Raw genomic sequence first — 131,210 nt, 5'->3', positions numbered from 1 at the left:
AGCACAGGGTTTGCTACCTACTACAGAGCAGCAAGAAAGAACACATTTGGGTAAAAACAGGCCCAGGTTAATGTGCTGCTCTCTCCACAGTGCACCTGGCCTTAGCAAAGTATTTAATTAGCCTCCACCAACAGCGGCAGTGAGTTGTATGGGCCCATGGTGCCTGGGCTCCAGCAAATTCAGGGCCCATTGGGCCTGGCTCCACCAATGTTCGGGGTCAGGTCTCTCCCCTGAGCGTCCGTGGCTGCCCTGCTTCTCCACGCTGTGCTCCCTCGCCGGCTGCTGCAGGCTACAAGGGAGTAGCGCTGGGGGCAGGCTGAAGTGGCTGCTGCGCCTGAGGAGGAGAGGAGGCGCAGGGCAGCCCCCCCACTCCCTGGCAGGTGACTCCAAGGCAACTCCAGGGGGGGCCTTATCCTGGCTGGACCTCCTGATCAGCAGCCTGGCGGGCCTTGGGTGTCAGGCCAGGGGGGAAGGCCCTCCCCCAGAGCTTGCCTCTGCTGGCAGGGAGAGGGTAGGGGGGGAGGAGAGTCCTCTCTAGCCCCCAACCCCGGGGCAGCCTGCCTGCTGCACCCCAAACTCCTCATCCCTGGCCCAGCCCCACACCCTGCACCCTCTCCCGCACCCCAATGCTCTGTCCCAGGCCAGAGCCCACACCCAACACCCAAACTTCGTCCCAGAGCCTGCACCCCCAAATCCCTGCCTCAGCCCAGAGCCTGCACCCAGCACCCCAACTCTTCCAGAGCCCACACCCCTCCCATACCCAAACTTCTTCCTGGAGCCTTAGGCAGGTGGTGGGGGGCGGAATTTGGACCTATTCTGGGCACCACCAAAAATTATACAAACCTGCCACCCCTGTCCATTGCCTTCTTTTCCTCACCTGCAGATTATAGTGATCTCAACCCAAGAAGCCCTGGAATGAGATTCCTTCTGAGGACATGCTCAATTAAGACATAATGACATTGACTTGGTGTACAACAGAATGTAGCAAGAAGAGCATGGAATGGATTTTATGAACACGATTGAGCTGCTTGTGAATGATTTTGTGACTATACTCACCTGGGCCTTCATATAAAAGTAAAAATTCCATTAAATTCTCTGGAAATTTTGTTTAGTGACATTTTTGACTCCTTTTGAGTGCTTAAACTGCTATATCTAGCAACTTTTCAGGATTTCTCTGGTGACTTCCTGCTACATGTAGTTGGCAACAGGGCATGGAGCCGTGCTGACGCCAGACCCTACAGAACGCCGCCGGGGGGAGGACGGGAACAGCCCACTGCCACGCTAAGAGCTGGTGGCTGTCCCGTAATGCAATAGCATTGTGCCCACCCTAGTGGGGACTACCTCCAACCCAGCAGACCCCACACGGCAGCAACCACCCCCTTTCTCCCTGTCTCACTCAGGCCTGGCCCATGCAGCAGGCCCCAGCCCCTTTCCCAAAAGCTTGTTGGAGGAGGGGCAGTGGTACGACAATGAGGATGGGGCATTTGGCCTTGTCTACGCTTGCAGCGGCATGTAAGGGCTCTGGCGACAGCTAGCCACTGCATCCACGCTGCCGGGTGTAGCTAGACCTGGCAGTGAAAGGCTCTGGCACGGGGAGGCAGCGGGGGTTTCCAGAGCCTGTCCCTCTACAGGGACAGGCTCTGGGAGGGGAAGGCAATAAGACGGGCACCGTACTAAAAACAGCATAGAGAGGGGAGGCATGCAGTGTACACATGTACATAGGCTAAGGCTTCTGTGTCTTTACTCACCTAAGCAGTGGCTCACTGTCTCCACACTGCTATTTATACCCATGCAAAGAGCATATGTACTCTACATGCCACTGGAACTATAGCATTAGTCTTTGGCTCTTGCAACTTCATGCTGCAATAGCAAATGCAACACACTGCTTCCCCACTATTCACTACTGTTAAGAATTGTTTATATAGGCACTTTACCAGCACAGAGGTGGAACAGTAAGAGTTTATTTAGGCTAATGGAAGACCTCATCTTGCATCAGAAGGCTTTAGCCACTGTATTAGCATGGAGAGCTTAGGTTCCTATACACAAATCAGTGGGGGGGGGGGCTAGAGGGGAGCTTTCTTTTTATGTTGTAGATGTTGGACTTCTCAACCGCTAGATTATAAAACAAGAAAAGGAAAATAACGAGGAGTCCGGTGGCACCTTAAAGACTAACATTTATTTGGGCATAAGCTTTCGTGGGTAAAAACCCACTTCTTCAGCTGCATGACTCTATGCATGACTCTGAAGAAGTAGGTTTTTTACCCACGAAAGCTTATGCGCAAATAAATCTGTTAGTCTTTAAGGTGCCACCGGACTCCTCGTTGTTTTTGTGGATACAGACTAACATGGATACCCCTCTGAGAAAGGGGAAATGGGTGAATTTGTTTCAGCATCCAGGCTTGCCTTTCCTATGATAGGCCTATCCAGCACACGAGGCAGGGTCAGAGTTGTAATTCCAGAAACTCCACATTTGACACCGCTTCAAAACCTGAAAATTAGAATATTCAAATGTGCAGTAATAAGCATGTCAGAATATTTTATTTTCCTCTCCTCCTACCTTCAATTATTGGTAACTTCCAAATCTTCAATTAGTAGTTGGCTTAAATATTCTATTACAAGGCAAAAGGCTTGTAATAGAAGGCAACTCTCCTGCTTTCATCAAAGCTCACCAAACCAGCACAATGGCTACCATCAGGGTACAAAAATCCTTAGGCCAGGTCTACACTACAAACTTACATCTATTTACCTATGTTGGCCCGGGGTATGAAAAATCCTCAGTCCTGAGCAATGCCATTGTACTGACCCTAACCTCCAGTGTACACAGCGCTGTCTCATCAGCAGAGTTCTCCCATCAACATAGCTACCGCCTCTTGTGGAGGTAGATTAACTATGCCAGTGAGAGAAGATCTCCCATGGCATCTGAAGAAGTGAGGTTTTTTACCCACGAAAGCTTATGGCCAAATAAATCTGTTAGTCTTCAAGGTGCCACCGGACTTCTTGTTTTTGTGGATACAGACTAACACGGCTACCCCCTGATACATGGGTGTAGTAGCATCTTCATTAAAGTACTATAGTGCACGTTTTAAATGTCTTACCCATAGTGTCTTACAAAGAGAGCTGAAAAGCAGCCATCTGCCCCTATATTTTCCAGACTGCCAACTAGGTGTCCAAGCCTTGGCCTGATGCCATTTTTGGCACACAAGAAACCACACTATCACTAACCCTGTATTATTCATGTACCTCTTTGTGAATACTCAACTGCTTAAAACTTCATCCTCATGTTTACTACCTTTAAAGCCTGTATTAGGTATAGCTAGTCGCCGTATGAGGTAGAAAGGAAAATGTGTTTAAGCAGCTACTGCTGCCTTTCTTTCTTTAATCACCCACGCTCATCATTCCTCTTCCCCCTCTCCCACAGTTTGAATTCAATATTTATGAAACTTTCATAGGCTCTAAGAACTGTTTTATAGGCTCTGTGGAGATGTAGTCTGGGAAAATATAAGGTTTCGAGAAATCTCTTGTTAATTAAAACAGTTTTAGTTATTTTTAAATTGATAACTTTAAACACTTTTTAAAATAGCTGAAGCATCATTTTGGCCAGTTTAATGAAAACATCTGTGCATTGTGCAGCAGCCATCAAAAGAGAAGTTGGGGTGTTTAAAGAACAGGATAGAAATAGCGAAAGAACAAGTTAAAGAATATTTAAATAAGTTAAGATGTATTCAAGTTGGCAGGACCTGATTAAAATCACCCTAGAGTGTTTAAGGAACTGGCCAAAGGCATCAATGAACCATTAGCCACTATCTTTGAGAACTCAGAGGAAGGGTAAGGTGCCAGAGGACAGGAGAAGGACAAACATACCTATCTTTATAGAAGGGGGGGGGGGGGGGGAGAAGTATAGACTAATCAGACTAGCATCAATAGCTGGAAGGATACTGAACTAAACAAAATCAATTTGTTCAAACTTAGATGATAAGGTGATAAGTAACAGCCAACATGGATTTATTGAGAACAAATGCCAAACCCATCTAATTTTCTTCTTTAACAAGGTACCAATCTAGTGAATAGAGAAAAGCAGTAGATGTGATATTATCTTGACATTAGTAAGGCTTTTGACAGTCTTACATTCTTCACAAAAGCAAACTAACATCAGAGAATTGGAGATAAGGTCCCATGGGAAGAAAATCTAAGGGATAAAGGAGTTCAGGGGAGCCAGCAGTTTCTTAAGGGGACAATATGAAAGGCACAACTGCAACCTGTCCCATCATGAAGAACACAGAGGAAGAACAGTAAGGCCAACGTGGCTCTATCAGGAGCTATAATGACCTGAACATCACGAAAGAATCCTACAAAAAGTGGAAACATGGACCAATTGCTAAGGAGGAGTTAAAAAAAATAGCACAAGCATGTAGGGACAAAAGAGAAAGGCTAAGGCACAAAATAAGTTACACCTAGCAAGTGACATAAAGGGCAAGAAGAGGTTCTTTAAATATAATAGGAGCAAGAGAAAGACTAAGGAAAGTGTAGGTTCTCTACTTAGCGGGGAAAGAAAGCTAATAAATGACATCAAGAAGGCTGACATGTTTAATGCCTATTTTGCTTCAGTTTTCACTAAAAAGGTTAATGGTGACCAGATAACACAATTAATATTAACAACAAGGGGGGAGGTATGTAAGACAAAATAGGGAAAGAACAGTTAAATATTTAGATCACTTAGATGTACTCAAGTCAACAGGGCCTAATGAACTTCATCCTAGTGTACTTAAGGAACTGGATGAAGAAATCTCAGAACTGTTACCAATTATTTTTGAGAACTCAGGGAGGATGGGTGAGATCCCAGAGAATTGGAGAAGGGCAAACATAGTACCTATATTTAAAAAGGCAAAGAAAAAGGACTCAGGGAATTATAGATTAGTCAGTCTTATTTTGATACCTGGAAAGATATTGGAACAACTTATTAATCAATTTGTAAACACTTAGAGAATAGGGCTATAAGGAATACCAACATAGATTTATCAACAACAAAAACATACCAAACCAACCTAATTTCCATCACTGACAGGGTTATTGGCCTAGTGGACAGGGGTGAAGTGGTAGATAAAAGCCTTACTAAAAATCAAGATGATGACATGACACAGTCCCATGTGACATTCTCATAAGCAAACTAGGGAATTGTGGTCTAGATGAAATTACTAAAAAGTGGATGCAAAACTGGTTGAAAAACTGTACTCAAAGAATAGTTATCAATGGGTTGCTGTCACATTGGGAGGAGCGTATCTCACAGAGATCTGTCTTGGTCCGGTACTATTCAATATTTTTAATGAATTGGATGATGGAGTGGAGAGTATGCTTATAAAATCTGTGGATGACACCAAGCAAGGAGAGGTTGCAAATACTTTCCTTCAAAGTATCAGAATTCAAAATAACCGTGCAATTCAATAAAGACAAATACAAAGTACCTGCAGAACAAAAAAATCAAATGCACAAATAAAAATGTGAATAACTGGCTAGGCAGTAGTACTGCAGAAAAAGGATCCCAAAATTATAATAGTATTGTGGAAAAGGTAAATGCAATTCTGAGATGTAGTAACAGGAGTGTCATATGTAGTAAGGTGACCAGATGTCCCGATTTTATAGGGACAGTCCCGATTTTGGGGTCTTTTTCTTATATAGGCTATTATCTCCCACCCCATCCTGATTTTTCACACTTGATGTCTGGTCACCCTATATGTAGGACAGAGGATATAATTGTTTCGCCATACTCAGCACTGGCAAGGCCTCATCTGGAGTACTGAGTCCAGTTTGGGGTTCCATCTTTTAAAAAATGTGAAAAAATTGGAGACAGTCCAGAGCAGAACAAAAAAAAAAAAATGCTAAGAGGTTTAGAAAACATGACTTATGAGAAAAGATTAAAGCAGGGGTCGGCAACCTTTCAGAAGTGGTGTGCCGAGTCATCATTTATTCACTCTAATTTTAAGGTTTCGCGTGCCAGTAATACATTTTAACGTTTTTAGAAGGTCTCTTTCTATAAGTCTATAATATATAACTAAACTATTGTTGTATGTAAAGTAAATAAGGTTTTAAAAATGTTTAAGAAGCTTCATTTAAAATTAAATTAAAATGCAGAGCTCCCTGGACCGGTGGCCAGGACCTGGGCAGTGTGAGTACCACTGAAAATCAGCTTGCGTGCCGCCTTCAGCACACGTGCCATAGGTTGCCTACCCCTGGATTAAAGGAACGAGGCACGTTTGCTCTAGAGAGAAGGTGACTGAGGGGAGACAACAGTCTTCAAATATGTAAAAGGTTAGTATAAAGAGGATGGTGATCAATTGTTCTCCATGTCTACTGAGGGTAGAACAAAAAGTAATTGACTTAGTTTGCAGCAATGGAGATTTAAGTTAGATATTAGGAAAAACTTTCTAACGATAAGGAAGTTAAGTACTGGAACAAATTATCTAGGGAGATTGTGGAATCCTCATCCTTGGAGGTTTTTAAGAACAGGTTAGAGAAACATCTGTCAGGGCTGGTCTAGGTATACTCAATTGTGCCTCAGAATAGGGGGTGGGGGTGGACTAGATGATCTCTTGAGGTCCTTCCAGCCCTATATTTCTATGATTCTATGAAGTCAGTGGAACATAAGGAAGGGCTTAGAGTTAAGCACAGGCTAAGTGCTTAGCTGCGTATGGATGGACGGTTGAGTCAGAGCATAAATGACTATCATTGGGGCTTCATCAATACAGTCTTGGACCCTATGCTTACTGCTGAACCAGTAGTTCAGTTTTGTATGCTAAACTATTGCAGATTAAAATTTATAGTCCTTGCCACTGTGATTTTACAAGGCTGTTTTAATACCTTTACTGGTGCTGTTAATTCAGTTATGACATATTAACTTCTTGTGATGAAGGGGATGACTCTTGACCTAATTTTGCTATCTGCCTTGAAGAAGACTGATTTCATTTTCTATAGAACTGATTATTTACTTCAAGAAATATGGGGTATGTATCAATTTAAATGGCACCACACTGAAAAAGCAACAACTTTCTATATATTACAAAGATGTAAGGCCTGAACACTACTCAAAAAAATTCACAGAGATACTTCCAGGGCCACCACAGAAAATTTCCAAACTTAAAACATTATATATCCTAGTAATACATCCTAGTAATACATCAGAAATAGAATAGAGGCATCTTTGTGATCAATGAGATTCAGAAAATAAAGTGAATACACAATGCCAGCTAATAAGGCTATGGATATGCCAGGGACAATGATGAAAAAGGACAAATATCTTTTCCATTGGGTTGAAGGTACAACACACACAATATTGAATAATGAAAACCAGAACCCAGTCTCAGAGAAGAAATTCACATGCTCCCTACAATGTAAAATCATTTTTATTGCCATGCTACAATTTTTTTAAAAATGAAGTTGGCACTGATGAGGGAGGAGGACAATGTTGTCAACATTACATAATACATTTTTTAAAAATGAACATTTGGTAAGCTATCAGTAATGAAAATGCAAACCAAAATTAAATTAAAATTCTAATATGCTGATTTGAAACAGCATAAAAATACTGTACTATGCAGAAAGTGTCAATTTTCTCATAAAAAGAAACATGGAATGTCTGTAAAAGATTAACCAAACAGGGCAAAGTTCATGGAAATTGTATAAACAATTTGGCAATGGTACTCCCACTATTTAGACTTTTTATAAGAAATAAAAATCTAGAAAGCTACCTTTATACAAAGTTGTTATATTTATGCCTTTAAGTAGGAAAAAAACATTTTATAATGCAAATTAGAACATAAAATAATCTTACAATATCATACAATGTAATGACAATAAAGGAACATAAAAACATGATTTTGGCCTTTATAGAAATATATATTTCTGCATTTAATAAATGCATTTGTGGCACAATGGTGACTGCTGTACTATTACTACCAGTCAGCTTTCATGCTAGAGCTGTATTCAGTTGTACTGTAACTGCAAATTTTGCAGTTTAGTTAAGATGCAGACAATGGTTCAGAAGTAATAGTCCTAGGTGATGCAACTACAGAATGAAGTGTTACATGCAAAAAAAGGCAATGTTTACAGTTGGGACACACTGTATTGTGGGATACCATACAACACTAATTTTCCTTTTCAAACCAGAAGCATATCCTATACATTCAGTAATTAAGTACCAATATCTTACAAGTGAGAATGTATGTGTTAAAGATTTGGCAACTTCAGGGAAAGTACAAAGTTAGTACCAATATGTAGTATATTTTGTGTGTGTGTGTGTGTATGCATACACACACACACACAATCCAATGCCAAAATTTGCATTAATTTGGAGTCAAGGCTGCTGATGTCCATTCCTAGAATTAAAAATACAAGCAATCCTGAGCTGTTTCTTTCACACTCTTTAGAATCATTTCCTCTTTCATACATAACAGCTCAATCAATGTACACATATGTATGACTAAAATAAAAATTTATATAGTAATTTTAACTCTGGCCACCACAAATAGGAATTTTTTTTAGTATAGGTAATTAAATATATTTATATTTTTACAGTATTTTTAGGCCATTCCTGAATAGCTTGATCAGCCAGATCTTCTGGTATAGTGCAGCCATTTTACACTCATTGCCAGCTGAATCTGATCAGGTAGCACCTGGTCCAGACACTGAAATCAACAGAAATCTCTCTTTAGGCTTCAACGGGCCCAGAGACAGTGTATCCAGCTCAAGATCCCCCCAGTACAAAAGTAATCCACAGAGAGGCTCCTACCTCACACCCCCACCTCTGCTGCCAGCACAGAGAATGTGATTAGAGGAATGGGAGCATGGCTGATATACCCCTATGCTCTATCATTCACCTGCTGTGATTTTGGGCTGGTTTGCAGCTGATGGGGAGAATGTTCGTGGGAAACAGCCAGGCACACTGTGGTCCCCAGAATCAGGGAGTGGAAAGGTGAGCTTCATGGCACCTTAGTACTCATGCTTCTCAAATAAAGGTGAAGTTCTGGCCCTGCATCTTCATCATCATCTCTTATTTTTATCACTGTAATTCTCAGACACCAGTCAGCACTGGGGTCCCATTGTGCTAGGCTTTTTACAAAACACAAAGGAAGACTTAGTCCCTGCCCCAAGGAGCATACAACCTAATTCTTAATTATATTTTTACATCATCTCATTTGTATATATACATATTTGCTACATTAAATAGAAATACACCAAGGTAATGGATATATCAGAAAACTTTGTCACAATGTGTGTATTATCACACTAGATAATTATTAAAACTGCAAGAAAAATTTTAAATGCCCTTTGTAAATATATAAAAAAATATAAAAATGTCCAATACTTGTTTCATGACTTAAAGATATCTCAGACATATTTCCACCTATATACCTACATATTTCCACACAAAATACTGCGTTAAATTGGACTAAACAACATTAGGAAATATCCTAATAATACATCTGACAAATGTCTGAAGTCATACTTAAAGTACAATTATAAGAAACATTAACATATACATGGTCAGAGTTAAGTCTGCTATGTAAATTTTAATTTCCTATTAATCTTATGTGTGCGTTGCCTAGAAGAGGAAATAATTTCTAAAGATTGTGAAAGAACCTTCACTCAAGATTTCCTATCTTTTTAATGAGTACTATTTAGGAATGGACATCAGCAACCTTAGCTCCACGTTAACGCAGTTTTTTGTGCTGGAATTTCCCCATGGCTTTTTGTTTGTTGTTTTTTTTGAGAATGTAAATGAAGAATTCAACATGAACACATCTTACATGAGCTTGATTAAATATTTTTATGAAGTAAATACTGTCAAATTTGAATGCCTGAATTGCTATTCATGGAAAAAAACTACATTTAAATGCCAAAATCAATTTCTATCAACCAACAAGCAGGCTCAAACTTGTCTTAGCCTCTTCTAGTGACAGTTGAGAGAAAAATAAATTTTCCTCTAAGAAACCAATTAGATCCACTACCAGTTTCTACAGTACGTTTCCGCAAATTCATCTTTATTTGCAGCCATAAATAACACAGTACAGTGCAGATAGGGAGTTCTACTACGGATTCCACCTTATATGAAGCAGGCAGTTCTGTTACAGAGCTCCACATCAGGGATGCAACATCACACACTACGTAGTAACAATTCAATGAAAACTTGTTCACTCTTAATTCAGGCTCTCGATTAATTGCAGTTAACTCACGCGATTAACAAAAAAATTAATCACGATTAATTGAAGTTTTAATAGCACTGTTAAACAACTGAAATTTATTAAATATTTTTGGATGTTTTTCTACATTTTCAAATATATTGATTCCAATTACAACACAGAATACAAAGTGTACAGTGCTCACTTTAAATTATTTTTGTTACAAATATTTGCACTGTAAAAATTATAAACAAAAGAAATAGTATTTTTCAATTCACCTCATACAAGTACCATAATAAAATCTCTTTATAGTGAAAGTGCAACTTACAAATGTAGATTTTTTTTGTTACATAGCTGTACTCAAAAACAAAACAATGTAAAACTTCAGAGCGTACAAATCCACTCAGTCCTACTTCTTGTTCAGCTTAGACAAACAAGTTTGTTTACATTTACAGGAGATAATGCTGCCCCCTTCTTATTTACAATGTCACCTGAAAGTGAGAACAGGCATTTGCATGGCACTTTTGTAGCCAGCGTTGCAAGGTATTTATGTGCCAGATATGCTAAACATTCGTTTGCCCTTTCATGCTTTGGCCACCATTCCACAGGACATGCTTCCATGCTGATGACTCTTGTTAAAAAAATAATGCGTTAATTAAATTTGTGTCTGAACTCCTTGGGGGAGAATAGTATGTCCCCTGCTCTGTTTTACCTGCATTCCGCCATATATTTCACGTTATAGCAGTCTCGGATGATGACCCAGCACACGTTAGTTTTAAGAATGCTTGCATTGCTGATTTGACAAAACGCAAAGAAGGTACCAATATGAGATTTCTAAAGGTAGCTACAGCACTTGACCCAAGGTTTAAGAATCTGAAGGTGATGAGGTGTGCAGCATGCTTTCAGAAGTCTTAAAAGAGCAACACTCCAATGTGGAAACTACAGAACCTGAACCACCAAAAAAGAAAATCAACCTTCTGCTGGTGGCCTCTGACTCAGATGATGAAAATGACATGCATCAGTCTGCACTGCTTTGGATCTTTATCGAGCAGAACTCGTCATCAGCATGGACGCATGTCCTCTGGAATGGTCATTGAAGCATGAAAGGACATATGAATCCTTAGCGCATCTGGCACATAAATATCTTACGACGACGCCTACAACAGTGCCATGCGAACGTCTGTTCTCACTTTCAGGTGACATTGTGAACAAGAAGCGGGCAGCATTATCTCCTGCAAACGTAAACAAACTTGTTTGCTTGAGTGACTGGCTGAACAAGAGGTAGGACTGAGTGGACTTGTAGGCTCTGAAGTTTTACATTGTTTTATTTTTGAATGCAGTTATTTTTATACATAATTCTACATTTGTAAGTTCAACTTTCATGATAAAGAGATTGTATTACATACTTTTATGAGGTGAATTGAAAAATACTATTTCTTTTGTTTTTACAGCACAAATATTTGTAATAAAAAATAAATATAAAGTGAGCACTGTACTCTGTGGTATAATTGAAATAATATATTTGAAAATGTAGAAAATATCCAAAAATATTTAAATAAATTATATTCTAGTATCCTTTAATTGCGATTAATTTTTTTAATTGCGCAATTGCGATTATTTTTTTTAAATCGCTTGACAGCCCTACTCTTAATTGAAGTGAAAGACGGCAAAGGCAATCTGTCCTCTACTGATACTGCCTCATCCTGGACAAAATGGATCTACCCCAGATACCAACATGAATATTCTGGGCTGGATTTTCAGTGGGTGTAGGTTGGCATAACCAATTGTTGATTTACACAAGGAGATCTGTCTCTGTCTCTCTCACACTTAGATAACACTTTCAGGTTGTCATGACCATGAAAGTACTATTTAATTTACCTGAAGTTAAATGAATTGAGTGTAGATGCCTCCATTTCTTTCAGTGCCTGACTTGGCTCTGAGTGAATATGAAAGCCTGACTAGGTGAAGGGTGATGGATTATCAAACACTAGGGAGGGTGAGACTAGCCCTTGAACAGGAGGAAATGAGGCTCCAAGGAACAATATGGGGTAGCTGCTCATGCGGCTGTTGCAGGGAGCTGGGCCACAGAGTGGCCCTGCTTTGATATCTTGACCTGGGCCCTGTATATCATAGCTGTGGCCCAGACTAACTGCATTCTATGTTGCAATAAAATGCTTTCTGTGTCAGAGATTTGAACACACTGACAGTCAAATATCTCAGCATTTAAGTAGTAAGTGCAAAATGTAAAGAAAAATAGTTGGGGGCCTGATACTGCACTACTGAAGATAATAGTTTTGTTATTGATTTAAATGAGAGCAAGATTAGGGCCTTACTGTGTAACTTGTTATATTCAACACCTGCCATATACTGAATACATCATCAGTACATGAGTACATTTTATTTAGACACTTCACTGAGGAGAAACCAAAAGAACGTTATAAAGCCAATCAAAATTTTCAGAATTGGTTATTTTAAAATGTATTTGATAGAATCACTGGAAAAAAACTTTCATAAAATATAATTCTGGACCTCTTAAATATGCAGTATCAATTTCGGAAGGAAATACTTATTTTTCTTTGTGTAACCAATGGATTAAATTCCCACTTTAACTGCATTTTCAATGCAACATTAACAATGGAGTCTTGGACAGTGCTTCCTAATATTATTTTATATACTGCAAATAAGAATTGGTTAGAGCAGTTACTTGAAAAGTAGTGTAATATATGAACACACCGCACCTTTTACTAGTCATGGCATCGGGTGGAGCGATTTCTAGCTTAAAGGCTTTACACATTGGAGGATTAGTAGTGTGGAATATGTCATGTGCCTGAAAGGCAGGGGCCAGCTGCACACTGTGGATAAATAACAGAATTAAAAGAAATTTTGCCACTTTTTGTGGGCATTGGTTAGGTAATCTTCACATATTAGGCCAGTTATTTTCTAATAAACTGTTACGTATTTGTTGCATCTTGCTCTGTACACCTGTGGGTCCAAAATAAATATGCTTAAAAATACAGTTGAGAAATTTCAGCTAAAAACTGAACCCCAGATCTGCAGATAGTGAATCTAACACCACAACTTTAAAGAGACTAAGATACAACCAAGTCTCTAAGGGTAAAGTGCAACTACTTCATGGGAAAATTAAATAAAAACAATGCCATAGATGAATTGAGTAGTTTCTATCTCTTTCCTGCTTAATCAAGGGAGGGGGAGATAGCTCAGTGGTTTGAGCATTGGCCTGCTAAACCCAGGTCAATGGAGTCTACATCCAAGACTCCATTGAGCAGTTCAATCCTTGAGGGGGCCACTTAGGGATCTTGAGGGGGCAAAATCAGTACTTGGTCCTGCTAGTGAAGGCAGGGGGCTGGACTCAATGACCTTTCAGGGTCCCTTCCAGTTCTATGAGATAGAACTAACTCCATATATTTAGTACCTGCTTAGGGAAATGGAAAATATGTGGGGGAAGGGATCAGCCTGAACCTAACCACCATCATTACCATTAATGCTAAAATGCACTCTGTATGCTAGAGATACACTTCCCTTTAGGTGCAGCATGATGTATTTTTGCATTTGTCATATTAAAAGTATTACCAACACCAAGCATTCAAAAATCATGAATCAGAAGAAAAAAAAAATCACGAGAGTGGATTTGGCTTCTTTTTAGATGCCTTCTGGTTTTTGATCCTTTAGGGATCACATTTTCAAGATTTTCTCTCCAAGGACAAGAAATTTAGCTTTATTTGGGCAGGGAGGGAAGGGAAGAGAAAAAAAGGAAAAAAGTGAGATTTTGTAGTATTCACATGACTCCAGGATCTACGGCTTTAAGAAAAACACTAAATATTACAACACTCATAAAATTGCAAGAGTTGGCAACAACGTTATTCTGAATGGTCCATGGTAGGTGTTGGATAGGAAGAATGATCTAGTGCAGGGGTCAGCAACGTTGGCACACGGCTCGCCAGGGTAAGCACCCTGGCGGGCCGGGCAAGCACCCTGGCGGGCCGGGCCAGTTTTATTTACCTGCTGACGCGGCAGGTTCGGCCGATCGCGGCCCCCACTGGCCGCGGTTCGCCGTCCCCGGGCCAATGGGGGCGGCGAGAAGCGGCGCGGGCGAGCGATGTGCTGGCTGCGGCTTCTCACCACCCCCATTGGCCCGGGACGGCGAACCGCGGCCAGTGGGGGCCGCGATCGGCCGAACCTGCCGCGTCAGCAGGTAAATAAAACTGGTCCGGCCTGCCAGGGTGCTTACCCTGGCGAACCGCGTGCCGAACGTTGCCGACCCCTGATCTAGTGGCTCTGGACTAAAACTCAGGAGAGCTGGGTTGAATTCCTGGCTCAACTACAGACTTTCTGTGTGACCTTCAGCAAGTCGTGTATAGTTTACTTGGGCCTCAGTTCCCCCATCCATAAATTGGGGACAGTACTTCCTTACTCTACAGGAGTGTCTGAGGATAAAATACATTAATAATTGAGACACTCCGATATTATGGTGATGAGGGCCATATAAGTCTCTAGATAAGTTAGCTGGTGAGTTAAGTGTTCTAGCCTTTTAACTGCTTGAAATGTGCACTGAAATCTTGTCTTAGTTTACAAATTAGCGAGAGTTTGTTGGTCTGATTCTAGTTCCTAGCCCACCTTCACACATCCACCACACAGTTTGCAACAACTGGTAATAACACTTCAAGACGGACCCAGGATTAGTATATGCATGATGTGTTGCAAATCACGACAAAGGTGCAATGTCAGGGGGAAGCAAGGGACACTTATAGCACCATGCATCTGCACTACCTCTGGTTCTAGTGAATGCTACTAGTCCCTCACCTTTTCGAGCACCTAAATCACAAAAAAAAAAAATGTATACAAGTGCACAGACTAATAGTGAAATGATTATGGAAAAGTTTTCAGTGAAGTTTTCTTACAATTGTCCCAACTAAGACTCCTGTTCCCTTACTATTGTGAAGTGTAGTGATTGTGCGCCTGGATGCATTTCGGTATTATAAAGTTTGTAAAGAACACTGGAAATCCTTCAGGATAAAAAGGCCTGACCTATACAAATGAGCCTGCCATTCTCTCACTGGTGCGAACAGGAAAAATGTATTTCAGCTATCACTCTTCCTACTATTTATCTGGCTGAAGACAAAAGGAAAATTTAATAGGAAAACAGGAACACCCTCCACACAATTCAAAGGACTGGAAATAGTGTTACGTTTTAAATGAAAGCTCAATTTAAATATTACATGAGGACCCTAAGCATTTTTGAGACACCCCCCAAACACTTACACCCCCCCCCGGTTTCTTGCATGTGATTTTTCTCACCCACAGCTCAAGGATTATTATACATCACACCAGTTCACATAACGGTCAGTTCCTTTGAAATCACAGGCTCAAGCTTAATCTGTTTTCTTTCCGGTCCTGCACTGCACCTGCTGTACTGATATCAATTCTATTAATATTCAGTATAGAACAAGGGGCTGTCAAGGGCATACCTGGCATGTTCAGCAGATGCATTCTGCCTGGACGTACCGTAACATCGATCAGCAGTTAAGCCATTAGAGCAACTGAGTTAACTAGCTGAAAAGGGAAAATATGTATGCCCATAGATATTACCTTCAAAAAATTCTCTACATATTGTAAGTAACTAATTCTCTCTAAATCCAAGTACATCATCTACAGATCCACAGTTAGTTCAGTGTGACAAATCTTAAATTCTACCAAATGCAATATCTTGCCTCCCATGGTGACTTATATTTGATGCTTCAGAGGAAGACAAAAATGCATAATATACCTTTCCACTTGTGCAATGCTGTATGCTGCTGGACACTAACACTTTTGGGATGTTTCTGTCAGACATAAAAAGTAAATCAATAAAACACTGGACAAAGGCAACCCTATTAAGTAAAAAAGTTCCCACTGGATCTTCAAGAGATTTTTCTTTGACAATGTGCAGACTGAATAGGAGCAACACATAAAAATCCTAAACAATAATTAAAGTTATGCACAAAAACTTGACTGTTCTTAACCTACAGACATTACAGAATAGGTCAAAGAAGACATTGCACACATGAAGATGGAAAGGTAAGCAGAACTGTGAAATTAAAGAACACCTTAAAATCACAGCTACAACCAACCTGTGTATTCCTTCAGAAAACTCAGATTAAAATTCTGTAAAACTGTTCAGGTACTATCACTTGGAAATCTTTTCTACGGGAAATGACTTATGGCTTATTTCAGACCCAACTCCAGCTCTGACCAAGTGAACTTGATGTAACCCCTCAATGTTACAGAAATTAAAAAAACCTTCAAGAATCTGAAGCTTGTCCCGATGACTTCAAAAAATGAACTGACACATATACGAGGAAGCGTGGTGTTTATATCCCTTCACATGAGCCAAAATATATCATGTAAGTCAAACTGATTGAATAATGAATTACTCACACCTCTCATATTGGAGGAGGCCACATGAATGAAGAGAGTGAAGGTACAAATATCAACCTTGCAAGATTACGGCTATCAGCTAGTAATGCACATCAAGAGGCTTTATAAAATGTTATAAATGCCATTAATGACTATAGGCACATGGCCAGAATATTGGTAACTTCAGAACTGGCAGTCACTCCAACTCTAACCAAGTAAAGAGGCACTGTGAAAAGTGGCAATGCTTCTACACAGCAATTACTATTACTGTAGAATAAAATGGTGTCATTTAATGAGTACCTGCTCTACTTTATTTCCCTTTTGTTAGACAAGCACATGAAGTATTCAGAAAAAAGTCTATTACTCTATAAAAGGCGTTAGTGTTAAGAAATGCAAATGAAGTATTTGCATCTTCAATTTTATAAACTTCACAAAAGGTGCAAATGATTTAACGCTTCCCGGGCTCACATAGGCAGGTCAGTACTGTTATGTCTAGTTTTTCTAGACGTACCATCATCTCGTGGCAGTGCTTTCTGCAAACTTGACATAGCAGCAGTTCTTTCAATGTCTATCACAGCATACAGCTCTGTGCGCCTGGTTGGAGTTTGTGGAAGTGGAGTGGTAGGAGTTTTTGGAGTCTGAGGGTTGTCGGAGTCACTGCCACCTTCCAAGTCAACCTGTATATAATTGAGCTGCCTGTGTTCTAAACTTGGACGTCTAATATCAAAGTTAAAGACTGTTGGTGTACAGTCCCGACGTCGTGTAAATTCTACTTTATGAGCACTTGCTGGCACAGTTACATTCTCTGTATTTACGTAATTATGCATTGGATCTAGGTTATTGTGGTAGCCATTCAGAGATGGGGTCTTTGGTCCTAAATTGTCATCTTCATCTCTACTTAGCTTGCGGGCTTCCCAAACAGGAGGCAAAGATGGCAAGTTTTCATAGTTTAACAATGCAGTTCTCCTTTGAGCAGAGTTGTTAATATTCTGGGTATCTGAGGTACTTGTTGATGTCAGACGACCTCTCCTGACTCCTGAGGCACTAGGGATTGATAACCTATTTAGATTTTCATACACTAGTTTATTACCAGAAGATGTTTCTTTACGTTCATCACTGTCGTACCCAGTGTCCCATTCAGAGTTGTTTGTACTGCTGCCACTAACTTGGTCTCTCCCAAGTTGCTCCAGTTGCTCTCTTTCCATTAATTGTCTTTGAACAGGTGTTGGTCCTAAAACAAATTTGACTCCTTCAGGCTCCAGAAGAACCTGAGCATCTCGGTCATCAGTGCAATTCTGATCTTCTGTTGTCTTGCTTGTTTCAACATTAGAAAGCCTTAATTCCAGCGGTACATGCACACTTGATCTATTTTTTTTTTCCTCTTGTACACCAGTAGTGTTGACATAGGTGTGCACCTGTAGAGGACAAATTCAAACATTAGTTGCACTTTTTCTTAATCTCCTTAGTCCTTCCCTTCCCTCCCCTCAAAGACTTGCAGTCTTTTTGCCTGACTGTCTGAAGAGTGAAGGAAACTGTTTTCGGGGGACAGAGTTTTGTGGTAAAAGTCCAGCCTACTGGGTTGTGTTGAGCGTGGAGCTTTGCCAGAGGTTTGCTACTCATCTCATTTTTGAGATGTTGTTTTAAATAATGTCAAAGGTGCCCAGACTAGCCAATGAGAATCTTTTTCTACTATTAAATTTAATAAATAAGCTCAATTCTATCCTATGTCTGAGCTCTGCTGAGGTTACAGCTCCCTGATCCAGTGCCAAGCTAGCCCCAACATTGGTCAGAACAGCTTTGGGGCTGCTCTGACTAAAGCCACTGGTATACTTGGAGGGTCAGGGTAGCAGATCTCCACCTTACACGCACACGCGCGGCAGGGGAATGTGGTGCAGGAGTTGCCTTTGCTAAGTTTACATGAGCAGAGTTCCCCTCTGCAAGGGAAATTTCTCTGCTGGCCACTTAAAGCCTGAATCCAACCTGTTGTGTGAACTGAATGGTGGAAAAGTGTTGGATCATACCAGAGACTCTGTCCCATAGTAAAGTGACAGCTCTTCCACCAAAGAGCATATAGTCAATTAATTGTCAAATTATAAAACTGTTTCAGGAATAAAGATGGAAGAGATCAGACTGGTATGTTAAATTGTATATTAAAAGTGTTGACCAGGGTGTTGGTAGCAGATGCACTTTGGGTGAGTTAAAAGCGCACCACTAGCTTCACACTTTATCCCTTCAGTGCTCCCATCCCCTTGCTTTAAAGAGAATGGATAGATGGAATTCTCTCATCCCCTAATACCACTCCTGGATCTGGAAACTTGGAGGGCAAAGGTACTGCTTGAGAACAACTCCCTTCTATGCTCCACACTGTACCAGATCTCTGCCAGGATTTGCCTGCTGAGTGTGTGTAGGGCACACTAGTAGATGGTGACAACTATTACTTTTCTGGGTTGCCTCACACATCAACAGTCACGTGTGTCTTAATTTTTCAAGTTATTTGCTTCTACCAAAGAGCATTGCTGAGAATCAAATACAAAGATGTAATTTCTCCCACACCACTTACCCAGTGACATACTCAAAAAGCCACAGTGAGGCACTCAGCTTCTCTCCCACTCCAGTTGCTTCCAACCCCTGTTCTCCCTCCCTCACCTAATTCATTCTTCTTCGAACACTCCAGCCATTTGTTCTCTCCTCTTCCTTCCCTGCAGGTGCTCACTTGACTCATCGCCATCTATCTTCTGCTCTGACTTTTGGCTCTGCCTCTTTTTCTCCGCCCAGTCTCTCATCATCATCATCCTCAGTGACTTTTCCATGCTGACTCCCCATATGACTCTTACCCACATATCTTCTTGTCCTTATTACACCAAAATATGTTTTCCTGGTATTTTGGCTCATTTTCCTTTCAGCACCTGCTTCTTATCACCTTAAGATTGTCATGGGGCAGGAACTGTCATAAATGTGTGCACAGTACTGATCACAAAGGTACTTAAGTTCATGATTGGGAACAATACAAATAAATGCATAATAATGTGTATTTTAAATCAAGTAGCTAAGAAAACAAGAAGTTATTTCGCCAGATACACACCATATACATCATCATCAAGGCTACGGTTTTGTCACGGGGGTTGCGGAAGTCACAGAATTCATGACTTCCAAAGACCCCCGTGACTTCAGCCCTGGCGGCAGGGAGCTGTGAGGTACCCCCACCACCTGAGGCGGTGGGCCCCCAAGCTCTCAGACGCCATGGGCAGCGGGGGTACCCTGCAGCTCCCAGCTGCAGCCATGGCAGGGCAGGACCACCCCCGCAGCTTCCTGCGGCTGGGGGGGAGGGATTCTCGCAGCTTCCCTACACCGCTGGTGGCAGGGGGACCCTGGAGCTCTGAGCCCCCATGAGTTCTGGGACCCCAGAACTCCCAGCCACCCTGCAGCTGCCCCGGTCCCTTCCCATTTTATCATGGATATTTTTAGTAAGAGTCAGGGACAGGTCATGGGCTTCCATGAATTTTTCTTTATTGCCAGTGACCTGTCCCTGACTTTTACTAAAAATACCCATGACAAAATCTTAGCTTTAATCATCATCCTAAAATGGTACCACATGCAAACATTCTATAGCAATACAACATACTATGCAGATACGCACAGCCAAGATCAGAAAAAAAACCATGTTTTTCCATCATGGAAACAGAGCTAGGAAAATAAGTGCAAATACAAATCTACAGGATCAGTACAAGAACAGTAGAATTAATACTGAACCCAAAATATGTGAAAATAAAGACTATGCTTACTTGTTCCTCTGCTACAAGCAATGGATGCGTTGACTCTTCACCTACTGAAGGAAGCCGTGCACTTCCTACAGAGGGATGCCTGCTGGAAGGATGTGATGAAGCATCTCCAAAGGAGGGATATCTGGGATATCCATTAGGTAAACTTTGTGCACTGAACCCAGGAGCTAATTCAATTTAAGAAAAGATGCATTAAAAAAATATTCAAAGTGACCCCTTATGTATCATTCAGCTGCTTTCTTTTGTCTTTGGAAAGTGCACTGTACATTGCGCGCAATATCAAAATAAATATATTTAACAAATCCCAAATGCTCACAGGGCCAGATATGTGCCTAAAAATATATATATATATATATCTCTAGATCGGAGCTCCTCAATATTTAACTGACAAACCACGTGCCAAAAATTTTAATCCCCTCTGGAAAATATGAAAAGCAACTACCACTGAGTAACAAAGTGGAACTGGCATCAACATTCATTTTCTTAAGTTCAGCCTTCTTAAGCTATATTGTTTGCATGCATAAACAAGAAAACAGTACGGGAATGTATATTAGATATAAATACTATTGAAAAATTAATTTGTTTTTCGTAATTGCATTGCATTATTTGTCAGTATACTTAGGATACAGAATGACAGCAATGATTGAATAAAATAAACGAGTTTGCAACAAAGGTCAAGCTAAATATACAATGGGAAAATAAGTTAGTTTCATTGGTTACAAGTACTTCATCAGAAAAATTGCTAAGCCAATGGATTTTCTGGACAATTTCAGTTTTTCTTCACACACTGCCAAATTTTAATGCCAAATTTTAATGCAATTTTCCAGTTAACTATATAAGATTGTCACAAGAGATATTCCTGTAATGTCACTAGTCACAAGAGTGTCTACTTTTGAGAACTTCATTCCACCACTTTTCAAATTCACAGTTTTACAGCTCTAGTTTATCATCTGAAGTGAATGTATAGGCAACACTGAAACAAGAAGTTTACATTTTTAGATCTAGATGGAGAATGAACCATAACCCTCTGACAGAACTTAGTTCTTATCAAACTTCTTTTCAATATTGCCAATAGTCACATGAAGTGGTCTCCTTAAGGAAAAGAAAATTACTTGCCTGTAATTCTACTTTCTTAAAGCATCATCAGCACAGGATCCTCACTGTTAGATCTCAAGCCTCCAGCCTGAGATTGGCCAGAACTCCCAAAAACAGAGTTTTGGAGGGATTCACACACCCCCTCCCCACAACAGCAGAAGAAACATTCCAACCCTGCAGCGCGAAAGGTACAACTTAACTGCCAATTCCCCCCCTCCCCCCCTTTCTTTTGTGAAAGGCTGGAACATGACCAATACCAACATATCATTAAGTCTGCAGGGATAAAGGGTGAGTGCATATAAAAAACACCTCCAGCAGACAATGTTATTTTTGTATATAAATACGCACAAATACACAATCACCACAAGGCAGAGCACACCTCTTCATAGGAGAACTCCCAGACTCTGAAAGAAGATGCATAGGTGAGTAAGAATCATGTAAGATGTAGAAAGAATTTTCTCTTCTTTAAAGATACCATCATTATGGGATTCTCACTCTTGGTGAGTAAGTAGCTTAAGGGATGTGATGTTTCAAAATAAAACAAAAGGCACTGCATCAGGCAGTGATTAACATGTACCTCAGGCAAGATGCAAAGCAGCTCTTTTTTTCTTTAGTAAAAGAGAGGATGAGTCACCTCCTACTAACCAAGAAGCATCAATGCAGAGGGATTTGAGGATGAGTGCTCAATAAGCAAGAATTATCCACAAATATACCCAGATAAAGATATCCTGAGAAACAAAACTCATAGGGGTGGGAGAGTTTGGGCTCCCCTATGAAATATGTTCTGTAGACATGAGAGATGGAAGCTGACTGCAAGCTATGATGCAGATATCTAGGACCACAACATCTGTGAGGTAAAGGTCTTCCAAAAAAGCCAGAATTCAAGCCATGCCCTCAGAACTACATCCTGTCAAAAACAAAAGTGTCAGAGGAGAGCTCAATTTGGGATGGAACAAGGTCACAGGAGTTCTGAGCATTCTTCCAAAACTACACTCTGAGCCTGAAAAAGCTCATCTTAGATATTTATAAAGTCAAAAACCACAGTGTCTTGGCTAATATGGGGATATTGGAAAAGGAGAGATAACTCAACTATGCAGTGGCTGGAGTTCTTCAAGGTATGTGTTCCTATGGGTGCTCCACTTGAGGTGCACATAGCCCCATGAGCCTTTGACCGGAGATGTTCAGTAGCAGTGCCTATGTATGTTCTCCAGACATCCTTGTGCCCTGTACTGGGGATACAGAGAGCTGCACAGACAAACCGCCCTCAGTTCCTTCTCTACCACAAAGTTCCATGAAAGGAAGCTCCGAAACAGAAGGAAAGGAGGGCCTGTAGCAGAGCACCCTCAGGGACACATCTCAAACAACTCCAGTTACGCACAAGGTGAGTAACCTCTCCTTCATTGAGTAGTTTCCCTGTAACAAGTTCTCTATTTCAGATGACTCCCAAGTAGTATCCTCACCCAGAGGAGGGAGCTTCAGAGCCAAGTCTAATAGTGAAGACAAAACTGCATTACCAACTCCAGCATCTGATCTATAGGCATGAACCAAAGCATGTAGAGAGGTCCAGGTTGCAGCCTTGCTGATTTCATAACAGGTTTCAGCCTGTACAATGGGCTAGCACAATGGAAAAAGGTTGGATCTGACAGACTCATAACATGAAATAATACCCCTAGAGATCCACCTTGAGAGTCTTTGGGAGGAGACTCTCGGTCCTTTGGATCTGTCTGCAACAGAAACAGTCTGGGAGACTTTCTAAACGGTTTAGTTTCGTCCAGATGGAAGGCTAATGCCCTTCTGACATCCAAGATATGGAAGACATCCCTGGTCTGATGTAATTTGGGGCGGGGGGGGGGGGGGGGGAAGGAAACTGGGAGATAAGTGACCTGGTTAATCTGAAATTCAGAAGATACTTTAGACATAAGTTTAGGGTGTGGCCATAACAAAAAGGACAGTTACCTGTTCCGTAACTGGCGTTCTTTGAGATGTGTTGCTCCTGTCTATTCCACAGTAGGTGTGCGTGCTCGCCACGTGCACCGGTGCTGGAAGTTTTTCCCTTAGCAGTACCCGTAGTGGGGGAGCACTGCTGCGACCCCTGGAGTGGCGCCTCTATATCGCGCTATAAGGGGAGCTGTGCACTCCCCCCACCCTCAATTCCTTCTTACCAGACCACTCCGACAGAGGGGAAGGAGGGCGGGGTGTGGAATAGACAGGAGCAACACATCTCAAAGAACGCCAGTTACGGAACAGGTAACTGTCCTTTCTTCTTCGAGTGATTGCTCCTGTGTATTCCACAGTAGGTGACTCCAAGCTAAATCTGATGGAGGTGGGTAGGAGTTCAAAGGTTATCGGGACGGAGTACCGCCCTACCAAACCCGGCGTCATCCCATGCTTGGGAGACGATCTCATAGTGCGAGGAAAAGGTGTGGACAGAGGACCACGTGGCAGCCCTACACATGTCCTAGATAGGGACGTGGGCTACATAGGCGGCTGACGAGGCCTGCGCTCTCGTAGAATGCACCTTTACAATAGGCGGCGGGGGAACCCCTGCCAAGTCGTAACACGTGCGTATGCACGAGGTGATCCAGCGGGAAAGGCGCTGGGTGGAGACTGGTTGCCCCCTCATACGCTCAGCCGATGCCACAAACAGCTGCGAGGATTTCCTGAACGGCCTGGTACAGTCCAGGTAAAAGGCAAGCGCCCTACGCATGTCTATCGTGTGTAGGCGGCGCTCCTCGTTAGAGGAATGGGGCTTAGGACAGAGTACCTGTAAGAAAATGTCCTGTTCCATATGGAAGGCAGAGACCACCTTGGGGAGAAACGCAGGGTGTGGGCAAAGCTGGACCTTATCCCTATGGAAGGCCGTATACGGGGGTTCCGAGGTTAAGGCCCTAAGCTCTGAGACCTGACGGGCTGAGGTGATAGCCACCAAGAATGCTACTTTCCAGGACAGGTGGGACCAGGAACACGTGGCCAAGGGTTCAAAGGGAGGGCCCATGAGGCGGGATAGCACTAGGTTCAGATCCCATTGCGGGACCAGGGCCCTGGCATACCGAAATGTACAATCTAGTCCCTTTAAAAAGTGGGAGGTCATCTAATGGGAAAACACCGAGTGACCCTGCAAAGGAGGGTGAAAGGCGGAAATGGCCGCTAAATGTACCCTGACAGAGGCTGAAGCTAGACCTTGGGTCCTAAGGGACAGGAGGTAATCTAGAATAAGTTGGAGGGATGCGGATGATGGGGAGGCGCCCTGCTCCCTTGCACACCTAAACCATTTGGCAAGGTAGGTCGGTCATGTAGACAGCTTTCTGCTCTCCAGCAGAATTCGTCTGACATCCTCCGAACACCTTCCCTCCTCCTCGTTTAACCATGGAGCAACCACGCTGTCAAGTGAAGTGCGGCTAGGTTGGGATGGAGAAGGCATCCCCTCTCCTGGGAGAGGAGATCCGGGTGGAGTGGCAGCCTCCACGGGCCGCTAACAGTTGCAGGAGGGTCCCATACCAATGCTGGCGGGCCCAATCCGGGGCTATGGTGATGACCCTCGACCTGTCCGCCTTTACTTTCTGCAGGACCTTGCCTATCAGTGGAAACGTTGGAAAGGTATAGAACAGTTGGTCTGACCACCGTAGGAGGAATGTGTCCGAGATCGCCCCCCTTTCTGGCCCTGCCCTGGAGCAGAACTGGGGGCAGAGACGATTCTGGGCAGTAGCAAAGAGATCTACCTGGGGAGCTCCCCACTCTCGGAAGAGTTGCTGGGCGACCTCCCAGTGGAGTGACCACTCGTATTGGTGGGAGAAAACCCTGCTGAGGTGATTGGCTCGCGTATTGCGTGTGCCGGGTAGGTGAAAAGCCCTCAGAGAGATGTCGTGGGCTATACAAAATTCCCATAGGTCCAGGGCTTCCTGGCACAAGGCCGAGGAGCGCGTGCCCCCTTGCCTGTTGATGTAATACATTGCGGTCGTATTGTCCGTGAGGACTCTGACCATCTTTCCCCGAAGGTGCAGGCTGAACGCTATGCACGCCAGGCGCACCGCCCTGAGTTCCCTGATGTTTATGTGCAGGGACAATTCCGAGGTCGACCATCTGCCCTGGGTTTGGAAGTTCCCCACATGGGCTTTCCACCCCAGGTCCGAGGCATCCGAAACTAGATCTAGTGAGGGAGGGGTATCTCGGAAGGGGATCCCTTGTAACATATTGCCCGGAGGGACCACCATTGCAGGTCGGCCACTACGTTGGGAGGTACCGTGACAACCTTGTCCAGGTCGTCACTGGCCTGGGAATATTGGGAGGCCAGCCAGAGTTGGAGGGGCCTCATTCTGAGCCTGGCATGTTGCACCACGGAGGTGCAGGCTGCCATGTGGCCCAGGAGTTGAAGGCACACCCTTGCCGTCGTCACGGGGAAGGACGTGACCGAGGCTATGAGACTTTTGAGCATCTCGAACCTGTCCCTGGGAATACAGGCTGTGGCCACCACCGAGTCCAGCTGCGCTCCTATGCTGAACCGGCACTAACGTGGACTTGTCCTCGTTTACCACTAGGCCTAGACTCTCGCAAGTGGCCAGCAGGAATTCCATCTGGGCCTGAACCTGGGACCAAGACTTGCCTTTGAGCAGCCAGTCGTCCAGGTAGGGGAAAATTTGCAGCCCGTTCCTCCTGAGGTAGGCTGCCACTACCGCCATGCATTTGGTAAAAACCCTGGGGGCCATAGAGAGGCCAAAGGGAAGGGCCGTAAACTGGTAGTGGTCCCGCGCTACCAGGAAGCGGAGGAAGCACCTGTGACCCTCGAAAATATGGATGTGGAAATAGGCATCCTGGAGGTCCAGAGCTGCGAACCAATCCCCCGGGTCTAGGGATGGAATAATAGAGGCCAGGGAAACCATGCGGAACTTGTAACGAACCATAAACTGATTGAGGCTCTGCAGGTCGAGGATGGGTCTGAGCCCACCTTTTGCCTTTGGAATCAGGAAATACCGGGAGTAGAAACCCCTGCCCTGGAATTCCTGAGGCACCTTCTCCACTGCGCCCAGGGTGAGGAGGCACGACACCTCCTGGTCTAGAAGGAGGGCGTGCTCCGGGTCCCCGGGGATTTCTGGGGGAGGAGGGGGGGCGCGAAGTGAACTGCAACATGTAGCCCCTGGAAATGGTGCTGAGGACCCACTGGTCCGACGTTATACGGGACCATTGCACTCGGAAGGCAGATAAAACGGTTGCAGAACACAAATTTTATTAACTGGGGGGCTCCGCTGGCAACAGGCCCGGTGGCCCCCCCCCGCAAAGAGTCAAAAGTGCCTCTTCCCCTGCTTTTTGCCTTTGGAGGGCCCAGGTCGTGGGGCCGAGCGGGACTGGTGCTGGGACCTACGTCTCTGCTCCCTCGGCCTCTTAGGTGGAGGCTCATATCTGCCCCTACTTGGAGGAGCTGAGATCTGTGGCCTGGGTTTGTCCTTAACTGGTGGGACATATAGGCCCAGAGTTTGAGGGTGGTGCAGGAGTCCTTCATCCCGTGTAGACAGGTGTCTGTCTGATCTGCAAACAGGGCCTTCCTGTCGAAAGGCAAGTTCTGCCTGAGGGACTGGGACTCCACGGACAGCCCTGACAGCGAGAGCCACGACGCCCTGCACATGGCAACAGCGGAGGCCATCGAACGGGCTGCTGTATCCGCCGCGTCCGAAGCTGCTTGGAGGGCCGCTTTCGCCACCGCCGCACCTTCGTCGACCAGAGCTCTGAACTCCTCCTTATCCTTTTCCTGAAGAAGAGGTTCGAACTTTCGCAGGGACCCCCACAAGTTAAAATCATAGCGGCTCAGGAGGGCTTGATGATTAGCCACCCTGAGCTGGAAGCTCGCCGATGAATAAACCTTCCTGCCGAAAGTATCCAGTCTTCTGGCGTCTTTATCTTTGGGGGTGGGAGTGGGTTGGCCATGTCTCTCACGCTGGTTTACCGACTCCACCACCAGAGAGTTGGGTACCAGGTGAGAGTACAAATATTTGTGCCCCTTTGCTGGCACAAAGTACTTTCTCTCTGCTTTTTTTGAAATAGGCGCCAAGGACGCCGGGGTTTGCCAAAGCAATGTGGAGATATTGGCCTCCCCTTGGTGGAGAGGTAGGGCCACACAGCCCGGTGCCGAGGAGGACAAGACGTTGAACAACGTGTCCGACGGCTCCTCCATCTCTTCAGCCTGGAGCTGGAGATTGGAAGCGACCCACCTAAGGAGCTCCTGGTGAGCCTTAAAATCTTCCTGTAAGGCGGGTGGTGGCACCACAATGGATTTCTCCGGTGCCGGTGAAGGGACCGGATCTGCTCCCAGGGCATCAGGCGGTACCGGTGGTTCAACCCCCGAATCTGAGCCCGGGTGCGGTGCCGCTGCCTCGGTGCCAGCTGACTTCTCCCGGTGTCGAGGCGGGGACGTTGAATGCACCTGCGATGCCCTGGCCACCAAACAGGGTCTCGCCGGTGCCGGCGGTTGGGGCCAAGGTGCCCACTGACACCATTGCCCTTGCCAGTGCCCCACTTGGGGACCTAGCGGAGCCGCTTGATCATGCAGGGTGGCGTGGCCCGGGGATGGGTGGCGGGGTGCCGAGGCCGACGTCGCTGACGAGCACACAGTGCCAAACGAGCGACAGGAGCGTCTACGGCCGCGTCGGTGCAAGCCTCGAGATTTTGATCTCAACGAGGAAGACCTGTACCCATCAGAGGTACTGCTTCCAGAGTCACCACGGCGACCGTGGCTATGACGGCTAGGTGCCGATGCCGGCCGAAGGGTGCTTCGCGAATGATGCCTGTCGGAGCGATCACTTGAGTCTGAGCATCGGTGCCGATGGCGTCGAGACCTGCTCCTATAACTCCTGTAGGAAGAGGAGTGTCGATGCCTGCTGCCTTGGTGCCTGCGACCCCTCCTGGTAGCGGAGGACCCTCGGGACTCCCTCTCAGGCGAGTTGGCCAATGGCGTGGGCGTCTGACGCGGGCTACGAGATGGCCCCACAGAATGGGTAGGCACCTCATCCTCGGAGCGGGGGCTATGCCGAACCTGAGAGGGTCGATGAGCTCCCAGTGGCGGCTTCCCTCTGGAGTGAGGGCCCATCTTGGGCGGCACACTCGGCACCGGAAGGGCGAGGATATCACGCGTTGCCTGCGCTGCCTCCGGCGTTGACGGTATCTTCCCCGCAGGGGAGGCACGCGCGGACGGGACCGGACTACTCCGCTCAGCACGAGTCGGAGGTCTGGGTCCCGAGGGGGATCGTGGGCTGCCCAACTCAGGTGCGGCCTCACCCCTGTCCTTTTCTCGGCGCTGCTGAGTCTTCCTTTGCTTCTTAGCGGGGGAGCAGTGCCGACTAGTTGATGGGGCATCACTGGGCACCGACAATGCGCCTGGCGCCGGATAGCGTCAGCATGCCAGTGCTGGGGTCAATGCCGACTCCATTAGTAAGGCCCAGAGACGGATATCTCATTCACGTTTCATTCTTGGTTTGAACGACCTGCAGATTTTACAACGCTCACTTACATGAGTCTCGCCCAGACAGTGAAGACACTGAGTGTGTGGATCGCTTCTGGGCATAGAACTGCGACAGGAGTCACACGACTTGAAGCCTGGGGCACGGGGCATGCCCCGAGCCAGGCAACTAACTAGAAATTCGGACTACTAAGAAGAGTTGTACTATTAAGGTTTGCATTGCTGCAGCCGAGCTGGAGCACTAAGTTCCGACTACCTTCACTGGCGGCAAGAAGGAACTGAGGGTGGGGGGAGTGCACAGCTCCCCTTATAGCGCAATATAGAGGCGCCACTCCAGGGGTCGCAGCGGTGCTCCCCCACTACGGGTACCGCTAAGGGAAAAACTTCCGGCACCGGTGCACGTGGCGAGCACGCACACCTACTGTGGAATACACAGGAGCAATCACTCAAAGAAGAACTTAAAAAAAAACAAAAAAAAAACACTAAAGGGATGATCTGCCATTAAATATCCCAGTTTTTCAACCCTTTGAGCAGAAGTGAGGGCCACCAAAAAAAGCCATTTTCATGGAGAGGTGAAGTAAAAAACAAGTGGTTAATGGCTCAGAGATGTTTTGTAAAACAAAATTAAGAATGAAGAATGAAGTTCAAGTCCCATATTGGGGTTTAATCTGAGGGAAATAAAAGACTCATCAGTCCTCTGAGGAATCTTGATGTTGCCACTGAGGAGGAACATAGGGCATGGGAGAAGGCATCCATCCGCTGCACCAATAGAATGGGGGTCAAGGTCATTTCCCCACCCCAAAACCCCTATTTCTCTCCCCCTCAGTGTAGGTGCCAGGAAAGTAAATGTCTTGTGGAGTAGAGAGGGGATCCCTGGACAGAAATCTGGGAATCGGACTCATCCTCAACATAATCCAATGGCCGTGATAACTGCTCATCCTGAACGGTAGGTATCAGAGAGGTAGGAGATCTGGGCAAAAGATGTGGTGTTGGTGACCCAGTAAGATCTCAGTACAGGCAATTGTATGGTACCAATAAGTAGTGGAGACCAGCTTGTCTGAGACAAAAAGATCCCTTGAATAGCTGAATTCCTGTAGTACCAATGGAATGTGAGTAGAAGTTGAATAGGATTCTGCAGAAACTGTCATCAGTACCAGGATAGGTACTCGTCTAGAATGTGCCGGTACTGAGGACATGGAATACTTTGAAAGAATACATCTAGTAGACTCAGATGATACCAATGAAGTAGGCTGGGACACTGGTATAAGGTCTCACAGGAGGTATGCAGGAGTATAATGGCACTGACTGCTTTGAAGTACAATGTCTCCTGGAATGGACATGACCACCTGATGTCAAGGGAGGTGTCACTACTGGACAGGGCTTTTAGATGATGTCTTAGATGACCTCTCGGTACTGGAGCCACTCAGTGCATCAATGGTACTCCCTTTGGGAGAAGTCTCCGGAACATTAATTATAAATCAGTGATCAAGATGGTTGTTTTTGTTTGTTTGTTTGTTTTTTAAAGAGAGAGATAAGGACTCTCAGGTAGGAAACTTAGTTCTCCTCATCCTCTTGTTGGCACCCAGTGTCTTGTTTCATGAGGCTGGTGACCTGAACCCAGAGGTAGACTCGGAGGCCAGAGTACAGGGGGGTTCTCTGAGCCTGGATCAGAGGCCAGTCTTAGGGCTTGTTCCATCATAATCAATCTAAACTTTCTCACTCTATTCTTAACCAGTTCTGCTTTTAAAAGAGGTGCAGATCTTACACTTGGTCAGTATATGGATGTCTCCCAAACAGCGGAGGCACCGAGAATAGCCGTCACTGACGGATTACTTCCTGGCAGGCGAGAGAGTTCTTGAAGCCTAGGGATCTTAGTGTACCCCAGAAGTGCTGATCTCCAAAATAACCCCTCAAGTGGGGAAAGAAGAGAGGGGAAAATAAAACAAACAGAATCCCCCCAAAATTAAATAATAAGAACTAGATTAAATTTAAGAAAACTAACAGAAGAACAAACCAAGCTAAACTACACCTAAAGTGAACCAGGCACGCTTGGTGCTCAGTCTCCGGCGTAAGGGCAGTTGAGAAGGAACAGAGGGCATTTTTCCTATGCAGCTCTATATATCCTTGGTACGGGCACGAGGATGTCTGGAATGCATGCGCAAGCCAAATGGGCAGTTACTGAAAACCTCCAGTCAAAGGTGCCAAAGGGACAATACTCAAAGAAGATTCAAACTTTGCCAAGCCCTTTGCTGCTACAGAGTGTTGGAAATGCTTACAGGAACCTTCCCTGTAAAGAAAAGGTCAGTAATTTCTTGTTTCACTGATAGGAAGAGAGATCCAACTCTGCTGTTCCACCTTCATTCAGCTCCTCGGGGTCCACTGACACACTTAAAGCATGAACATTTTGGACAATGACTCTGACGTTTACAATTGTTGTATAATTTTCTGTGGTTGCAATAAGGCAATCCTTAGACAAGATCTCATAAAGCGACCATATGTGCACATTCTAAAGTGGTGCTTTTGTGTAGTGATCTTAGGTCCCAATAGAGCCTAGCCAAATTCTTCAGCTTTGGGAGTTCTAGCCAGTCCTGCCCCAGAGCAAGGAGATACGGTTTTCAGAATGGAGAGAGGTAAATAGTGGTGTCCCCCAGGGACCTGTATTTGTCCCAGTCCTATTTAACATATTCATAAACGATCTGGAAAAAGGGGTAAACAGTGAGGTGGCAAAATTTGCAGATGATACAAAACTACTCAAGATAGTTAAGTCCCAGGCAAACTGTGAAGAGCTACAAAAGGATCTCACAAAACTGGGTGACTGGGCAACAAAATGGCAAATGAAATTTAATGTTGATAAATGCAAAGTAATGCACATTGGAAAACATAATCCTAACTATACATACATATACAATGATGGGGTCTAAATTAGCTGTTACCACTCAAAGAGAGCTTGAGTCATTGTGGACAGTTCTCTGAAATCATCCATTTAATGTGCACCGGCAGTCAAAAAAGCAAACAGAATGTTGGGAATCATTAGGAAAGGGATAGATAATAAGACCGAAAATATCATATTGCCTCTATATAAATCCATGGTACACCCACACCTTGAATACTGTGTGCAGATGTGGTCGCCCCATCCCAAAAAAAGATATATTGGAATTGGAAAAGGTTCAGACAAGGGCAACAAAAAATTATTAGGGGGTATAGAACGGCTTCTGTATGAGGAGAGATTAATAAGACTGGGACTTTTCAGCTTGGAAAAGAAGCGACTAAGGGGGGATATGATAGAGGTGTATAAAATCATGAGTGGTATAGAGAAAGTAAATAAGGAAGTGTTATTTACTCTCTCTCATAATACAAGAACAAGGGGCCACCAAATGAAATTAATAAGTAGCAGGTTTAAAACAAACACAAGAAAGTATTTTTTCACACAATGTGCTGCCAACCTCTGGAACTCCTTACCAGAGGGTGTTGTGAAGGCCAATACTATAAAGGGGTTCAAAAGGGAGCTAGACAGATCCATCAATGGCTATTAGCCAGGATGGGCAGGAATGGTGTCCCTAGCCTCTGTTTGACAGAAGCTGGGATTAGGTGACAGCGCATGGATCACTTGATGATAACTTGTCTGTTCATTCCCTTTGGGGCACCTGCCATTGGCCACTGTCAGAGGACAGGATACTGGGCTTGATGGACCTTTGGTCAGACCCAGTATGGCCATTCTTATGTATGTTCTTATGTAATTCTGTGATGGTATTTAAAGAGAAAAAAAAACCTACCGCAAACACTTTAGCTGGCAATAGCATTTAAATCAGTATTCATTCTTTAACTAGATTACTTGCATGCTGCTAACTGAAGAGCTAAATCAAATTTAAAGCAAGGTAACATGATACACACAAAGTATAATTTCTGACAGCAGAACCATGCTTACTGGTGGGTGTTCGAGGGGTTCTTGGAACTTCCAACTCAGTTTGATGATGATTCCTTTCTACTACTGGTTCTTCTACCACATTTATGCTATTGTTCTGCATGATCTCTTGTAGCATATTAAATAGTTCTTCTGCACGAGCACACTTAAAGGCAAAGATTCCTATAAACACACAACAAATTGTTTTAGATCCCTTTAAGTGAAAACAAGAACTGCTTCTAAAAACATTTATGCAATTAATTTTTAAGTAACTAAACGGGAGTCCACTTAACGATTACCTGTTAAAGGAACTGAGCTATTATATTTTTTGTGCAACAATCAAAATAAAAATATACAGTGAGACCCTTTTAAATGAGTACCTGATAAATGAATAAGCTTCCAATGCACCAAAAGACAGATTGGAAAATAAAAGATCCAATAAGAGAAAAATCTGTTAAAATTTCTGGTTGCTAAATGAGGAGAAACACTTCATGAAACAGCAAAGTTTTAAAATGAATAATCTGATAAGTAGACCTGTAAAAAGAATAGAATTTTGGTGCTGCAAGGTTATGTGTTTATCAGGTTTATACTGAGTTACCATAAAAATAAAATACCTGCACAATAGGGAAGAAGGGTTTTGACACAGGGTAAAAGTCCAGGTTCTTAAAGAAGGTTAAAATGAAGGGCTAGAAGACAGATTGTGTGAAACAAACAGCAACAAACTAACTTTTTTTCCGCCTTAGGGATAGACACAAAATACAAAGTTGGCAGCAATACTATGCATTTTGCCCAAGTATTGTGCCACTTTGTCTTTGAACAGTAGAGGGAGCCCAACTTACCATCCCAAGCAAAGAGACAAGCAGTGAAGTCGCAGCTTTGGATTATTCTTTCCATTGAAAGCATTAATTTAAAGTTGACATATTCTTGTTAAAAGAAGAGTGTGTGTGTGGTTGTGTTTTTTAAGAAGACTGGAATACATCTAAAAAGTATCTTTATTTTAAGATACCTACATCCTACTACATTTTGACAACGCAATTATGTTTATATATCATGACATTCACTTCTTGTTATCTACAAGCTTTTGATTGATTTGAATACCATGGAAAAAGGAGCGATCTAACATATTGACTATATTTTGGTGTTAATCATAAAAAAAATGCTCCAAAGGTAGAAGCTTACAAGATGTGCAGTACTCTAGGTCTAAACAATTTCTGTGAAACCTCTCCAGATTTTTTTGACATTTTGCCTGATATAGTATTAATACTTCAGAAAATAACTGTGTACTCTTGAGAAATTCAAATTTGCCCTTCTATTAAAAAGGAAGAATAAAATGTGTTCTGTTCCCAAATTGTTAGTTCTTCGGAACATGAGGTACACTTAAATTGCATATATAGAAAGAAAGTAAATAAAAAAAAATGAAGACTTTTTACTGCAGCAATTTCTCAAATATTTTCATCTTAAAAGCCAAACTACCTGTGGCTAAGCCAAACTATGAAAAGGCAACTCCTTCCTCTCCTCAAGTTAGCTAGGATGCCATGGGTTTTTTCATATCATGTACTATACCCAGTTTACCAACACAGAAACAATGTTGCGTGGTCAGTGAAGTTCTGAAGTGGGCTTCAAGTTTAGAAAGACAACAAATAATCTGGTTCTTGTCTACACATATAGCGGTGCAGCTGTACTGATGAACTTCTCCTGTCAGCATAAGTACTCCAACTCTCTGAGAGGCTGCAGCTATGTTGATGGAAGATGACCTCCTGTCGACATAGCACTGTCTACAGCAGGAGTTCAGTTGGGAGGGGGAGGGATAGCTCAGTGGTTTAAGCATTGGCCTGCTAAACCCAGGGTTGTGAATTCAATCCTTGAGGGGGCCACTTAGGGATCTGGGGCAAAATCAGTACTTGGTCCTGCTAGTGAAGGCAGGGGGCTGGACTCAATGACCTTTTGGGGTCCCTTCCAGTTCTATGAGATAGATAGATAGGTATAACTATGTCACTCAGGGGGTGTGGAGTTTTTTCTTTTTAAACCAGCCTCATAATAAAAAAAAATAGTGAGTAAACAATGTTAAGGGCGATTAAGAATGCAACTTAATCTAACAAAATAGTAAAAATGGGTGACTCCAACTACTCTCACCTGCTTTAAACAGTGGTTGCTTTTTAAAAGGTAAAGTTAATCAACACTTCAAGCCAGATCTCCAGCCCGTCTGGCTGCACTGCGCTGCAAGAAGCTGCAATGAACGGGTAGCCATAGATTCCCCTTGACACAGAGGAATTCTTGAACGTCGGAGATGGGGTAGCCACCACCCCAATACCTTTATGAAGGTGGTGCGTCAGGGATAGGGAAGCATAGAAATGGTGTCATGGAGCACACGGTACTTCACCTGTTCCTTGACCAGTGCAGCTGTCACATAGGGACTGCTGCAGTGGGTGTAACTTAGTGTAGCTGTTTGGCCCTTCAACTGGGAGCCATTTTGACTCCCCAGTCAGCTCAGGATTAAGGGAATGGAATAGTAGGAGCCACCTTTCCCTCATTCTTCTCAAATGTGCTGAAATTAAGTGCTTCATATTTAAAATAAAAACAGAATTTAGGAAAAAGTATGATTTCACTGATGTTTTGGCTTTTATAAAAAAAATTGTATTTTTTTTTTAAGGGAGAAGGATAGAAAATGCAAGTATGTGTTTTAAATACTATGTTTAAAAATAAACAAGGCAGACAGACCTGATCATGCAAGTGCTCAGGTTTATTATACTTCCCTCTTTCTCCCCCCCGCCCCCCACTTGCTGCCCTCATAACAGGTGTAGTGATGAATTCAGCTAAAATAATCTGTTAGTTTTCAGAAAGGCTTCTCTGAAATCTTCATTTTTATATTTCTCCTTCCCCAAAATGAGAAACATCAGAAAAGTCAACACTTCGAGCAAGGAGAGTTGGCTGCAACCCTCTACAAAACCCATTAAATCAGCTCCTAAACTGATTAGTGATCTCAGCAAAGGAGTACAAAATATTCCAAGTCTTTGGTGATTTCAGAAACTAGAAGTCTCCCAGATCTTCTTTCATATAGTGCAGACAAACTGCTCCAGAGCAATCAGGCGCACCCTATTTAAAATGCTGGCCATTTAACCAGAACTGTTCCCCAAAGTGCTACTTATAAGATTTTTCTGTGATGCCTACATTCAAGGAGAAAAAACCCACTCTTTCCATTCTTGCTCTCAAGAAGGCAAAACTGAGTGAGCTGCATTTCATTTACAGACTTGTGAAATAGGTTGCTAAAATACTTATATATACACACATATAGGTGCTACCTACCTTGTCCAGTTTGACATCGTCGACCACTTTCAAAAGAAAAGAGATTTGAATCATAGCCGTAGCGACGGAGACAGAGGTAGTGCCATTTTACGGAATCCCGTTTACGGGTGTATAAAATTAGTTCTGTATCTGTAAGTTCCATTACGCCAGAACCCAGTTCATTACCATCATCATCTACATTAATGACCTTTAAAATAAGAGTTATATACCATTATATAAGCTTCTTGGATATTTCATTAACATACAGCATCTGACCCATCAAATACAAATTTGAAAAAAGTTTATAGCTGCTGGTGAGATACAAAACATTACAGGTTTAACTATTTTTGAAAATAAAACATTTTTGTATAAGAGCAAGTCAGGAAGTGCTAATTCTCTAGATGAGAGTATTTGCCTCTTTTTTTAAAAAAAGAAGTGTATGTTTAAAGCAGTGTGTATCAAAAGGCGCAAATCATTACTGTAACTTGTTACCTCAACACTACAGACGTTTGAAGCAGAAAGGGTAAGTCCAATAAAATCTAAGCCTGTATTTTTTATATGTAATGTGCACATTAAAACTGTCACCGCACCCTCTTTATCCCTGATAGAACTTGGACAATTCCCACATTTATTCACAGTGTAACAGCCCCTATTTCAGTGCCTTTTGTCCTAACCACTCCTTACTCAATAAAAAAAACTGGTTAGAATTAATTTTCTTCTTAAAAAGAGATATTGTCAAATTGAAATCTAGTCCATTTTTAAAAAGGAGAAGTTGTTTCACCTGCCACTGAGGCTCCTGACATTTTCTGTGGTTTCGCAAATAGTCTCTTTTTTTCTCTCCCTGGTTTTTAAGTAAAAGACTCACACAAACAACACAGGAGTTAACTGTATAGGGGGAAAAGAGAAACTGACTACCAAACAAAATGCTGTCAAAGCACAAATTGAAAAAACAGAAATAAAGTCTCTGATCTTTCGGTTATTAGGTGCTATTTGTAACAAAAGTAAATAAAAATGTCCAGACACTAATGTGGTATTTAACAGCATCCCCTTAAGTTGTCTGCAAGAGTCACTGTTCATGATGGAAAGTATAGCCACTCGCCCTCATTCTCCTGGGATCTCGGTGAGACAGACTGGGACAGAAAATCAAATATCAATCTTGTGTAACTGGGCAACATGAGACCATTGCAGTCAATAGGACTACTTATGGTTAAGGTTAAGCTCATGCATAAAAGTATCTGCAGGCCTAAAACTCCTAGGAATTCTTTGCATGTGACAACAAGGACTTGGAAATACCACTACTACTTCTTCAAGTAAAGCAAGTTTTCTCAAAAATGTTACATTAATACTGACCTTCTGTTTAAATGGAGATACACCACCCAAGAATTGCCTAAGACACATGGCTTTTCACCTTACAGAAGACCAAAGGTCTATGAATATCCATCACTACTCAAAACCAGACATGTTTAAAATATTCCTTTTACTGGACCTAATATAGGGCTCCTTACGGATAAAGAAGAATTCTTAGCCATATAAACTGGTAAGTCTCTGATGGCTTGATTTTCATAAACATTACAAACACTTTCTTCATTCCAATTCTTATATCTGGATTCTATTTTGCAAGGGAATGACAAAATAGTTTGCAACACAAAAAATCAACTGCTTACCTTAAACTTGTTTCGATGGTTGTCTGGGACAGTCTCTTTATCTGGACAGCTACAGCAGCTACCCATGGCTTCTTTAGAAGACCATGTACTCTCTAGAGCCAAAAAAGAAAGTGGTAATTTACTTGGGGGAAGGGAACCCAAGAATACCCAGGGTGGACTGATTTAAATCGAAGACATTTACATCAACAATTTTAATCATGATTTAAATCAGCAAGCAGGAAAGCTTGATTTAAGGTCTTTTTTTTTTTTTTTGCATTTGTTCTTTTTATTTTCCTAACAAAGATGGTTCTTACTGGTTGATGTAATCATTAAAAACACATTAATTTGCAACTACTAAATATAGCCTTTACACTAAATTTGGTACTTGTTGCTAATCAGGAGTATACATTATATCTGTTCATATTTATTTAAGCAATTATATAGCTTAACATTTCAGATTAATTTTTACATTACATTACGTTAGAAAATAGTTAATGATGAATTTATTTACTAGATTAATATTTTACTCATGATTTGAGTCAAGTTGTATTTGGACGAAAATTGCAATTCAATTAATAAAATTTTAAAATTCTGTTTTTGATTAAATAAAACTACCCTGAATATGATAGATATCTAAGGGGAAAAGTAAGTTTACCAAAACATGTTTTGTATTTAAATTTGATTAAACAAAATAAGTACTTGTAGTTAGTGAATTGAACTAATAGTTTCTGGTCACCATGTCTTTCAAGATTTTAAAACTAGTCGATCTCACTCTCTCATATCTTATTTTTGTTCATAGATTGGAAGAGGAAAACAAGTTTTCCTGCTTTTTTGATTCCCAACCAGTTTCTTAACTTTGAATGAACTTGTCACTGAACTAAAACTAGTTGAATAAACTGATTTGAAGAAAATATTTTCTCTCTATCCGCAGAAGAGACTACTGCTATCAAGAGTTGGTTTCACATTTCAACACACTTTGGTTCTAGGTATTTAATCAGTGACTTTCTCCAAGTCAGTGTTCTGACTACCTTTTAAACTTCAGCATCTAATATGGACTGATTTTTTTTAATTAAATGATTTTTAATAGATTTTAGTAAGTTTAGGATAGCTTGTCAATTTTAAATACATTTCTTTTTAAAAATATACCGATTTAATTTAAATCCCTTTTTAAACTTAAAATTAATTTTCAGACACCCCAATAACAGCCACTAACCATATATACATCTCATTGACACAACAAAACCAAATGCACTAATATTTCTCCTTGAGATGACAAATGTCTGATGTATTTTGCAGCAGTCACACAAGCGGTTATAAAAATATTAAAACATTACATAATGATAACATGCCATTTTTAAAAATTATTTTCTAACAATTTGACTGGGGAAAAAAATGTCCATACAAGGTTGTAAGAATCCTGCCATAAGTAAAATTTGCAGTAACCAAATAGACTCATTTGAGCTGTGAATTGAATTCCCATGACAACATTCGGAAACGTTTCTTGGTGAGACCCTCACCCCTCTCCAAACTATTCACACTGGGCCAAAAGGCTCTAAAAGGCCCAGTTCTGGCTCAGGGAGAGTTTCCCCAGCACAGGCACCATGGAGATAGCCTATGGATCCTTACGCAAACTCCAGTTATAAGGAGTATGCACCAGGACGGTGTCCCAGTAGCAGGCAGCACAAGTCCCTAGGGCAGCTCTGGAAGGCTGCCCTAACTTAGACAGGCCCCAGGGATGTCTGAGCTACATCAGGGACCTCTCCAGCCTTCAAAGCATCCCAGTATTGGGAGTGCCCTTGGAGACATAGCACAGAAGCTCATCCAGGGACACTGGAACTGGGGGAGGGGCTCTCAAACTTTTTTACTGGTGACTCCTTTTGCATAGCAAGCCTCTGAGTGCGACCCCCCTTATAAATTAAAAACACTTTTTTATATATTTAACACCATTATAAATGCTGGAGGAAAAGCAGGGTTTAGGCCGACAGCTCACGACCCCCCCATGTAATAACCTCGTGACCCCCTGAGAGGTCCCGACCCCCAGTTTGAGAACCCCTGCTGTAGTCTATTGATGCTGCTCATTTATTTTGAGGAAGTATTATTGAAAACAATTATGAAAGGTAGCTATAATGCAGATAGATATTAAAGTTAATACAAATAAACACATTTACAACAGAAGGGCTCGCTCTGTGGTCCACAGAGCACTTCCAGATGGGTGCAGAGCTGTTTCAGTTACAATGGGGAAGTGTGACTTGCACATATAGAGCAATGGGAGTTGCAGATGAAGTGAAGAGATCTGGTACTTAATTTTCAACACTACCCCCCCAAGAAGAGGAAATAAATAGACATACAAAAAGGGAGAAGGGAAATATAATCCAATAGTCAGAGGAGTTTATGGTTTTGCCTCCTTAATGTTTTAGGACACAGAGCACTTAAAGCTATTTCAGGGACCGTGTGGAATTGAGGTTAAAAGGCCCACAGTATGGAAGCTTGAGAACTGGTAGAACTTAACTAAATTCACTCACCTAGATTTGGCCATTAATATTCCTAGCCTCTGCTGCAGCATCAGGACTTCTGTCATACTTCAAAATGGCATGTTGTCTTCTCACATTAGCAACCACTTGAACTAAAAATATAAAAGTGAGGAGGGGAAAAGTTGAACAACTTGTCTTTATACATACTTTCCTTCAGCAAAAACTTGCTATTAATGTGCATTTATACATAGTCAACACTGTATTTTGGAGGCATTGTATAGGGCTAGACTGCTTTAGGTACAGTTTTGTGTAAGAGGCAAATCTTTGCACAACGGTGCTGCCCCAGAAGGACCCCAGGGTCTCAGAGTCACAATACATTTCCTGCTCCCATCTTGCTTGCAGGGAGAAGAAATCTGCTAATACTGGTGCACTGGAGCAGTGGTTCTCAACCAGGGTACATAGAGATCTTCCAGGGATTATGTCAATTCATCTAGATCAGTGTTTTTCAACCTGGGAGTCATGAGCCCCAGAGGAGTCACGGGAGAGGTTATGGTGGGATTGCAAGTGCAGGGCTGGCATTAGGGGGTGGCAAGTATGGCAACTGCTTGGGCCTCACGCCACAGGGGCCCCCGCAAAGCTAAGTTACATGCTTCAGCCCCAGGCGGTGGGGTTTGGAATTCAGAGTCCAGAAAAGACTACAATAGTCTGGAAAGGTTGAGAACCATTGCAATGGGGGACTATACCCACTTGCTACCCACACCCCAACTACTTGAGAGAAGGGAAGTACCTGATACACAGACACATGGTGTATAGCAGGAGCTAACAGACACACTGGGGAGGCTGCACAGAGGAGCATGTATGTCTCTTATTCCTTGTCCTACAGAACGTGTAGGATAGTATCAATGGGTATTCTTAGCATGTCAACCCTCCTTGCAACCCTGCACTGGGTTCTCCTTCTCTATCACAACATAAGCGGTTTGTCTTCACTTACAAGGCCCTTCACGAATGATCATCTCACTTACTATTGAAAGGTTGACTCCCGCCTTCAATTGGGCCATGATACCAACTTCCACTGCCCACCTGTTTTCAAACAAGCACCTTTGTGCTTTCTCCCATGTTGTCCTTCACTCTTGGGAGGTACCCCCTGGGAACATCTGTAAAGCTACCCCATTAACCACTTTCAACTCCCTCCTTGAAACTCTCCTTTGATGTGATGCCTACAAAAACTTGACAATGGTTAGGCTGTTGGTGGCACTGTTTATCAAGCTGACCAATGCGGTCTCATTGTTCCCTTGTACTCATTTATAAATCTTTAGACGACATCTGCTGTGTAACTTAGATTGTAAGCTCTTTGGGACAGGGACTGTCTTTTTTTTCCTGTATTTTTACAGTGCTTAGCACAACAGGGTCCTGATCCATGGCAAGGCTCCTAGGTGCCACGGTAATACAAATTAATAATTAGGGATAGTATGGATGACCCCATCTTTAAATTATATAGATTAAAAAGTAAAGTCGCCACAGTGGACATTCAAAAGCAGAGTATCATAACACTGCTTGTTTTTCATTAGACTATAACAAAAACTTGAGTGATCACATTTAAGACACTACAATTACATACAAAACTGCACAAGCTTTGCTGAACTTCAATAAAATATGAATTGTGCAGAGATGTAGGATGATCACAGTTTATATGCTGTACATTTAGGTGTGTGTATACACACAAACATACTGAAAGAAATTTATATAGTGCAAACATGGTTAACATGGCTATGTTGTTGCCTCGAAGACATGTGGTAGTCAATATCAAAGCCTTGCAGCAAGTGAGGATGTATAAATGATTTATATAATTGCATTAAATTTTCCATTCAAATTGCTCTTTCAGGGACAACTGCCTAACACCCAACCTGAAGTCTGCCTACTCTAGCTTTCACTGTAACTTAGTTATTTGTAAACTCATGTCCTCCTCACAATCTTCTTTACTAGACTACATAAACTTCACTACCTCTGCCCCCCATGCGTCTCATCTTCTAATCTTGATATCATTTCATCTTGCCACCTTGTATTCATGCATTATGATACAGTTTTAAATTACACAATCACATTTTTCCACAAGACACCCAGCTGTGTGTAATGTGTGAGGTTTTTTTGTTTGTTGGTTTTTAAACTTAGGAATTCCATTAGGACTGCAAATTTGTGGCCAAAAAGAGTGAAGAGAATGAAGCTAACAAACTATTTTTTCCACTACGTGCATTTCCTTAACAGTTAATTTGAGATACTGGATAAACAATGTTTTTGATAAACTAATTTACATTACAGTACACATTTTAATAATATAACTAATGCTGGGATACCTGGGTACTAAAATCCAAGAAAATACAAATGTAATAGAACAAGGATCAAATCCTCAAACAGTTTTAATTCTTCCCATTCCTAAATATTTTTTTCTCAAAATAAGTATCATATTAAAACAGTAAAATGAAAGTCATGGTTTGTCTAAACTCTAAACTAGTTAGCCAACAATTAATTTACTACGTTTGTACCAGAATTGAAAGCAAATATTTAACATGCAATGCCAAAAAGCTTACAAGCACTCCTTGAATGTTACAATTAAGAATTTTCAGTTGCAGTAGTACTACCATGGTCAAAGGCTTCAGAAATACTTAACTGGGTTTTCACAACTGCCTGTTGTCAAAACAAGAAAAGGACTACATTCTATTTGTAGTCCCACTTAAACACCATAGTTTAATTCTAGGGCCAGCTCATTAAACAAAAATTTGGAAATTAGTTGCATTTGAAGCTTCAAGATAAATCCTTGAGATTTTGAAGGAGGAAAGTTGAATAACTGGAAAAACATGTTATGTTTGTGATGTGGATTGAACCTGGGAATAATTCTATTTCATGGCATCCCCTCTGGGCAGTGAATTCAAGTCATTGCCTGCTGGACAGTTACTTCTACTTAAACTGAAATACAACAATACCTCAAATAATTTTCAAACTCACGTTACAAAACTGCTCTTTTAGCTACAGAGTAAACTGTCATTTTATCACATTTTTATTAAGTGTCTGGTTTGCTCACTTTTCAGGTTAAATTAAGTATGCTACTGTAGCACAATCACAAAGCAGATGACTAAACATATTTTTCTTCTTTCAGATTCTTCTTGGTAAAATCATAACTTGACTTTTAAAACTGGAAATCATTTTAAAATCCTGGGCAAGTATGTGAAAAAAACACGGCTGTCAATTATATTTAACGCAGTGTTTCCCAAACTTGGGACACCGCTTGTGTAGGGAAAGCCCCTGATGGGACGGGACAGTTTGTTTACCTGCCGCGTCCGCAGGTTCGGCAGATCGTGACTCCCACTGGCCACGGTTCACTGCTCCAGGCCAATGGGAGCTGCTGGAAGCAGCGCAGGCCGAGGGACGTACTGGCCACCGCTTCCAGCAGCTCCCATTGGCCTAGAGCAGCGAACCATGGCCAATGGGAGCCGCAATCGGCCGAACCTGCGGACGTAGCAGGTAAACAAACCGGCCCGGCCCAGGCTTTCCCTACACAAGCAGTGTCCCAAGATTGGGAAACACTAATTTAACGGAAGAATTCTGATGAAAATACCAGTGGTAACACCAACAATGAATTATGTAAGGGAATGAACAAAAAAGGCCGGTTATTTTTTTTAAATTCTTGAAACAAGAAAAAACAAGTTTTTGAGTCTGCAACCTGTTCAGACTCCAAATTTAGTGTACAGTATTTCAAGTCCCTTCACTGGAAAGGGAAAATTCGGTCTTACCTGTGAGTTTTCTTTCTAGAACCCTCCATGTCAGGTCTTTGTAGTAGGGCAGTCCCCATCTCTATGGCAAGGAGAAGCATACTAAATCTCTTCCCTGAGCATGGGCTTCGGCACACCTCAGGAAGAACTAACGATCATTCTGGAGAGTATTTTTTTTTCCAGTTTTGGAATCTATATAAAAGTTTGCAAGTGCTAGTCAACACAAACCATTTGCAGCAGAGCCTTGACAAGAAATTTAGAAATTTCCTGGAAGAATACCTTCTTCTGTTTACTTTCTTAAGAGGCTTGAAACAATAGTCGGGGGGAGGGGGAGAACTGGACATTAATCAATTCTCTGAGGGAGAGTCAGACTGCAACATGGAGGTTCCTCGAATGAGAATTCATGGATAAGACAGAATTTTCCCTTCCAGTCCCTTCCATATCAAGAGACTTCACAGTGGGAAGCAGCAAATAATCCCTTGGGAAGGAGGATTCCATTTACTCCTGTAGAACTAAAAAGGAATTTACAGAACAGGGTACCCCAGTAATCCTTAACACCCTTCTACCAAATGCTGCAGGAGGTCAACTCTAGTGTCTGAAAAAGTTGATGGAAAACTCTGTAGCAGCCTTATGGATTTCCTTTTAAGATTTCCATCCACAAAAAAGTCACTACTCTTTTCACAGAGTGCACAGAAACAAAAGGAGAAGAGTGTTGAATGCCTCTGCTATGAACATCTTTATCTGTAGGCTCTGTTCACATCTAACTTAATGCATTTCTACTTCCTTAGGATGTCTGGATTCAACCAGAAGGGCAATATAAAACGTCCTATTATATAAGAAAGATTGTCGTGACCTTGGGGATGGAGGGCTGGCTAATTCACAAAACCACGTTTGAGAGAAAGTATAAGTCAGGTTTCATCGAGATCCTACCAAAAACAAACTCTCTTGGACAAGAAAGTGGTGAATAAGCAAGATACTTTGAGTGAGAAGGGAAAGGCACCTACCCAACTGTGAGACTGAAAGGTAGTTCTATTAGAACTTGTAGGACATAGATTAAATTCATGCCAAGAGCCTGCATATTGCCAGAGGACTGATAAAAGTGGCGGTTGTTAGGAATCTATTATATCGCAATAATGAGAGATTCTTATGCCTTTCTTACAGTGCAATATGCCAACAGAAACTGACTTGTCTTTCTAAAACAGTAGTCCCCAAACTGTGGGGGTCTCCCCCCAGAGGGGCATAGAGGAACATTCAGGGGTCACAATGGGGCCTGGGGCCAGCCCCCACGGGGGGCAGGGAGGGAGTGCCCCCCAACCCCTCTTCATCCCCAGCTCTGCTCCAGCCCTGCCCCAGCCCCACTCCCAGTCTTGGCCTCCGACCACCGCAGCTCCCCAATCCTGGCTCCGCTCCTGACCTCAGCCATGGCCCCCCATTACCCTTGTCCGCACCCGCCCCTCTCCCCGGGAGCAGTGGCCCTGCTTCTGGCCCTGGCTTGGGCAGGGGGGGGGGGGGGCAACCATGGAAAGTTTGGGGACCACTGTTCTAAAACAAAAAAGTGTTGACCTTGACATCCATGGTCAGGGTGTCTTGCAAAAAAAAAAAAAAAAAAACTAACCAACACTGTCCTTTGCGTCATCTGACTTTCCCTGATATGTATCCCTTGTAACACCAATATATAAACACCACATGATATGATACACAGACATCATTTGTGAATTTCCTCCAAAATGCTAGGAGAATGTTTTTTGCACTGTTATAGAATTCATAGACTATTAGGGTTGGAAGTGACCTCAGGAGGTCATCTAGTCCAAACCCCTGCTCAAAGCAGGCCCAACCCCCAGACAGATTTTTGCCCCAGATCCCTAAATGGCCCCCTCAAGGATTGAACTCTCAATCCTGGGTTTAGCAGGCTAATGCTCATTGTTGTAGCCACACTGGTTCCAGGACATTAGAGACACAAAGTAGGTGAGGTAGTATCTTTTATTGGTGAAAAAAAACACTTTTGAGCTACACAGAGCTCTTCTTCCCAAATGTAACCAAGGCTGATGGAAGCCAGAGTGGCAGTGGTGTAACAAGCAGGCTACTGGAATTAGAGCGCTGAACCCGAGCTTCTTAACACAGCTACTCGGTGCATGCTTGTGTGCTGGTTTGAAACGCCCCGTCAAGAGAGCTACAGCAGAAAGGCATTTTGAGGCACTCATGGTTACAGGGCAGGCAGTGACAACCCTCACTGGGCTGGATTGTACCCCAGAATGTGACCTGAATTGCTCTGTGTAGCTTGAAAGCTTGTTTCTTTCACCAACAGAAGTTGATCCAATAAAAGATATTACCTCACCCACCTTCTCTCTCTAGGAGAATGTTTATCAACTTCTTAGGAAAGAATTACAGATGCTCATTCTATCTGCTTCCCAGCTGACTGATTAGGCAGCACTGGATATTGGTTCAAGATGGGTCCCTGTTGCAGTATTGGGTCGAAGGGGGAGGGGCACAAGAAGCAGGGGTGGGGTCTGAGACGAGGTTCCAATGGGTCAGGTCTAGGAACCAAGGCGTGAGGGTTAATGAGGTGTAATCACTGTAGTCTGCTCCTTCACAATCTGTTACCATTTTGATCCTCAGTGGCTGCAGGAGGTTGGGGATAGGAAGGAAACAAAACAAAACAAGAGACTTTTAGCCCACTTTCACAGATATGGGGACCACAGCCTCCGCTTTTGAGTGTGCAGCTCACATGATACCTCTTGGCTTTCCAACTGAAGTTGGATGTAAATGGGTTCATAAATAGGCTTTAAGCCTGACTCGTGAAGCACAGAAAGGCTAGCTGATCTAAACTGCATTCCTTTGGTTCTAAGTGCATCTTCAGATGCCGACTTTCCTTCTTTGTGTAGAACCATGGGGGGAGGGAGGGAGAGCAAGTGAGCATACATGCATGTTTCTGCCGAGGGCACAAGCAAGAATACTTCTTCCAGCAGGGCTGAAGATCTTCAGTCTTAGCAGGCACATACAGACTATGTTTCCAAAGAATCAAAAATGCTGGAAATGCAGGAGTAAGCTTGACAGCCCACAGAACGAGACAGGTTATACTCCATTTCTCGTTTTCAGGCTATATTCCTCTCCCAAGTCAACTAGGAGTCCAGCTATGTTCCCCTTACATGGGGTCTGGTATCTGTGCAGATGACCAGTTCCTCCAGACCCAACATCAGGCAACTGTTAAATAATATTAAGAATGAGTTCATTGAGATACCAATACTGGATCTGGACCAAGAACTTTATATACTATTTTGTTGCAATTGCTGTCTCGAAGCGAAGCAAGAATTGTGCCAGGCATACACACAAGACCAACTAGCCCAGGAGCTGAGTCAGATTTTTCCTATGAGAGATGTGCTAATGTTTGGCAAATAAGACACTATTTTCATTTCTCTCCCTCCTGCCGCCCCCAAATAAAGATTGTCCCGGACAATAACTTAGATGCTAGAGTTTTGTGAAGGCTGTAATTGGCTCTTCACACCTGTTTGCTCAAAGCCATGTTTCTGAAGACTTTTTATCAATGGCGCTGGGTCCAGTGTAATATGATGAGAAGACTGTCCAGACTAGGGTAAACGTGTATCCCTTTCAGTAGAAGGAAGGAATGAAATGGCATTAGTGAATATCCATGTAGAAGTTAGAAGTTCAAAAAAGGATACTTTGTTGTAGCAGAAACTAAAGTATCTCTGGGCAAGTCTCCCCAATCATATCTTCAGTAGAGCCGTGGGAGGTTTATTTTCATATTCCAAAGTCTTGGAAAGAAAATGCTGCAATAATGATTTTAGTATTTCTAACTGGAATATATGATCTCCTTCTGGACTTGCTGAGGGACCAGAGATCTAAAAATTTGTACCACAAAGAATCTTTTGCCTCTTCCAAAATATTCCTCTCTCACAGAACTGGTTCTTATTGTTTCAATGTATGGGAGATGGACTATTGCACGCTTCATCTTCTGATGCTACAAAGGTTCTTGCTGATAGTGCGGATTTGTTTTAATTTACTGTGAGTAAAAGATAAACTTCTCCCTAGGACAATAAGTGAGTTCTACTGAATATCCTTCCCTGATTATCTCAAGCTCCTATTCTCTGGAGGTGATTCACTTCTAGATCAGGGCCCACCCTGAAGCATCCCTGCTCAGGGGAGGGAGTTCTTCCCAAACTTGGGAAACCAAAAAAAAACAAGAGAAGCTTTCGGGGCTGGATGGTCTTCTAAGTCCACGAGAGAGAATGGCCGCTTCCCAATTGTAATATCTATGCTGGAATCTGGAGGAGGATTGGCTTCAAAGGAAATACCTGCTGAGATAAGGTAATTTGAAGTCTCTCTCACTAGGAGGGAATTATTCCCTTGTCTAAAGTCTCAGAGTCTGCTTTGCTTCTATGCTCCCAAAATGCTTACAACAAGATATTTGGAAGGATATCAGAGTTTAACCTGTAATTCCAGTTTCTTCAAATACAGCCATAGCTGCCCCCGGGACACAACTTTGGAAGCTTTGAATGTTCAGCAAGTCAGAGACATAAGGTGGATGAAGTAATCTCTTTTATTGGACCAACTTCTGTTGGTGAGAGAGACAAACTTTTGAGCTTACACAGAGCTTCAGACCAATAAAAAGATATTACCTCACCTACCTTGTCTCTCTAATATCCTGGGACCAACATGGCTACAACAACACTACATACAGCAAGTCAGAATCAGGTGAAGCATCAGTCCTAAAAAAAGCTACTAAAGAATTCTAGTTTAGAGTAGATTGTTTTTCTTTTCCCCCCTGCGTGGTCACAAGCTGCTAACAGTTAAGCATAGACCTCCACAATAAGACTGCACCCAAATGCTCAGGCTGAGACTACTGTATCCAAGTTTAGTCTGAGTCAGCTTATTCTCATCTGCGGGTTTAGCAAGATTACTCCCTTCAGTTGGTATGACTCTGCCCTTTAACAAAGAGGTCACAACAGGCTTAACCTTAGGCAGACTAATGAAGACTTTAGGTAGGGAATTGCCACTCCATCTTAAAATCACACCCCCACAAATCAGGTGATTAACACCACAAATCTTCTTCAACTTTGCAAGTTGTTTTGTTTGTGTTTCATTTTCTAAAAATCCATAAGCATCTGTGAAGTTAGACCCCCCTCCCTCAAAAGCCTCAACTTTAGAGATTTCTCCTAGAGGACCTAGATGGACACTCATGAGAGGTTTTAAGACTTTGTGCTTTCCTTTTAAGATCTGAGTGTGAGAAACATTCTTCACCAGTCCTTGGATCAAACCTTCGAGAGAAGTGGGGAGGAGCCCTCTGAGGGGGAAAGTGCATTACCAGAGAGATTGAAATGACAGTCTGCAGGCATATATCCTTCATTTCTATACAAGGAAAAGAGTAGCCACTTTATGACCTCCTTTGTGAATTCTGGAGGATAGAAGGGGAGATGTAGTAGGCTCATCTCCCAAGGAGGGGATTCAAATCATTTTACCCCGTGATCCTTGCTGCTGGGTCCAAGTTGAGCAAGAACTGACTGCACAGAATGAGGTATGAGCTGGGGCCACTGGAGACAAGTGACCCATTGGTATCAGGGAGGCTGTGGCCTTGCAGGTAAAAGAGCTTGTGGGAAAGGGGGGATGCTTTGTAGCCTTCTCAGCCATCTCGGCACAGTCCACACCTACTAACTGGCTGGAAACCAGAATTTCTTCCTCCTGGTTTGTCATGGAGTGGGACCAAGTCTTACCCCAAGATTCAGGAGGCTCCAGTGAAAACTCACAGCTTTCAGAACAAGCAAAAAAGAAAAGGGATCCCATGTTTTGGGGAAGGGGGAAACTTACCCCCAGTTTAATGACACTGATTCTGGCCTGGTCTCTGTGAAAGAAGCTTCCATGCAGTCTGCTCAACTGTCTCAATATGGACCTTGCCCACATGCTAGCTGGGAGCTGAATTCCTGTGGCCTGCTGTCTGCCATTTCTGGAGAGGATGGGGAGGTAAGGTGCTGTTCTCCAAACCCTCCTCAGAAAGCCAACCTAATTTTTTTTAAGTTTAGTTGTTTTGAGGAAAAACCTCAGAGCCAATGAAGAATTTGATACACACAGTTGATAGTCTTAAGAATCCTGCAGAAGCTCCTGCAATAATCTTGTGTGCGCGCAGCGTGGAGGCAGAGAACTCTGGAGCTCAGCCTTAGAGCAAAGATGTCATCCAGCTCTAGTGGTCATGGAGATGGTGAAAATCCCACTTCGAAAAATGACATGGAGGGGCCCAAAAATGGACCGTTTTTAATACTTAATATTTAACTCAGTATTAATGAGAACTCAAATTAGGCTAGCTCTAAAAATGACAACCCTATTGCTGCTTGGACACTGCCTCTTGTAGAACTCTTTTAAAGAGCTGTATGCTGAAGAAATGGCTTATTCTCTGCCAAACAATTCCTGCATAAAATAGTCTTAAATGTAGGTAATCTTATGCATGAATAACTATAACGTTACATTCTAGTCTTTGCCCCCTTTTTAGTCCCCTTCCCCATCCCTCTGCAAGAACCAATCTCACATGGGGGGGGGGGGGGAAGAGGGATGAAAGTGGATTCCTTATTTCAGCTAGGAAGCAATAGAATTACCAACTCAAGAATTTAGAGGACAAGATTTCTAGCCACACTACTTCCCTATTAAAAAAAAAAAAAAAAGGTGTGTGCGTGCGCACGTGCAAGTGCATCATATCCTAGACCTCAGACAATTAAAACTCAGACACCAGCTCAAATTCAGAATGGTGATACTAGCTTCCATAATCAACTCTTTAGAAGCATAGAATTGGTTTTCTGCTCTTGACCTTCAGGATGCTTATTTTCAAGTAGTGATTCATCCAGCCCACAGAATACATCAGTGGTTCTCAATCCATTTACCATTGTGGGCCTCATCCAATACTACCTGTATGGCCCTGAGGAGGTCACATGGGCCGCAGCTGTGTGCTGATTAGGCCGTAGGTTCAGTTCAACCACTATCACTGCTGCTTGTCTGGGACAGCTAACTTGTCTACAACCTAAGAGTTTTCACAAGATATCTGATAGTAGTAGCAGCACATTCAAGATGACAAGAAATACACTTCTACCATACTTGGATGATTGGCTTCGGAGAGTGAAATCCCCACTGTTGTCCCACCTTAACGAGCTTCTCATATACTTCTAAAAACAGTTTTCTAACAGTAAACTAGCTCTGATCTCAAGAATATGGAATGTCACATCACTAACAGCAGCATTTACTGATTCATATCACCACTAGCTGACTTCTTCCTACAACACAGTCATTAAATTTGAGAGCAAGAGGTTTTTTGTTTTGGTTTTGGATTTTTTAGGCCCGACCTATTACATATAAAAAAAAAAAAAAAAAAAAAAAAAAAAAAAAAAAAAAAAAATCTCGTTTAAGATTATCTACAGGTTAGTTACATTGTAATTGATTTCCCTTCAGTTTTGACATGTCTCTTGTTTTCATCCACAACTGTCTTATACTTTTAGTCATTAAGATTACTTGCTATTTGTTTAGTTACATCCATTTTACTGAACCTTGTTTAACACCGAATTCTTTTGTGTTGCAAAAATACTTAAGTAGCACATAAGGAGTGTATTTTATAAATCAACCTACATACTTAATGAAAAATACTTGAGTACTGGGTGCTCTCACAGAACTAAGGGGAAAAAATGTGTTTTTAAAGGATTGAGTTCATGAGTTATGAAATCCTATTTTCAAACATTCCCCTTTTAAGGAACATTCAGTTTGCCACAACAGTTGCCATATTAGACATAGAACAAATTTACAATTGCACAATTTGCACAGATTACATCTTTCTTTATCCCAGTGTAGCCTTGTAGCAGCAACACATGTTCTCATGACCATAAACTCAATTGCAATTCACTGTCCATAGGGCTTCTCCAGAGCTTCCAGTTTGTTCAGTATGCAACAGCACACATTTATTTTCAGTATTTTACACCAGTCTTGCCTTCTTTACATTGCCCTGAATTGACGGATGGACTATAAACTGACACTGTTAGTTTTTCAAACTTTTAATGCTATAAGCCCAAGCTATATTAGAGGCTGAGGCCTCATTTTGACAGGTGTCTGCAGTCATACACCAACTGCCTTTCAATGAACCACCTTTGCCTCTCAGGTTGGTAAAACAAACATGGCTTTACTGAGGAGGGTTCCAGAGCATGGAAATACTCTGAAATTGATCCCAGTACTTATTTCACAATTTTTTTAAAAGTACCTAAAATATTTTTATCTGCCTGCAAAGAGTGTAAGTTGTCATCTCCTCCCTTAGAAAAGAACAATCACAGTTGGTCCCTGCTATATTTCTCTCATTCCTTTCCCTCCACCAACTTTTTTTAATGGCGCTATTTGCTTTTTATTTGTTTGAATATTACGATAGTGGTTAATAACATTGTCTTTACTTGGAACCTCAATTTTATGAAACCTAGATGGGACAGATTTATATCCAGAGTCCATCTGCTTTAAGGACCCTATTACCAAAAACAGCCCAATGAAAAAAGTGCTAACTCTGTAGTGTCTGGAGAAAATACAGCCAGGCTTCTACTTAATTTAAAATAAATCCTGCAATTTTCCCGACTCCCACCAAAATCACTGTTCCACTGTGGCATTTATCAATATTCAGTGAAATGCAGGGTTTCCATTGAAATACTGACACCTCAAAGAAGGTCTGCAAAATGAGGGACTGTATTGTGTGACTACATTATGTCAGATTCCTGCTATATAATGCAGCAGATAGGCTGCATGGGAATTCACTCCATTCTCTGGGCAAGAAACTAGTACTCTGAATGCTGACGTCTTTGGGTGGCCTATAGAGAACACAGATTTGTGTTCAGATAGAACTGGAAAGCCCTCCAGACACTAAGTTAGTGTCAGCAATTGGATAGACAGAAACAGATGGGAAACCTACCATATATAAAAAAATGCTATTGAGTAAAACAAAGGGACCATCCTTAAGAACCACCTTATTCCCTCCAGAAGATAAGGAGCATAAGGTGACAATACAGTCAACCCTCTGAACTTAGTTGATGGCTATCTTACTTGTTGGAACTAGATTCTTTCTCTAGGCTTCATCTGAATAACTTAGTAGTGGACACTGGTAGAATACAATGTGTAAGAAAAGAGGGACCATTGGTTGCTAAGATGTGGCAAATCCTATTAAGTCTGGTATCCTATTTAGACTTAAGTAGCTCTTACTTTGACCTTTGTCTTTTTTCTGGCTAGAGTGTCTTCCTAGAATGATGCCAAATTCTTTAGATTACACCAGCTTGTGGTGTAAGAGTTCGAAAAAACAACAGTATCGATTTATAGTCCATTCACCACTTTAGGGCAATATAAAGAAGGCAGGGCTGGTGTAAAATGCTGAAAATAAGTAAGTGCTGTTACATACTGCACAAGCTGCAAGCTCTGGAGAAACCCTGTGGAGGGGGACTGCAGTTGAGTTTATGGTCATGAGAGCATGTGTTGATGCTATGAGGTTATCCTGGGATAAGGCATCACATGCAACATCTCTTCTGTATCAAAATTTTGCTTCCAACCAGTAATTGCTGGCTGTGCAGGCAAGCCTCTTGGAGCTGGCCCACAGCGGTGAACTTCTTAAGAGTTATCTGAAGAAAAACCAGATTTGTGCTTATTAGCCCAGACTGGAAAATTCACTAGGAGTTTGGAAATAAAACAGAAAAAGTGATAGGTTTCAGAGGAGGAAACTTCTCCCATGAAAAGAGAGTAGTTTAAAGGGGCAGATGGATGTTTAAAAAGGCAGAAACCCTTGAAAGAAGATTCAGAAGGGTCATGATGTTCTTTCCCATACATCCCCATATATGCAGCCTCTCTTCAAATTAACTGTTTCTTCAAGATGTCCTGCTGAGTTCTTGCCTTGCATTCTCTGGCACATGAAGATCTAACAGCAACTAGCTTCCCATTTTGTCTATTTGAGAGACAATAGGGGCATTTTAACAGTTAAGAAAGCTGAGTGGGGTCACTGAGCATAATCCTGCACTTTCATCTGTCTGGCATCAGTCATAACAAAAAGAGAACAAGTACTTGAGGGGAAAAAAAGCAGTGTCGCGAATATCAAACTAAAGCAGACCCAAAACTACAGTGAAGGAGATGCAGGTGGGAAGTAAAGGTACTGGGAAATTGTTTTGATTGGTGCTGTGGCCCGATTATGAAAGGTGAATAAAATCTAAAATCCTGAATGGTGGAGCTGAAGGTATTAAAAAAAGTGTACTTTATATCTTTGTCTCTGATAAGTGTTTAAGTATAAGATTTTTTTTTAATTAAATACATTCACAGACTAATTATTCAAATTATGTTGAATTTAGACTGCTTTTCTCTCTACCCCTTTCCCAGAACAAAATCATGACATTTTCATGATAAAACTGTAATAAATCTGACTCCTAGAAAAACAAAATTATTGTAACCACACACAAGTGCCAGCACACACAATTGTAGTTTCTACATACCGCCCACACAGCACTTTTTGAACATGTGATTAGGAGGGCTGATGCATGATCACACTAAATTCCTTCCCTCAGCTCACACATCAAGAACTTGCCCTCTCAGCTGCATTGTTCTTCAAACAGCCACCGTAACCTTAGCAACCCTCTGCTCCTAATATGGACAGCTGGTCCATTTAAAGTCAGCCTTAGTTGGCAACTGAAATGGTTATTCCCTCAAATTCAGAAGAGTTTGTCCTCTTAATTCCCAAACTACTAATCACAGGGGTTGACTTAAAAATTTGAAACTTTATCAGCACTTTTGTTCTGTTGCAGAGATTTGTGCAGCATTTCAATCTATTTGGGCTAAAAAAACTGACGAGCTATTTCCTATGTATTTTTCAAACATTGTTAATCAAAGTAAATGTCATAGTACATAAAACAACACAGTTTGAGAAAATATTTGGGGGAGGGCAGGAAAGAGAACAGACTAAGCTGTAAGGAAAGATCTCTGAAGATCCTCCTGTAAAAATAAACTGAAAATCTTGAAGTGCCAGTATATTACATTGTAAAACTGAGAACATCCATTCCAGAAAGCTCAATTCTCTTGATTTCAAAAGCACAGCATTTTTCTCAAAACTGAGAATAATGATTTTAGTAAACTGCAAGAAGCTATCTAAATTCTTGTTTCGCAACTGTTCCTGACTAATGGCCATTTACAAACACACACTTAAACCATGCAAGGGCAATCACTTTGAGGATGCCTTTATGCTCTTGTATTCTTGTTTAAAAAAAAAAAAAAAAAAAAAAAGGAGGGGTGGGGGGACAGGACGGGAGAGAGAGAATATCAAGGGTTTGGTATAGGAGAGTGTGTGGAGAACTGGCCATTGATAAAATTTAAGATTAATCTCAAAATACTTAAGGATTAATAAAGACCAAGATTTATGCACTGCTGAACCTATCAAATATATGACATCTTTTTCATAAGATCTCTCTTATGATTCTTTTTTCCACTCTATATCATTTACTCCCTTAATTCTACCACTCGGAATATATATCAAGTAAGGTAAATACACTCTGGCATATCTTCAGGTGGTAAAAGAGGTAACCATACTTTCGATTTGAGGGGAGAACTGGGTATGAATTATTCTATTTAATAGCAATACAGAAGTTCCTGTATGTTAAACACAATTTTCAATCTTCACCATTCCATTTGTTTAAAATTTTACTTAAATGCACACTGTTTCTATTAAAGTCCTCAGATGATAGCACTCACTCATTTATTCCATCATATTTCAGTACAACATAGGCAATATACTACAGGACAATCTTCAAAGACCACAGCTTCCCCAGTGGCATAGCACCTTGATTCTGGACTCTATTAATCTACTCTTCTGATTTACCTTGCATTCTACCAAGTTCAACAGCAATTCAAACACCTCCAGCAGCAACAACAAGCTTTCCATCATTCATCTGTCATCCACCTTGAAAATAGGCAAGAGTTCAAAACAAATTTAAAAATAGAAAAGATTTGGGTAAAATATGCAATAGCAAAAGGCAAGAGTTACATTAAAAAGGGTATAATTCAAACAGCTAGATAAGGCTAAGATTAAATAGAAAAATAGAAAATGGCAAGACAAATACTAAGACGGGTCAAGACTTAAAAACTAATTAAAAAGGACTATATTAAAAGTGTTTCACTGTAAAGCCCAGCCCTCAAATAATTTTTCTGGCTCTTTTCTGCACCCTCTATTTTTCACATCCTTTTTAAAATGTAGACACCAGAACTGGACACAGTACCCTAATGCTCACATTTATACACCCAGAGATCACATGTGGAGTCCCCATTTACTTCCTCAGTCCTGTCTACATAACTACTTGCAGATTGGAGTCCTGTGTTTGTAAAGCACTTAGCACAGCGAGACCCTGATCCTGAATGCAGTTTTTGGATGGTACCACAATACAAATAATAAAAATTAAATGGGATAAAAATAGAAATAATTAAAATAAATCCTATATATGGAGCAGGAAATCTAATTAACCTTAAAGACAAGTTTGTTGTGAGAACTGGAGCAATATGCACAACACAATTTATAAAATATAATCAATTCTTTCCTGTGATTTGATTACACCATTGTGGGCTGCTGGACTGGTCCATCCTCTACGTGAGTCAGGTGACATCAACTCCAAGAGGATTTTGAGCTGTCTAAGCCACATTATTGTCCCAGTAGTTAGGCACAGAAGAGACCCAATTAGGTCATGTAGCCCATCCCTCCTTTGTAGCATAGGATTGTTCCATACATTTTGCTTTTCAGTCCTCTGTATGTCTAGTTTTAACGGTCTCAATGGTCTTTCCACAACTTGTCTTGGGAGACTTTTCCATAATCAAATACATCTTTCTGTTAGAAGGTTTTTCCTAATATTCTGACTAAATTTTCCTTTGCTTAATTTAGTCACACTATGCCCTGTTCCACTCCTTTGTGCCAGTCTGAACAATTTACTCTTTCTTCCTTGGTGTTCACACCTTCAAGATACTTATAGATTGATATGTCCATGTCCAACCCATCTGATATAATTATTTAGCCAATCCATACCTGTGTAAGCTATTTTAATCTTTCTTCATAGAACAATCCCTCCAGACTCTTAATCACTGTATTAGTCTCCTCTGAATTCTTGTCAGTTTAACTATATCTTTCTGAAAGAAGAGGCCAGAACTGAAACCTCAATGTTGGCTTTTGAGCTTTGTTTGAACAAGGAAGCACCATTAAAATTATTTTAGTTTTGGAAATTCTTGGTCCTCTTCAAATATAACGTGATAATTTATATGTAGAGTGCAACATTTTCTCCTTGGAGCTCATGCATCAGGGGACAGTGGCTGGTTTAGGTGGATATCTGAAAGAAATAAAGAACTATGTACATGCTGAAGTAATCTACCCCGGCTAATTCAAGCTACCTTGATATTTATGACCTCCGAATTTTTTTTCATTTCCACCATCTTCAGTGAAAGATTTAATTCTAAATATAGCACAACCATCCAGTTAAAGGTCAAACAAAAGAGAGTGCTGGTGAGCAAATTAAGATTTTCCTTACACAGGAAAATTTTACCAGGGAAAACAAATGCAGCTAAATAGCTTGTGACCCTGTGTGGACACTATTATTCTGGTATCGGAACTTTTCTTTTCAGTTTAGCTTAAACCCTTTCCCAAACAAACAACTAAACTGAAAAAGCCACTCATACGCCAGAAGAAGATTATCCACACAGAGTATTATACCAGTATATCAGTTTAAATTCAAACCTTAGGTTATAGAGGGGGAAAAAACACCTTCCTGACAAGGGCTGACATATGCTGACTTGCTGGAAGAAGTAGGTTTTAAGAAGGGATAAGGAGAAGAGGCAGTTGGCAGATTGTTCCAAGTATAGGGGTAGCAGAAACAAACCCATAAAACCAAAGGAGTGGGAGAAAGAAAAGAAGGAAGCAGTGGGGAGAGTACAGGGAGGAGGTTATAGTGGAGGTTTAGGTGAAGACAAGGAGCATGAATATTCTGCAGTAAGAGAGAGGCAGTGATGGGATTCAAGTAGTGAGCGACATGGCTGGAGAAGGGGAAGTAGTATATTATACTTCAGAAGCTGCATTTTAGGTAAATTGTGAGGGAGGAGAGGCAAGAAATAGGGAGAATGGAGTAGGTTACACTAATCAGGGTAAAACAATGGAGCCTAAATTAATTATTGGGGGGGGGGGGAGCATGGCTTGCAAAGACTTAAATAGTGAGTTAGCTCTCCAATACTTTTATGACAAATGCCTCCCAAACTTGAGCCCACAGCCCATGCAGATTCCCCAAGGCCACTTGAGTGCCAAATCTCATAATAAAAGTGGCATGAAAAATTTATTTTTTATATTTTAATGGCTGAATATTACTCATCCAAACATTTTTATACAGATTTTTTAAACTTTGTTTTAATTTTTTGAGCACAGAGTCTGCACAGTCTTTTAAAGCCACAGTAGATCTTTGGTTTTTTAAATGTTAGTTCTACCCTCTTATTATAAGATTCAGTAAATGCAGCAGAATTTACCAAAAGTAAGGCAGTGTAATTTTGATATGTACTATAAAAAACCTCCAATATCTATGTGAATTCTTTCAGCATGTTACCCTTCTCTTTCCTTCCATCCATTGGCTCCCCCTTCTCTGTCTGCCAATTGAGAGCCGCTGCCAACTTTACCTCAGCACCCTGTACTTATTCTAGTTACAACTTGCAGAGTGGTCTTTCCCCTTGTGTACTTCAGAGACAATTTCGACTAGCTATATTACATGTATTTCTTTCTATATTGTCTGGCAGAAGCCAAAAATTGTAAGCAGACATTTCCAATTACTATCAGCTTTCCATGAAGCTTCCCATTGTAGCACTGAGACTTGGAAACTCATTTGCCTGAGTGCCTAATCTCAAGGTTCAAAGCCCCATATATTTGCAAGAAACAGATTTGTAACCCACACAGTTTCCCAGGGAGAACCCAGTTAGGACATAGGATCTTTAGGTTGAGAGGGACCATACCTGCAATACTATCCCTTCCTTGTGAAAGCATGTAGAGGCACCTACAGTGTCAGATAGCAGTTCAGAATATTTTCCTTTTTATTGGGTTGGTATGATGCCACCTCAGAGCTTTCATAGCCAAAGGAGAGGGCTGAGGTGATGCCTGCCTGGTCTTGGCTGCCTGTGAAGGGCCTGTACAGCAGACTGTCAATGGAAAGTATCCCCCACTTAGAAATGTTGAACCCTGGTCACCAGGAAAGATAGCCATGTTTAATTCCGTTAGTGATACCACGTTGAATATGGATTGGTGCACACAAAGGAATCTTCTGGCCTAATAAAATGGTGTACAGTGGGACTAGAAAGATAAATGGTGGGCCTCCTACTGCCTGCTTAGTTCTTCCATATCTGGGTTACTGGCCTTCTCATTACTTCATGGCCAGCTGCTTGGGGGGTTGGAAGGGAAGGCAGAAGCTGGGGACAATATCCTGGACATTAAAGTATGGTGACCCACAGCGTTAGGGTACGTCTTCACTACCCGCCGTATCAGCGAATAGCAATCGATTTATCTGGGATCGATATATCGCGTCTCGTTAAGACGCGATATATCAATCCCCGAATGCGCTCACCATCGACTCCGGAACTCCACCAGAGCGAGCGGCGGTAGCGCAGTCGACGGGGGAGCCGCGGCCGTCGATCCCGCGCCATGTGGACCCCAGGTAATTCGATCCAAGATACTTCGATTTCAGCTACGCTATTCGCGTAGCTGAAGTTGCGTATCTTGGATCGACCCTCCCCCACAGTGTAGACCAGCCCTTAGTTGGAAATGACAGCCCAATAGTTAGCCCACGGCAACCCACAGAAGCGGCAGGTGATGACAGCCCAATATTTCCCCCCACCCCTCTATTACATTTTACTAGAAAAAATGAGGAGTGGTATATAAACTATTGTTTAGGACAGCTGCAGACCTCCTGATCGTGGTTAAAACAATACTCTGCTGGCCTTCCTCCCCAAAGGAAGAATTTCCCTACGTATGTGTATGCACATACGCCACAAAAATCAACATATCTGTAATCTGGTCTTTTCTGCATTAATATTCCATGTTACACTCCATGAAGGTGAACAATGTAACCAGGTGCTGAGAATTATCCACCCAACTGCATTGTGAAAAAAGGGAAATTAATTCCCAGCTGTGTGCCAGGGCTGAATCAGCCAAATAGTCAGAAATTTGAAATAAAGTTTAGCATTTTCCTTAGAAAAAGCACTGAAGCAGAGAGATCTGCTTGTTTGTGCCTGTCACTGTGGAGGCAAATAAAACTGTAGTGAACTTCTGGGGTAGGACATTCACCGGCTGTCAATTCTGACAGATTTGGTTCTGTCCCTAAACTGCATAGAGGCTGCAATACCCAATATAACAGAGCTATGGACCTTAGTGTGCATCACCACGAGTTACTAAAGAAATAAATAACAGGAGAACTTGTGGCACCTTAGAGACTAACAAATTTATTAGAGCATAAGCTTTCGTGGGCTACAACCCACTTCTTCGGATGCATATAGAGTGAACCATATATTGAGGAGATATATATACACACACATACAGAGAGCATGAACAGGTGGGAGTTGTCTTACCAACTCTGAGAGGCCAATTAAGTAAGAGGAAAAAAACTTTTGAAGTGATAATCAAGATGGCTCAGTACAGACAGTTTGATAAGAAGCAAGTGTGAAAATACTTACAAGGGGAGATAGATTCAATGTTTGTAATGGCTCAGCCATTCCCAATCCCTATTTAGCCCTGAGTTGATTGTGTCTAGTTTGCATATCAATTCCAGCTCAGCAGTCTCTCGTTGGAGTCTGTTTTTGAAGTTTTGCTGTTTTAAGATAGCCACCCGCAGGTCTGTCAAAGAATGGCCAGACAGGTTAAAGTGTTCTCCCACTGGTTTTTGAGTATTATGATTCCTGATGTCAGATTTGTGTCCATTAATTCTTTTGCGTAGAGACTGTCCGGTTTGGCCAATGTACATGGCAGAGGGGCATTGCTGGCACATGATGGCATATATCACATTGGTAGATGTGCAGGTGAACGAGCCACAGATGGTATGGCTGATGTGATTAGGCCCTATGATGGTGTCACTTGAATAGATATGTGGACAGAGTTGGCATCGGGCTTTGTTACAAGGATAGGTTCCTGGGTCAGTGTTTTTGTTCAGTTCAGGGTTGATGAAGGGTGTGTGTATACAGGGCCGGCTCTAGCTTTTTTGCTGCCCCAAGCAGCAAAAAAAAGCGCCGCCCCCGAGCCCCCCCCAGCCGAGCGGCCGCGTTGCCCCCCCCCGCCGAGCGCCGCCGGAACCCCCCCCAGAGCGCTGCCCCCCCCGCCACGCGCCGGAGCCCGCCCCCCGTGCCGAGTGCCGCCGGAACCCCCCCCAGCGCGAGCCCCGCACCGCCCCCCCCCCCCGCCGAGTCCCGCGCCGCTGGAGCCCGCCCCCGCCCACTGCCGAGCGCCGCTGGAACCCCCCTTCCAGCGCCGCGCCCGCGCCGCCCCCCCCGCCGAGCGCCGCATGCCGGAGCCCGCTCCCGCCGACTGCCGCGCGCCGGAGCACGCCCCCCGTGCCGAGCGCCGCCGGAACACCCCCCCCCCCCAGCGTGAGCCCCGCGCCGCCCGCCCACTGCCGAGCACCGCGCCCCTGGAGCCCGCCCCCGCCCACTGCCGAGCGCCGCCAGAACCCCCCTTCCAGCGCCGCGCCCGCGCTGCCACCCCCGCCGAGCGCCGCGCCGCTGGAGCCCCTCCCCCCCCCGCCGAGCGCCGGCCCCCCCGGAGCCTGCCCCCGCCGAGCGCTGCCCCCCCCCCCGCCGAGCGCCACCGGAGTACCCCACCCCCCCCGTGGAATGCCGAGCCGGGCTCCTCCCGCCGCCCCTTACCAGGTGCCGCCCCAAGCACGTGCTTGGGTGCCTGGAGCTGGCCCTGTGTGTATATACACACACACACACACACACACACACACTATCTTTCATTGGCTGGACATTCCTACATTCCAAGAAGGTTGTTGCACAGGCCATATCAGTCCAATACATATTACTATGAGATGCAAAGGTTTCCAGTTCTTAGCTGGTAAAGGTACTTTGGGGGCGGGAAGGGGGGGAGGGACTATGTCACAAACTGCAAATTAAGAGAAGCTTTCATTTGTTGTTTGTTCACTTGGACACGTGCTATAATCTTGAACTGAAATAACCTTGCTATTCTAACTGACCCAATTTTATTTATGGCAAGATGGATTTCTGTATTTGCTATTTTTAAGGGGGTGCATAATAATTAACTGCTCTGCAGGTGAAGAGAAAAAAAGCTCATTTTTCTAACAACGTTCCATATGGATAAAAATTAAATTTGGTAGTGGGTGTTAACATTCTGCAAAATACTTCAAAAATAATGCAAGGTCTCAAGCCCTCATTTCACTCTTCTGCCTTTATTATTAAAAATAAGGCATTTAGTTCTAAAAACTAGGTTAAGAAAACATTAAAATAAAACTTTAACCCTCCTCCCTTCACACAATCTTTATATTTACTTCCTATGAATGTATTATGATTGAGAGCCTATTGCTGTCATTTCACATATCTATTTACCCACAATGTATGAGCCGATATTGCAACAAAAAAATTTTTTTTGCAATGTTTCTATTCCTCCATGTTGGCTAGCTCCCATTTATAAAACATTTTACTCAAGAATGTGTCTTATCCAATGTTTTATTTATTCTAAGCATTTGTTTATTAAGCAGTTTAAAACCATGTGTGACAGACTCAGACCAGTGGGGTACAGGAGTCTGGTAGAGGGCAAATATACTGGTCACTGGATGAGTAGTTTTCTGTTCCCTAAGTGACCAGAGCAGGGGCTGCACTAGAGTAATCAGGAACCTGCTAGAACCAGTTAAGGCAGGCAGGCTAATTAGAACACCTGGAGCCAATTAAGAAGAAGCTTCTAGAATCAATTAAGGCAGGCTAATCAGGGCACCTGGGTTTTAAAAAGCTCACTTCAGTTGTGGTGCGAGTGTGAGGAGCTGGGAGCAAGAGGCGCAAGGAGCTGAGAGTGAGAGGGTGTGCTGCTGGAGGACTGAGGAGCACAAGCGTTATCAGGCACCAGGAGGAAGGTCCTGTGGTGAGAATAAGGAAGGTGTTTGGAGGAGGCCATGGGGAAGTAGCCCAGGGAGTTGTAGCTGTCATGCAGCTGTTACAGGAGGCACTATAGACAGCTGCAGTCCACAGGGCCCTAGGCTGGAACCCGGAGTAGAGGGTGGGCCCGGGTTCCCCCCAAACCTCCCAATTGACCTGGACTGTGGGTTCTCCCAGAGGGGAAGGTCTCTGGGCTGTTCCCCAACCCACCCGGTGAATCTCTGAGGCAAGAAAATCCACCAATAAGCGCAGGACCCACCAAGATAGAGGAGGAACTTTGTCACACGTTTTATCCCATACAGAACTATTGTACAGAATGTATATGCCAAAATTAAAACAGATGTACACACATGAAAATTTGATCAAAGATAGTAATGTAATGTAATTAACAAAATATTGTCAAGTTGCCAAATAGTAACTTTAGAGAGACATGGTGAGGGAGGTAATATCCTTTATTGGACCAAATTCTATTGATGAAAGACAAGCTTTTGAACTACACAGAGCTCTTCTTCAGGTCCGGGAAAGGTACTCAGGCCTGGTCTACATTCCAGAGTTTGGTTGACATAAGTCAGCTTACTCAACCTAACTATGCAAGTGTCTACACTAGAATGGTGCTCCCACCGATGTAAGTTGCCCACTACATCAATCTAATAACTCCACCTCTGCGAGAAGCATAGTGCTTAGGTCCACGTAGTTAGGGCAACACAGTGTCTATACAGACACTGTTACTTATATCACCTGTTGGCTGGCAGCCTCGCTGCCACCTCCCAGTGAGGAATGGGAGAAAGCCTGAGCGCAGCTCCCTGCCCTGGCAGCAAGGCTCAAAGTGGGAGGCCCCCCCTTCCTGCCACCTGGCTGACAGCCTCATCTGTGAGCCCAGTGTGGGGCGGGGCTCAGCTTCACAGCAGGATGTCTACCAGCAGTGAAATTGTCATTCTTGTCAGCTTCATGGCTGCTATTTAGCGTTTGTTCTCGGGCTCCTGCTGTCAGCCCCTGGCCAGAGGAGAAGGGTGTGCCCAGCAGCTGTGAGCCCCATGCAGGCTGACAGTCAGCCAGAGAGGACATGCTAAAATAGTACAAAAATTAGTTTACAAGCACCAGCTAAATAATACAGCCAGCCTTCAAGTTTATGTTATATTAACTTAATACAAGTAAGCAAAGAGACAACTCTCTGCATTCTGTGACAGCTGTAATATCTAAGATATCTTCATTTGGCAGGTAGAACGCATTCGTTTGGAGGTTACAAAAAGCAAGGATGCTTACAGCACGGTCCACATCAGATAATCAGTTACTGCAGACACCAACAAAAGCACTTCTGGCTACCAAAGCCACTTGAAATTCCAGGAACTATCAGGGATCCAGAAATACCCTGAAATTATGCTCTTCGTTGACTAGGAACAGGCAAGATGCCTCAATCATGAAGGCAGTCACCATTCATATCTACTCACTACTTCTCTCAAACAACCAGCATCACCTCAGTCTTATTAGGACTGCCTCCCAGCCAGCTTGTTGAAACCCAAGCCCCAATTAAACCTAATATCTTATACTAGCCAGGAGAACTATGCAAATAATTCTCAAGTACCTGACCAAAACATTCTTTGAGCACAACTCAGAACTAATTTGTTCCTTCCTGGCTTATACTTATAACATCCAGGCCTAAAATAAAGAAACAATACCATTATGTTCGTTCTAAGGAGTACCATAAACAAATGGCCCCCACTGGACAACATCAGAACAGTATTATTCCAACCCCCATACATAACAAAGATGTATTGGAGATGCTATCACACCATCTTATACTACAATCAAAGACCCATTCATAATGACACATGAGATACAGGTGGTGCAGAACCAGTAAGAAAACTTAGGAGGGTGGAGGGGGAGAAAAGAGAGAGAACGAGACAATCTTTTCCACTGCAGTTTCTGATTTGCGAAAACATTTTAAAAAGTTGAAATTTCAGCCCATAAGAGTAATTTTTGGACTAAATATTTACTTGTATACAGAGTAGCTGTTCTCTGATTTGCATGGTTTCTAACAAACAAAAAAGTAGTCTGAAAAAATCTGGATCATGGGACAGGCAACACTAAGAAAAACAGTGAAGTACAGTTTTCTAGTTAGAACAGCACTTATTTTCATATTCAATCCAAAGAACATCTAATTAGATTGCAATTGGCTAAAAACAGCTTATTTAAAATATGATTATGACTCCAAAATAGCCTTTAAACATACTCAACTATGCAGCCAATTTAGGTTGCATAGAAGGATTGAAGAATCCTTTTATAGTCCCAAGCATAAAAGAAAATCATGCTCATTTTGCTCAGTCCAGCAGTTTGAAAGTTCAAAAGGTAAGAAAAGTTCTGCATGAATAAACTGAAGTTACTTTGAAAAATAAAGCTTTAATTATAACTGGCATTTCTTAAGCCACTACTCAGAGCAACTCTATGGCTAAGAGGTGACATCATTCATGTGTCAGGTTGTGTGGAAGCCCAGAATTAAAATGTAGGCCAGATTCCAACATTCCACAATTCTGGTTTAATAATAATTATTAATTGTGTTTATTACAGCACTCCCTAAGGGGCACCCAAGAATGGGGCACCACGGTGCTAGGCACTGTAGAAACACAGAGAACTAAAAGATAGTCCCTGCCCCAAAGAGCTTAGCTGCTTCTTAACCTATCGTCTAGAGTCTCTACCTGGCTCCTCTCTACAACCCCTCCTCCAAATCTCAATGGCTGGGTGGAGGGGAGGCACCACCTGGGTCCTAGAGCCACTACAGTATGGGGGGTTCTCTTCAATACAGTTCTGGGCCCAGAGAGTGCTGGGAGAAGAGATGGGCCCAGTTAACCAGAAGAAAAAAAATCCTAAAATAAATTTAAATATCAAATCATTTGGATGGATTTATGCATAGAACCCTACCAAATTCACAGCCATGAAAAACGTGTCACAGATCGTGAAATCTGGTCTTGTGTGTGCTTTTACACTATACAGTACTATACAGATTTCACAGGCGAGACCAGCATTTCTCAAATTGGGGGTGCTGATCCAAAAGGGAGTTGCGGGGGAGGAGGTCACAAGGTTATTTTAGGGTGTTGCAGTATTGCCACTCTTACTTCGTTGCTGCCTTCAGAGCTCAGCAGCCGGAGAGCAGTGACTGTTGGCTGCTGCCCAGCTCTGAAGGAGGTGCCCTGCCAGCAGCAGCACAGAAGTAAGGGTGACCATACCATACCATGCGCTGCTGCCTTCAGAGCTGGGCAGCCGGAGAGTGACGGCTACTGACTGAGAGCCCAGCTCTGAAGGCAGCAGCACAGAAGTAAGGTTGGCAATACCATGCCATGCCATCCTTACTTCTATGCTGCTGCTGGCAGCAGCTCTGCCTTCAGAGCTGGGCTCCCAGCCACCAGCTGCCGCTCAGCTCTGAAGGCAGCGTGGCTGCCAGCAGCAGCGCAGAAGTAAGGGTAGCAATACTGCAACACCCCCTTACAATAACCTTGCGACCCCCCACAACTCCTACAATTACAACACCATGAAACTTCAGATTTAAATAGCTGAAATCATAAAATTTACTATTTTTAAATCCTATGACTGTGACATTAACCAAAGTGGACCGTGAATTTGGTAGGGCCCTATTTATGCAGGATCGACATAGTCAATACACTAATTTGCCTCTTCAAATCCCCTTGTCTTTTGCATCAAATTGAAGCGTCACACATCATAGTCCCAAATCCCAAAAGGCGCTAAAAATCATGAGTTAGGTCCCCCAACAATTATGAGATTGGTTTAAAACATAATAAAATTTGGGGTCTTTGTACTTACCATCTGTTTTTTGAGCCTTTACGGTCACATTTTCAAGTTTTTCCTCTGCAGCCAGGAAAGCTAGATACTTATTTCTTTTAAATGTATGTTTGAGATTTTCATGTAATCAATCACATGACTCCAGGAGCTGGGGCTTTAAGAAAAATACCAAATATTGCAAGAGTTGGCAAAAGTACCCGCCATGGTCGAGGCCCAAACCTCTATCTAATGGCCCTTTCTGACCTTAAACCCTCTGAATCTGACACACTGTCTACATTATTGAAACAAAAACTGTGCTTCAAAATGTTTAAAGACCGTAAGACAAAATACTACTGAACTTCTACACACAGGCTTTTTACAGAATTCTGATGCATAAAAGTAAAAGCTATCGTTCAAATTTTACCTTGCAAGGTTGAACAGTCGGTGATTGCATTGCAACATTAAAATTACCTTATATGTTGTTCTGTTAAATAAGATTTGGAATATCCCACTGTCAAACTTCTCAGACTGACTAAAAACATATAAGTGGCTACTGGACGACCAAATTAAACTCTCAGCATGGGGGAAGACAATGTTAGCGTGCGTGTATGTATGTATATGCATCTTGAAAGAGTACCAAATATATTTTAGACAGATTTTGTACATAAAAAGTCTTCACTAAGCAGCAAGGTTATAAAAGTTAAATATATACTCTGCCTGCCCAAATCTGTATTTTCAAATTTGCCAATTATAGTGTGCACAGACAGAAATAAATAAATAAAAATCAAGACTCACTGTAATTACAAATAAGGAAACAGTTTCAAGGAGTGCATATTCCAACTAAGCTATAATATGTAATAATTGATCCCTTAAACCTAACTACTGAGAACAGTAATCTCTTCAATTTCCTTCTTTCTTACCCTTGCCCTCTCTATATATGTTTTTTGTCTTCTCAAGAGAGAAAACACACTGTTCCTTCTCCTAAGAGAATTTCCAATTCAGCTGAGTGATACCTGGCAGCAGTAACAATGGAGGTTTCAGCGAATCAATGGGGGGACGTGCATCAGACTGTTGACTATTTTGGTCGATGAGCTGTGTCAACAGTCAAATTTCCCTGAAAATCTAGCTCCCTAAGGAGCAGCGCTTTCCATCAATCTAGGTCTGTTTAACTGGGCTGGCCCATTTTACTGCACTCCTCTCCTCACAACAGGAGTAACCTGTTGCTTTGACTACCCAGACAGAAAAGTTTGTTGTATACAACAGCTGCTGTTAAGCAGGCTGAATTTCCACTGATGTTAGAAAGGGTTCCATTTATTAAGTTGATCACACTTCTGGAAGTTCACCTTAAAATGAAACTGCAGCACTGAGGAGATTTTATGTGCAATTCTAAAGAAACAGTTGACACAGATATTAAATTATATAGTATGCACATAAAAACCATTGAAGACCACAATTCTAAAAGCACCAAATGCATAGCTGATGCATTTAGAGAAAAAAAGACTAAGGTAATTGGTACAAATACAGTCATTGAATTCACCTTAGTCTAAACTTTTGAAGATTTGTATCTATACTGTATTATTTCAGTAACATGTGAGTTGACAGTAGCCTCAATGTTTTCTCCCTTTAATTTAAATGGCCACAGTAGCCAAGCAAACAATGAAAGAAAAAGCAATGGCAGAGGACCCTCTTTGTACAGTAAAAGGATTCAGAAGGAAGACAAGGTATCAGCAACAGAAACACAGTTACAGAGACAGACTAGCAATATATATATGTACGTGTGTGCGCATACATACATACACACACACACACACACACACCACTTGTAGGTTTTGAGTAAAATCAATAAGACAAAATACTGGCATTCCTTAACTTCTAAATCCTTGACTTTCCAACCTTCATAAATGATCTTCTAACAAGGTTATTTTTGTGGAGGTGGGGGCCCGAATAGTATAAAACTAGGGTTTATTGAGGAAAGACTCTTTTACTATATATTTGTTAAGCATGACATACTCAAGAAAATTCTATGTATATGTACAGTATAATTAAAAACACGAGATTACCTTCCATTGATGATTAAGTGTACACTAGCTTTGACTTCAGATTCATGACATACTGGCTTAAGTATGATAAAATAATGGTATGACTATCACTCAATAAAGTATACCTCTGTAGGTGCAAAGATATGATAGTAGGAGTAAAAAAACAACAACACGTTTAAACATATCTTTTCAACTGATATGGTGAATGTTGCGACTGTCACACATTCCAATCCAGAACAATCAAATCTGATTAATTACTACCTGGCAAGGTGGAGGGGGTGGGGGGACAGATTATTTTAAAGAGAATAATTGGATTTATTTAAATTGGATTTTAAAAAATAAAACCTATTTAAAATTATATTTGAAATTAAAACAATTTATGTTAAGGCCTGAGCTAACTATAATCTATTAATTAAAGCAGTACATGTTTGCTGTCAAAATTTTAAAGAAAGTCAGACCACTGATCTGGTAGGAAACTTTGGCTAAGTATCTGGTAACCAGAGCTTATTGACATATTAAATCACTTTACAGCAGCAGACTCTTCTGCAAATGCAGAAAGAATATTTTCTTCATTTTTTTCAACTAGCTTGTTAAAAGTTCAGAAACCAATGGTAGTTAAAAATCAGGAAAGCTTGTTTTCCCCTTCCAAGCTATGAGTAAAAAGTAGGTGTAGAAGGATGAGATCTAGTAGTTCTAAAATCTTGAAGGACTAGTGACCAGAAACAATCAGTTCCATTCACCAACTACAGACAATACTTCCTTTGTTTAATAAATCCATTTAAATGCAAAACATGTTTTCATAAACTTTTTTAATGTATCCAGCACAATTAGTTGTTTTATTGAACAATTTCAAAATTCTGTTTTGTGCATTAATTGAATTTGAATTTCCACCCAGAGCTTGACACAAATCATGAATAAAAAAAATTAAAGAAATGCATCATTCAGCACTTTCTGACAATATAAAAAAATAAGAATGTGCATGAATATATGTTAAACTATACAAGTGTATAGATATAATGTATTCTCCTGGTTTGTAAAAAGCAGCACCAAATTTAGAGAAAAACTGTAATTAGTTGAAAATTAACATGTTTTAATGGTTACCAACCAATGAGAATCAACCTTTCCTTAGGAAAATAACTAAAAAAGTACTACTGCAAAACATGATTAAAATCGTTTATTTAAATCAAGGTTTCCTGCTTGCTGATTTAAATCGTGATTACAATTGATGGTTTAAATAGCTTTGATTTAAATCAATCCACCCAGCTGCAGGGGAAAAACTCATTAAAAACCAAGCTCCTCATCTAGGGAAAATAAAATCACTTGCTCCAATTTGAGCGAGAGAGAATTACTGTGCAACATTTAATTCACATAAACATAAAAATGTATGCCAAATAGGGAAATTTATCTGTTCTTATCTGAAAACTTCCTTCCTTTGAATAATGAAGTCCACAAATCTGTTACAATAGGTCAGAGGCTCTCAAACTGGGGGTTGTGACTCCTCAGGGGGTCGCAAGGTTATTATTTGGGGGGGGTTCATAAGCTGTCAGCCTCCACCACCAAACCCCACTTCACCTCCAGCATTTATAATAGTGTTACAAATTAAAAACACTTTTTTTATATTAATTACACTCAGAGGCTTGCTATGTAAAAGGGGTCACCAATACAAAAAAGTTTGAGAACCAATGCAATAGGTACTTCCTGGAACAGCACCAGAAACAAAAGTGTTCCACTACTAAGGTTCCTTACAGTTGTGAACTTCCACAATCAGATTAATTCAATTCTCATTTCCTAATTTACAAATTGTGTTAAGTATACTTTTAGGAAAAAGCACAATAATTTCTCCTACTGTAGAGTGTGGAAAACTCTCTCAAAAGTTTGGATGTCAATTTCCATCTCTATTCTGAATGCTCCATTTGTCTCCGGGTGGCCCAGATCTGTGGACCTTAATACTTGAAGAAAGTTTTCAGATAAGCAGAGAAACATTCGCCTATTCATTATGCTGAAGTCAACAGATTTGTTATAATGTGATTCTCACAGCAGCACATTTCCAGGATGGAAAGTGGGATCATCATTTAAATATGGAAATCCAAAATGAAGTATATTATAATAATACATAATACCTAGCTCTTATATAGTGTTTTTCATCCATAGAGCTCAAAGCACTTTACAAAGGCGGTCAGTAGCATTATCCCCATTTTACAGATTGAGAAACCGAGGCACATAAGGCTTATACATCCCCTTATCTTCCACTTGGCATTAAGATGTGGAGTGAGTGATGCCAAAAAATGGCATTGGTTAAAGACTGGATGACAGATGTATAAAATTAGGTGAACTTCTGTATTCATGGCCAGGTGGCCATCTGAAGTTCTCAATACAGGAGACATGACTATTCTGCTCCGAGATTCAGTGCTCCAAAGGACTGGACTTTGACGCTTAGCCAAAGGAAGAATATTTCTTGATTTACTCTGCAAATTAATGTTATGACAGTTGAAAGGACTACTGATTGGAACTAGAAGTACAATACTGGGTTTTATCCAAGAAAGCTCCTAACAAAAAAACAAAAAAAAAAGAGCCCCACACCTCATGATTGGAGGTAGTGTCAATCAGGATTGTCTTCCTTAATGGACAGGAAATATGACACCTCCTGCAGGAACTCAATCTGAGCAATTCTGTAAGGAGCAGAACCAGGTTCCAAGGCTGTTCTGGTATGACCTTCTGGGGCTGGAATAAGGATCATTGCCCAAATAAAGCATTTAAGGATGGGATTTGTACAAAACTTCCTTTTCCTGAACATGCTGATAATACACTATGGAGATTTGGCTTTTTCCTGGACATTCATAACTACATTGAGACCCTCCTAGAGAAACTCAAGGCTATGTTTTACTTGTTTACCGATGGAACTATGATCCCACATGACCTTGGATTGCTGGGACTTGACCGAGTTTAGACACCATCTCTCTAGCTCTGTGCCTCTAGGCACCCTCACTAGGTGCAGAACCTGTGAGTGACACTCCTCTTCGCTGCAGAGATCCTACAGTCCAATTGCCTAGGCCTTGAAACTGGCACCAGCTCTCCCAAACCTCACAAGCAGCTGCTGCATTCCAGTTTATTCTCCCCCAGGGAGATGTGACAGTGAATGCACTTGGAGAAAGTACAAGAGATATACAGATCTATGAAAAAACAACAAAAGCCTACCTCAATTTCTTAACAATTCCAAGAGCCCTTTGGGATATGGTAGTGCCTTTTCAGGGGTGCAGGATTCTTCCTCTACTCCTATTCACCTTGCCTGCTTCTGGTCCTGATCTGCTCACTTCTCTCTCTAAGTGTCCAGTCAGAAGGCCTCCCTTTATACAGTTGCAGGTCCTTTTGTCAGGTGACTACTTTTCAGTGACTCCCAATCCCTCATTGATTGATCCATTGCTTGATTACCCAGCTTACCTGGAAGAACAGATTACACTGAGCATTCACTATCTGTCCTGATATGTCAAATTAGAGAGACAAGGTTGGTGAGAGAGTATCTTTTATTGGACCAACTTCTGCTGGTGAGAGACGAGCTTTTGAGTTACACAGAGCTCTTCCTCAGGTCTACGGCAAAGTTTTCATTTGCTGATGGCCCTTCACCACTGTCCCATTCAGGAGCAGTCACCAGGTGCCAATACCCTCCCTTTATTACAATAAATATGATGCAAGAGATATAGTGAAAGACAGCCAGGAAATAAACAGAGTTCATAAAATCTAACTGGAATTCATGAATTCACACAGATTCCAAACTGTCACAGTAGGTTCATAAAGCCAGAGAGCCATAAATTCTACAGCCAGAAAAGCAAACAGTATGACTGCTGCTCTCTCTTTACTATTTGTGTATGGTCCTGAGGAGTAGTGGAAGAGGTGGGAATACAGAGACATTGCTCAGTTTTAGAACAGTTCGTTCAATTCCTCACATCCCAGGTCCTGACATATGAAGAGACCACAGGGCACTTCACTGCTGTTTCTAGATGCAAATAAGTCAATCATCAGCCTATCAAATTGATTTACATAAGCCTTGGTGTTCCATGTCTCTTTTGAGGGGTAGTGTACACAGAGAAAGGAAACTTCTGTCTTGAGCAGAGCAGAGTTGATACTTTCTATGGAGTCGGGCCAATCGTGTTTTTCCTAGCTGATGTATGAAAACCGCACCAACCATTTTGACTGTCACAACCAGCCCAAGTCCATTATATCCATGGAAGAAAAAGTGCTTGCAAACCTCCAATCATTTAATCATAGAAATGTAGGGCTGGAAGGGACCTCGATAGGTCATCTAATCCAGTCCTCTGTGCTAAAATAGGACTAAGTATTATCTAGATTAAATCTTCCCTGATAGTGTTTGTCAAACCTGTTCTTAAAAGCCTCCAATGACAGAGATTCCACAACCTCCTTAGGTAATTTGCTCCAGGGCTTAACTTCCCTTACAAATAGGAAGTTTCTCCTAATGCCTAACCTAAATCTCCCGTACTGCAATTTGCCCATTGCTTCTTGCCCTGTCCTCAGTGGATAAGGAAAACAATTTATCACCATCCTCTTTATAACAAGTCTTCAAGTACATGTCCCCTTTCATTCATCTCTTCTCCAGACAAAAACAAACCCAATTTTTTTTTCAATCTTTCCTCATAGATTGTATCTGCTAGAACCTTAATCATTTTTGTTGCTCTCCTCAGGGCTCTCTCTAATTTGTTCACATCTTTCCCAAAGTGTGGTGCCCAGAACTGGACACAGTACTCCAGCTGGTGGATGCTGCACACACACTCTCTCTCTGGTACCTATTCCTTGGACTGAACTGGGATTTGATTGGACCTCCCCCATTATGCCCATCTGGAATCTGACATAAGGATCACTTTGCCTAGTTCACTAATAGGTGGATCCCTTCAAAAAAATTTAATTGTCTATATTCACAAGACGAGTGAGCGGAGACCACGCAATGCAACCTTGACCTCTGCTAACAAAGGGAAGTCTTAAAAAATTGGAAAACGTAATTACAGGCTATATGATCTTTCACACTTCAGGGTAGAATAACGTAGTTTGCACAGGCACCCAAAGTTTATCCATAGGAACAAGTCATCCTATTGGGGTGAAAGGGAGAGGAATACTGAAGACTACAGAAACAAGTTTCTTTTGCTCTTGTACATAGACAATTTAACTGAGTAGCTTGCACATTTTATACCCCTACCACAAAAAGGTTTTGTTCAAGTGAAGCTAACGTTGCAAAGCATATATTATCTTTCAAAAAAGTTAGCGCTAGCAAAAAAGTTAAATTTCCATAAATTCAGTGTTCAAAACATACAGAAAACTCAAACCTTAGGAAGTATGAAAATTCACAGTTAAGGAAGCCAAACTACCTTAAATCTGGCCATTTTGAAGAATGTGTGGTGATTTGGTGGTTTGAAGGCAAGGAGGAATGAGAAAGGGACCAAAAATCAGGTTTGTAATGGAAATGTAGTTATATGCTATTCTTTTATCACACCCATTACTGTATAATCTGTGTACTTCAACAAGAGCAGTTGATATTATTCAATAAGAGCAACACCAGTACTATATCTTAAGTTGAAAATACGTTATAAAGCCAATTCTAACCAAGCCAAAATATTGTGAATATCCAGAAACAATCCAACAACTGCATTTTATAAAAGACAAAAGACTCAATACAGCTCACAGACTAAATATTGCAAAGGGCTCCTGCGCAAACTATTAGACTACCAGCTCTTTTTTCTACCTTAACTTCAGACTAGTTTTCCTGCTATGATCTTCAATACTTCAAAAGATATCCAAGTGACTCGGGATTAATATTTACATACTTTAATCACACCCAAACAACTTGCTGGGGTTGGGTTTTTTTGGTCAGCATTGACATTTAGTATACCAAAAGAATATTGAAATTTTTGTAAATTATACAAGCTTCAGTAATTATCAGTATGCACATATCAAAAGGTAAGCTCTTCTATTCCTATGGCAATACAAATTAAATTTATACAAATCTGTAGCCAAGGTTGTGGGGGTGGGGGTTCTGATACTCCAACCATATAGTAAAGGTCAGGTTAAGGACATAAAAGGGTTGAATGAAAAACGTTAAAATGCTAAACACTCAAGTCAAAATCTTAAGTCAGGAAATTCTACATTAAGGATCTCTTTCCTTTATCTCACTATGGTTTTTTTTTTAAGGTATTGCATGGATCTGATAAAAATGTATGATCTTACATACCGTTTTTACTGCAAACTAGAAAGAAGGCTGGAGCGTTTGAAATAGCTTGCTTTGGATTTGTGTTAGAACCTGAAATATTTTAAAACAGGTTTTGTAGTTTTTCTCTTAAGACAGTTATATGGAACAGAGTACCCACACACACAAAAAAGCACCTTGCTCTATAATATAGGGATGTTATTAAGTAGACCCAAGGAGATGTATCTTAACAGTTCTAAAAGATCTGTTAAAATGTTTTGTGTTGATAAATCATCTGTTGTTGATCAACTGCCAATAAGAATAAAATCAAGGCTTTATTTTTTCCCCCAAAGCAGTTATTTTTAAAAAAGTTACTATGAATGTTCAATAGTTCTCTTTTTTTTTTTTTAAACACACAAAATCAACAAATCACTAGACTGTTTAGAAAGATACCAAGAGGCATCTGATCAAATTTAAGAAAGACTTTTTGTACTTTAGACTTTTCACATAGAGTTTGACCAAAATACATTAAACTTACAGTAAAATAAAATAAAATAAATAGCCAGTTTGTTAAGCTTGCTTAATAAGATTTTTCTATGAATTCTGCACAAATCTGCAGTCACATAAGCAGTTTCATTTCAAACAAATACTGAAACCCCATTTATAAACTCCTGAAAAATAGGACTTATGATAGAAATTTAAATTCTAATATCAGAAATGGCATTTATACATCTTTTTAAAACTTAGCAAATCTAGACATACGTGAACAGCATGGTGCCCTTCAAATTGTCTCTGTCTATATTTTAAACATTTTTATATTGCATTAGAAGCATCCAAAACCACATACCATGCAAAAATGACAGAACCAATACAAAATTCCAAATATCTAGGAATTAGAGTATAGCCCACTTAACTAGCAGGGAGAAATTTATAAGATAAAGCTAAATGCTCCAAACTATTTCTTCTTTGAAATAAGAGGTGTATTCTCACCTGAATGCCCAGGAAGTTCTGGTCAAACCTTTGCCCATCAAAATGAAACTACTGGCCTCTGATTTTCAGACATGCTGTGCACTCCCAGCATCATTAAAAAGTCAATGGGAACTGTGGGTGCTCAGCAGCTTTGAAATGAAAGCCAAACCTTTAAAGGGCTGCCTTCAAAAATGTTGACTTGACTCAGTAAAAATTGCATTTATGTAAAACTTGGCATTAATGAACAGACTGTCCCTTTGGAAATTCTTTATTTGTTACGTCTATCCAATTATGGCCAACACGAAGGTGGTTACAAACATTAGGAAGATTTTCATCACTCCGCTCTCCCTTCTCTCAAGCAAACAACATAAAGCTCTCAGTGTTATTCTTCACAGAGGAACTTAAGCCTTAGTACTAAAACCACACATTTCAGATACTTCACAATAGCAATCAAGCACATTTTTATAGAGGAAGAAGGTAACGATTTTTTCTTAAAACAGTCAATGGATTCAACAGAATTTCCCCCCTACTAGGACTGCACTTGAATGGAGGCAAATTTTACAAGAATAGATCTTGACATAAAGCTCTGTATTGAAACAGGACTATAAAGCTCTATAGTTCATAGCCACCACGAGCAGTATATGTATACTGTTGTCAACTTTTCCCCTTCATTCAGCATTCATAAGAATTTCTTATTTTAAACACCTGATGTACCATTGTACTATAGTTTATTTTCAGATAAGTTATTTAACATCTTATTTACACAGTATCTTTCATCCAAATAGATCCCAAAGATGCTTTACAAAGTATATTGTGATTATTTTGCCAACTACTGGAAGACAGCTACCTCCAAAATGGAGCACAGCAGCCGTTTAACAGAACATAGCAATATTAAAGAAGTTAAAAAAGTAGTTTAGAACAGCAAATGTAAAAATATGGTGGCCAACTGCTGTTAGAGGAGAACCAGTAGAATTTTGTCCCATTGGCATCTCAGTATACCAGTCTAAAACTAGTCAGCTGAGCATTTATCGTCTACACTGAAAGGTAGCAGAACCAGTGCCTAGGAAAGGTTTTCATATACCCTAGGAACTTTCACTCCTGCCTTCACTAGGCATCTGAAATTGCAGCTTCCATAGTATACTTAAGAAATAGCTATCTAAATAGGGAATAAATTTAAACTATGAGGAAGTTCACATAAATCCTTCCTTCACAAAAAATATGATAGAAAAATATACAAAGACATACACTTCCTTCCTTCCATCCCCGCCCAAAAAACCCTCAAGACAGAAATATGGTACCAGATTAGTGAATGCAAAGTACAAAAAGGAAAATTCTACCTGCTTGATTACTTTATCTTAACAACTCTGAACTGAAGAGTGGGCTATTCTCTTCTCATATGGTAAAGTACCTTTAAATTCACTTCAGGTATTTCCAGATCCCTTTAGGCACATCTCATAGGCCTACCATTGGGGAAAGATAATATGGAGGAAGTACAGAAATATTTTTGGGAGAAGATGACAGACAGCATTTCAATATCTGGGATCCTCAAATATCCTTCATCCATGTGACCCTGGTTTCAAGCCTAGATAATACAGTCGCTGCAATGGATTTGTTGGTAAATCTCCTGATGGTGATGGATTACGATCGAGTATGCAAGCAGATTCTTTTAGGTGCTTACTGCCTTTGTTACTACTGATCATGAGATTTTGGTCACATGCCTGGAGTCACTAGCAGTGACTGATGGAGTCACTTTGATTATGCTGAGCAATAACTCCACTCCCCATAGCTTTTTCATTTACAGTGCTACAGGTTTCTCAGCTGGTCATGTTCAGCGTGTATGCGAGGCTGCTAGGAGAATTAGTGAGATAGTATGAACTACAGCACATTTAGTACACTAAACCCCAGCCTTATTTCTCAATCTCATCTGAACTTGCTGAAGCAGTTGAGTTACTTACCTAATTTATGAGACTGAAGGATGGAGATGTGCTAGCCAGCTGAGACACAATGAAGAACTGAGATATTTAAGTTGCAGAAAACAAGCAAGCAGTGCTTTATACAGACAGTATATTAGCATGCTCCAAGAGCGGCACTGGCTTTAAATTAATCTCCAGAGGGAATTTACAAGTTATGGACTTGTAAACCATAAGTGAGTTAGCCATAAGCCCAAATTTCAATGAGTTTTGGGTTCCTAACTCCCATATGCTCTTTTGAAAATCCCTGCCCAAATGCTTGGGCCCGGACTACCTAAAGAATCACATCTCTCCTTGTGCATTGCTCCAGCAGCTGCAATCAGAGGCAACAAAGCTCACAGCCACTTCATTTTAAAAGTTAATTACTACTGAGAATGTGTTCTTGACTCTGGAACTCAATTCTCCTGTTGGTCCAAGAGACCCCAAGTCTGTTAACTTCCCAGGCATGATGCAAGACATATCTATTCTTCTAGGCTTTCCTAGGAAGTATACAAGGGATTTGGAGAGATTGTATTATGCCTTATTTCTAGAGGTCTGTTTCACTTTATTTGGGCACCGTGAAGGTGTAGCTTACCTTGTCTGAGCCTGATGGCCATGCGTTGGTTTCCCCACCAGTCCTGGGCTCCCTGTGACTGCAGCCAAACCAAAAAGTTCCTTTTTGGAGTAAACAAAAGACCAAAAACACAACAAAGCCTTTCACAAATAAGTACTTTGCTGTCGATGGGCCACAGCTTCCTCCAAGTCCTTCCCCTAAACTGTAGGGGTTTTCATACAACTTACTTGTGGCACTACAGAGGAGCTTCTCTCTTCCACTATCTATGGCCGTAGGACCCAAAATCATGAAGTGATTGTTCACTCCAAACTGCTCTACTTTACTCTTCCCCAGGGCCATGTCAAACATCTGCTTGTCTCCTCTTAGACCTTCTCTCCAGGCCCTTCCTAGGTGTCTTAAGTGTAGACCTCTATTGCTCCTTCTACAGCTCTCTCTCAGCACGGAACCACACCAGTCTTGGCTCCAGACCCCTTGCTACAAGAGTACTAACAGCAAGGAGCAAGAGGGAGATCTTTTCTAGCCCAGTCCAGGCCTTGCTGAGGCCAACAGTTACACGAGCTAAGGAACCTAAGCTCAGGTGAAAGCTGGGACCTGAACCATCTGAAAGGCTCACTAACCTTGCAACAAGTACATTACATATGGGATCTTTGTTCCGTGATCATTGCTGCTTGTCATGCAGCCATACTATTATGTAGACCATATGTCCATGTACATGTATTGTTATTGAATTCTGACTATTTATCTTTGTTGGGTGTTTAATTTTCTACCAGAATCATACTGTATTAAAACATATAAAAGTACAAACAGTGAAATGGGCTTTTAGGATGTTACAAAATGGAACTCCTTCAAGAAAGGTTTCCTCACATATCCTGATATATTTGGCATGGGACAGTAGTTCTGCTCAATGGAGATGCCTTCAACTGATTTAGTAGTGTGTCATGATGGTTTTGGCAGTTTGCTGTTAAAACTTTCAGTATCCATAGCAGGGTGGAGCAATTGAAGTCATTGATTTAAATCAGATTGGGGCTTCATAAAACTATATTGAAAATTTTGCTATACCAACTTTAGATTAATAGGTATATTCAACTATATTATATATTGCTAAGTTGTTTTTTTTTTAAATGCCAATACTGATAGGGTCTCTTATTTGAATTTTACAAAACTGCTCTAGGCCGAAAGCAAAACACACTATATTGAAAATTAAGGCCTTGATACCACAAACACAAACAAGAACCTCGTTATCTCCATACTGATTTATACCTGCCTCTGGAGATTTCCATTACTTGCATCTGAAGAAGTGAGGTTCTTACCCACGAAAGCTTATGCTCCCAATACTTCTGTTAGTCTTAAAGGTGCCACAGGACCCTCTGTTGCTTTTACAAACAAGAACTTAACTCACATGTACAGTCCTGTGGATTCCAATGGGATTATTTAAGTACTTAAAGTACAATAATTGAATAAGTGCTTCCAGCATCAGAAAGTGAAGTATTTTTATTAAAAACTTCTGAGTGGCATAAAAATCTTTGTCACTTCAAAACAAAAATGCTCAAGTTACTTAGATCTGCTGTACAATTATTTGTATATGCACAACCCAAAGTTAACAAAAACAGGAGCCTAAAGCGAGGCTCCTAAACTCATATTTAGGTACCCATTAGTGGGATTTTCAAAATCACTTAAGTGATTTAGGAGCACAAATTTAATTGACTTCAAACTGCAAACCCTGATGCAGGAGTGTAGCCTGATCAAAGCATTTTGGCTTTCCTGAATTGTGATGGTTCAATATTTTGGAAGATGGTGGTTGAATTTCTGGACTCATCTCTTTCAGCACGATGAACATTTTAAGTTTGAAACTTTTTAGTAGAAAAAAAATCTAAGTAAAATCTGGACATTAGAAAACTAAAGGAACAAGAACAAGATATCCACATTAGCAATTTCAGACAATAAAATTGGAAGAAAAGAACTAGCAAATTTAAACTAAAAAAAATTATTTAAATACAAATTGATTTTTTAAATCATGATTTGTATTCGACCTGCTCCATACAAACAAAAAGCATACAAGCTGCTCATCACTACCTGTTTGCTTCTTCCACACCAACAAATCAAGGTTGGCATCCCATCCCACAGATACCCCTGGCCAGACAGCAAGGTCAGTCTCTATCCCAGTACTGATTTGCAGTCTCCAAACTCCATGGGCCTGTCCAGTAGCATGATAGCATTTTCCTGAACAGCAGTATTATTAATATTATGTGTTCAGTTAATAAGAATTCTGAAAGGCATCGAGGTATTGCAATTAAGAGTATTCTAAATGGACTACCTTCGGTATTACAGTAGAACGACTGCTGAAACTCTGAAGAGCAATATCTTGGAGTTTCAAACAGCCAACTTCCCAGAAGTTGTACATCATGTCCTCCTACCAGCGATAAAACTATAAATTGTAATCTATATGATAAAGTTCCTAACTATCATTCTATAAGTATAGGGCTAACAGAAAAGTCACTTTTCAAGTAAGAAACCTAACTCTGAGTCTATCCTAGAAAAACTTAGCATGACAATCAGCAACTGGTTCCTATAGCACACCTGTAACACCTCCTGGACAAGATCTTGGGCTGTTGTAAACTGTTGACACTCCACTAAAGTTAATGAAATTATGCCAGTCTACACTAGCTAAGGATCTGGCTCCGTTCATTCACATAAAATACCCCAACAGTAGACAGGCAGTCACACCACTATTTTGATTTAGACTTTCTTCAAGCAAGACGAATCAGCATATAGTCCTCCACCATACCAATGTCCACCAGTGTCGAAACAGTTTGGATGGGCACCAATGGTGTAAAATAACCCTCCCACTACCTTACCACACATGCATTTACCCCACATTGCTAAGGTAGTCTGTGGTCTTGTTTCTACATTCCACTACATGGGAGTTGAGTTAGGTAGAAGACATTTCCCTGTACAAATTAATTCTGCAAACACTGTGGAATTCATTTATGCACTATTTAAGGAGTGGCTGATTTCTTCAGCTTCATTAGATTTTGTTCTTCTTCAATCTATAGCACATCGCAGCCTTCCTATTTAGTGTACCGTCAGTTGGCCTATAGCCGACACACTGGAACTGCTGACCAGGGTGGATTTGATTTAAATCACTAGTCAGAAAGACTCTATTTAATCATGGATTTCTATATAAAAGTGCATTCTTGTTGGTTGTTATAACCTTAATACATATTCTTCACAACTCAGAGATAGATGTAGGTTTCATTTTTAGAAGATACACACTATACTTTTTTAAGTGATTTACTCTGAAAACTTTTCAGATTAGTTTTACAGCAATATCAGAAAATGAATGATTAGTTATTTCATTTACCAAAGGTAACTGAAGCAGATATTTATGAAGTCATTGGGAGGTGAACTATCTCCATTTCAACAGGTTAATCATTAATATTTGGAGGATTTTCTTACCATGCTGTATTAGGAGGAGATCACCACCAGACAGACGTTTAAATTGTTTTATTTAACTAAAACAACAACATTATGTATTCTGGATTTTCTTCTTCAACAGAAAACATAATATTTTAACAAAACAAGCATATGAATTTTTGAATTTAGTTAAATATTCAAGTTTTTTAAATTCATGTTTTGTTAAATTGTTTTTAACTAAAATAGTTACATGAATTTTTTTTTTTTTTTTTTTTTTTTTTTACAAAAACAAAAATTAAATTGACTATGTCAGCCAGGTCAACATGAGAAACTTAAAATATTGGCTTCTGCTGCTAACTCAGGCGTCTTCACCTCATTTTCCTGTTTATTCATAATCTGGAAAAGAAAAACAAGCTTCCCTGCTTTTTTCAGGTCCCAAATGATTTCTCAATTTGGAATGAATTAGTCCAAAGGAAGAAAATATTCTTTCTACATCGGCAGAAGAAGCTACTGCTGTTAAAAGTAAGATTATCACTTCAACAGTCTCTGAATCCAAGTGCTTAAGTGACTTCCACCAGTTCACTGGTGTGACTTTCTTTAAAACATCATCAGCAAACATGTATTTCTTGAATGGTTCTTTTTCCCAAACTGGATCTCTTTTACAGCCTGCTGACATTATAGGTTTTCCCTTCTAGTGAGAGAATGGTATGGTAGATCTCAAATCAATGAAGGCTACACTTGGAAAGACCTCAAGGCCATGGCTACACTTGAAACTCCAAAGCGCTGCCATGGGAGCGCTCCCGCGGCAGCGCTTTGAAGTGCGAGTGTGGTCGCGCGCCAGCACTGGGAGAGAGCTCTCCCAGCGCTGCAGGTACTCCACCTCCACAAGGGGATTAGCTTACAGTGCTGGGAGCATGGCTCCCAGCGCTGGGGCACTGTTTACGCTGGTGCTTTACAGCGCTGTAACTTGCTGCGCTCAGGGGGGGGGTTTTTCACACCCGAGTGAGAAAGTTGCAGCGCTGTAAAGTGCCAGTGTAGCCATAGCCCAAGTCTTCTGGAATATGCTGCTCAAACAGTTTTACTTTTGTTTCTACTGCCTGTCCCTCCCTTCTCACATTTATCTCCAGACTTCCACCCCCAAAACTCTTCTATTCATTGAACTTTTTGAAACTTTGCACTTTTAGAGAGAGGTAAAGGATTGACTCTGTGTACACAAATTTGCAGAGGGACAATAGGGTTGAGATCTGTTATTTCTCACCTCTATATATTATTTATTTAAAAACATTTTTGCTGTTAACAAGCATGTTATCTCTGGAGACACAAATCCACAGTTTGAGAACCGCAAAACTAAGCGTCTCTGATGGTATCTTCTAGACTGAGCACTGAGTACCACTGGGTAGATAGAAAGATTAACCTAAATAATTTATACAGAAGCCCCTGGAGCCCCATAAAATTGGGTCCCTAATCTATGAACTATTGGAACTCATTTACAAAATTTTCTTAAACATTACATGAATATATTGTCTCATACTATAGAATTAGAATTTATAATCCCTATTCCATTATGAGATATCTTTGAGCTATAATGTAACTTAATTAAAACTTAAGTTTTTGCCTCAAAAAGCATTTTATCAAAAAAAATCTGATTTAAATAAAAAAATAAAATAAAAATCCAATTTTTTTAAAAAATCATTTAAAAAAAAAATCACCCTGCTGCTGACCAGCCATCAAGGGAGTTAGGAGAACCAGACCCACCTGAATTTAGTCACTTGGAACATTTTGGTTTATGACTGGTTGTCAGTGCATCTAGCAGAGGTGAATGTTACAGAGTGGCCATGAAATTACAGACGTTTCCTTAGAATCATGGGAGGTTGACATCTTCCACAATGCTACGCGACTCCAAAAAAGCCTTTCAAAATCTCTCTCAGATCACTGCTTCAGAGACCTGTGCCAGAAATTATGGCATAAGTACCCCAAAAAAACCAATGCAACTGCAATGGAGTAATTAAGTGAATGCAGACTCAGGACAAAACTGCACCTAAAATGGCAGGGCTACCACGGTACGTATAGTACCACATATCCCACTCACTCAATTCTCTATGGAAGATGCAGTCTAACATACACAACCAGGCCATTCAAACGCGAGCTTTCAGAGTTTCCTCTGAGCCAAACTGAGGTTCCAGGAAATAACTATTGGTATAACTGGCGATCTAATCAAGATGCTACCTATCATATCACTAATGGATGGCATCTGAAAAACCTTTTCTGTTTTACCCCTTTTCATAGAACAGCTGCTAACACTTAAAGGATGCTGGACAAAAGGTTAACTTCCAAAACAGAAACACACACCTCTAGGGGCAGCGTGAGTGGGACTAATCTTGTAGTGGCACCAAGAGAGAAATTGAACATGAAGCTAGGAAATCTCAAAGTTCAGTTCTAACTTGGGCTCCTGCACTAATAGCAGAATCCTAAATGCCAGAACTGTAAACTGTTCTGATGAAAGCTCAGATTGAAACCAATTTATCATAAAATCATAGAAATGTGCAGCTGGAAGGGACCTTGAGAAGTCATCAAGTCCATCGCCCTGCACTGAGGCAGGACCAAGTAAACTGAGACCATCCCTGTCTGTTGTTTGTCCACCTTGCTCTAAAAAAAATCTCCAATGATGAGGCTTTCCACTTGGAAGCCTATTCCAGAATTTAACTACCCTTATAGTTAGAAAGTTTTTCCTACTACCTAACCTAACTCTCTCTTGCTGCAGATTAAGCCCATTACTTCCTGTCCTACCTTCAGTGGACATGGAGATCAATTAATTATAATCCTCATTATAACAGCCCTATTTGAAATGTGTTATCAGCTCCTCCTCCCGCCCCCCAAACACACACACACACACACACACCCCTACCTTCTTTTCTCAAGACTAAACATGCTGCTTTTCTCTCCATGCTGAAAGTAAATGTGAAGGGGCAGCAGTGTGGTACCACTGTCTCCTGAAGCACTGGAAAACAGACTGAAAATGAGCCAAAACTCCTGAGATTAGCAATCTCTGCTCCCTGTCAATCTAGATTAGGAAAAAAGCAATCAACCAATCTAGAATTAGAATTTGCAAGAAGAGAGTTAATTTACATTTGTCAATAGGGTTAAATTATGAGGCACCTGGCAGGAAGCTTCCTTTGATATAAAAGAATTTAACACCATACTTTTTATTAATAGTCTTTGCTACAGTTTCACTTATAGCAACTATAGGTTTATGAGCAAAATGAAACATCTCATTCCTTCCATTTCTATAATCTTCCTAAATGCCACAATGTTAAACATGGTCACTTTATAATTTGAAGTTTCATACTTGACTAGCTACCTCAAGTAGAGCATTCATGGAAGGTAGTCTGACTGAAAAATCCACTAATACTTTGTTTGGTGCTGGATTCATATCAAACATTTGTAGTGGTAAGTAAAAAAGCTCATTCTCAAAAGAACTCCAACCGACAGCCCAGAATGTCTACTGTTAGTGGCAGAGACACAGAAATACTCCAACTTTTCACCATAAATTGCTAGTTTTTAGTGTTCCATCATTCTTTCAAAGTGTTCTGCTATGTTTCCATGATTAATCTTAAAAACTCAAGAAAAAAAGTCAAGAACACTAAAGGACTCTGCAGCTACATTTCTTTAATTGGTACAGTATGCCATACACTTCAGAAAGTCATTTGGCACGCAACAACTCTAAAGCCTAACTGTTTAAATAACCTCATAAATACAGTATCTCACTTATCCCTCCCCACTAGGAAGGCTTAATATCTCTCAATACATGAAAGCTTACATTCTTTTCAGCTTCTGGGTTACATCCAAATTTTGACATTTTGAATGACTAGCATTTGTATACTCTAGTAATGGAAGAGCTGAATTTATTTAAGCCTGAATGCACTCATATGATGAAACAGAGAAAGCTGAAAATCTGTTTTACAGAAAAAGTATACAATCAGTAAACTATGAGCATTATCAAGAAAACAGAAGTTAATTTGTCATCTAAATTGTAGCAAATTGCCTCTTTTTACAAAACCATAATTTTAGATCTAAATCTACATAAAGACTGAAGTACCTTTCATAACTAGAATAAAGTCTCTCTCTAAAAAAAGAGCCACAAGCTTTTATGTAGAACATTTGAGACTGAAAGTAAAAATGTGAACATCCAGTCTAGATTTTCTCGCATGAAGAACAGAGTACAGGTTTTGGAATAAAATGTTGACTGTTATTTTAAGAAAGGAACTATGCAACTGTATATGGTTGTCAAACATTGCAGCACCTAAAGATATAGCAAATGGAACAAAAATAACTTTCAGAATTTTTATAAAGCAGAAGACATCCTTATTGAAGAATATAACTACTTGCTTTATACATATACTATTGCATTCATTCAAATTTTAATCATTTATGCCTAGGATTTAACATTTCAGAGAAGTATTACACTCAATCCTATTCTGACTTTAAATCAGTATAGAAGCCAGTTGATCTCTAGAGTTCCATTTCATCCATTCACCTTATATAATTAACAGAAAAGCATTTTATATTACAACATACAGAAGGCATAACAAGCTGGTTAATGTCACTCCATTTATTAGCATAAATGTATCCTGTCCTTGTCAATGCCCAGTTTTAATGCAACTCCTTTCCTTATTGCATAATACTAAATATCTGCCAACGTGAGGTTATCCAGGACATACAGGTTTGGTACAGAGTTGGGCAATGCTTCAACCCATTGCAGAAGTGGGACCCGCAAATACCCTAAACCACCACCTACCTAGACCTAAACATCTCTACTTTAAAATTAAAATTAAACTGACTATTTTATTTAATATCTGAAGTGTCTATAACTAATCAGGCTCATGCAGTATTATCTGTCCCACCAAAACTCCAACTTGGGGGGGGGGGGTTAAATCAGGAACTGGGATATCATAACTTCTAAAAAAACACAGTGAATGAAGAAAAACTGCAGTCAGTTATAATGGCAAGGTCCCAGAATGCATTAAAAGCTGGCATCCTCTCAGACCAACCATGCCTCAATTAAATACTTTTAAAAAATTTAAAGCAGAGGTTAAAGAATAATTACTTGTTTTAACTATAATCCATTGTACCAATATGAGTATCACGTAGGGTGATGAAGACCATGCAGTTTACCATATTAACTCAGTTAGATTTTTTTGGTTATGTTTTGTGTATAAAAAGAAAATTAATACTCAAATGACCAATGTCTTATAGTTTTGCAATTTATTATCTGGAAACTCCCAAACCAATGACTAGCCTAAATGCTGCACAATAAAAGCTAAGATATTAAGTGCTATCCTAATTGATTAAAGGTTTTAAACACCCAAAAGGCAAACACTTTGGGCCAAAACAGCAGATGAGGATCTGCCCCTTTAAGTTCTAAAATTCTACAAGTTATAAAAGTCAGATGCAACAGGTAAAGTTTGTCAGATGTTATGATGAATCTAGGCCCCAATCAATCTGAATGTCAACAAAATAAATTCCTGAAGAAAGAGGCAACAGGAGGACATCTTCAAAAGCTACTGATGAAGTAACTTTTGTAGCATTTGTCTATCTTGTTTATACCCCTAACAGAGGGCCTTTAACAGACTTTAATTTGATTTGAAAGTAGGTCTTGTTTCTAACAGATTGACCTCCTACTGTAGAGGGAACCAAACTGCTTTTAAAATACGTTTAGAAACTGTAACTATGTTTCAACTGACAGCTTAACAATAAATTCATCTTTTCACTGTCAGTAAACCGCAAACATTCAAAACATGAAGGCCTCAAACTCTTTACAGTAATTGGAATGGATTTAAAACTTTAAAAATATTCTGATGTTTTTATTTACCTTTTAGTTTTTGAGCCTTTAGGGTTCATGTTTAAGCTTTTCTCCACATTTGAGATCTAGGATTTTTTTTTTTTTTAAGAAAGAAAAGCGACAAAAAGAGTTAACCATAATCACTTAACTCCGAGAGCTCTGGGCTTTAAGAAGAGACACCAAATATTACAAAACTTGCAATGAAATCATGAGAGTTGGCAACATTGTGACTAAAATATCCACTTGGCCTTCCCAATTTCAAAAATGTGTTTCCTCATTAATTCTGCAGTAAGACCATTTAAAGGACAACTTGTTTAATATTAATTTTGTTCAAGTTTTAAACAAATATTTAGGTCATTTTCACCTCGGTCAGCAGATTAGTGATGACAACCTACTGTATTACTTCTCTCACCAAACCATATACCCTGGGCTCAAAAGTGTTTCAGAGACCAACCACATGCAAGAAATCACTGTTTGCAACCATTTACTTATGGTTATAAAAAGCCATCTTCCCCTCCCACAAAACCTTTATTGTATGGCATTGTCATAGTGACACCAATGAGCTCCCCCCCCACTATAGCTCAGTGGTTTGAGCATTGGCCTACTAAATCCAGGATTGTGAGTTCAATCCTTGAGGAGGCCATTTAGGGATGTGGGGCAAAAATCTGTCAGGGACAGCACGTGGTCCCGCTGTGAAGGCAGGGGACTGGACTTGACCTTTCAAGGTCCCTTCCAGTTCTATGAGATAGGTAAAAAGCACTTTGAATTACTAGGAAAGGGAACCAGGTTTGGAAGACTCACCCAACACACTTTTTCAGGCAGGTTAGTTATGTGCTTAAGTATAAGACTGTGGGATACGCCTATTAGAAGGAATAATTTACACTCACAAGACAGAGACCAAATGTGTGTCTATAATCGGAGGTACATAGTTGGCTTGCCTCCTTATCAGTTTAAGGAGGCAAGGTGGCAGGCCATGGCAGGCTTCAGGAATTGGTGCTTTATAAACACAGACAGACATGCTAGGGTACCTGAACATCATGAGGTCTGGTCAACATAACTACACCACTCAGGGGCGTGAAAAATCCACACTCCTGAGCATCATAGCTATGCTGACCTACCCTCGGTTGAGACACAACTAGGACAACAACTTGGTCTTCTTGTTGTGCATAGGCATAGATGTATATTACTTATTTATATTAATAAATAACAGTTCTCCAACTAAGATCAGGGCTCCACCGTGATAGGTGTTGTGCAACACATATTAAGCGATAGTCCCTATTCTGAAGGTATAAAATGTGGCATGGAAAGAAAGGCAACAGACATATAGGGTGGTGAGTGACATCAATGGCAGAGGAGTGGGGTTGGGTTTATGCACAAAAGGACAAGGGCAGAGAAGGAGGGAGGATAAGAATTAAACAGTGTTTTCATAGTAAGGAAAAAGAGCTCTAACTTGATGCAGTACACAAGGGGGACCTAGCAACTACAGAAGTAATTCTTAGCATCTGTCTTCTGTGTGGACTGCAGCAATATGGATGTCAAGAAGGCTGGGGAAGAGGCACGGAGGGTATGTCTACACTACAGGATTAATTCGAATTTATATAATTCGAATTTAGGAAACCGATTTTATAAATTCGAATGTATTCGGCCACACTAGGCACCATTAATTCGGTGGTTTGCGTCCAAGCTACCATAGTAGCATCGATTTCCAGAGCGTTGCATTGTGGGTAGCTTTTACATAGCTATCCCATAGTTCCCGCAGTCTCCACCCCCCTTGGAATACTGAGTTGAGACCCCAGTGCATGATGGGGCAAAAAACATTGTCGCAGGTAGTTCTGGGTACAGCCTCCCCCTCCCTCCCTGAAAGCAACGGCAGACAACCATTTCGCGCCTTTTTTCCTGAGTGAACTCTGCAGACTCCATTCTGCATCAAGCATGGATCCCGTTGTGCTCCAGAACGCAGTCTTGAACATTATAAACACCTCGCGCTTTCTCGTGGAGTTTATGCTTACACAGGACCAGAAAAAAGAGGCGAGGAGGAGGAGGCGGCGATTGCAGCGCAGCGACCAGCGTGATGAGGACATGGACACGGACACAGAATTCTCTGAGACCGCGGGCCCCGGTGCTTTGGAGATTATGATGTTAATGGGCCAGGTTATAGGCTTGGAACGCCGATTCTGGGCCCGGGAAACAAGCACAGACTGGTGGGACCGCATAGTGTTGCAGGTGTGGGACGATTCCCAGTGGCTGAGAAACTTTCGCATGCGTAAGGGCACTTTCATGGAACTTTGTGACTTGCTTTCCCCTGCCCTGAAGCGCCAGAATACCAAGATGAGAGCAGCCCTCACAGTTGAGAAGCGAGTGGCGATAGCCCTGTGGAAGCTTGCAACGCCAGACAGCTACCGGTCAGTCGGGAATCAATTTGGAGTGGGCAAATCTACTGTGGGGGCTGCTGTGATGCAAGTAGCCAAAGCAATCACGGAGGTGCTGCTACGAAAGGTAGTGACTCTGGGAAATGTGCAGGTCATAGTGGATGGCTTTGCTGCAATGGGATTCCCTAACTGTGGTGGGGCAATAGATGGAACCCATATTCCTATCTTGGCACCGGAGCACCAGGGTACCCAGTACATAAACCGCAAGGGGTACTTCTCAATGGTGCTGCAAGCACTTGTGGATCACAAGGGACGTTTCACCAACATCCATGTGGGCTGGCCGGGAAGGGTTCATGACGCTCGCGTCTTCAGGAACACCAATCTGTTTAAACGGCTGCAGCAAGGGACTTACTTTCCGGACCAGAAAATAACCGTGGGGGATGTTGAAATGCCAATTGTTATTCTTGGGGACCCAGCCTACCCCTTAATGCCATGGCTCATGAAGCCATACACAGGCAGCCTGGACAGGAGTCAGGAGTTGTTCAACTACAGGCTGAGCAAGTGCAGAATGGTGGTAGAATGTGCATTTGGCCGTTTAAAAGGTCGCTGGCGATCCTTATTGACTCGCTCAGACCTCAGCCAAACCAATATCCCCATTGTTATTACTGCTTGCTGTGTGCTTCACAATCTCTGTGAGAGCAAGGGGGAGACCTTTATGGCAGGGTGGGAGGCTGAGGCAAATCGCCTGGCTGCTGATTACTCGCAGCCAGACACCAGGGCGATTAGAAGAGCACACGATGAAGCGCTGCGCATTAGGGAAGCTTTGAAAACCAGTTTCATGACTGGCCAGGCTACAGTGTGAAATTTATGTTTGTTTATCCTTCCTGAAAACCCGCCCCCTTTATTGACTCATTCTCTGTAAGGAACCCACCCTCCCCCTTCCCCCAGCTTGCTTTCAAAGGAAATAAAGTCACCATTGTTTAAAAATCATTTATTCTTTATTAATTGATTATAAAAAGAGGGAGAGAACCTGAGTGGGGTTTGGGAGGAGGATCAGCGGGAAGGAAAAGCCCAGTAAAAAAAGGTTAAGAAAATGGCAGCCTTTTGCTTGGGCTGTCCACTGGGGTGGAATGGGAGGGTGTACGGAGCCTCCCCCCCCGTGTTCTTACACATCTGGGTGTGGAGGCTATGGAACATGGTGAGGAGGTAGGGGGGTTATACAGGGGCTGTAGCGGCACAGAACCTGAGTGGGGTTTGGGAGGAGGATCTGCGGGAAGGAAAAGCCCAGTAAAAAAAGGTTAAAAAAATGGCAGCCTTTTGCTTGGGCTGTCCACTGGGGTGGAATGGGAGGGTGTACGGAGCCTCCCCCCCCGTGTTCTTACACGTCTGGGTGTGGAGGCTATGGAACATGGTGAGGAGGTAGGGGGGTTATACAGGGGCTGTAGCGGCACTCTGTTCTCCAGCAGCCGTTCCTGAAGCTCCACCAGACGCCGGAGCATGTCTGTTTGCTCACGCAGCAGCCCCAGCGTTGCTTCCCGACTCCTCTGATCTTCCTGCCGCCACCTCTCATCTCGAGCGTCTCTCCTCTCCTCACGTTGGTCCCTTCTGTCCTCACGTTGGTCCCTCATGTCCTCACGTTGGTCCCTCCTGTCCTCACGGTCACTGGCTTCTTTCCTATACTTGCAAACCGTCTCCTTCCACTCATTCAGATGAGCTCTTTCATTCCTGGTGGATTGCATGATTTCGGAAAACATCTCTTCTCTCGTCTTTTTTTTACGACGCCTTATCTGGGATAGCCTTCGGGAAGGAGGAGGGAGGCTTGAAACATTTGCACCTGCTGGAGGGAGTGAAAAAAGGAGAGAATTTTTTTAAAAGATACATTTTTCAGAACAATGCTTATACTCTTTCACGGTGTATACTATTCACATTACATAGCACATGTGATTTCTGTGCAAGGTCGCATTTTGCCTCTTAATATTGAGTGCCTGTGGCTTTGCTGCTAGAGATCACAGACGCAGGTCGGGGCAACAGAATTCACCTTGCATGCTGCCATGGTAAGCCACTGTCTTTAGGCTTCTGCGCCCTGCTTTCCCACATACCAAGCAAAGCCCGTTGTGCTGCAGTTTTCCTGTTAGCTTGTTTTCTGCTGCTGAAGGTTAACACCCCCCCCCCCATCCAATTCTCTGGGATGAGTGCTTTCTCCCTCCCCCCACCGCGTGGCTGGTATCAGGGAAGATCCCTGCAGGAACCAAACTAACACCCCCCCCCCCACCCGCCATGAATTCTCTGGGATGAGTGCTTTCTCCCTCCCCCCCACCGCGTGGCTGGTATCAGGGAAGATCCCTGCAGGAACCAAACTAACACCACCCCCCCGCCCCCCACCCGCCATGAATTCTCTGGGATGAGTGCTTTCTCCCTCCCCCCACCGCCTGGCTGGTATCAGGGAAGATCCCTGCTAGCAAAACGCGAAAAGCTCTGGGCCAATCCTCCCCCCCCCTTTGCACTTGGCTAAATGCAGGGAAGGATTTCTTTTCAGCCACAGGCAAACAGCCCAGTAGGAACGGCCACCTCAGTCCCCTTAATTAAATTCCCTTATTTCAACCAGGTTACCCTAAGCGATATCACTCTCCTGAGGATTACACAGCAAGATAAAGAACGGATGTTGCTTGAATGCCAGCAAACACCGGGACCATACGCTGCCAGGCTCTGTCAGGCAATGATACCAGATTACTTGCTACTAGCATGGCGTGGTCAAGTGTCCTACCATGGAGGACGGAATAAGGCTGCACTGCCCAGAAACCTTGTGGCAAGGCTTTTGGAGTACCTCCAGGAGAGCTTCATGGAGATGTCCCTGGAGGATTTCCGCTCCATCCCCAGACATGTTAACAGACTTTTCCAGTAGCTGTACTGGCTGCGAATGCATCCCAAGTGCTCAGGGCAAATTAATCATTAAAAATGCTTGCTTTTAAACCATGTTTTCTATTTTAAAAGGTAAACTCACCTGAGGTCCCTTCCATGGGGTCATGGTCTTGGGTGCTGGCTTGGGAGGCTTGGGAGGGTACTTCAGTCAGGGTGAGAAACAGTTCCTGGCTGTTGGGGAGAACGGAGAGCTGGGTGCTCTCTGCCAGCTCGTCCTCGTCCTCCTCCTCTTCCCCTTCCACGGAATCATCAGGTGTACCTGATGAGATTATCCCCAGCTCGGAATCCACAGTCAGAGGTGGGGTAGTGGTGGCGGCCCCCCCTAGAAATGCATTTAGCTCAGCGTAGAAGCGGCATGTCCGCGGCTCTGACCCGGAGCGACCGTTTGCCTCCTTTGCTTTTTGATAGGCTTGTCTGAGCTCCTTGACTTTCACGCGGCACTGATCTGTGTCCCTATTGTGGCCTCTCTCCATCATGCCCTTGGAAATTTTTTCATAAGTTTTGGCATTTCGTCTTTTCGAACGCAGTTCAGCTAGCACTGAATCCTCTCCCCATATAGAGATCAAATCCAGTACCTCCTGTACGGTCCATGCTGGTGCTCTTTTTCGATTATCAGCCTGCATGGTTACCTGTGCTGATGAGCTCTCTGTGGTCACCTGTGCTCTCCACGCTGTGCAAACAGGAAATGAAATTCAAATGTTCCCGGGGCTTTTCCTGTCCACCTGGCCAGTGCATGCGAGTTCAGATTGCTGGCCAGAGCGGTCACAATGGTGCACTGTGGGATAGCTCCTGGAGGCCAATAACATCGAATTGCGGCCACACTAACGCTAATTCGAATTGACAAATTCGATTTTGGCGCTACTCCGCTCGTCGGGGTGGAGTACAGAAATCGAATTAAAGGGCCCTTTAATTCGAATTAAATGGCTTCGTTGTGTGGACGGGTCAAGCGTTAATTCGAATTAAGGCAGCTAAATCCGAATTAAAGTCGTAGTGTAGACCAGGCCTTACAGTAGTCAAAGTAGTAAATAAGGTGTGACGCTGTATGGAATATGGGTGACTGCAATGAATCTTACAATAGGTGCCATGTAAGGTATCAGTGGAAAAGTTATGATTTGCTAAATATGCTTATTTATATGTATCACCTTTGTATCGCAAGTTATAAATGTGTGTGATATATTGAGATCTCATATGTGCTGTGGATCTGGGTGACACACCAAAACAGATTGGCATCAACACTATCCAGCCTGTTTAATGGCCCATCAAGGGCACTCAGCTGTACAATGAACCCACTGAGAGAAACTGTGGCTACACCTATCAGTCTGCAGGACATGTAGGGACATGCCTGTGGACAGGGGACTCCGAGTGCTTTTCCACATGCTGAGAGCTTGTGTTTGGGACAGAGGATGTACAAGCCACATAGCAAAGGATATAAAAAGGCAGCTGCATCTTCTCCATTTTGTCTTCAAACCTGCTTCTCACCTTGGAGTAACTTCTCTACAAACTGAAGCTTTGAATAAAGGACTGATACAACCATTCAAATTTTGCATGTGTTCCAAAGGGACTTTACAAGACAGTAAACTCACCAATGCTGCTAAGAACCTGAAATATGGACTCTGAAGTCTATATATTTATCTGATTGTGTTGACCATTTAACAACTCTCTTCTTTCTCTTTTTGTTTACAATAAAACCTTTAGTTTTAGATACTAAAAGACTGACTGGCAGCGTGGTATTTTGGGTAAGATCCAAACTAGTCTTGATCTGGTAATGTGGCTGGCCTTTCGGGGATCGGAAGAACATTTTGTAGTGTCTAGAGTTTTAAATAACTTCTCACTTTATTAGACTTATTTGCTGATTGGGAGCCAGAGACTGGAATGCAATAAAGGGGGCTGTATGATTTCTTTTTTTCTTTTTTTTAAGCTTCTTGATAACCAGTATGAGGGATCAGGAGCTCAGTTTGTGACTGATTAGTGACTAACTAGTGTTAGCCACAAGTTTGGGGAGCATCTGCTCTCCTTTTTGCCTGCCCTGATCTTGGCATTTTCAGTGTGGGCTACCCTGACACCTCAAGTCACATAAGGACCTGAACGAGAACTTTAGCTGTGAAGATAAAAAGAAAGGACTTATCTTGGAAACATTTTGGAGAAAGAGGCAGCTGTATTTGGACAAAAAACATGGATGTGCAGGTCCAGGGAGAGAATGTAACCAAAGACAACTCCCAGGTTATTGGCCCGAGTGACAGGGAGGATGGTGGTATTTGTCAGCAGTGATTGAAAATGGTGAGGGAATGAGCAGAGATTGGAAGGGAAGAGGAGTTCAGTTTAGGCCACATTAGTCTTAAGATGACTGCAAGAAATCGAGCAGGAGATGCAAGATTGGATGGTGGCACACAAATCAGGAGGTGATGCAGTCACCAAAAAAGGCTGAGTACTGCGTAAGTGATTCATAGAAATGGTGCATGAAGTGGAGTGTAGAGGGGCAGTCAGGTGTGTCTCACCCAGTTTTAAATAAATTTTGGACTGGCATATTGCACTGGTTAATAGTTGTACAGTTATCAAGCATTCTTAAAACTACAATACCCACCTGGGGAAGTGAGGAAACAGAAGAAACAGATTGACAGAGCGAGATGGGTACCCAGAAGTCACCTACTACAGGACAGGCCCAATAAGGAAAATAACAGAACACCACGGGCCATCACGTACAGCCAAAACCTCTCCAGCGCATCATCAACGATCTACAACCTATCCTGGAAAATGATCCCTCTCTCTCACAGACCTTGGGAGGCAGGCCAGTCCTCTCTTACAGAGAGGTCCCCAACCTGAAGCAAATACTCACCAGCAACTACACCCCACACCACAGAAACACGAACCCAGGAACCAATCTCTGTAACAAACCTCGTTGCCTACTCTGTCCCCATATCTACTCTAGCAACACCATCAGAGGACCCAACCACATGAGCCACACCATCAGGGGCTCATTCACCTGCGCATCTACTAACGTGATATATGCCATCATGTGCCAGCAATGCCCCTCTGCCATGTACATTGAACAAACCGGACAGTCTCTACGTAAAAGAATAAATGGACACAAATCAGACATCAGGAATGGTAACATACAAAAGCCAGTAGGAAAACACTTCAATCTCCCTGGACATTCTATAACAGATTTAAAAGTAGCCATCCTTCCAAAAAAAAAAAAAAAAAAAAAACCTTCAAAAACAGACTTCAAAGAGAAACTGCAGTGCTACAATTCATTCGCAAATTTAACACCATTAAATTGGGCTTGAACAGGGACTGGGAGTGGCTGGTTCACTACAAAAGCAATTTTCCCTCTCTTGGTATTGACACCTCCTCATCAGTTATTGGGAGTGGACCACATCCACCCTGATTGAATTGGCCCTGTCAACACTGGTTCTCCACTTGTAAGGTAACTCCCTTCTCTTCGTGTGTCAGTATATTTATGCCTGCATCTGTAATTTTCACTCCATGCATCTGAAGAAGTGTTTTTTTTACCCACAAAAGCTTATACCCAAATAAATCTGTTAGGCTTTAAGGTTCCACCAGACTCCTCGTTGTTTTTGTGGATACAGACTAACACGGCTACCCCTCTGATAGTTGTACAGTTCTTACTGCTGAGGAGGATTAGATTTGTTTTTTCAGTTACCATTTTTGCTGTAATTTAAAAGCAATATCATTCTGTAGATTAAGGAAATAATTACATCTGCAAATCAATATTTGAAATAATATTTAATACAGCCCATCAAAAGTCTGAAATATTCTGTAGCCTTAATGCTTGGCTGAAAAAAACTAACATCTAAGTGACACTGAGTAGAGCTAGAGGATTATTTTTTGTTTTTTAAAAACAATTTTTTATAATATTTACATTTGCACTTTTAAACACTGATTTTTAAAAAGAAATGTCTTTTTTTATATAAATACGACTGTCTCTAAAATGTCAGAAGAATTTTAACATTCTTCTCTGAATTAGTCCTAGTCCTCCCTGTGTTGCTTGGTATCTTAATTTGCCTTTGGTTTCAAAACTGTAGGCTTGCCAAGAACTATTCCTTTCAAAACCTCAGGAATTCCATTACTAGTTTTAAGCTAAATTAAAGGAAAATAGAAGCATTCAACGCATAGCAAAACTATGTACAAAGTGTTTGTTGATAGTCATAAATAGACTGAAAAATTTAGACATGTCTGAAAGACAACTGCTGTATAGTCAGCTCTGTTTTGCTCTGCTATGCAACTAAATAAAGAACTATTGCTGTCACTTCAAGTAAGTTCAGCGTACGATGCATTTGTACTGAACTGGAATATAGCAAACACTAGAGATCATTCATTCTTCACTTGAAACAGTTTATATATAAAACCGAGTTTGCATTTCTGTGAAGTACAGTGGGAGTTCCTCTAAAATTATTGCTTCAATGTCTCCATGAGGGGCAAAGGTGTCACTAGTTTCTAAAGACACAGCAAAAACAGCCAACTCTCCATCACATTCAAGATTTCCTCTAGAACGCTTGTTCTACCACACAAAAAATAAAATAAAGCCATTCCATACTAGGAATACTTGTACAATTAAGGAAATGTTGTCAACTAGCATGAAGATGAAAATACAATTGTCAGGTTCTTAACTAGTATTATATTGATTATTGACATCCATATTTTAACATTTAAGTACAATCATCCAAATGTTTAAGCAATTAATTATAATCATTATTAGTAATTGTATAGCGGTAATACTGAAAATGTCTCCATCCAGAGTGGGATGACATTGTGCTAGATGCTGTACAAACATGTTGGAAGGCATGGCCTCTCCCCCAAAGTGTTTACAAACCAACTTGCTTGAAAAATAATGTTTGCAGTTATAGGATCAATCAAGGATAAGCAATTCGGCAAATAAGTCTGTGGGGTGACATAACAGTTTGTTGGACCACACCATAGTAATCACCAGAATTATCGGCAAGGCAACATGATTTAAATTCCAGCTCTGAAGACAAGTTAAAGAACTTTGATCAACTGTTGCAAACTACAGAATTCCAGCTTCCAGCATACCAGGATAGAGGGTCCATTTTCTCTTTGAAAGAGAGGCAGGAAATTACAGCAACTTTTCACCATTGAGCCAGCACACAGTAATGGATCAGTGGTTTACACTAACCGTCATCTGCTGTATGAATGACTGCAGCAGCATCTCAGCTCTGCCAGTACCAATACCACCATGAAGAAAAACCAACGGAGAGGAGTCAAGGAAAAAGAAGGTCTTCTCTTAGAACTAAAAATGTGATGATCAAACCCCTCTTGAATTTGAGTAGTCATCCAAAAAACTTGCAGTATTACAAATATGCCAACTGCCGTATAGTACTTGGCTTTTATTATAGGTATAGATATTTCAAAAAAGTAGTAGTTCTGAAGCACACATTTTCCTGAACAAAAGTCACAAAGTCAAATATACACAGAAAGAAATATGAATACCTTAAAAAAAGCCAAATGCTTATTGAACAAACTTAAAAAATGAAGTTTACATCCAACAAACTAATTCACTTGCAGTAGAGAATATTTCCTCTTTGACTTACTACATAGTGTGAAAGAGAAGGTAGATAAAACCTAAAAATGTACTTGAGACCTTGATTCAGAAGTGTACTGTAATAGGACTGTTTCCACACAAACCAGGTATCATTAACTTAAAAGCGAATCAGTGACATATGGGAACAGAACCCAGGTCTTGACACCCAATTCTCTGCTCCAACCACTGAACCACGCTCATGGATTTGACAGCACCTTGGGTAAAGCCAAAACAAGTTGTGTGGGTAACAGATGTGATGTCCTAGACAGAAAGACAGCAGCTGGTCACAACAATGCAGGAGCACCACTCTGTCCTCACCAAGCAGTGTGCAGAATATTGTCAAGGCCAACCACACCAAAATCATGAGCCAAGCCCCCAAACAAATCATGAGATTTTTAAAAATAAATAAATGTGGGGTTCTTTTTATTCACCCTTTGGTTTTTGAGTCATTAGCATCCATATTTGCAAACTCTTCTCCCCAACCATGACAACTAGAAACTTTTGTTTTGCAACTCAGCTAGAAGCAATGAAGTGGTAAGAGCAGAAGATAGTGGTATGCCAGAGAATACATCACAGATCCAAGTATAAAGAGAATGAGTTTGTATACACTGATTACGACAGAAAAAGTCTATTAACAGAAAATTTTAAATCCATCCCCCTTAAACATTTTTATAGTGGAACAGTTTAGAGCTGCTGTATTTCAACTTCCACACAATCAGAATATTAACTTCTGTTATACCAAGAAATTTGACCACCGTTGACAATCGTTTCTCTGTGTATGTGAAAGAGTTATTTTGAAGATGTCAATGTGATCAATTTTACTGACAGAGAGAGAGCACATACACACACCCCTTTACCACATTGTAGAGTCTTACCATTTCCTGGGTAGACGTTTTAATTCACTGCTGCATCTGCCATAAATGCTAAATTAAGAATCATTGTTTCAGGAACCTATTTGCATTATGAATGATCACTGCCAAAATATAAACCACACTAATGTAAATACATAGAAAATTATAACAAATGTAGCAACACTAAAAAGGTCAACTTATACTGAAGCCTCTTATTAATTTAGGTGGTAGGGATGTTGTGATTCTTCATGCCTTTAAGAACATGCACATATTCAACAGATTTGTCCCTCCTAACCTCACCACCAAAAGTTTCTCAGTTAAACTGATTAAAGCTGGTTGTCAAACATAATGCCCATGGGCTGGATATGGTGTGCATGATGTATTTACATTTCCCACAGGACATGTTCAGACTGTGTAGAATTTCAGCTCTCTTTTTCTTCTTTAAATAAGTTCCTAATCCTAATAGTTTAAAAAAAAAAAAAAAAAGTTTGTAAATGTGAACTTAGCTAAACTGCTGCAATGACAGGTGCCTGAGTCTGCAGACAGCTGGAAACAGTGACTGAGGAGCATGCACTCCCCTTCTTCCTATTAATCTCATGGGGGGGGGAAGCCTGGTGGCTCAGATCTAAAATCCAGTGACAACATTTCAGTGTCAACATCAACTATTTTCAGCTGATCATTTTCATGGATAGAATGGGGAAGGGGGTGTGGGAGGTAAGCTTACAAGGAGGTGGGAAATGGGAGTTGTTTCAGGTAGGGAAATGCAGAGGGAAAACAGAGTAAACAAACAGGGAAGATGGAGAGAGAAAGAAAGGAGATTGGGGGGGAAAACAGAGGGCAGAAACAGTGGCTCTAAAAGGGGGGCATATTTTTCCTACTGAATGTTGCTGAATGTGACAATAAAGTACTAAAAGAAGAGTACCTAAGTTTAGTTACTACAAAAAGGGCAGATCCTTCCCTTGATCTCACTCCAAAGCTCCTAGTGACATCAATGTCAGACTGGTCTGGATCGAGAAGAATCTGAAGTCCTCTATGCCCCAGACCATGAACCATAATTTAACATGCAATTCAGCCCTCTGAGCCAAATGAGTTTGACACCCCAGAATTAAAGATATGTAGTATTTTTCAGTCTACGGTTGCTAAAAAGTTTACCAATACCTAACACAAATAGAGCTCTATTCATGATTTTAGTAAGTTAAAAAATAAACTTGTTTCAATTAAAGTTTAAGTGTTGTCGTAAATTTTTGGAAACTTAACAACTGCTGACGTGCAAAACCCAGAAAATGAAATCATCTACAAACTGATCAACTTCACTGTTTTAGTTTCATTCTCCATGTTGAATAAAATGCAAAACAGCAGCAGCATAAATGTTGAGTTAACTATTATACCCCTAGCTGAGAGATCCAAATAGTCACAGCTCAAACTGGCTGCAGTTTTTTAACTTGCCGAACATCAACACAAGGCCCTATGCACCATTTATGCCCACTTCAACCCCAAATTAAAGATATATGGGATTTAAATGTTGCTTTAGGAAGTGCCCTGTTAACTGGCCCCTCTAATCAGTCATGAATTTCATCCACTATCTTAAGAGCTGCATTCTTTAAACTATAAGGCCTGATCCATTGCTCACTGCAGTCAATGGGAATGAACTGATTTCAACAGGTTCTGATTGGACACATAGTGAAATGGATGTAACTGCATTCATAATTAGTTTGGAACCACCAAGAAGTCTCTCAGAGTACTGAATAAGAATAAAGAATATATGCAGCAAGATTAAATTATGTTACAAAAAGTAACTTATTTTTAGAACATTCGATTTAGCAGGGTATAATTTCCAGGTAGTTCACTGACTGAGCACTAACAACAGTACAGAACACAGAATAGACATGTATAATCATATCAATTCAAGCAGACAAAATCCTGCAAATTTACATGCTTAATTTTACGTACCCGAATAGCCCGACTGACTTCAAAGGAACTAATGTGTAAAATTAAGCACATATGTAAAAGTGTTTGCAGGACAGATTATGCAAACACAAATGTTAATATACATTAAGTGTCAAATATTTTATTTTTCCTGACAAAAATGATTGGCAATAGATAGGATCAGCACTTATTTACTTTTTAGAGTTATTTTTAATGTTAAAAGATGGCAAAATGGCAAACATGAATCAGTCGTAGAGTACTTATGAAGACAAAGAAATGAGGTAGTTGAACACAGTAAGTCAAAACAAGCTAGAACTATTTATTGATTACTTAATAAACAACCAGGGGGAATTTGCCACTATAAATATACTTCAGTTAGGTATGTCTTTTCATACATGTGTACATACAGGATTACTTTTTGGTACATCTTGAAAATCCCCTCCCCACCTACCTATGTCAGATGACTTATTTGTCACTTATCAGTCTGAGTGCTAAATTACTTTTAGTCTCAAAGTAGTGCTTGCGACAGCTCTGCAGAGGGATGACCCTGGGAAGGATCAGGTTGTCCTCTAATGAACTGATTAGCCTTGCTACTCTGAGCATACGTAATTCCACCAAATACAGCAAATTTTCAGGTAAAATTAAACTAAACTTCTTTCCTCCACACTCATTTCAAATCTGAAGTCTTGACAACCTTACAAGGAGATGGTCCACAGAAAAATTGCAGTATAATCTTAAACAACTAAATTGACCACCTTGTGATTAAAATAAACAAGCATGAAAGTAAGCAAAAATCATGAAAAGAAGTTTAGCTAGACATATATTTGCAGGAATATTGTTTCAATAAGCATTTTCAATTTTTCTTGACACAGAATCATATGAACTAAGGAGTTGTTAGTTAAGGAGCGACATCCAAATTAGAGTCAAATAAGGAAGGGAACGAAATTTATTAATATTAGTATTGCACTGGTAAATTTATTCCAATATAAACACATTTCCTTTTAAACAAAAAAAAACAGCAAATACATTTATAAAGCACTGTATGTTTTCAGTGCAGTATTTAACCGAGGAAAATATACAACAGAGTCAACTTGCAGAATTCATGCTGACTTCAGTAGGAATATAGGGCATTTACTGGATCTGAACCCACATGTCTTAATACCAGACCATCGCAAATGCACCACAAAAACATGCAATAATGTATACAGCTCATCATCTCCCAAAAAGAAAAAAAATGACAACATAGTTACCAGATTATAAAAGTGGTATTTTAAAGTAGAAGGGCTACGAATATTTTAAGGCTGTTTAAAACCAAAATAAGTTATTCAGAAAAACTATATGCACATTATGCTAAATGTCACTTACGTATTAGTGTTCAGTCAAAAGAGTTAAGAAGTTTTAGAGGAGTATATTTACAAAAGAGTCATTAGGAAATGAAATCATCAGAAAAAACTACTAATACAAAATATTGAGGTTACACTGGAGAAAATTACAAATACAAAACTCTTCCCAATATTAAGCCTAACTTCTATTATGTACATGCACCACAACTGAAAGGTATATCATTCTATGACTTAAGTGTCAACTAAAATTTTAAGTGGTACCTGAATATGATCATTGGTTTCTATGGATTGCCAATGAAAGGAAGATTAAAATTAGCTAAGAATTTTCTCAAAATGTTAAAACTCAGTATTGCAGACATAGCACTTAGAAAGTTGCAAAACTGTCATAGAACTGATTTAAACAAAAAGCTGGTCTAAACCTTAGCTATAGCAGACCTGGTGGTCCACTATAATTAACTAGGATGTGAGACACCATTTGCACCGTTTAACTTTCTGAGGCCAATCCTAGCAGGAGATTACAAAAAGGGAATTTTCTACTTGAAATATTAGGCATAACTTTTAATATATTTTCACTGACAGAGGTAAATTTTCAGAATCCCCGCCCCATCCACATATATCAGACACTTCTGCTATTTTGGCACTAACTCATCAATCTAGTTAAATTCAGAATTAGTTTTGAGAGTCAGGACCAGTACCTTTAAAGTTCCAGGACTACTGGGCGTCCTGGAGTTAATACACCACAATCAGGGACATGCAATAGCAAACATACTAGTCCTAAGATGCACATTATAGAAGCAGTAACAGCTACAGAGGGAACCTTGACAGGACACACAGGGTAAGTAAGGCTGACCCAGCAGGCAAATCAGCTGGTGAATGGTCTGCAAGCCCAGGGACCACACCATACAGGAGCTGCCTCCAGTAAACCCACACACAAGACAGCTTTTAGGGCTCACCTTTGTTTTTACAGTCATTTCTGACCTCCCCCAACTCCTCCCCACACTCACTCCACCCCCACTGGCAACACACGCAACGACAGGTTAGCTAGGGTGACCAGATGTCCCGATTTTATAGGGACAGTCCCAATTTTGGGGTCTTTTTCTTATATAGGCTCTTATTACCCCCACACCCTGGTCCCGATTTTTTACACTTGCTGTCTGGTCACCCTAAGGTTAGCCCCCAAGCAAACCAAACCCAACCCCTCACCTGAGCCCTACACGGCGATGGTCTCCAGCCCTACACTCGCCTCAGCGACTTGACAACCCCACGCTCGGCCCCCCAAGCACGGCGGCAGGTCCCCCTCCCCCCACTGACAGAAACACGTCCCCAGCCCGGCCCCCCTCTCCCAGCGGCACGTCGCTCCCCAAGGGACGCCCAGAACAGGGCCAATAGGGAGCAGCGGCTCCCGCAGCCCAGGACTCTCCCACTGGCACCAGTCACCGCCAGGAAGAGCCGGGCCGGGCCCCAGGACGCTGCGCCCCCAGAAGCCGGCTGCGGGCACCCGGGGGAAGGCGCCGGGCCCTGCCCAGCACTTACATTCTCCATGAGCCCAGGACTGGCCGCGAAACTGGCAGGGGCGGGACCGGACCGGGCCGAGCCTCCGGGGGCGGGGAGACCGCGGCGCTCTGTCCTTCCACAGCCCCGGCAACAACTGCAACTCTCGATAGCGGCAGCAGCAGGGCCTCGCTCTGGGCCGGACTCTACCCGGGACAACTTCCGGGGCAAGCACCACAACTTCTTCCGGGGCCAGGGAGGGGGTGTGATTCTGGGAAGGGGCTCGGGGCGTCTCTGACAGGGAGAGCCATGGGCTCACGCGGGGCGGGAGGAGCCGCTCATTGGGAGCACGCGCTTGGGTAGCGGCGGCCTCGCTCTCGCGCTAACAGTTTATCCCAAGTGCTGCCTGTCTGAGCTAATTTACATATTCCTACGTAACCCTGAACTCCAGCGCACGGGCCGTCGTGCGGGGCTGAGCCTGCCCACCGCACCCCACCTGGGGTCGGGCAGGCTGCAAGATCTGGCGTGTCACTGCCCTGCTGGCGCAGCCGGACTCTCAGTGCACAATGTAGTGAGGCGCTTGGGCTGTGCGAGGGTCTGCGGGTCATCTCATGCTGGAGCCGCCCCAGGAGACTCGGATCCTCGCGGCATATTAAGCGCTGACAGTGGCTTTGATGGTGTAAAAGTCGCAGCCCATGCCTCAAAGAAATTGCTAAAGAAAACAGCTAAGCGGCCTAGGAGGAAGAACTAGGAATTCTGCGTGTGTCAGTTACTGTTTTCTGCTGGGCAACAGAGAAGTGCGTTTGCCAGGCCCATTCCTGAGAAGGGCTGCCAGAAGTTTCCTTGTAGAAACTTACTGATTTTGCACGTTTGAAAAGATGAGGCACAAGGGTTTTAAATTGCTTTTTCATTACTTGTGAATGGACACCAAGAAGTTGATTTCTGTAGTGTTTAGATGTTGTTTTATTAAGCTTCAAACACTGTAAAAATGTATCTTCATGTGCTTTTTAAAATGTTGATGTATATAAAATTATAAAGAGGGAGCAATATAGTTAATAAAAATGAAGATGAAAAAGGAGGAATGATGAAAATAGAAATGATGGGTATGTCTACAGTGCAGTAGACACCCTCAGCTAGCTTCAGGGTTGTTTAATTGTGGTGTAGAGCAGTGGTTCTCAATCAGGGGTACTCTGGCGGTATGCAGAGGTTCTCTAAGGAGTATGTCAACTCATCTAGGTATTTGCCTAGTTTTACAACAGGCTACATAAAAAGCACTAGCAAAGTCAGTACAAACTAAGGGCATGGCTACACTTGCAGATGTAGAGCACTGAGAGTTAAACCAGCCCTCGGACAGTGCAGTAGGGAAAACGCTGCAGTGTGTCCATACTGTCAGCTGCAAGTGCACTGGCGTGGCCACATTTGCAGCACTTGCAGCGACATTGGGAGCGGTGCATTATGGGCAGCTATCCCACAGAGCACCTCTTCCCATTCTGGCACTGTGGCTTGTGGGAAGGGGGTAGGGGGTGCGGGGCATTCTGGGTCCTGTCCCAACGCCCTGTGATGCATCAATTCGCATCCCAGCATTCCCTGTGCTTCCGTCCACATTTGGTGCTATCTTTCAACTTTTGTACTGTGCGCTCTGTCTTCCCTTTCGGTTTGCGGGAATGGATCCCGAAGTGCTGAGGAATATGCTGATGGGTCTCGCCAGCACGTCACGTTTGGCAGTCGAGTTACTCCTTAAGCTACAAACTGACAGTGAGAAGTCCGATGATGATATTGACTCGCGTAACACATATGACACAAGATTGCTTGTTTCAGAGTAGCAGCCGTGTTAGTCTGTATCCGCAAAAATAACAGGAGTACTTGTGGCACCTTAGAGACTAACAAATTTATTAGAGCATAAGCTTTCGTGGGCTACAACCCACTTCTTCGGATGCATATAGAGTGAACCATATATTGAGGAGATATATATACACACACATACAGAGAGCATGAACAGGTGGGAGTTGTCTTACCAACTCTGAGAGGCCAATTAAGTAAGAGAAAAAAAACTTTTGAAGTGATAATCAAGATGGCTCAGTACAGACAGTTTGATAAGAAGCAAGTGTGAAAATACTTACAAGGGGAGATAGATTCAATGTTTGTAATGGCTCAGCCATTTAGCAGGGCTAAATAGGGATTGGGAATGGCTGAGCCATTACAAACATTGAATCTATCTCCCCTTGTAAGTATTTTCACACTTGCTTCTTATCAAACTGTCTGTACTGAGCCATCTTGATTATCACTTCAAAAGTTTTTTTTCTCTTACTTAATTGGCCTCTCAGAGTTGGTAAGACAACTCCCACCTGTTCATGCTCTCTGTATGTGTGTGTATATATATCTCCTCAATATATGGTTCACTCTATATGCATCCGAAGAAGTGGGTTGTAGCCCACGAAAGCTTATGCTCTAATAAATTTGTTAGTCTCTAAGGTGCCACAAGTACTCCTGTTATTTTTGAAGATTGCTTGTGGCATTCACGGACATGCTCACCACCGCGGAATGCTGCTTTTGGGCTCGGGAAACAAGCACTGAGTGGTGGGATCACATCGTCATGCAAGTCTGGGATGACGAGCAGTGGCTGCAGAACTTTCGGATTAGAAAAGCCACTTTCATGGGACTGTGATGAGCTTACTCCCACCATGCAGTGTAAGGACAAGAGATTGAGAGCTGCCCTGCCGGTGGAGAAGAGGGTGGCTATTGCAATCTGGAAGCTGGCAACTCCAGACAGCTACTGATTGGTTGCTAACCAGTTTGGAGTGGGAAAGTCGACTGTTGGAATCTTGTTGATGCAAGTTTGCAGGGCCATTAATCGCATCCTGCTCAGAAGAACCGTGACTCTGGGTAACATGCATGACATTGTGGCTGGCTTTGCACAAATGGGTTTCCCTAACTGCAGAGGGGCGATAGATGGGACGCATATTCCAATTCTGGCACCACCCCACCTAGCATCCAAGTACGTTAATCGGAAGGGGTATTCCTCTGTGGTTCTCCAGGCGCTTGTGGATCACCATGGGCGTTTCATTGACATTAACGCAGGCTGGCCCGGAAAAGTGCATGATGCACGCATCTTTCGGAACACTGACCTGTTCAGGAAGCTGCAAGCAGGGACATTTTTCCCAGACCAGAAGATCACCGTAGGGGAAGTCGAAATGCCCATTGTGATCCTTGGAGACCCTGCTTACCCTTTAATGCCGTGGCTCATGAAACCCTACACAGGGAGCCTTGACAGCAGCAAGGAGCAGTTCAACAACAGGCTGAGCCGGTGCAGAATGACTGTGGAGTGTGCTTTTAGCCATTTAAAGGGCCGCTGGCACTCTCTATATGGGAAGCTGGACCTGGCTGATGACAACATCCCCGCAGTTATATCCGCGTGCTATACCCTCCATAACATTTGTGAAGGGAAGGGAGAAAGATTCACTCAGGCATGAAACTTGGAGGTTCAACACCTGGAGGCTGAATTTGAACAGCTAGAGAGCAGGGCTATTAGAGGGGCCCAGCGTGGGGCTGCAAGGATTAGGGATGTCTTGAGGGAGCAATTTGAGGCTGAAAGCCACCAGAAATGTTTGGTGCCCTACACGGGAGTGAAGTGCAGTGGTTTCAATGTTAGTAGGAATCTGTGCTTGCTACACTGACTTGCAGTGCCTGTTGCTTTCCTGGGCTAAGGTATCTTTTACTTAATGCATTAATAAAGAATGTTTTCAAAGCCAATTATTTAAAAGAAAATTATTGAAAAGAAACACAACTGCTTGGGAAACAGAAAGGGTAAGGGGTGGGGAACTGTTCAATCACAGATTTGCGTATGTCCTGTTCTCATACTCAGCCTTCCTGTCTGGAGTGCTATGCAATGAGTGCTGCACTTCAGGCTGGCTAAAATGCATGATGATGGGGGTTGAGTGCAGTGGGTAAAGGTCATAGTTTGCAGGGCTGGGTGGTGAAGCTACAGGTGTTGGAGGCAGCTGGTGGCGATAAGAACCTGGATGTTGGGGAAAGTGGGTTGGCAGTGACATGGGGGCACAAGGGAAACAGTTTTGAGACAAGGGCTGCGGGGGGGGGGCGGTAGTGCTCCACCTGCATGACTACAAGCGCCTGGATCAAGTCCGCTTGGCGCTTCATAATGCTTATTAGCCACTCCATGCTGTGGTGCTGGCGCTCCATGCTTTGGTGCCGGCATGCCGCATTCTGCTGGTGGAACCTCCTTTCACCCTCCTTCCATTCCTGCGCTTCTTGATTTTCATGGACTGCTGCATTATTTCATGCAGCATGTCTTCTTTGCTTCTACGGGGCATCTTCCTAATTCTTTGGAGTCTTTCGGACGGTGATAACATGGACGGCTGAGATCTCAAGGTTGCATCTGTAAGGCAAAATGCAACACTTAACAGAGGCAGCATTGTTCCTACCAGACAGAGGAATGATTTGCCCATACTTAAAGACAAGCACAGTCTACACAATAGCAGAATTTGCCCGTCCCAAAGCAAGCGCACATAACCCACAGGAGCCCCAAAATGGTGAGTAAGCACAGGGTCGGGGGGGACTGATTGTTTCACTGCTGTACTGTCCTCTGGGGCTCTGTGCCTTGGGGAGAGCCAGTAGCTGCAGTGGGCCCCTATACTGAACACTGTCCCCACATTTTCCACAGGAGTTCGTCCTGGAAGATATCTCGCTGCTGAGGGTGACCTGGGAAGCAAGGGAGTGTCTTCTACTACAATGTGGCTTCCGCCCTGGCCCATATGCAACTTGCCTGTGTGCAGCAATGGTCCCCCTGCCCGTCACAGCACAGTGGCGCGGACATGTTAGCCTGACTGGGACAAGGACCACAGTAGTGCTCCCAAGGAACCTGTGCAAGCGCATTGCACAGCTTCTGGAGGAGACCTTTGAAGAGATCACTTGAGGCCGATTACCGAGATGTGAGAGAGCACATCAACAGGGCCGGCGCTTCAACTAGGCGACCCTAGGCGGTCGCCTAGGGCGGCAGGATTTGGGGGGCAGCATTTTGCCGTCCTCGGCAGAAATTAGGCGGCGGGGGGTCCTTCCGTTCCGGGTCTTCGGCGGAAATTTGGCGGCGGGTCCTTCACTCGCTCCGGAACCTGCCGCCGAAGTGCCCCGAAGACACGGAGCGGAAGGACACCCGTCGCCAAATGCTCAGAGGAGGAGCACTGCCGCCTAGGGCGGCAAAAACCCTGGCATCGCTCCTGCACATCAACGCCCTATTCCGCATGTAGGCATGTGTGCAGCCCTAACCCTCCTCGCCCCAAGAGCCTGCACCTAATAACTTCCTTCCCAAAATAAAAGCCACTTACCGGGCATGTCCTCTGGTGTTTGTCCTTCCCCAAGCACCAGCCACTGTGACTGGCTACCTTCCTCCTGGCTTGGGAACAGCTCCTGGCTGCATGCATCTAGGGATGCTGGGGTGTCTTCCTCCTCCTCAGGACCCTTGCTCCCACTTTCCTCCTCTTCCTCCTCCTGCCTTGTTGAACTGGGCTCTAAAGTGTCCATGGTGGTCCTCGGAGTGGAGGTGGGGTCGCCCTCCAGTATTGTGTCCAGCTCTTTGTAGAAACAGCAGGTCGCGGGGGCAGCACCAGAGCGGCGGTTTGCCTCGCGGGCTTTACGGTAGGCATTCCGCAGCTCCTTCACTTTAACCCTGCACTGCAGCACGTCCCGGTCATGGCCCCTTTCCATCATGTCCTTGATATCTGCCCAAAGGTATCGTAATTCCTACGGCTGGAGTGCAGCTGGGACTGGACAGCTTCCTCCCCCCAAACACTGATGAGGTCCAGCACCTCGCCATTGCTCCATACTGGGGATCACCTGGCACGTGGAGGCATGGTCACCTGCAAAGATGCGCTGAGTGCACTCCACGCCTTGCTGAGCAAACAGGAAGGGGATTTTCAAAAATCCCAGAGAATGTAAAGGGCGGGTCTGACAGTTGGTCACCTAAGGGCAGGGCAGTAGAGTTCAAAGTGATGACCAGAGTCACTAGAACAGGCATTGTGGGACACTTCTGGAGGCCGATCAGAGCGCATTAACAGACCAGGGCGTCCACACTGGCGCCGCGGTGTTCCAGCCAGGGCGCACCAAGTGTTATGCCTCTCACGGAGGTGGATTACCAGGAGCGCTCCAGCTGCAGAGTCAGAGCGCTCTACGTGCCTTGCCAGTGTGGACGCGTCGTGAGTTAGAGCGCACAGGGCTGCTTTAATACACTCTAACTCGCAAGTGTAGCCATGCCCATTTCATACAATGATTTGTTTATGCTGCTCTATATACTATATTATACTGTAAAGTAACATGTATACGCACTGTATTACACATGTTCTATGTCATTTACTTATGCATGCAAGCACATTAATGAAATTGAAGTTGTCATGGAGTGTATGCAGTTGCGATATAAAAATGGATAGATTTTTTTAAAACAAGGAGCTGGAAGCAGCAGTAATGGCCACACCGAAAATAGTAAGAAATTGAAAACGACTGGGAAAAAAATTGTCGCTTCTGCAAGGAATCTATTGCTTTTGGATTCACATCTACAGATAGCAATCCACTTCAAGCTTTGTGTTTCCTTTGCAAAGAAACATCGTCAAATAACGGTATGAACATAGGCGTGCGCACGGGGTGTGCCGGGTGTGCACAGGCACACCCTAATGCAGGGGTGGGCAAATGGCTCCACTCTCCCGGCAGCAGCAAGCCACCGGCCCCTCCCCCGCCTTCCCGGGCTGGCCCCTGCCTGCCACCCCCCCTCCGCGGGTCTCCCCCCTGCCTGCCACCCCCCCATGGGTCTCGCCTGCCACCCCCCGCGGGTCTCCCCCTCCACCCCAGAGCATCCCTGCCTGAAAGAAAGCAGCGTGCGCCTCTCCCGTGCCTGCTTGTACTGCTGGCGTAGCACATTACTGCTCAACTGCTGTCTGCTGCCCCAGGGTCCTAGTGCCCCCCATCCCTAATGGCAGGGCAGGCTGCCCTTACCCTGCCCTTCCGCCCTAGCCCTGAGCCTCTCCAACGCCCCAAACCCCTCAGCCCCAGCCCTCATCCACCCTAATCCTCTGCCCCAGCCCTGAGCCCCCTCCGGCATTGTGAACCCCTCATCCTCAGCCCCACAGCCCTCACCCCTGCACCCCCTCCTATCCCCAAACTCCCTCCCAGAGCCTGCACCCCTCACCCCTCCTATGCCCCCAGCCCAGAGCCTGCACCCAAACTCCGTCCCAGAGCCTGCACCCCTCACCCCCTCCTACACACCGACCCCCTGCCCCAGCTTGGAGCCTGCACCCAGCACCCAAACTCCATCCAAGAGCCTGCACCCCAGACCCCCTCCCCCACCCAAACTCCATCCCAGAGCCTTAGGCAGGTGGGGGGCGGATACTAAGGGGCTGCACTCCGGCCGCTATTGGGGTGGCATGTCTGGGTCTTCAGCGGTAATTCGGAGGCAAGTCCCTCTTGGAGCGAAGAACCTGCCGCCAAATTGCTGCTGAAGAGTGGAGCAGCATGATTGCGCTGCCACAGCTTTTTTTTTTTTTTTTTGCCGCTTGGGGCGGCAGAAAACCTGGAGCCAGCCCTGGTTGGATAAGGGGTGGGGACAGTCAGCGGACAGGGAGCAGGGTGGGTTGGATAGGGGGTGGGATCCCGGGGGGGTGGTTAGGGGTGGGGGGGTCTCTGGAGGGGGCAGTCACGGAGCAGGGGGGGTTGGATGGGGCATGGGAGTCCCGGGGTCTGTCGGGGTGGGGGATGGATAGGGGTCAGGGCAGTCAGGGGACAGGGAGCAAGGAGGGTCCTGGGGGGACAGTTAGGGTGGGGGGTCTCTGGAGGGGGTGGTAAGGGACAAGGAGCTGGGGGGGGTTGGATGAGTCGGGAGTTCGGGGGGGCTGTCAGGAGGCAGGGGTGTAGAGAGGGGTTGGGGCAGGCAGGGAGCAGGGGGGGTTGTATGGGTGGGGAGTTCTAGGGGTCCTGTCAGGGGGCGGGGAGCGGTTGGATAGGCGTGGGAGTCCCGGGTGCCTGTCTGGGGGCAGGGGTGTGGATAAGGGTCGGGGCAGTCAGGGGACAGGTAGGGGGTAGGGTCCTAGGGGGGCAGTCAGGGGTCAAGGAGCAGGGAGGCTTAGATAAGGGGTGGGGTCCTGGAGGGAAGTTAGGGGCAGGGGTCCCAGGAGGTGGTAGTCAGGGGACAAGGAGCGGGGGGGTTGGGGGTTCTGAGGGGGGCAGTCAGGGGGTGGGAAGTAGGAGGGAGTGGATGGGGGTAGGACGGGGGCGGGGCTAGGGCGGGACTCCCTGGGTGCACACCCTAATGAAATGTGCTGCGCATGCCTATGGGTATGAAGCTGGCGCATTTGCAATGACATTTGAAGACAAAACAACCTGTGTATGCAGATAAGCCAGTAGATTTTTTCAAAAAAAGCTTTGAGTTCCAGACTTGCCAGCTTAAAATTAAAAAAGCTTTTGTAAGCACTATACCATCTTCAAGCAGTGCAAGTAGTTTTTAAGTGAGGTGAAACTTAAGAGTGTGCAAGACAAATCAAACTCCTGAAAGGGGTACAGTAGGCTGGAAAGGTTGAGAACTACTGGTGTAGAGAGGTTCCAGCTCTGGCTTCAGCCTGAGCTCTAGGACTCTCCCACCTTGCAGGGTCCTAGAGCCTTGGTGCCAGCCCAAACAGTGAAATTAAACAGTCCCTTAGCCCAAGCCTGCCTGAGCCAGCCATGGGTTTTTAATTGCAGTGTAGACATACACAAAAAAGAGTCAAAGGCAAAGTGCACACCACCATTTCTTGTGCTTGTGTAACCCACACACCTCCTGGGCAGGGGCGGCGAGCTGTGTGGGCCCATGGTGCCCATGCTCCACCAATATGAGAGGGGGGGGGCCCAGCTCCACCAAGGTTCGGGACCAGGTCTGTCCCCCAGCCTGGCCTGCCACTCTGCGTGCCTTCCTGGGAGCGTCCCCCCGGCCCTGCCTGCCCCCCCCAAGCAATTTAAAAGGGCCTGGGGCCCCCGCCGCCGCCACCAGCAGCGCAACGGGGTTAAGGCAGCTTGCCCCCCCCCACTTCGCTTCTGGAAGCGGATGGCATGTCCCTGTGGCCCCTGTGGGGGGGCATGTCTCCCCACACGCCCCGAGCTGTGGCCAGTGGGAGCAGTTGGGGTGGTGCCTGCGGGCACCGGTGCATGGAGACCCCTCCGGCCCACCACCTAGGAGTTGCTGCCAGAGGGGGGTGTGGGTCGCTTTTGGGAGCCGCCCAAGGTAAGCGCTGCACCCCTCACCCTCTCCCGCATCCTTGCCCCAGCCCAGACCCTGCACCCTAGCTCCCTCCCAGAGCCTGCCCCCTGCATCCCCTCCTGCACCCCAACCTCCTACCCCAACCCATAGCCCACACACAAACTCCCTCCCAGAGCCCGACCCCTCCTCCCTCCCGCACCCAAACTCCCTCCCAGAGCCTTAGGCAGGGGAGAGGCAGAACTTCCACCATTTCCTTTAGTTCAAACCTTCAAATGATCTGTGCCCCATGTTGCAGAGGAAGGTGGAAAAAACCCTAGGATCTCTGCCAATCTGACCTGGACACAGGCACCAGCTTCCTCTGGTTCTGGGGGGTGCTTAACCCCCTGCTCTACCCCAGACCCCGCCCCCACCTGACCCCTTCCCCCAAGTCCCCGCCCCACCCCGCCTCTTCCCACCCATTCCTCCCCCTCCTCTGAGCATGCCCCATCCCCTCTTGTCCTCCCTCCCCCCGTCCACTTCCCAGTGCCTCCTGCACAATGCAGAACAGTTGATCGCAGCGGGCAGGAGGCACTGGGAGGGAGGGGGAGGAGTTGATCGGTGGGGCCAACTGCAGACAGGCGGCGCTGGGTGGGGAGGGGTGAGCTGGCTGCCGGTGGGTGCTAAGCACCCACTAGTTTTTTTCTGTGGGTGCTCCAGTGCTGGCGCACCTATGGAGGTTCCTGACCTCAAATGCAGTGATTAGTTAGACCCTGAGCATTTGGACAAGACCCACTAGCTCAGTGGTTCTCAAACGTTTGTACTGGTGACCCCTTTCACATAGCAAGCCTCTGAGTGCAACCCCCCTCCTTATAAATTAAAAAATTTTTTTTGTATATTTAACACCATTCTAAATGCTGGAGGCAACGCGTGGTTTGAAGTGGAGGCTGACAACTCACAACCCCCCATGTTTTAACCTCGCAACCCCCGAGGGGTCCCAACCCCCAGTTTGAGAACCCTTGCACTAGCTAGACACCTGCAAAAGAATTTTCTGCAGTAACTCTGAGCCCTCCCCATCTAGTGTCCCATAGCTGGCCATTGGAGATATTTGTTAACACCAGACACAGATAGGCCATATGTCACTGTAGAAACTTACCAAGCTCAGTCTTGAAACAAGCTAGTTTTTTGCCCCTAGTACTCCGCTTGGAGGGCTGTTCCAGAACTTCACTCCTCTGATGGTTAGAAACCTTCATCTAATTCCAAGCCTAAACTTGCTGATGGCTCATAACCATCCTGTGACTGACCAATACACCCAGCTCTTTCTCCTCCTGTTGTTTCCAACTGGTAAATCCCCATCTTATAGCAAAAACTCTTGCTGTTACTCCATAAGTGCATGACCTTGCACTTTGCATTATTAAATTAAATTTCATCCCATTAAGATCGTCCAAATCTTCTTGTATGATATTCCAGTCCTCCTCTGAATTGGCAATATCTCACAACTTTGTGTCTTCTATAGATATTACTACACACGCCCACATTTTGTGCAAAGGTCATTAATGAAAATGTTAAATAAGATAGGTCTCAAGACAGCCTGATAGTTCACCTTTCAGCATGACCTGCTGTAATCTTCCCTTTAACCAGTTCCTTGCCCATCTTTCCATTCTATTAATCCTCATTTCTCCCTTTTAACTGATAATTTCCCATGTGGAACTATGTCAAATATATCAGTAATGCTTTACTGAAATCCAGGCAAATTAGATGTACTGCATTTCCTTTGTTTACAAAAATCAGTTATTTTCTCAAAGAAAGACATCAGGTTCGTCTGCCTACCTTTTATACAACCATATTGTATTTTATCCCAATTACTGTTTATGTCTTTAATTACTCTTTCAAAATTTGTCCTAAGACCTTGCATACAATTGATGTCAAACTAATGGGCCTGTAGTTTCCCAGATCACTTTTTTCCTCCCTTTCTTAAATATAGGTACTGTACTTGCAATTCTCCAGTCAGAGGGTACCACCACCAAATTTACAGATTCATTAAAAATCCTTGCTGTTGGATTTGGAACTGCCACATGAAATTACTTCAATATTCTTGGATGGAAATTACCCAGGTCCCCCAGTTTTCTCCCATTAAACTGTTTCAGTTTGACTTCCACCTCAGATGTGGCAATTTCTTTTTCCATATCCCTGTCCCCATTAGCCAACCTGCCACTGTTCCCAAGCTCCTGATTACCCTTATTAAAATCTGAGGCATAGTATTTGTTAAAATGTTGGGCCATACCTAGATTATTTTTAATCTCCACCCTGTCCTCAGTGTTCTGCAGTCCACTTCTTTCCTTGTTTTCTTTTTATTTATGACTAAAGAACCTTTCACTATTGGTTTTAATTTCCTTTGCAAGGTGCAGCTCTGCGAGAGACAAAATTTTCTTTTTTGAGATCACACTATTTTTACTTATGGATCATCCTGTAAGCAGGCTTGTTCTTTACCATCTAAAATGGACTATGAATGCGTGTGAAATTATTATTACCTCTTTTGACTCAAGCAGTTAGCCAATATTGAAGATTTTGCAGGTTTTTTCTCTTAGGAGAAATTGATGATGGAAGCAAGTATTTCTTTGATGCAATCTTGTTTATTTGCAAAGAATGTACACCAAGTCCTGTTTCACTGAACAGAATAGGAAACAAACAGGAGGCAGTCTCTTTGCCCGCACTTCCAAGCCTCATTCCCGCCAGCGCTCTGCCCAAAAATCTTTGTCCTTCTCTTAAGGCCACTCTACAAGTACTTCTCTCACTGTCTCCTTGGCTTTCTTGCTGCCTACTATGTCTCGATCTGGCTGCTAACACCTACAAACAACAATATCCAGCTCCCTGTGTTTGCATTCAGCCCCCAGCAAAATCCCTCCACCCACCTACCTCTGTAACTGACTGGCGTTGCATGTGGCCTGTGTTTTGGGCAGTAGCTCCTATTGTTTCAGCTATCTTATCCAAAAGGGAGCTTAACTACTACTTACGTTTATCCTGAATGAAGAGCAGCTCTTCGGGGGGGAGGGATAGCTCAGTGGTTTGAGCATTGGGCTGCTAAACCCAGGGTTGTGAGTTCAATCCTTGAGGGGGCCACTTTGGGAACTGGGGTAAAAATCTGTCTGGGGATTGGTCCTGCTTTGAGCAGGGGGTTGGACTAGATGACCTCCTGAGGTCTCTTCCAACCCTGATATTCTATGATTCTCTCTCACCAACTTCAATGAGGTTTCTCCCAACTTCCATCATAACGTTGTGTTCCCTTCTTTCTTGAGATTGCACTAAAAGTGTGCATGAATGTGCGTAACTGTAGGATCTTTGCTCTAAGGTCACACTGAAAAATTGTCTTGGCAGATGTATGCAGAACATTCTTTACATTTTGTTTTGGCCAGGTCTCCCATTCATTTTCCCTAGGAGCCTGTGAGCTTTGAATGATATGTGTAATTCTAAAACTAATTACTCTAATTTGCCCTTTGAAGTAGCATTTTATTGGCTGTACAGAAGCAAATAAGCTTATGCACTAAGTTACCAGATACATAAAGCTCTTAATATGTTAGCTAGTATGTAACTCTAATTAATAAATAGTGGAAAAAAGTCAGATGACTGATTCTAGAATCCAAAGCTATATTAATCAAACATTTGTCATTGTACACATGCATTATCCACTTTTTCATTCCTTCAGAGATATATAGTTATACAATACCCCTCATTTTATTACATTTTTCTCAAACATTAGGGTTGAATTTGGTAACAGCCAGAAAGAAAGGACTGTAAATTGTAGGTACCAATTGACCACAATTTGAATGTGTGGAAATCTTGAAACCTTAAATAGATTTCCACAGCACTGAATCAAGTGTTTACATATTGTCCCTGACAAAAAGAAAGAAATCACTGTCTCTTCTAATCATGGGCCCAGCCCTGCATGCTTAAAGTCAGTAATTTTGCTATTCACTAGAAAACTGCACACAAGCTATTGATAGTATAGAAAGGATAAGATGCCATTTTAAAAAATGAACAGAGTGTAATTAGAATATTTTTACAATTACTTTATCTAGTTGTAAAAATATGTGCAAGTAATTACATATAAATAACAAAGATTTCTAAAGAAACAAGAAGTCGCAATCTTGTTTATCTGCTATCAGTTTTTGAGGCTCTTCTCACAGATGTTTTAAGGTAAATTGTATTACTTATTGGAAGTAAGTTTGTTAAAATTGGTTTAATATGAAAAATAATTGAATGTAATCCACTTAGATTTTTTTTTACCCAAAATAGAACTTGTGTTAAAATAAATTTGAAAGTCTCCAGTTCCATTATACAATCATATGCTGCAGAGCAATTTCTTTGTCAGAGACTTACACATCAGCAGACAGAATTTCATGCTGGCAAGTACTGGTAACAGCAGAATGGCACCTCCCGTCCCATTGACACATGCCAGAACCATTCCGTTACCAATATACTCATTCCCTTATGACAGAAATAAACTGCAGCCTCATGGTTACAATTCTAGCCATGTTTATTAGAAGTTTGGTGCTGCATTTGGCCAAAACAATTCAACAAAAAAAATATTTCTGAAAAAGAGTTTTAAAATTATTTTTAAAACATATTTTAGCAGCTATCTACTTAACTATTCTAAGCCCCAATACTTTAAAGACCTGTTGTCCTGGAGCTAGTACACCCTGTCATGCTTTGGGGGAGGGGCGAAGGGGCATTATGGCCCCGTGGCTGAGTTTGAATGACCACCCCTAGTCTCGGGGCAGTGTGGCCTAATGTTTGGGGCTTGTCAAGGTGGTCCTCCTATGCTGGGCTGTGTGGCCTAGCAGTCAGAGTCAATATGGTTGCCCTTTCTGTCTGGGCTGTGTGGTCTAGCGGCCAGAGTCAATAGGGTTGGAGAGGTGGGCCGCCACCCCGGGGTGGACAGCGGCCAGGGTAGGGGGACCCAGGGCCTCCCTACTCCACTGGGTCTCAACCCATGGCTCTGGGGGTGGCAGAGTTGCCCGCCACCAGCTCGGCAGGTGAAACACACCAATCTATTCTCTGGTTCTATGAACAATTCCCTGCAAAGTTCCCCTGAGTCACTACCTACCCGGTACGCTGCAGTTTGGCATCTCGGGGTTCCCATGGTCTCTCCTCTCTCTGTGGTGTCAGGAGCCTGGGGGTCGTGGGTCATCACAGTCTGGCTGGCCTTCATGTCCCGAAGTGCCGGAATCCACAGGAGCCTGCAGCACACCTCCACTCCCTCCAGCGGTCAGCCCAGACTGAGCAGAGTTGCTCCCTTTTATATCCTGTTTCCAGATGGCGCATGCACAGCGAGCAGACAGGGGGGCCCTTCTCGGCCCACAGAGTAGGATTAACCCCTGCGAAACCAGTGCGGGGCTGGTACAACCTGTCACACCTATGCATGTGCTTAACTTTACATACATGAGCAGTCCCATTCATACTGCACATAAACTGATACATATATAAACTACAGAGTAAGATCAAACATTATAAGTCTTTACATTAAAATAGCTGTGATTTATTCTTAGACTCTGAGCCTGCAGAGATTTACCCAAGTGTTCAGTCGTACTCTTCATGTGCATAAAGTAAAGCATGCGTGTAAGTCTTTGCAAGAATAGAGCCTAAGGCATTAAAACAAACCATTTTTTTTCATTTAAAGACTTTCGCTGCTTAATCTTATTGTAGTTTATGAGTTTATAGCTAATAGCCTTTGTGTTAATCACTCAGAATATTTTGGGAGCATGAAAAGAATGTCCAGGTAAACAAATTTTCTTAGTGATTTAGCACATCCAGCAACCATGATTACTTTTCTGAGGTAACTGGAGTGGTCACACGGCTTCACTGCTCGCTCTCTGATTTATGTTCAGCTTGTTCTATTAAATCTTATATTTATGTGCTGGATTTTATTACAATTGAGAATTAAGTATTTTACTGACAATGAATCTATACCCCAGCTATCAGTTTAAGAACATAAGAATGGCCATACTGGGTCAGACCAAAGGTCCATCCAGCCAGAGGTGAAAGTAAGCTGGTACGGTACGGTACGGCGCACCAGCAAGAGCCAGTTCGCCGTGCCGGACTGGACCGGCTTCTGCGACGGTGATTTAAAGGGCCCAGGGCTCCAGCCACTGCAGGGAGCCCCGGGCCCTTTAAATGCCCACTGGAGCTCCAGCAGCTGGGCTCGGGCGGGGATTTAAAGGGTCCGGAGCTCCGGCTGTTGCGGGGAGCCCCGGGCCCTTTAAATCCCTGCCGGAGCTCCGGCCGCTGTGGGGAGCCCCGGGCCCTTTAAATCCCCGCCGGACTCTGGTAGCTGGGCTCCTGCGGTGATTTAAAGGGCCCGGAGCTCTGCGGCGGCCGGAGCCCCAGGCCCTTTAATTCGTCCCTGAGCCCCGGGGCTCCCAGCTGCCTCTGCAGCTCGTCGCTCCGGGGTGACTTAAAGGCCCTGGGGCTCCCAGCCACAGCTGGAGCCCCAGGGCCTTTAAATCTTGAAAGGTCCCCCCTCTTCCGGTTGAGGCCATGCCCCCACTCAGGACTCCGGCGTACCGGTAAGTCCTTTAAGTTACTTTCACCCCTGCATCCAGCCCAGTATTCTGTCTACTGACAATGGCCAATGCCAGGTGCCCTAGAGGGAGTGAACCTAACAGGTAATGATCAAGTGATCTCTCTCCTGCCATCCATCACCACCCTCTGACAAACAGAGGCTAGGGACACCATTCCTTACCCATCCTGGCTAATAGCCATTAATGGACTTAACCTCCATGAATTTATCCAGTTCTCTTTTAAACCCTGTTATAGTCCCAGCCTTCGCAACCTCCGCAGGCAAGGAGTTCCACAAGTTGACTGTGCGCTCTGTGAAGAAGAACTTCCTTTATTTGTTTTAAACCTGCTGCCCATTAATTTCATTTGGTGGCCCCTAGTTCTTATATTATGGGAACAATAACTTTTCCTTATTCACTTTCTCCACATCACTCATGATTTTAGATACCTCTATCATATCCCCCCTTAGTCTCCTCTTTTCCAAGCTGAAAAGTCCTAGCCTCTTTAATCTCTCCTCATATGGGACCCGTTCCAAACCCCTAATCATTTTCATTCAGTCAGTTTCTGGTGTACCACCTGTTTGTTTCTTTAAAAGTTATTTTTTCCTCTAAACTAAAGATATATTTTCACATGTTTTTCTCTTTGAAGAGCTAATAATATTGGAAGAGCCAGATATACTGCAGGTGGGTACTATCTGAGCATCTGAATCTTGCTCTCCCAAAGCATCTCAATCCTGATCTGCCATGCCCCCGTTATTCCATTCCTTTAGAGTCTTATGAGAAGGGACTGCCATTGTGTGGTAGTATTGTGATGGAGATTAGAGTTACTTGGTAGACTAAACATTTTCACCTGCAAACTATATTGTTTTAGCAAGTAGCCAATCCTGCACTCAAGAAAGCAGTCAAGCAGTATATAGGGTTTTATAACAGTGGGATTTATCTGTTTAAGAAAATGTTCCCCCTTCCTTCCCCAATTCTTGTCTGGGGTCTGAGGAAGAAGGGAATCTCTGAGAACTGCATAGAATGGGGTTTCCTGCAGTTTCCTTCTGTTTGTTTGCTTAGGGATTCCAGAGAGTGAAACTCATAAAGTGGGAGGAGGAGTGGGAGAGGTGAAGGAATGCCAAGGACTTCTGAACGTTTTCCTTTTACTGTATAGTTTGTTCTCATACCTGTAAATCCCTTCTGCTGAAAGGATAGAGAATATTAAACATAAAGCATTTTGGGTAGACCTTGTAACAGCAGTGTTATACAAAAGAATGTTTGGGATGAGAAATACAATTTATTTTTTAAAGCACAGAAGGAACCATTTCTAAATTTCTCAGTGAAAAGGCTGAAGTTTTTGGTAAAACAGTGTTTGGCACAATCTCACCCATTTAGACACTGGCCTGAGCAGGAGGAGGTAGGAAAAAAACAAACAAACAAACAAACAAAACCAGTTCTTCTCAGCTCCCACAGTGCACATGAGAGTGAGCAGACTGCATGCACAATGTTGCATGCAGCCTGCTCTGCCAATGCATCTGACTTGCTTTGCAGGCCTTTGGGGGTGGAGGGAAGAAGCATGGCATCTAGGATGGGATCGACAAAGGGACTTTAGTGTTGCAATGCTGAGCATCACACGGCTCCTAACTTTTAGGTGCCTAGAAAAACAAATCACAGGAACAACACTGTGATCCACAAAGCCGAGTTAGACAGCTAGGCTCCTATACAATGAATGGGGAGAGATAGCTTAGAAAACAATCCTCAAAGCCAGTACACAGGGGAGCCACCTAAGCTAGTCAATGGGACATGTCAACTAGAGGGGTGTGTGCTAAGCTCTGCCCCTCTCTCAGAGACAGGTGCCTAAATCTGGGCAGCACAGAGGCACCTATCTTGTGCAGAACCCAAAACAAAACAGCTGGGGAGTGGGGGAGAAGAAGGAGGAGGACCTCCTTTATAACCTGTAGCCTAGGGTACTCACCCAAGATGTGGGAGACCCCCAGTTGAAGTTTCCCCTCCTCCTGAGTGGGAGTGCCTAACCACTAGACTACAGAGTTATTCTAATTCTTTCTTTGATACCATTAACATTTCAGTATTCCGCTGTTTAATTAGAGTGGAACAACTTCAACAGGAGACACTGATGGAGCCCCACATCAGACTGTTCCATTGTCTAGTGGTTTGGACACTCTCCTGAGAAGTGGCTGATCACATTTCAAATCCCTTCTCCCACAGGAGGAGGGGTACTTGAACTGGGGGTTTCCCATATCCTGTGTGAGTACTCTAGCCACTAGCCTAAAGATAAGGGAGGTTGCTGGCCTCCCCCCAGCTATTTTGTGTGAACTCGCCTGAGCGACCCAGTCCAGTAGGTGTGCTCAGAGACCACGTACCTGACCGCGCCTTCACATGCAACTTGGGCAGCCAAATGCGTATCTTTCCTGGTTTGACAATCGCTCTGAGCTTAGGCGGGAGATAGGCATCCAGATATCTATCATGAAACAGTAGGATGCATGCTTAGCGTGGCTGCCTGTCATGTATACAGTAACTCCTCACTTAAAGTCATCCCGGATAACATTGTTTCGTTGTTATGTTGCTGATTAATTAGGGAACATGCTCATTTAAAGTTGTGCAATGCTCCCTTCTAATGTCGTTTGGCAGCCGCCTGCTTTGTCCACTGCTTGCAGGAAGAGTAGCCCTTTGCAGCTAGCTGGTGGGGGCTTGGAACCAGGGTGGACCGGCAGCCCCCCTATCAGCTCCCCCTATCAGCTCCCCGCTCCCCTAAGTTCCCTGTGCTGCAGCCGTCCAGCAGGCTATCAATCGGCAGTTCAGCTGTCCCTCCCCCCACTGCCATGTGCTGCTCCTGCCCTATGCCTTGGAGCTGCTCCCAGAGACTCCTGCTTCCTGTGCAGGGAGGAAGGGGGGGGCTAATGTCAGGGTGTTCCCCTCCCCCCTGCTCCTGCATCCCGCATACCCCTTCTCCATATAGAGCAGGGAGGGGACAGGGACGGAGAGAGCTTGGGGCAGCAGCTGCTGTCTCAACTTCCTGATCCACTTAAAAAGATAATGCACTTAAGAGTGGGTCAGCTTACTTAAAGGGCAGTGTGCATCTCTCTCTCTCTCTCTCTCTCCCACACACAAGGTGTGTGTCTGTCTCTGTCTGCTATGCTGTCTCCCCTCCCTCCTGTTCGTGCTGCCTTGATGAGAGGCTACATTAACAACAATGTGTTAACCCTTGAGTGCTAGTTCATCATTTAGCAGCAAGGCATTCCCTGGGAAATATCCCTCCCTCTTCCACCCTCTAACTTCACCACCTCAACCAAGCTTCACAATCATCATAGCTGTGAACAGTATTAAATTGTTTGTTAAAATGTATATGGTGTGTATATCTATATAATATATAGTTTTTTGTCTGGTGAAAAAAATTTCCCTGGAATCTAACCCCCCCTATTTACATTAATTCTTATGGGGAAATTGGATTTGCTTAACATCGTTTCGCTTAAAGTCGCATTTTTCAGGAACATAACTACAACGTTAAACGAGGAGTTACTGTACCTTGTATACAGTAGGTTGCAGGGCTGCTACTAGCAGATCAGACTTTAGAGATAGCGTGACAGTGTAAATTTTGTAAATAGTAGGAACGTAGAACTTTTGGGGGGAGAAGTAATGGAATGCTAAATTGTATTATACTGTATAGCCACAAGGTGGTACTATTGTAACATACCTTATTTAAGCTAACCTCAGCCATACTTGGCAAAGCATTAAAGGATCTTATAGTGAACACATCTGGTGTATATCTCTGAGGGAAGGAAGCTCTGTAGCCAGTCCATATCTGATAATGGTTCCAACATGAGAGGAAACAACAGAGGAGTGCAGACACGGATCCGAGAGTTAAACCCTCAAGCTTTTTTTGTCCCATGCAGTTCTCATTCATTGAACTTGATGGTCAGTGATGCAGCATCAGCTTCTAGTGAGGCTGCTGAATTTTTTAATGTAATTCAAAGCATCTATGTATTTTTCTCTGCATCAACTCATCGATGGCAAATTTTGAAGCAACATCTGGGAACATTCTCTCTGACACTGAAACCACTGAGTGCCACACAATGGGAAAGTCGAATGGAAGCAATAAAGCCTATCAAACACCAAATTGGTAAGATAGATGATGCCATAGTTGCCATCATGGAGGATAATGCTATGACAGGAAATGTTTGTGAGAGAACAGTGGCAAAGGGAAATGGAATCACCAGAAACATTCATAACTTCAAATTTCTGTGTGGCTTAGTGTTGTGGCTTGACATACTATTTGAAATAAATGTTGTAAGCAAAAGACTCCAAGGTGTTGACCTTGATATATCTGGAGCAATGGAACAACTGGACAAAGCAAAGTCATACCTACAGTCTTACCGGTCAGATGAGGGATTTCAAAACGTTCTGAAGAGTGCACAGAAGTTGGCAGAGGAACTTCACACTGAAGCTATTTTCCCACCCATTCAAGAATACAAGAGTCACTGAAGAAGAAGACATTTTGATTACGAGGCATGGGATAATCCCATAAGAGACCCCAAACAACAATTCAAAGTTGAATTATTTAACCGGTGCTAGATTGTGCAATACAGTCAGTTGAAGGATGTTTCATGAGCTCAAGGAACACAGCAGTATATTTGGGATGTTGTATGATATTCCAAAACTCCTCACTATCCCCGAAGAAGACCTACACCAGCAATGCAGGGTACGAGAGACAGTGTTGACACATGATGACATGCGCGATATTGATGCGAGTGATTTAGGTGATGAACTGAAAGCCCTTTCAAGATACATTTCAGCAGGATCAACTCCAAAGGCTGTTCTGGAATATATGTGCACAAATAAGATGACCACCCTCTTTCCAAATGCTTTTGTTGCTCTGCGTAGATTTCTAACACTTCCTGTAACAGTTGCCAGTGGAGAATGCAGCTTCTCCAAGCTGAAGTTAATAAAAACACATCTACGCTCCACAATGACAGAGGAGAGGCTGGTCAGCCTTGCAACCATCTCACTAGAGCATGAGCTGGCCCAGACTGTGGACCTTCAGCAGGAAGCAGTTCAAATCTTTGCAACCAAGAAGGCTCGGAAAGCACCACTTTGATTATTCAAACAATTAAAAATGCCAGTGTTTACTATGTAGACAAGAAAAGTTACATTTGATGTTCAGGCATTTGAAAGTTAAGTGTTACTTAAAAGGTAACAGTGCAGTACCATAAGAGGAGTAGAACAGGAAGAAGGCAGAATTGAGACCTTTCAAAGTTTTGGCCCAAGCGAGGGGGCATGGGGGCATCATTTGAGCTCCCCGCCTCAGATGCCAAAATGTTGTGGGCTAGCCTTGATTAAACCAGTCCGTGGAAGACCCTTGGGAAGGTCTACACCTCCTGACTGGGACACCTGTCCCCATCCTTCTTACTTTCACCGGGCTCTGGCATTTGAGCCCCTGGCTTAACAAGGTTCTTTCAGCTGAGGGTGACCCCCTCATTTGGGACAGGTTTTGCTCCCCTTTATTCATACAATAATTACAACACATTGATAACAGCATTTCAGTAGTAAAGTGATTTGTAACCCAACATCAACCAAAGTTGATTACTTTGAGCAAAACACCGCTCTATCTGATGGATATCTAAGCAGAGCAGGAGCAAACTGTATTTACATGGACACACTTAAACTCTCTCCTCCTCCCAGCTGGCTGTCAGGGAAGAATTCATTCAGACCCTGCTTACACTTAGTCTATAGCTGGGCCCCCCAGTAGCCATGCCTAGTGCAGAAGAGGGGCATAGGGGAACCTGGGCCCACCCTACTCCACTGGGTTCCAACCCAGGGCTCTAGGAAGCTTGTAAATTCCCTATTAGAAGCTGATGCTTGAACCCCTAACACATTCCCTGGGTACTTCCTACCATAAGGCCCATCTAGGGCATCTCCTCTGTTGGCAGGGGCTCAGCGTCTCAGTCAGTCTATATGGTCAGCTGGTCATCCATAGTGTAGTCTGAGTCCATGGTCTCAACAGCCTGGAGAGTCGAAGGTTCCTCTGCAGGAACCTGCAGCACACATCCTTCCTCCTCAGCCAGCCCCTACTGAACTGGGTTGCCTCCTTTTATCTGTCCCTTCCACCGGGAGCATGTGCAGCAGTGGTGAGGGGGCATTGTCTCCTAGGCTCACATTGATTGGTCAGGCCCTGTTGACCCAGTGCGGGGTTGGTACACCTGTCACACAATGCAAGACTCATTTACACATTGTTTAAAGATTCAGATTAAGACCTAAAGCTAGTCTTTTATGCTAGGCTGAGGAGACCTTTTCAATTAAATTAAAAAAGTTAATTTCTCTTGTTTCTAATCTTCTAAATTTACATTACTCTGCACTTTTTTTAAACTTTGCAATCACTTTTGTTTAAGATAGGCCTTTATTATTATCGCATTCATTAGAGTAATTCTTGGTAGCACAGCTATAGATGAGTATGCTGTCTGTGTTGCGTTTCTGTTACCAACTGTGTTTTGCAGTGTTTATCACTCAGCCATTAAAAGCACTTCTTGGCTGAAATTTGATACAGAAAATCTCCCTCTCTCTACTGTAGGAGGCTGCCTCTTGTATAATTTCTCTATGTCCATCTCCAAATGCCATTTGACACTAACAAATACAACTTTTAAAACATGCATTTCTGAGTCTATAGCAAACCTTTCAGAAGCTTGAAGACCGGTTTACAGAGAGAGTGAGTTGTACTTAGTGTGCTAGTTGAACAGTGTAAGGTCAGTCTGCCTCCCCTCATGGTGGGTATGCTCAGTAGAATGAACCTTTGCGTATCAAGAAGTTTTTGTTCTCCACAGTTGAACAAAACCCTCACAGATAGTGGAGGCTATGCTACAGGCACCTAGCACCTGACCCTGCAATTCTTAATTAGGAAAAATGTCCCACTGAAGTCAATAGGATTTCTGTCTGAGTAAGGAAAACAAGATTGGGCTCTTGTCTTAAATCATTGGTCCACTGTATCACTGAATATTGTAATCATTAGTGCAGTTGCCACTGTGTATGTAAAAAGTTCCAAATCAATATTAAATTAATGTGTTTCTTGCATTTTGACAGTTTATTTTTATTTACACAGTAAAACTTGTCCTAAGTGACTGCTTGAGAGTGATAAATCCGTTGCTTTTAATGGATGTGGCTTTCTGAGAAAGGTGGAACAGAACTGTACTCACATCAGAAGGGGACCTTCAGGTAGGTGCCCATACTGGGAATATTTGAATTGGGTTGCCTAATAAGTAAAATGCCTTATAGATATTGAACTGTGAGCAATGGAATTGTTGAAAAGATCTACCTGCTGCATACGAACAATGTACTGTCTGTCTATAGTATTTTTAAGCCTCCAGGCACAGTGGTATTTCAGCTGTAAGAACTGAACACGCAATGACAATGAGAAAACAACTGAAAATGTAAATTAAAGCTTGTGAGGTCAGAAAAGACATATTTAGTGTTATAATAAAATGATTCTGAGCCTGCTGAGCTAGTCATGCTCTGCTTTTTTCAATCTTTCAGACACATTATGAAAGACTGAAAACATCATTACAAATGAAGCTTTTTCTGAGGCCTCCAAAACTATATTCAAGCCTAGCTGGCCTCACAAATGAACGTTACGCTTAACCAAATTCAACTATTTTCACTCCCCTAACAGGGGCTGCCACATGCAGTCCTCTTTTTGTAACTTCTTGCTGGCTATTTTCCAGTAGCAGCATCAATGTGCTGACCATAGGAAAGTACATACACATCTGTTTCCAAACAGCCTGTGGTAACTGAGTGGGATGTAAATCTAATTAAATACAAGAAGTTACAGTATGTTGCAATAACATTCAGGGTCTGAATTAAACTGACAAAAGCAAGGAAATTCCAAGTTAAAGTTGCCATTCTGTCCTTATTTCACCCTGCTGTACTTTGGAACTGCAGTGTCTCAGAACTGTGCATAATACACACATGTGTTGCGTACAATCATGCGTGAACACACACTACATACAAACCACTGTGTTAAAAGAACATTATGAAGGTTGCAAAGTCAAGCTCTCAAAAGTTAGAAAATGCCAGAATGTATGTTGCACATGCCCTCCAGAAATTTATATACATCTTTAGCAAAGGCTACTCCATGGGTTTAAGATAGAACTAGAGATAAAAATAACTGCTTTTCCCTCACTAATTACACCCATTTCAAATAATCCAGTTCTTAACCCAAATCATGAACCAGAGAGTTTTAAAGACAGGGAGAGCTATGGAATACAAACGATTTCCCAGCTATTCAGTAAAGAAACTTTTCTAACTTATGTAGAGATCAAAACAAACGTTAACTGGCCCACTCTCCCCTGATACTGGTACTTTCAAATTAGGCATTATGTTGCTCAACTTTCTAGAAAAGTTGTTCTATACAAAACGCTGACTTCAATAGAAGCGATAGCATCCGGTCAGTTAGGAAACAAAAAATTATAACTAATTTACATCAATCTTTGCAGACAACCTTCCTAACCAAAGAAGTCCATATATGACATGCTGGAGAAAGGATCTGGATAAACAAATTACCCCAGAGGAATGAGGGGTGATATGGTACAAGAGGACCAGTAACCTCAGTCTGTAGCATGATAAAAGAAAAATTCTTCACTATAGTGTTTCAATGGTATCTCATGCCAGTCAGGTTAAAATATATATATAGCGATTTAATGGGGATAAATGTTGGAGAAACTGTGGTGAACGAAGAGATTTTACACATATAGGGTGGACATGTCCAGTCATTAGAAAGTACTGGGACATCATTCATAATAATTTATCACAAATTGTTGGATATTTATTACCAAATGATCCTTTGGTAATCCTCCTGGGGCTTCCTGTCAGAAATGGTCACACAAAAGGAAATGAAGAATTAATCTGTCATCTGCTAGTAGCTGCTAGGCTACTGATAGCCTCTCGTTGGGAAAAAAAACGGTCCAACTCTAGAGGAATGGTTCACAAAATATGAGAGGTTGTTATGGAAAAATTAATGCAGCAGTTACATGCTCAGCATAATAGACAGAGGACAAATAGATACTTAGATATTTGGTTACTATATACTCAGTACTCAAACAAAAGTACATTCACCTGCAAAAAACCCGTTGACACACCTGTCCAATCTTTTTGAATATTAGCATTTGATAAACATGCCTGGCTTGTTAAATATGTGTAATCAGAGATTTCACTCAATTTAACAAAATCACTAGAAATGCTATGTCACGGGTAGTATAAAGATGCTTACTCTGTCACATGGTAACACCCTGCTTAAATAGAGGGATTTGATGATTATATTACTGTAGAATGTTTCACTAACCAAAAGCTCACAGTTGTAATGATTGTTTTGTCTCTGATATTTACATTTAGGATTTGTAAAGCTGTTTAAAAAATGCCTGGTTCAGAGAATGAAGCTGCTGTTTAATATTTTTATCCTCAACATACAGTTAGTGTCCTCTGCCTTATTTAGTGTATACCATGCAATGAATACATAATTATTCATTTTCTTATGGTCTTTTCTAGGGCACTCATCACTGTAATGTCTGAGTGCTTCACACACATTAATGAATTTATCTCCATATCTCCACTGCAAGATAAGAATATTATCCTCATTTTATAGATGGGAAAAACAGACAAAGACTTTTCCACAGGAACACAGAGCTAGGATTAGAGCTCTGCACCATGAGATCCCTAAGCCTATGCCCAGGCCTCCACACTAAGCTCTCTTATACTATGATGTCACTGACAAAAAGGTATGTTTTTACCATGGGATACCTAACTACATTAACTATCCTGCTTTACCATAGTGGAGAAAAGACACTTGTAGCATTTATCACGAGATCAAACACAGGTCTTTAATGCTGACCTCAGCTAGATGCCTCACAGCAAACACTATAAGTGCCTTGTCTCTCTTAGGATTTTATAGCAGGATAACCATTGCATGTTTGTTTTCTTGCTGTAACCCCCCCACACCTTTGTGTCAGTGAAAACAAAGTCTTGTTGGCAGAGGTGCTGAGCATCTGTGGCACCACTGAGTTCTATTGCAGCTGTAAGTGCTCAGCATTTCTGCACAGCGAGCCCCTATTGTGTCAAGTTGTGCACATAGAGAATTAGAAATATACAATTAGTGGTCACCTAGCAAAATTTTTGTTTAAGTGACTTGCTCTGCATTGCATATGAAGGCTGTGGCAGAGCTAGATCTGAATCTTCCTTTGTACTGTATTATTCACCTTCCTTAACTACAAGGGCATCTTTGCTCATAGATTATAAAGGAACTATTATGATCATCTAGTCCAGGGGTCGGCAACCTTTCAAAGAAGAAGAGCCATTTTTTTGTATTTGTCTTTGACCAAAATATTTCGAGAGCCGCATCACACGCAAAGCTACTTGTAGAGTTAGAATTTATCAACTAAAATTGAACATATTAAAGTTATTACTAGTCACCAATACTTTTAATGCGACTAGAATCTAGGTGCTTCAGCAAGGACTGTACCAGACTGCCCACAGCCTGGGTATGTAGCAGCAGTGTTAAACCATGCTGGGTCCATGCCATTGCATCTTCACTGATATCTTTAGCCAGGGTGGCTAGATTAAAGCTAGCAGAGCTGCAATCACACTTCTGATTGCAATGTAGGCACACCCCCTGCGTTTGTACAGCACCTAGCACCTTCCTCACACCCCCTCAAAAAATGGGGGCAGCCAAAGAGCGACAAGGGGGCAGCCAAAGAGCCGCATGCAGCTCTGGAGCCGCAGGTTGCCGACCCCTGATCTAGTCTGACCTCCATAACACAGGCCATAGAGCCTCATGAATATTTTTGCATCAAGCCCATAACTTCTACTTGAGCTACAGCATATCTTCTAGAAAGATTTCCACTCTTGTCTTAAAGACTGCACATGATGGAGAATCCATGACATCCCTAGGAAAGTTGTTGCAATGGTTAATTACCCTCACTGTTAAAAATCTGCAATCCTATTTCTAGTCTGCATTTTGTCTGGTTTCAGCATCCAAACACTCAATGTCATTATGCCTTTTTCTGCTAGATGAAGGAGCCCTCAACTAGCAGAAGTCTCTTCTCTCTTTAAGTACTTATAGACGGTGGAAAAGTTACCTCTTAACCTTCTATTTGCTAAACTAAATAGATTGAGGTT

General features: G+C 42.7%; 1 protein-coding gene across 2 annotated transcripts; it reads right to left on the bottom strand.

Annotated features, from left to right (window-relative positions):
* Positions 1-17,047: 17,047 nt before the first annotated feature.
* Positions 17,048-104,463, bottom strand: FRS2 (fibroblast growth factor receptor substrate 2). 2 transcript variants are annotated; one of them, XM_065414614.1, is made up of 7 exons: positions 104,343-104,463; positions 40,250-40,350; positions 37,749-37,840; positions 36,106-36,292; positions 32,827-32,985; positions 20,366-20,529; positions 17,048-17,998 (listed from the first exon to the last, which is right to left on the bottom strand). In XM_065414614.1, exons 3-7 carry the CDS (start codon positions 37,812-37,814, stop codon positions 17,048-17,050), a joined length of 1,527 nt encoding a protein of 508 aa, XP_065270686.1. In that variant the 5' UTR covers positions 37,815-37,840; positions 40,250-40,350; positions 104,343-104,463. The 2 variants fall into 2 exon arrangements, with proteins under 2 accessions (XP_065270686.1, XP_065270693.1); XM_065414621.1 differs by lacking the exon at positions 104,343-104,463 and adding an exon at positions 57,014-57,057.
* Positions 104,464-131,210: the final 26,747 nt, after the last annotated feature.

Source organism: Emys orbicularis, chromosome 1 (genome assembly GCF_028017835.1).
Source record: "Emys orbicularis isolate rEmyOrb1 chromosome 1, rEmyOrb1.hap1, whole genome shotgun sequence".
NCBI lineage: Eukaryota > Metazoa > Chordata > Testudines > Emydidae > Emys > Emys orbicularis.
This window is presented reverse-complemented; position numbering and strand designations above follow the sequence as displayed.

Excerpts from the sequence above, each read along its gene's own strand:
- FRS2 (XM_065414614.1), bottom strand. The coding sequence starts at position 37,814 with ATGGGTAGCTGCTGTAGCTGTCCAGATAAAGAGACTGTCCCAGACAAC. Across the intron at positions 36,293-37,748 it reads ACCATCGAAACAAGTTTAAG|GTCATTAATGTAGATGATGA; the intron begins GTAAGCAGTTGA and ends CTTATTTTAAAG. Across the intron at positions 32,986-36,105 it reads ACGATGTCAAACTGGACAAG|GAATCTTTGCCTTTAAGTGT; the intron begins GTAGGTAGCACC and ends GTGTGTTTATAG.